The sequence below is a fragment of the Ornithorhynchus anatinus genome, chromosome 4, assembly GCF_004115215.2.
Source record: "Ornithorhynchus anatinus isolate Pmale09 chromosome 4, mOrnAna1.pri.v4, whole genome shotgun sequence".
NCBI lineage: Eukaryota > Metazoa > Chordata > Mammalia > Monotremata > Ornithorhynchidae > Ornithorhynchus > Ornithorhynchus anatinus.
Window position 1 is genome coordinate 41,166,681 of NC_041731.1, and position 144,179 is coordinate 41,310,859.

General features: G+C 44.9%; 1 protein-coding gene and 1 long non-coding RNA gene across 2 annotated transcripts; both read left to right on the forward strand.

The window, feature by feature from the left end:
- Positions 1-6,157: 6,157 nt before the first annotated feature.
- LHX3 (LIM homeobox 3) lies at positions 6,158-18,887 on the forward strand. Its single transcript, XM_029061972.2, has 6 exons — positions 6,158-6,251; positions 10,399-10,570; positions 12,097-12,299; positions 14,858-15,009; positions 15,800-15,971; positions 18,434-18,887. Exons 1-6 carry the CDS (start codon positions 6,158-6,160, stop codon positions 18,850-18,852), a joined length of 1,212 nt encoding a protein of 403 aa, XP_028917805.1. The 3' UTR covers positions 18,853-18,887.
- A 7,330-nt stretch (positions 18,888-26,217) lies between these two features.
- Positions 26,218-82,520, forward strand: LOC103167568. Its single transcript, XR_003759006.2, has 4 exons — positions 26,218-26,308; positions 65,219-65,280; positions 66,342-66,410; positions 81,590-82,520. It is a non-coding gene; the product is annotated as an uncharacterized LOC103167568 (long non-coding RNA).
- Positions 82,521-144,179: the final 61,659 nt, after the last annotated feature.

The following is a 144,179-nucleotide window of genomic DNA, read 5'->3' on the forward strand; positions in this document are numbered from 1 at the left end:
TCTAAGCGCTGGGGAGGATTCAAGGTGATCAGGTTGTCCCACCTGGGGCTCACAGTCTTAATCCCCATTTTATACAGATGAGGTAACTGAGGCCCAGAGAAGTTAAGTGACTTGCCCAAAGTCACACAGCCGACAAGCCGCTGAGCCGGGATTTGAACCCATGACCTCTGACTCCCAAGCCCGAGCTCTTTCCACTGAGCCACGCTGCTTCTCTCGTTTGCATGTGCGAAAGGGAACGTGTACCTAGAAACGGCCCTTAGAGTTTGGCAGGGATTGTCTCTCTTAGTTGCTGGGTTGTACTTCTCCGAGCGCTTAATACAGTGCTCTGCACGCAGTCATCAATAAATACGATTGAATGAGTAAATGTGTGTCGCCTGTGAGTACAGAGAAGAAGCTGCACCTCGGATGGAGCTCCTAACCCTGCCCCGGCCCCTCCTGCCCCCTCGCCCCCAACCCAGGGTCTTCTCGGACCAGGTACATGACCGCATCTTTGCCAACAGAGAGCCGGGGACCAGAGTCCGCGCTGTAGAAGTCCCAGGTCCCCCTGTTCCTCAGCGCGGCCGCCCCCCTGCCCTGCTCTGCTGGACCCTGGCCCGGGACTAACCCTCCCCCCTCCCGCCGCGCCCGTTGGTGCTATAATGAAGGGCATTGTTAGCGCCATCCCGGCCAGATGCCCAGCGCGTGTGCGACCCGCCCCCAGCCCATCACTCAGCGCTGCCCCGTGGGACAGCAGGGCCCTCCCCCCTTCTAACGCCTAACGCCCTGCCTGAAGTATTCACACACACACACACACACACACACACACACTCCCGGGGGACCCCCCCAGGCACTAAAGAGCAGACCATTCGATGTCTCCCCCCCCATCGCCCCCCACCCCATGCAAGCTTCTGTATGAGCGTCATTGCCACTGCGGGTCTGGGAACGTGTACGTCTCACCTTGGGTTGGTGTGGAGGAGAGTTGGCTGCAGGTGGAGGGATGGGTTTGTGCCGATGTGTTTGAGTGTCGTGTGTCCCCAGAGGACTGCTTTCCGCACCCTGATCCGCGTGGGTTGCTTTTGCACGCCTCGGTCACGCACAGCCATGCGTGTGAGTGTCAGGGATGAAGGGGGGGGACGTTTTGCTGAGGTGTGTGAACGCGCGGGGACTTGGAGTTCTTTCCGTCTCCGAGTTCCTGGTTTGCTCTGCTGATTCTAGCCACTGCTTTCCCCGCGCCACCAGCGGCCCTACTCCCACCCCTCCTCGGGATCCACCGCCCACTTTTTTATGGTATGTGTTAGCGCTTGCTAAGTGTCAAACACCGTTCTAAACGCTGGGGTAGATGCAAGGGAATTAGGTCGGACCCGGCCCCTATCCCCGCACGGGCCTCACAGCCTAAGTAGGAAGGAGAACAGATGTTGAATTCCCATTTTGCAGTTGAGGAAACTGAAGCCAGAGAAGTTAAGTGACTTGCCCCAAATCGCACAGCTAGCAATTGGCTGAGCCGGGATTAGAACCCAAGTTCTCTGACTCCCATGCCCATCCTCTTTCTACTAGGCCACGCTTCTTCCCAATCATTCCGAGACAAACCAAGCCAGGGCCCGAGAATGGGAGAGCTGGAGACAGGAGCCAGAGAGATCCCTCTCTGTTCCTCAGGTCCTTCCTCTCGAACTGGTCCCCAGGGTTGGGATGAGGGAGAATGGCTCCCTGAGAAAGAATGAGGGGTCTCCCCCACTCCCCAGGCTCGCATCCCTCCCGGGGACTGGACAGTCGTTGTCCGGCTGGACAGCAGCTTTCTCTGATCGGACCGGTCCCGACCCCAGAGCGGGTCCGACTGAAAAGGAGAAGGTCGGAGAGGAACGGTGGGGGAGAGAAGAGAGGGAGAGCGAGAAAAAAAAGACGAAGCGACGAGGCACTGGAAGATGACCGTGGTGTTCGATTTATTGGGTAACTTGGTTAGATTCATTCATTCAATAATATTTATTGAACGCTTACTATGTGCAGAGCACTATACTAAGCGCTTGGAATGTACAAATCGGTAACAGATAGTCCCTGCCCTTTGACGGGGTTAGATGTGATTAATCCATCCAAAATTGTTTCATTTCGTTGATAGGATCCCTGTCCCTAGAAGAGGGAGCGAGAGGGGAGGGGAGAGAGAGAGAGAGATCCAGAAAAGTCATTCTCGCTCCCCTTCCTTTCTTGTGTTCTTCAACACCCGACCCCGAGTAGGGAAAATTCTGTAACTTGGAAATATCATTTCTCCAGCCCAGACAGACCCCGGTTCTTCCCCGAGCCATTCCTTCTCCCGGCCTCCCCTGCTGACCGGCAAGCGCTGTTCCATTCAGGGCCCGCTTCTCGGAGCTCCTTTGGAATTCCAGGTTAATGCAAGTGGAATATTGTTCCATCTGGTCTTCTTCTCTCTTTCCCTCTTCCTCATCTCCCGACCCCGCCAAGACCACTGCGAGAGAGCTAAGTGGGGGACAATAATAATAATAATAATAATGTTGGTATTTGTTAAGCGCTTACTATGTGCAGAGCACTGTTCTAAGTGCTGGGAGAGATACAGGGTCATCAGGTTGTCCCACGTGAGGCTCCCAGTTAATCCCCATTTTACAGATGGGGCACCAACTGAGGCACCGAGAAGAAAAGTGACTTGCCCACAGTCACACAGCTGACAAGTGGCAGAGCCGGGATTCGAACCCATGACCTCTGACTCCCAAGCCCAGGCTCTTTCCACTGAGCCACGCTGCTTCTCTACAAGACGGGTGTGGGGTTTGGTGGGGGGGTGGGGAGAAGGAGAAAGGCAGTGTGCTTAGTGGAAAGAACAGGGGCTTGGAAGCCAGAAAAACTGGGTTCTAATCCCGGCTCTGCCACGTGTCAGCTGTGTGACTCTGGGCAAGCCACTGAACTTCTCTGTGCCTCAGTTATCTCATCTGCCAAATGGGGATGAAGACTGTGAGCCCCACCTGGGACAGCCTGATTGCCTTGTATCTAACCTTAGCGCTTAGAACAGTTCTTGGCACATAAGCGCTTAACAAATATTATTACTATTATTATTATGATTCTTGAAGTCCCTCGGAGCGACAGAGTTTAGAAATGGAGCCGTCTTCGTTTCGGGACCGGGGAGAGTGGGATGGGGTCAGTCTCGGAGGCCTGTTAGAGTTGGGGGAGGGTACCTCCAGTGTAGTCCGTCCCTCCCTCCCCGCCCCCCAACATACCCCCTTCCTGCCCTGGGACAAAGCGGGAGCACCGCCCCTCCCTCGGCCTCCCCCATCGCTCAGCCGCGCGTCCATTAATGTCGTCCGTCTTCTGGAGCGCAGCCGATCAATAGGGCGTGAAATTATTATTAAAGCCTAAAAGTTGGAAATAACAGCGAGGCCCCGCACACCTTTCATCGAAATGGGTTTCATATACTCGGGAAACGCGGGCAAATGGGACATTGATTTTGGATTCATCAGCCGCCTACCTCCCAGGCACTAGCGTTGATTTCCCCAGACGCCTTTTTGCTCTAAAGATCGGCGTCGATAAAATGTTAGCGGGGTGTTACCCTCCCGAGCGTTTTATTGAGCCGCCGGGAGCTCCCAAAGTAAACAGTTGTCTCGAGGTGGGGCCCACTCTGCTCCAGCCGCGTTAAACCGAGGTGGATTGGAGGCTCCACGGCCCCGCTTTTACTCACCCTCTAACTCCGGGATTTCCCTCCGCTGTCCCGTCCCTGGTGGTGAGGAGGCGGTGGGAAGGGAATCCCCCTTCCCTTAGCCTCCAGGAAGGGGTGGGTTTTCCCCCCTGGAGCCCCTCCGCGCGGGAATGTCTCCCCGGCCTGGGGTCAAGTGTCCACGGGTCACGCGAAGAAGAGAAGCCCCCCCTTAGCCAGGATTATTCAGGTCGAAAAAGTCTGCCTTGGGCTAATGAGCAGGGCCATCCTGAAAAATAAAAAGCAAAACAACCCTCTCCACCCGAATCCTGTTTAGCCGGAATTTCCCGGATAATTTTCTTGTCTCCGCGGTCAACGCGAAGCCCAGTCCAAATGGAAAGGGCCAGACTTTTAGAGCCGGGGCAACGGGAGGCCTCATTCGTTCAATCGTATTTATCGAGCGCTTACTGTGTGCAGAGCACTGTATTACCCTCCCCAAGGTCCATCCCGCCTCTGGGCCCCCAGTGGAGGGTTTGGAAACGGGGGCTCTGGAGACTGAGGAGGGGCAGAAGGGTTAGCGCAGCTCCTCGCACCTGGACTCTCTTTTCAAGTGCTTGTTCCGCGGTCCCAAGGCCCCCGCCGTCTCGGACTTTCATTCATTCAGTGCATTCAATCGTATTTACTGAGCGCTTACTGTGTGAAGAGCACTGTACTAAACGCTTGGGAAAGTACAGTACAGCACTCTTGGAGCGGAGGGGCACAAGAAGGGCAGAGGTAGAATCTTCAGGCCCCCAACTGAGATAACATCCTTGACCACAGTCCTTGCAAGGACCAGTCCTTGAGCCATTCTGTCCTTGCTTGGTTGGAGGACTTGGGGTTCTCCCACCCGAGGACTGGGGTATGGGGGAAGGGCAGAAAATGCTAAAGATGTGTGTGTATGTTGGGGGAGGGGGTGCAGGGAGGGTGCTAGAATTGTCCCTGGGCTGAGGGAAAAATAACTCGACTTAGATTAGCATATTTTGGACACTTCATCAGGAGGGCTAATTCTCTGGAGAAGACACTACAGCTAGGAAAAGTCCAGGGAAAATGTGGAAGAGGCAGACCGGCAGCTAGATGGATAGAGACCATAACAACGAGAATGGAAGAACCGTTAGAACCGTTCTCCGGGACGTTCTGGAGAAAGTATATCCATGGAGTCGCTATGAATCGGAAAAGACTCGACAGCACATAGTAATAATAATAATAATTATGAGGGAAAAAGGGGAACACAGTAACATACTTCTTCTCCCGTACGCTCTCCTGGGCCCGACCCAGTCTCCGACCTTCCTCTCTTCTCCCGTTCTCCTCAAGAAAGCAAGGTCGCTGATGGGGAAGGGTAGGCAGCGGGAGGACAGCTGGGTAGACTGCCGGCGACCGTGAGATAATTATAATAACGATGGTATTTGTTAAATGTTTACTATGTGCCAGGCACTGCACTAAACACTGGGGTGAATACAAGCAAAGTGAATACAAGGAAATCGAGTTGGACCCAATCCCTGTCCCATATGGGGCTCACAATCTCAATCCTATTTTACAGACGAGGCAACTGAAGCTTAAAGAAATGAAATGTCCCGCCCAAGGTCACAGAGCAGACAAGTGGCGGGGTAAGGATTAGAACCCATGACCTTCTGACTCCCAGGCCCGTGCTTTAGCCACTACTAGATGTTGGCCACTCTCCTCCCGGTCCCTTCCCCGCCCCGCACCCATAAACATGGTCCAAACCACTCCAGAGGGGAGCCCCACCTGCCTCCGCTGAGGCCTAAATCATCACCCACCCCTCCGGCCCCGCAAAACACCGCATCGCACCCTTCGTTCACCCCTCACCCTTCTCTACTGCACCGTTCCGCACCCTTCTATATGGACCCACCCCGCTCTGCCCTGCATCTTTCCGCCCCGTCCCCTTGCCACAACGCTCCGCACCGCCCACTTAGGGTATTTGATAAGTGCTTACTATGTGCCGAGCACTGTTCTAAGCGCTGGGGTAGATACAGGATAAGCAGGTTGTCCCACCTGGGGCTCACAGTCTTCATCCCCATTTTACAGATGAGGGAACTGAGGCACAGAGAAGTGAAGCGGCTGGCCCGAGGTCACCCAGCAGGCAAGTGGCGGAGCCGGGATTAGAACCCATGACCTCCTGACTCCCAAGACCGTGCTCTTTCCACTAAGCCACGTTGCTTCCTCCTCCTGCTTTCCGCCTCGGACGGCCACCCCTTCTCCATCCCCCCGGAGGCTTTTAGGGACCCCGTGGGTGTTGGGGAGGGGGAGAGAGGGCGGGGGAGGGGCGTGGGGGAGGAGCTGGGGGGGGGGATGTAACAGGCAGAGGTTTGGAGAACTGACAAGCTCGGATCCGGCTGAGCTGCGAGCAGGCGCTCGGAGGATCTGAGAGAGCCAGGGAGGGAGGGAGAAAGGCCAACAAAAGTTTGTTTTGGGCATATTTGGGGTCACCGAGAGCCCTTCGTGCCCCCTCTGCGCCCAGCCCCGAGGGCCAGGCGTCGGGAGGGCGATGCAGAGATGGATGCGCTCAAGGAGCTGAGCTCGGGCAAGGACTCCCCGGGCACGGACATGCTCTTCGCGCTGCTGGCCCAGAACGAGGAATTGCGCAAAGGTGGGGTCAGGGTGCTGGGGTTCGGGGGGGCCGAAGGGGTTCGAAACCCCACCGGAGCCAAAAGTTTTCCCGGAGAGGATGCCTGCTCGGGTGGTCGGGGGGAGGGAGGGATGTCCCTTCGGAGAAGGGGACAGATGTGTGAGACAGAGGGTTTGGGAGGGGAACGGGGAGAAGCTCCCTTCCCTGACCCAGCTTTAGCTCCCTTTGGCCCGGCCCAGCCCGGCTTCAAAGGCTCGGGGCGCGATCCAGGACCGGTTGGGAGGACAGCGCCCTGATAATAATGATAACAATAATAATAATAATAGTATCTCTTAAGCGCTTACTATGTGCCAAGCACTGTTTTAAGTTCTGGGGTAGATACAAAGTAATCAGGTTGTCCCACGTGGGGCTCACAGTCTTCATCCCCATTCTACAGATAAGGGAACTTGGGCACAGAGAAGTGAAGCGGCTTGCCCAAGGTCACGCAGCAGACAAGTGGCGGAGCCGGGATTAGAACCCATGTCCTCTGACTCCTAAGCCCGTGCTCTTTCCTCCAAGCTACGCTGTGCTCTCGCAGCCAGGGGTGTGTCCTGGCCCCCGGGGCAAAGTAAATCGGACTGAGAGGCAGAGACAACAAGGACGTGTGTGTGTGTGTGTGTGTGTGTGTGTGTGTGTGTGTGTGTGTGTCCGGGGTGGGGGGTGGGGGGTGGTATTTATATGTATTTGTAAATGTGGTAGAGTGCTGGTGTGGCGTTGGTGTCTGTGTTGTGTTTATGGGAGGGAGGATGAGCGTTTTGGGTTTGCGGCTGGAGTTGCATGTGGTCTCTGTGTGGGTCTGCTTATCTTTTGTTTGGGGGTGTTATTTGCCTGTGTGTGTTTGTGTTGTCTGTATCTGGGGACTCTTCCGGCTCCCTCCTTCCTGCCCTGGCTTTCTGGGGAGCTTTCTGTCCCCACGCTGGGACCTCCCTGGGGCAGACAGTGAGATGGAGGCCCTAACTCTTGGCTTCCCGCGCCCCCCGCCAACGCCCCCGTCCCTTTTCCAGAGCCCAGGCTCACCTCGGTTCGGCTCGGCTCGATGGACTGCGGACCCTGGGGTTTCTACCCGTCCCCCCCGCACCCCGCCCCAGGTCGGACCCCAGAAATGACCTCTCAGAGGGGCCCGAGGAGCGGAGTAGGTTCAGACCCTTCTCGCAGCCCCGGATTCCTGGCACCCGGCCGAAGACGCGGTTGGGGGAGAAGGTTCCTTCCCAAGGGTCAGACTTCACGCTCTCATCCCAGTCGATTCCCCCTCTTCCCAATGCCTTTTGCCGGAGTTCCGCCGCCTTTCTCACAGAAACTCGATTTGACATCGACCTCCCGCTCGAACGGGGACTTGAACTGCTGGCTGCGGCTATTGACTTTGGAACCGAATTTGGCCTCTTGGGGCTGAGTAATTTCGAGGGAACCCAGACGGAGAAGACGCTCATCCCTTTTCCCCCTTTTCTCCTTCCCCAGAAACGTTTTACCCGCACTATCCGAGGATTTGGAGAGAGTCCGGCCCCTTCTTCGGGGCTCTGACAGTTCATTAGAGCCCAGGAAGTGCGGCCCAAACCCATCAATTGCCGGGGGGATTGCGAGGAGTGGGAAAATTCTACTTTGGCCCAAATTTCCGAGATATTTAGAATCGTTTTCTTGGTGCCTATAACTATTATTAATAAATATCGCATAGATCTAGGTCTCCCAGATAATGCAAAAAAAACCCACCCACAAAACGTTTTTTTTTTTTTCCTGTCAATTCTCCGGGTAATTGTGGCCGTGTAGTTGTGGCGGGATGAAGCCAGAGGTGGTTCCTGAGGTGGGGGGGGGGGGGGGGAGAGAGAAGGGAGGCGAAGAGGTCAAACGCAGGGTGTGGATTTTGATTCATCATTTATTTATTTCGTTTAAAGGAGGTACCGGAGGGGAGGGATTTGCCCAAGGGACCGAGGGAGACTGAAAGGTGGGAGGGGGAATTAGAGAGAAAACGAAACAGAATGAGGGAGAGAGGAAAGAGAGAGAAGAAATAAATATGTCGCACCTTGGAGACAGGTTATAGGCAGCCCCAATCCTTCCTGGGGTCGCCATGCAACGTAAGGAACTTGCCCGGAGGCCACGGAGAGACATTTGGAGGGTGGAAGAGGAGAGGGGAGGAGATCCTCGGGGCCGTTTGTTCTGTTTGAAATTTTCGATCCTGGGGGTGAGAGGAGTCGCAGGAGGGGGTGCCGGTCCTGAATTTGGGGTGGGAGGAGGCTCCGGGAGACGGTCCGGACGGAGCGGGAGCGGGAGGGCGAGAATGGCGGGGCAGAAGAGCTCTCCGCCGGGCCCAGTGCTGAACTGAACCGGGAGCCCGGCCGGGGCCGAGGCCGGGACCGGGGCCGAGGCCGGGACCGGGGGTTTTTGTTTCGCTCCGAGACCAGGGACGGAGCCGGGGGGCCACCTTCAGCCGGCAAGGCGGCTCCACTCCCTCCTGTCCTCCCCGCCGAAGCTCTGGCCGGGGGGCTGCTTTGCCACGGTGGACAGGTGATGTGAAATTTGAAGGGTAAAGGGAGCAGAGGGCGAGCGTATTTATTCCATTCAATCGTATTTATTGAGCGCTTACTGTACCGAGCGCCTGGAAAGTACAGTACAGTGTTCCAGAGGATTCGGCCTCTGCGGGCTCTTCTCCACTGGTCTTTGCCGTGAGTGACCTCCAGGCAGGGAGAGGACTAGGCTACTACTGGAGCAGCTCGACATCTTCCCTCCTTTCCTTCCCTGCCCGCTCCCGGGTTGGCTTTGGGCTTTGGGCTTGCTATTCGTGGCCCCGGGGTCTGTCCATCCCTCAGGTGAGGATTCGCCCTAGGTCTTGTCTTCGGCTATGGGACGGGGGAGAGGAGTCCCTCCCCTCCCCGGTCCAGACTCTTGGGACCTTGCAGGTTTCTTTACAGCCGGAATGCGTGGAAGAACGATGGATCGAGGCTCGCGGGAGGAATTACATTTGCCCGTTTTTGAGGGGAGTTTCCACTTCTGGGGACTTTTTTTTTAAGTTTTGAAAATGATTCCTACCTATCCACTGCCCCCGGTTATAAAGGAACCCATCATCCTGGATCCCCGAACTGGGCTTCCCAATGTCCATAAATCGAAGCCGAAGTAAAGGGCATTTCTAATAATAATAATGTTGGTATTTGTTAAGCGCTTACTATGTGCCGAGCACTGTTCTAAGCGCTGGGGTAGACATAGGGGAATCAGGTTGTCCCACGTGGGGCTCACAGTCTTAATCCCCATTTTACAGATGAGGGAACTGAGGCCCAGAGAAGTTAAGTGACTTGCCCACAGTCACACAGCCGACAAGTGGCAGAGCTGGGATTCGAACTCATGAGCCCTGACTCCAAAGCCCGTGCTCTTTCCACTGAGCCACGCTGCTTCTATTTCTGTGGTTTTGGATTCTCCTTTCCCCCACCCACTAGCTCGCATAGATTTTCTCCACTCTGGTCCTTCCCGCGGCCCGGCCCTGGATCAGGGACAAGGAGGACTGCGGTGGTAGAAGGAGTGGGGAGTCTGGTTCTCTGCCCAGTTCTCGCTGGGGACGCTCTGTAGGTCTTAGGAGATGGAGAAGAAAACTGGGGTTGCAAAAGGGAAACGAATCGGAGATTTGGAGTCTGTGTGGACGAAATTATGCCCCCTGGATGAACTTCTCATTCCTCTTACGTACAAACTCTCCAGGGCCCCCAGAGGGCTCGAATATGTCTTTTTTTCTATTCGGACGTCTCTCCCCAGAGGATGGAGACGTTCTCAGCGGGTCCTAGGCCGGTTGGAGAGGAACCCAGGGGCGATATACACGATTACACCTATATGGGTACACACACACGGCTGGACATTCACGCACGCACACTCAGTGTGTGCAGTGAATGCCAATTCAGCTCGTGTATTCGGCATGATGGCCGAGGAGAAATCAAGCAGAGTGGGACTGAGGGTCCGGCGACTCTGGGCTGGGGTCCGGCTGGGTTGGGATCCGGCTGGCCTGGGCGTTATGTTTTTATCCACTTCCCCTCCCCAACTTCGCTGCGTGGGTCAGGGGCCCCTGGGTCCTGGACGACGCGTCTCCAACCGGGCCTTTCTGTCTGTCCCCTGTGTCCGTCCATGTCCTCCCCGTCCCCCCGGTTCTCCGCTCTGGCAGAGATCCCCCTGTGCGCCGGCTGCAACCAGCACATCGTGGACCGCTTCATCCTGAAGGTCCTGGACCGCCACTGGCACGGCAAGTGCCTGAAATGTAGCGACTGCCAGACGCCGCTCACCGAGAAATGCTTCAGCCGCGGGGACAGTGTCTACTGCAAGGAGGATTTCTTCAAGTGAGTTTGCTCCGCCGAGCCCCGACCGGCCCCGGCCCCGGCTTCGACCCCCTCCCCGACCTCGACCCCGGCCCCAGGCTCGGCCTCCACCTTGGAGGCAGAAGGGCGACGCATCCCAGCCCCGGACCGGTGGACGAGAGAGGGGGAAAAACTGAATCCACCGGAATCAATTTGTTTTTCAATCGATTAAGGAAACAATTAAAAGCACAGGCCCTCTCCTCCAGGATGGGGAGAGCGGGGAGAAATCCTCGAAACGAATCCCGGCTTCGAAATTCTCCTCCTCCCGGAGAGAGGACTCTCCCCGTTGGGTCGTGATTTGGGGAAGGTGAGGGAGAAGGAGTCAGTATGATGTAGCCCTCACCCACCCCCATGCTTTCTACTTCCCCCCTGGGAGTGGGAAGGATCCCGGCCTCCTTTTTATATGCCAAGAACCTCTTGGAATTATGCTGGGACGGGTGGAGGTGGCCAGGGAAACCAGGTGGGTGGCGGATTTCGGGGGTGGGAAGATGAGGAGAGGGACAGACGACCTGGCTAGGTCCCTGTAGGGTTTTATCTGTATAAAACCAAAGGAAAAAAGATAATCTAATTTCCCTCACGCCCCACCATAAAACCAAAACCAAAACAAAACCCTTTCGTTCAGTCGATTTAGAGTGTGGGGTTAATTTCCGATTCCGCTGAGCTAAAGAAAATCTTTCCTCACCTATCCCTACAAACAGATACCGGGGACAAGGTGAAATAACCCCATATAATACGCTTGGCCAGCTCTCCCCGTTCTGGTCCCGCTACTGAAAGCCTGCCCTGCCCTGCCTTGGCCTGCCCTGCCCCCGTCCTGTCCTCCCCCCGTCCTGCCCTCCCCCATCCTGCCCTGCCCTATCCTGTGCTTCCCTGCCTGTCCTGCCCTTTCCTGCCCTATCCTGCCCTCATCTTTCCTGTTCTGCCCTGTCCTGCCCTGCGCGGCCCTGCCCGGCCTCATCCTGCTCTCCCTTGTCCTGCTTTAATCTGAATTTTCCAGCTCTTCCCTATCTTGCCCTCCCCTGTCCTGCCCTGCCCTCCCCGGCGCTGCCCTCCTGTTCCCTACCCCGCCCTAACCTCTTCTGTCCTACTCTGCTCTGCCCTACCTTGCCCTGTTCTGTTCTGTCCTGTCCCCCCCTGCCCTGCTCTGCCCGACCCAGCTCAATCCTATCCTTCCATATCCTGTCCTGCCCTGCCTTGCCCCTGCCCTTCACTTTCCTCTCCTGTCTTGCACTGCCGTACCCTGTTTTGCTTTGCCCTGCCTACCCAGCCTGGTTCTGTCCTGTACTGCCATGCTCGGCCTGGCTCTGTCCTGCGTTGCTTTGTCCTCCCTGGCTCTATCCCTGTCCGGCCCTGTCCAGCACCTCCACCCCCAGCCCTGCCCTGCCCTGTCTGGCCCGACCCAGACCAGCCCTGCCCTGCCCTGCCCTGCCCTGCCCTGCCCTGCCCTGCCCTCCCCGGTCCGGCCCCGCCCTGTGCTGTCCTGTCCTGTCGGACTGTATTTCTTTTTTTAGGAGGTTTGGAACAAAATGTGCCGCCTGCCAACAAGGTATCCCCCCCACGCAGGTGGTGCGGAGGGCGCAGGACTTCGTGTATCACCTGCCCTGCTTCTCCTGCATCGTCTGCAAGAGGCAGCTGGCCACGGGCGACGAGTTCTATCTCATGGAGGACAGCCGGCTCGTCTGCAAGGCCGACTACGAGACCGCCAAACAGAGAGGTGAGACTCCCTCCCCACCGGCTCCCTTTGCCCCGTCCCAGCCTGGAGGGAAGCAGAAGGGACTGAAGGGAGACAAACGGGACCTCGGGGAGACGAGAGAGGGTCCCATTTGCATTTCGGTGGAAGAGGAGCTCGTATTCTCCTACGGGTCGACTTTTCCTTGGGGAAATACGGTGGTCCGAAAGGCCATCTTCTCTTCCTCTTCGTCCCCCATCCTCACTGTGGAGCCCCAATCCGAATTTCGGCCCATATTGTCCAGTAAACGAAACCCCGCTTCTGCTCACAGTGGCCCCGTTTCCAATTAACTCGATTGTTCAGGCAGGGTAGTTCCTCCTCCCGAATTCGAATTGATTGAGTGAATCTCCGCCGCGCTTGGTCAGTAGAGACCCGGACAAATACCACACGGGAAAAACGAGGAAGGAGAACGGGAAGGAAAGACTATTTGGGAGTTCCTGGAAGGAGAGGAGAGGGGAGAAGGAGGGAGAAGGAGGTCAGAGGGTGGACCTCTCCCCCCAACTGCCTCCTCTCCCTGCCAAACTCCTCGACCCCTACATGATAATAATAATAATAATAACGGTGAATAATTATGGCATTTGTTAAGCGCTTACTATGGGCCGGGCACTGTACTAACCGCTGAGGTAGATACAAGGAAATCGGGTGGGACACAGTCCCTGTCTCACGTGGGACTCACAGTCTCAATCCCCATTTTACAGATGAGGGTACTGAGGCCTGGAGAAGTAAAGTGACTTGCCCAAGTTCACACAGCAGATGAATGGTGGAGTCGAGATTAGAACCCATAACCTTCTGACTCCCAGGCCCGAGCTCATGCCCCCTTTGGTTCTCTCCTCCAAACGTGGTTTAATGGAAAGAGGACGGGTTTGGGAGTCAGAGGTCGTAGGTCTTAATCCCAGCTCTGCTACTTGTCAGCTGTGTGACGTTGGACAAGTCACTTCACTTCACTGTGCCTCATTTCCCTCATCTGTAAAATGGGGATGAAGACTGTGAGCCCCACATGGGACAACCTGACCACCTTGTATCTACCCCAGCGCTTAGAACAGTGCTTGGCACATAATAAGCATTTAACAAATACCATCATTGTTATTATTGTTGTAATATCGCCTCCACCAGTTGCCTATGTGATAGTGGGCAAGTCATTTAAATTATCCATACCAATTCATTGTATTTTCAATCAGTCAATCGATCGATCGTATTTACTGAGGGAAGCACACTTTGTCCAGAACACTGTCGTAAACGCTTGGGAAAGTACAATATAACGGACTTGGTAGATACGTTCCCTGCCTACAGCGGTCAGTTTCCTCATCTTTAAAATGGGGGTTAAATATCTGCTCCCCCTCCTACGGGAGAGGGACCGTGTCCGGCCTGATTATCTTAAAAATGGTATTTTTTTAAGGCTTACTATGTACCAGGCACTGTACTAAGCGCTGGGATGAATACAAGCAAGCTGGGTTGGACTCAGCCCCGTCCCACGTGGGGCTCACAGTCTCAATCCCTATTTGACAGATGAGGTCACTGAGGCTTAGGGAGGCGAAGTGACTTACCAAGGTCACACAGCAGACAGGTAGCGGAGTCGGGATTAGAACCCACGACCTACTGACTGCCGGCCCGTGCTCTAGCCACTACGCCGTGCTGCGGGGAGCCGAGGCTGCCCGCAGCTCGGAGCGGTTATTTGCAAAGAGAGAAAACGGCCTAGGGAATAGAGCCAGAGGACCTGGGTTCGAATCTTTGCATGGCTCAGTGCAAAGAGCACGGGTTTAGGAGTCAGAGGTCATGGCTCTGCCACCTTTCAGCTATGTGATTTTCGGCAAGTCACTTAACTTCCCCGTACCTCAGTTACCTCTTGCCACTGTTCTTGTCTGTCCGTCTCCCCCGATTAGACTGTAAACCCGTCAAACGGCAGGGACTGTCACTATCTGTTGCCGACTTGTTCATTCCAAGCGCTTAGTACAGTGCTCTGCACCTAGTAAGCGCTCAATAAATGCTATTGAATGAATGAATAAAATGGGGATGAAGACCGTGAGCCCCACATGGGACAACCTAGTGACCTTGTATCTACCCCAGAGCTTAGAACAGTGCTCGGCACATAGTAAGCGCTTAACAAATGCCAACGTTATTAATCCTGCCTCGGCCCTTTGCCTGCTGCGTGACTATGGGCAAGTCACTTTTTTTAAAAGAAGCAGAGTGGCCTAGTGGATATTTGTGTCGATGTCTGCCCATCCCCTAGTCCGTGAGTTCCAAGCGCTTAGTACAGTGCTCTGCACATAGTAGGCGCTCAATAAATACTATTGAATGAATGAGCTCGTTCAGGGCAGGGATGGGCACTCTTTACTGCTGCATCCGTACCTTCCCAAGCGCTTAGTACAGTGCTCCGCACACCATGAGCGCTTCATAAATACGATGGAATGAAGGAATGCTGGGTTATTTTGAGTCGACCCCAGTGCTCGGCACCTAGTAAGCGCTTAAGATGTGATGCCCCCTACCCCGATTCGCCTGGGGGTCGGGGCCGAGGGGGTCTCACGGCCGCGCCCGTCCCGTTCCAGAGGCGGAATCGACGGCCAAGCGGCCCCGCACCACCATCACGGCCAAGCAGCTGGAGACGCTGAAGAACGCTTACAACAACTCGCCCAAGCCGGCGCGACACGTCCGCGAGCAGCTGTCCTCCGAGACCGGCCTGGACATGAGAGTGGTGCAGGTCCGTCCTCGCCCCGGACATCCCCGCCCGGATCCCTCTACTCCCCGACGGTCAACGCCACCCGCCCCCCCCCCCCCCAAACACACCCACTCGGACACCCACCTCTTCCCCCTCATCAACCATCTCCCTTCGGAGGGCCGGAAAAGGGACCTCCCAGCCCGCAGTCGGGGCCCAGCTTGGACCCATTCCTTCGCCCTCCCTCCCCCACTCCATCTCTCTCTCCCTCCCCCCTTCCATCTCTCCTTCCCCACTCCATCCCTTCCTTCCTCCCTCCCTCCCTCTCCCACTCCATCCCTCCCTCCCCCACTCTATCCCTCCCTCACTCCAACTCTCCCTCCCTCGCCGACTCCAACCCTCCCTCTCTCATTCCATTCCTCCCTCCCCCAATTCCTTCCTCCCTCCCTAACTTTATCCCTCCTCCCTTCCTCACTCCATCCCTCCCTCTCCCACTCCATCCTTCCCTCTCCCACTCTATCCCTCCCTCTCTCTCCCACTCCATCCCTCCCTTTCCCACTCCATCCCTTCTTCCCCTCCATCCCTCCCCCACTCCATCTCTCCCTCCTTCCTCCATTCCATCCCTCTCTCCTCTCCGACTCCATTCTTCCCTTATCTCCACTCCATCCTTTCCTCCCTCCCCACTCCATCCCTGCCTCCCCTCCATACCACCTCCCTTCCGAAGGGCAGAAAAGGGATCTCCAAACGCGCAGTCGAGGCTGAGCGCGGACCCCGCCCTCCCCGCCCTCTCCGCCCTTTTCCTCTCCCACTCCATCCCTCCTTCTCTTCCCTACAGGTTTGGTTCCAGAACCGGCGAGCCAAGGAGAAGCGGCTCAAGAAAGACGCGGGCCGGCAACGTTGGGGCCAGTACTTTCGCAACATGAAGCGCTCCCGTGGCAACTCCAAGTCGGACAAGGACAGCATCCAGGAGGAGGGGCCTGACAGCGACGCCGAGGTCTCCTTCACAGGTACGGGCCGGCGGCTCCCTCAGCTGCCCAGCCCTGACCACGGTCCAGCTACCCTTGCAGATAACTTCCAGCCCGAGAAACTAGGCCCTGCCCGAAGGATGGATCCCAAGGAAGGAATCTCGCTTTGCCTAGGATGGAAATCTGGGGATTTCTACTTGGGGCTGGAAAAAAAATCATTTTTGAATCGAATTGTATGTCTAAACAGTCGACTGTCCTTTAAACTTCCCACACCACCACAATCTACCTTCTTATTTGGATAAGAAATAAGTCTGATATGTTCTGAAACTCAACGGGGACATTTCTCAGACTTACTGACATATAGAAGCAAATCTAGATTTCTTGGAGGTTCTGTTAAAAGGGCAGTTTATAAGGTCACTAGCCCTAAATTCCTGATAATATCTAGTACCCCTGTCCTGCTCTCGGTTCCCTGCAGGCTTACTATTCAAGATTTTCGATGGTTTCAAGGTTTTTAATAAGTGAAATAAGTGAAATTTTAGAACTTGTTGGAGCCTCTGATGTCACTCAATTCCTTCTCAGCTTCCCGACTGTACCTGGCAGAAGGATGTCTCTGTGGTCCTCCAAAATTTCTAAAGAAGTAGATCCCAGTCTCTCCACCAGGCTCCAGGATGCTTGTCTTTAGGTCTAGCTTAGCTCCTACCTACTGCAATTTAAGCTTACTGTTCTGCTCAACGATGTTACCCCTGCTGTCCCCAGGACCAACCCTTAGTTTCATATGATCTCAGAAAGCATCTGGAAGCAAAAGAGCCTGCTGATATTAATTACTGTTATCTTTACCGTTATCATCATTACCATGATGATAATCATCAGCATCATTGTGATCATCAACATGAGGGTCATTATTATTATCATCACTATTATCATTTCCTTCCTAACTTTCACTGGCTGTAGAAGAGTTTCATATGTTACCTAGCCCCCAAGCATTCTTTGTGCTCTATAGTGTACCCCTCTTGGGCTCCTAAGATTTGTCCCTGAACAGGGAAGAAGATTCTGTATGTCTGCCTTTTGTGCTTTAACTTTTCCTGCAAGATTTCCACCCTAAAAGATTCATCCCTGCCATTGGCCACCATGCCCATTTTGATTCTTTAGTCTCCTTAGGCTGCATTTAATGATAATTACTTACTGTGGAATTTGTCAAGCATTTACTAAGTGCCAAGGAGTGCACTAAGTGTTGCACTAAAATGCAAGAGCAGCATGTCCCTCATGGGGCTCCAAGTCTAAGAAGGAAGGAGAACACAACATTTTGAAGATGAGGGAACTAAGGCACAGAGAAGTTAAGTGACTTGCCCAATGTCACACAGCAGGCAAGCGGTGGAGCTGGGATTAGAACCCAGGTCCTCTGGCTCCCATGCCTGTGCTTTCCCCACTAGACTGCACTACTTCCCGTAGCCCAGGTGTACATGTCTGAACATCTGGGTTCACCAGGAGAAACAAAAAAATAGGCCTCCTGTGATTTGGTATATGTGGGGGAGGAGGTGGGGGTGAGTGGCAGAGGAGGAGGGAAAGGAGTCTATGTTTTCCTACTCCAAATGCTATCAAATTTGAGAAAATAATTTCTCATTAAAAAGATTACATAAAAACCTGGGCGGAGACAGGAATGGAAGAGAGAGACAGGGAGAGCATTTTGGTGTTCTCACTGACATATAATTCTTTCATATTAAAGCATGTACTCTTCTGGAAGTGACTTTTTTATTTCACTGAGGATGTTTAAATACTGATGACACTTCAATCATCCTCATCATCAAATTGCCAGCCTTTGGGACCGTGCTGGGGCTCTGAAGTAGGAGAAAAAGATATGACCCTTTACCCTAAGAGTTTACAGTCTGAAAGCCCAGGATTGTTCTGAACCAGAAATCCTTGGTGCCATCACCACCATCAACAGCAACAGCAGTTATTATTGAAGGCTTACTATGTGCAAATCCTTTGATTAAGCACTGCAGCAACAGAAGGTGGAGGGGGTAGTCTCTTGGATTTTTTTTTCCTCATGGTATTAGTTAAAGCAGTATCTATGTGCCAGGCAAAGTTCTAATTGCCAGGGTAGATGAAAGCTAATCAATTTGGACACAGTCCCTGTCCCACACAGGGCTCACAGGCTTAATCCCCACTTTACAAATGAGTTTACTGAGGCACAGAGAATAATAATAATAATGATGATGGTACTTGTTAAGCGCTACCATGTGCCAAGCGCCGTTCTAAGTGCTGGGCTAGAGACAAGGTAATTAGTTTGTCCCATGTGGGGCTCACAGTCTTTATCCCCATTTTACAGATGAGGGACGTGAGGCCCAGAGAAGTGAAGTGGTTTACCCAAGGTCACACAGCAGACAAGCAGACAGGTCCTTCTGACTCCCACTAGGCCACAGTGCTTCTCGATTATCTCTTTCTTTTAGGTGACTGTTGGGATTACGATAATTTATCACTTTCCTCATTTTCCGCTTCTGTTTCAGACGAGCCCTCCATGTCCGAGATAAGCCACTCGAACGGGATTTACAGCAATTTGAACGAGGCTTCCCCAGGCCTGGGAAGGCAGGCGGGCACCAATGGCAGCTTCCCCTTGGAGCACAGTGGCATCCCAGCTCAGGACCAGTATCACGACCTCCGATCCAACAGTCCCTATGGCATCCCCCAGTCCCCAGCTTCACTGCAGACCCTGCCGGGGCATCAACCTTTAATGTCCAGTTTGGTTTATCCGGACGGCGGACTGGGCATCATGGCACCGGGCGGACCAGGCGGACCCCAACCCATGAGGGTTTTGGGGGGAAACGGACCCAGCTCCGACCTGTCGACGGGAAGCAGCGGGGGGTACCCAGACTTTCCGGTGAGTCCCGCCTCCTGGTTGGACGAAGTGGAACATGCCCAGTTTTGATACAGGTCCCATCTGCCTAAGGACACTGAGGCCGCGAAGATAATACATCCTTTTTTTTCCAAAAAAAAAAAAATCAATAAAGGGATGAAGAGCCGGGGCATGGGGAGACCGAAGGAAAGAGATTGAGTTGTCCGAGGAAAAGTCGTGGGCACTGTAATTGCATCCATGCCCCGGGGTTGGGCTGGCAGCGGGACTCAGGACCTGAATGTCAGATGGACTGTTGGAAGAACATCTCGTGATGGGTTATCACTGGGTCTCTGCAGAACGTGGCTGAGCTAGGAGACTTGTACTTTACAGGTTTGATTAACTGTTTGGGGGAAGGGGTGGCAGGGGCCTTCTGCCTCTAGCACATTCTTGGAAAGGAGGAGGGGATGGTTTAAATCCCCTGGCCATCCACAAGGCATTTGGGTTTCTTTTTAATATAGAATCCTCCTTTCCCTCATTCACAAAAGGCATCACCCAGCCCACATATCTCTAGGTGACATATAGAAGAGATCTCTGGCCGATCACTTTTCTCTCCCAGTCCTTGCTGGCAAAATGCAGCTGGAAAGTCACCCGGTCATCTTTATTGTTTTTCTTTTTTACACAATCGATGACGAGAAATATTTCCTAGGTTGATGCCATCTTAAACCAGATGAGGCTTTTTAAAGAAACTCCCTTTGTTCATTGTAAACAATTTGTTCTTTCTAGGCTGCTCTTATTCACTGTGGATGATTAGCCTTTTGCGTTTCTATTGCCATCCCCTTTCAACTGTGAATAGCTGTATTTATCGTGAGGCATCTCCAACTCCCCGATTCGATTGATGCTTCTTTTAATGTGCTATACTTTTTTTTTTCCCCTCCCTTAAGAAAGTGTTTGGTTCAAGTTTGCAAATTGATGGTTCTCTTTATGGTTTCCTCTAAATCCACCTGAATGCAGAAGCTTCCCAAGCTGCACTTAACTAATGTCTGTTGCCAAATACATTCTTACTGATCTTTCAGAATTAAAACCAGATCCGTTTTCGTTCCAACTCTTTTCCACTGAACAAGTCTCCCCACAGGGATCACACTTTTCTGTTTGCCATATGCCGTTGCCATCCTCTGCATTCGTGTGTTTCTTGAGGTCGTTGCAGATCAAGTGAGAGCTGATTGTGAAAAACAAGAAGGCAAAAATCACATGTATATTGTTACCTGTAAAATTGAATATTGAACTAACTGTAGGTTATGTGACTGTCCAGTGTCTTTTATTTATTCTCTTATGATCAAATACTTCAAGACTTCAATAAATTTGTCAATTAAGTCAATTTTTAAAAATACATCATTTGCTAGGTTTATACAAAAGATACCCAGGCTGAGCAAGTTGGATTTGTCTTAAATCAATCAATCAATCAGTAGTATTTATTGGGTGTTTATTCCATGCAAGGTGCTGAACTAAGTGCCTGGGAGAGTACAATAGGATTAGTAAAAATGATTCCTGATCTCAAGGAGCTTACAATCTTCAAGTATGGAAATGTTTTTTATCATTATCATTATCATTATTATTATCTTAAAGAGATGGTATCCTTCATCACTATTGGGAGCTCTAACTAATATCTGGTATTAACATCTTGTTTGAATATTAGCCCCTGTTCATTATTAATTTTGGCTAGTGTTTTTAGAATCTAAAATAAGAGAGTGCATGAGCTGAGATGTGGGCAGTTTGTAATATCCGACATGCATCAATTAATCAATTAATCACTGGCATATATTGAGCACTAAACAATAAAAGTGGACAAAAGTGACTCATAGATAGTGAAAGCGGGAGAAAAGAGAAGCCTGTTGTAAGCAGGCTTGTGACATTAGAGAAACAGCTGCAGGAACATATTCTGAAGCATTACCAGGTGGCAGAGGATTCAAAGCAAAATTCACAGAGCCCAGAATGCAGTTCTTGACTTTATCAGGTAAACTCAAGATGTGTTGGAGTATAACAATTAAATTTGGAGGGTTCTGGTAATATTGATGCTGTTGAAATTTTTTGGCTGATTCACCGAGGACCAACTTTAAGGGTATGGAAGGTAGCATTTCCAGACCTTGGAAGGGATTTTTTTCTGCCTCTAGATTTTTTTTTTTCAGAATGGACATTACTCTATTGTGATTTGGGCCAGGGGGAAAATGACCTGTAAGAAGTTTCTTGTATAAGTCCGAGGCAGTTTGCCTGACCAAATTGGTTGGTGGGTGGTTTTCTGAATGAAAATATTCATGTCACTGGACTCTTCTGATATTTGTCAGAATTGTGGATCCCTTGAGCTACTTTTTTCTTAATGGCATTTGTTAAGTGCTTATTATGTATCAAACACTATTCTAAGCTCTGGGATAGATACAAGTTAATTAGGTTGGATACAGGGCCTCTCGCGCATGTGGCTCACAGTCTAAGTAGGAGGGAGAACAAGATTTTAGTCCCCATTTTACAGTTGAGGAAACTGAGACCAAGAAAAGTGGAGTGACTTGCCCAAATTGACACAGCAAGCAATTGGCAGAGCTGGGGTTAGAATCCAGCTCCTTCTGACTCCCAGAAACTTGCTCTTTCCAGTGGGCCACGCTGCTTCTGCTGAGGTAGGACCATTAAACTGGCCCCAAGATTAACTCCATTGCTGGGGAAGAGTCTCTAATTTTCTTCCTTATCAAGTTGGACTCTTATCAAGAGGCAGCAACTCTAGCGGGAAGGGAATGGCAGGAAGAGTGGCTAGAGAGAACCAGTCCCAGGAGCTGGAGAGGAGAGTCCAGAGGGTTGGGAGAGAGCTGGCCACTGCCAGGAAGATTTTGCTGGCCTCCTTTTTGCTCCCCAAGGCAGGGTCATTCTCCACTTCCTCTGCTGTTCTTCCAAGAAGCTCCCCAAGACCCTTCTCTCTCCCCAGCTCTTCCGGCACTTCTTGAGGGGAACTGCAGAGTGGAGGTTAATTGGTCAGAAACTCATGCTGCATGGGTAAGAATCTGACTACCAATCAGTGTCCTTGTGACTTTGATCTAGTAGAAGGTGTTAGATAGAACTCCAAGAAAAATGATTGTTCCTGTTCTTTATCCAAAGTAAATAATAAGCAAAATACAGACCCTGCTTACAGTTCAAGCCACTTCTGAGGTTCACATTGTATTTTGGGGAACTGCTGAGCCCAAAGTTAATGTTTTTCTTCTCTCTCCCTTCTTCCTAGTTCTCCTCAGTCATTGCTCTAATACCTCCAGAGATTGACCTAGCATTATTCTCCCATACACTTCCAAAGGCTCATGTATGTCATCCCATTTAACCTCCCAGCTTCCTGCTCTATTTCATCTCTGGGAATCAGAGCCAGAGCTGGGAAGACACTCATCCTCCACCACTGGAGTGCATCAGGGGCCACTGAAAATCCCAGGCTCATTCGCTTAGGTCACCTGACTTTCTGCACATCTCTGCTTCCAGGACAATTTAGGCCCAAGAAGAGTCTGCTGCCCTCTGCTCTCCTGTTCCAACTCTGGGCCGGAGGGGAGGACTACAATTACAGGTGTCAGGCTCACTGCAAGCGGCTTTGCTTGGAAGCATTTCAGAAGCATTTAGAGACTGGTCTCAGGGGTGGTTTCTGAATATCAGCTTGGGAAAAATGCCCAGGGGGATCTCCCTGCTGGACCCTGAGGAGTCACTGTTGGAGAGTTGTGCAGAGACATCCGGAGAGATCTCGGCATCCCTTCCTTTCGGTTCATTGAACCGAGCCAAATTCTGAAGGATCTTGGATTTCCCAAGCATGCTTAGTGAATGTGTTTTTACTGATTGTCCTCGGGTGCCATAGCACTAACCTAGTAGCTTGGACAAATGCTGGAGTAGAGATCTGGTCTCTGACCTTTAAGAAGCAGAATGGCACACTTTAAACCTTTGGATAGTTTAGTGAAAGGAGGAAATGTGCTAGTCCTCAGGGAGGCCTGCATTTGCACTGCTTCTTATTCATTTTTGGTCTTGGCTGGAGATCAGTTGTAGTAGTCTGCATTTACCTGCACCCAGGAGATGCAGCAATTGTCCCTCTCTTGCACTTCAAAGCTAGAGTGCCTACGATGGAAGATATGGTGATGCTTAACGTATTCAGAGCAAACTTTGTGTTTGAAAATGGGGATGGGTCTTATAAGAACAGGTGTCTCATGTGCCTGTAGTTTTGGCAACTCAAGGAAGAAAGCAAATTAAGTATTGAGCGTGACCTTCCTTCTGCTTTTCCCTTGGAGACACTAGGCTATCATGCTTAATGACAGTAACTGAAATGAAGGAAGGAGCTGGCTGGATTAGGAGTTGAGCTGTGGGGAAACATAAGCAGAGGGTTGAGTTTGCTTTTTAAAGGAACATTCTGGGTAGAAAAAATGGTAACATGTCGTAGTGGGAAGAGCACGGGCCTGGAAGTCAGAGGAGCTGGGCTCCAATCCCCATTCTGCCACCTGCCTTCTGTGACCTTGGGTAAGTCACTTAGCTTCTCTCTACCTCAATTTCCTCGTTGGAAAAATGGGGATTAAATACCTGTTCTTCCTCCCCTATGGACTGTGAGCCTGATGGGGGACAGGGACTATATCTGACCTAATTATCTTATATCTGACCCAGGGTTTAGTGCTGGGCTTATCACCATATCAATCAATCAATCGTATTTACTGAGCACTTACTATGTGCAGAGGATTGTACTAAGTGGTTGGGAGAGTATAATACAACAGAATTAGCAGAAGTCAGAAGGACCTGGTTCCAATCCTGGCTCTGCCACTTGTCTCCTGTGTGACCTTGAGCCAGTCACTTCACTTCTCTGGGCCTCAGTTACCTCATCTGTAAAATACAGATTAAGACTGTAGTCCCATGTGGGATAGCGACTGTAAAATGGAGATTTAGACTGTGTCCAACTGGATTAGCTTGTATCTACCCCAAAGTGCTTGGAACAGTGCCTAGCAAATAGTAAGTGCTTAACAAAGTCCATTAAAACAAAAAATAAACAAAAGCAGAGGTCTATGACATTCCCTGGTTACTACTGGCACACAATTTTGCAGCAGTCCATCTGCATCCACCCACATCTGTCTGGCACTCCTGAGCCCAGTCTCACTTTCTCCAGAGCCTTTGCATTCCCTTCCCAGGCCCCTGTGAATGAAGGCTCCATTCCCAAGTCATGAAACTTGTTGGCAGGACACAGCTGAAAATCAGATGGTCCAGTACAAAACCAGATGAATTGCTATTCTACATGGTTCTCTTTTTACTCACAAAATACTGTTAAGCAAAGAGTAAGTCCAGAAACTCCTTGGGAACCTAGAGAACCTTCTCCATTGTCTTCTGTAAAACATGAATTTTTTTTTTGGTGGGGATCTTTCTTTAGGGGATCAAAGCAGAATGCTGATAGGATTTTACTTTTTGGTGAGGTTACAGTTTCTGGTGCTTGCAGTGAATGTCTAGGATTTGAGATGGGAGTTCAGGTAGGATTTAAATACAAAAGTGGTCTCTGACTTTCTAAATGCTGTCTACTCTGCGTTAAATATGTTTTCAGGAAGCAGGAAAAGGGAAACATCTTCTGGGCAACTTTGGAGAGAAAATATATTTTCAAAGAGACTGGTTTATTGACCTGCACATAAATTTGAGAGTCAGGAGGTCTGTGGCTTAGACTCAGCATGACCTGAGGTTCTGCAATCTGGGGCAAATCCCTTAAATTTTGTTTAACTCTGCCCTCATTTATAAAATGGGGATAGTTATATCCTCTCCTCTTTACCTCACAGGGATGTTGTGAGGACAAAATGAGATAAGTGGGTTGAAGGCAGAAGGAGTTTGGAAATGTTAAAGTGCTCTACAAAATACAAGGTAATATCATTGCTATAACTGGATGGATTTCCCCTTCTGTGGCTGTTTCCATGCTGAACAAATCAGACTGAGTCCAGGTCCTAAAGCTCTTTATTCTGGTTGAAAGCATCGGGAATGTTTACCTCCGGTTCTCAGGAGCAGGTGAGTAACCTTAAACCTGGCAAGGCAAGGCAGCGATTAGGAGGGGAGGAGGAGGTAGTTGAGGAAGAGGAAAACTGGAGCCAGTGGGTGGTGGATGGGTGAGAAAAGCTGTTAATCGTTCTGAATTTCCCTCTCCCAGGCCAAGGGTGGGACTGTGGAAGCATGGAAGTGGTGGGGGAAAGAGAGGACAGGCCGAACATAGGTGAGCAGCTGTGTTTCAGTGGGTGGGTTCTTTTTTCATTCATTCATTCAGTCAATCATTTTTACTGAGTGCTTATTGTGTGCAAAGCACTGTTCTAAACTTTCAGTCAAGCTTTCAGTGACCTGGAGATGGAGGCTGGAAGGTTCACTGGGCAGACCTCCATTCAAACCCTGAAGCCCAGACAACCCCAGGGAGAAAAGATTCCAGGCCCATGCTGGGTGGTGAGGGTCTTGACTGCGCATTTCAGCAACAACTCAGATCATCCTGGTGGTACAGCACCTCTGGCAGTAAGCCTTCAAGGCCTGGAAAGGAAATATGGAGGCCACCGGCAGTTCTGCCCCTGACTTGATGTGTGTAATAAGGGCCAAGTAACAACTCTGGGCCTCAGTTTTCCAGCCTGTCAGATAGAAGGAATAATGATTCCTGCTCCTCTAGATCTCAGAGGGTGAATGAGGTAACAGTAAGGAATTAAAGCCTTGTGGACACTGAATATTTTCATTATTATAGTGATGTTGATTTTTTAAAAAAATCCTCTCCGCTGGATTAGGAGGGCTATGGTTACCAATAGCTAGACGAGGGCCATACATCTCACACTCTAAAACGCATAGTAAGCACTTAATAAATATAATAATGACAATAAGAATTATAATGATGTTAATTATTATTATTTAAGCTTGGAAATAATTTCAGGTTGGAAACATAGTGGAAGTGAAAGAAGAGTTCACATGGAAAGGCAGAGGACAAATGGACAGTAAAACTCCACCTGCTCTCCCACCTGTTCCCATATTTCCATGGTCTCACTGTCAGCAGGGAACACCTTTACCAACTCTACTGTATTGTACTCTCCCGAGCACCTAGTAGAGTGCTCTGCGCACAGCTAGCACTGAGTAAATATGATTGATTGATAAATACAATTGATTGATGTACTCTTTGCACCTCTGATGAAGATTCAAATGCAAACTAAGAAAATGTGGGTATTCCTCCCTGTGGGCTGGCCAACCGAGGGGAAATTTGACAGTATCTGATTGGTCAGAGATGGAGAAAAACCAAATGTTTTTGTTGCAGTGCGGTGCTTCCTAGGAAACTAAGAACAGGCACCTGGCCAACACTTAGGATCCAATTAGCTCCAGCTGAAATGACCCAGCTCCACCGGATGGGGGTGAGGAGCTGGGAGGATGGGTCCTGCCCACAGCTTTATATAAAGGAAAGATGGAGAAAGGGGTTTTTCTGGCAGTAGAGTAAATGGCAGTCTGTCCTGTTGAAGGAGAGTGGATTAAACAGCTTGAGCCTCTGACTCATCAGCTCCTAGAAAGTGGGCTTCAGGTACTTGCCATTGAGGTGACCTCATTTGAGGTTTTGCTGGGGAATGTTTTAAGTGCCTGAAGGGGAGAGGTGGCTGAGAATTCAGGTTATTTGGAATAAGAAAACTGTCTTGATTTGCCTAGCCTTATGTTAGTAGTGGGGTAATATCTGTAGTATTTGTAAAGTCCTTACTGTGTGCCAAGTACTGTAGTAGTTAATCAGGTCCCATAAGAGGCTCCCAGTCTAGAAGGGAGAAAGGGTATTTAATCCCCATTTGGCAGATGAGGGAGCAGAGACACAGAGAAATTAAGTGATTCGAGCAAGGTCATACAGCTTGGGGATTAGAACCCAGGTTCTCTGATACCTAGGCTCGTGCTTTTTCCTATAGGACACACAGTTTCCCTAAGAATACATGGTCCTTGTAGGGGACTAGGGTTTGGTGTTTCTCAAGGAAGAATGTCATTTTTGATAAGGAACAAAACAGGTGCTTCTTCTGCCTTTAAGCAGATAATCATCTCCCAAGCCACTTCTAGTATACAGTAAAAAACCCAAACCCAGGGGAAAAAGCACCAAAATACTTCCTTTGGGGGAGAAACTGAGACCACTTACAGGAGGATGGGCCTTAATCACAAATAGGCCTTCTGTTCTTCAGATAGAATGTGGAATATCAGTAGTTTTGCTAACATGGAGGTGAAGCTGCATTCTTGTTTTTTGGGGAACAGATCTGGGGATGCTTTTGAAAACAAACCTGAATTATTTACTTCTATGTGATATTGTAAAAAAACCTGGTTAAAATAAGCTCTTTCACAGGCAACTCCATGTCAAAATGTCATGTAAAGGTCTACTGAAATAAAAAGGTCAGATCATTGGATTCCCCGAAAAGCTCGCTTCACAAACACCCTTCAGGGCAGAGGCCCTGGAAGAGTCCTGAGCAGTCCAGACTTCCTTTCCCAGGGAGCTAGGCTCCCTCTGTTGGAGAAATTGCTTCAGTAGCCTGAGGTGAAAAGTCAGTGTGAACAAGAAAAGGGAAAGCAAATTCAGAGACCCAGCACTCTGAAGATGGATGAGCGAGATGCTGGATTTCTCTTGCCTAGTTATCCTGGAGAGCACACACTATAAACAAACATCCAGGTATCTGGCCCTTGCTGAAAGGGATGTTAGAATCAGAAGGTGTGGCCTTGTGGATATAGCACAGGCTTGGAAGGCAAAGGATCTGAGTTCTAATGCTAATTCTGCCACTTGTCTGCTGTGTGACCTTGGGCAAGTCACTTCATTTCTTTGTGCCTCCGTTCCCTGTTCTGTAAATATGGAGACGAAGGCTGTGAGCTCCATGTGGGTCATGGCTTGTGTCTAACCGAATTACCCTATATCTATCCCAGTGTTTAGTACAGTATCTGGCACACATACATTAAATATAATTTTTTAAAAATAAGAGGAATGAAGGCCCGTGATTTGCCTGAACTGCTTGTCAGGTGAGGGTGGACAGTCAGATGGTGTCATTTTAAGAAACCTGCAGGCAAAGAAATCACTAATTGTAATAATGGTATTTAAGTGCTTACTATGTGCCAAGCACTGTTCTAAACACTGGGGTAGATACTAAGTAATCAAGTTGTCCCATGTGGGACTCTCAGTCTTAATCCCCATTGTACAGATGAGGTAAGTGAGGCACAGGGAAGTTAACTGACTTGCCCAAGGTCACACAGCAGACAAGCAGCGGAGTCAGGATCAGAACCCACGTCCTCTGACTCCCAAGCACATGCTCTTTCCACTAAACCACGTTGCTTCCTGCTTCCACAGCTCCCATTCTGCGATTCCTTCTCCTTGGTAGCAATGATTCATTTGAAACTGTAAAATCCCCCTTGAAATTGCCCTTTGTCTGGTTTGCTTGCCCATTGGTGCATAAGAAGCAGCATGGATTAGTGGAAAAATCACGGGCTTGGGTCAGGGGACATTGGTTCTAATCTTGGCTCTGCCACCTGTCTGCTGTATGACTTTGGGCAAGCCGCTTAGCTTCTCTGTGCCTGTTACCCCCTCTGTAAAATGGACATTAAGACACTGAGCCCCACAGCGGACAATCTGATTACCTAGTATCTACCCCAGGGCTTAGAACAGTGTTTTGCACATAGTAAGTGCTTAATAACTACCATAATTATCATTATTATTTGGCAAGTCACTTAATCTCTCTGGGCCTCCATTTCCTCATATATAAAATGGGGATATGATACTGCTTTCCCTTTCTCTTAGATTGTATGCCCCTCTGAGAGACAAGATATGATGTCCAATCTGATTATCCTCTATCTCCCCGAGGACTAAACACCTTAAGTGCTTAACGACCATAATGATCGTTCTCATTAACTTGCCTTCCCAGATAAAGCTTCTCTTCCTGAGTCTTTAATAATGTTCTCTTAGGAAAGTAGATATTTTCCCCAGGAGGGAACCAAGCTGGTAGAAAAGAAAACTGACGTGGACTGGTCAGAGTCCTGAACTGATTCACAAGGGGAGGACTAGCACATGCTTGTAAAAAGCCAGTTGACAGAGCCTCTGGTCTACTTCGTTGGCCTGGGTGTGAAAGCCATTTGGACATTTTTTTCCCATACTGTGTGACTGTGCCCTCTGATCCCCATTTGGGTCTCTGTTCAAGACTGTCCCTTTTTCTCTGCGACCTCCACTTGTTTTCTCTCTCCCATCCGTCTCTAGGCCTAGGGAAAGAAATCGCCTGCTCGTGGTAGATCAGATAATTCTTCCCAGAGGAAGAGAGGAGATGGGGAACAGGGGAAACTGTTAGCATTTCATTAGGCGGCCCCAAAGGCAGCAGAGAGCAGGGGAAGCCAGCAACTAGCCATTCATTTCTGTCTGCCTCTCAAACTTGCTATTCTTCTCTCTGGAGGGTTAGAGCGTCTGCCCCTTCTAAGGAGATGTTAAGTGAGGTCCACTTGCTGCTATCACAATGCCACCCACGCGGTTACAAATGACCCCACCTGCTGACCGCGCGGGCCAGCCTCTGCCGTGCTGGGAGGATCCTGCAAACTCCCTCAGTCAGCTGGAGGGAAGTAAATCATTCCTGACACTTACATCTCTGCAGAGCAGTTAGAATTAATGTAACCATTTAGAGCTTAATGAAGCAACAGCGTGTCAGGCCACAGGCAGTGCCTGGACCCCAATAAGGGCTGGGAGGCAGAGGAAGATGCCCCAGAAGTCCTGAAGGAGGGAAATGGGACCAGCTGCTGATTTAGGATGAAGTAGGAATCCAAAATCACAATCCAGAGGTGGCTCTCTGGGGGTAATCCTACCTCTTGTCAGTACCGGCAGACATTAACAGACTCTCATAATACTTCCATAAGGAACACATCATTTTTTTATGGTTGGGAGAGACAGGTCTAGAAAAGTTGTGACTCTTTTTCCTCAGGTTCCATAGAATGGCAATGGCTGAGCAGAGAAACAAACTGGGCTCTCCTGATCCCCTCATTTCCAGGAAAGCCTATCACCACGGCCAGTTTCCCCCATCACCACAAAGTCTGAGTGCTGGCTTCAGGGAAGGAGAGAGAGAAAGTAGAAGGGGGATGAAAGGAGAGAGTGTTGCCAGGAATTGTCACCCTTGGAAGCAGGGCTGCTAGCTCCAACCAGGTGACTTTATGGGCCTGACCGAAGAGATGCTCTAGGCCATCCTCAGAGAAACCAACAACTTTAAAATGCTCTCTTGGCATCACTTCCAAAGAGGGCACCCAGTGGAGTGGACTCCAAAATTTTCTGACTGACCTATCAGCCTCTGTGTAAAGGTCAGAGGCCACAATTTTGGGCAGTGGCCTCCCTAGCCACTCTGAACAAGCTAAAGTGCCTCGTGACTCTTCTGTTGCTCTTTCACTTTTATTTATGACCTGATGTTTTCTGATAAGTGCTGCTCTCCATCTTGACTGGAAATACCAACTTTGGCCTGTAAAGCCCTGTTTTGGTGGTCCCTTGTTAATCAAGGGTCCTATGCTGTATAGACAGGTTCCTTCTAGGAACCCAGAAAGAGTGTTGGACTGGGGGTTGAGACATGGGTTCAGCTCTGTCATGGATCTGCGGCACAAATGCACGAAAATCCCCAAGTCTCTTTGGGCCTCAGTTTCCTCATCTGTAAAATAGGGTTAATTATCCCAGATCCTCCTTGTGTCTTACAGATGATGTGATCTCTGATGGGAAGCTACAGTGGGAAACAAGTGCTGTGTAAACTTAAATTATTTTCTGTTAGACTTAACCTGTTCTTTTCTATTATTTATTATCATTATTATTATATTTGCTAAGCAGTTACTATGTATCGAGCACTCTTCTATTCATTGGGGTAGATTCGAGCTAATCAGGTTGGAGACAGTCCCTGTAACACATGGGACTCTCAATCTAAGTAGGAGGGAGAACAGGTATTAACTCCCCATTTCACAGATGAGGACAGTGAGGCATGGGAGTTGTGACTTGTCCAAGGTCACATAGTAGCCAACTAGCAGAGTCTTGATTAGAACCCAGATTCTCTCCGACTTGTGCTCTTTCCACTAAACTATGCTGACCCTGTAACAATTTAGGTTAGAGATCTTTATTTGGGAAAATAGCTATCTGATTTTTCCTTAAGAAACCCTCCTTATGTGACCAGTATCTAATAGTCCTGCCATCTGAATTGGAGCCAGCCTCTGAATGAATTGAATTCCTTCAGCTGTATGAGTATTGTGTTTAAGGAAGAATCTCTACAGAAGAGAAGTTTGATCAGTCAATCATGGTATAGGCTGAGTGAAAAGCACTGTGCTAGGTGCTAGGGAGACATGCAACAGAGACAAAACACACATTCCCAGCACACTGGGTGTTGATAATGTAATGAGGTGACAGGGAGGGTGCAGTTATGCAGTAGCAATAGCTACTAGAGAAGCAGCATGGCTCAGTGGAAAGAGCACGGGCTTTGGAGTCAGAAGTCATAGGTTTGAATCTCCGCTCTGCCACTTGTCAGCTGTGTGACTGTGGACAAGTCACTTAACTTCTTTGTGCCTCATTTACCTCATCTGTAAAATGGGGATTAAGACTGTGAGCCCCACGTTGTACAACCTGATTACCATGTATCTACCCCAGCACTTAGAACAGTGTTATGCATATAGTAAGCACTTAATAAATACCAACATTATCATTACTGCTACCATGCTGATCCAAGCATGTATCCTAACCAGGCTTGACTACTGCAACAGCCTCCTCGCTGACCTCCCGGCCTCCCATCTCTCTCCTTTCCAGGTCATGTTTCACTCTACCGCCCATATCGTTTTTCATAAAACCTGCTCCACCAACATCTCCTCATTCCTCAAAACCTCCAGTGATTGCCCACGCATCTCTGCATCCAATGAATACCTTATCATCAGCTTAAGGCACCCAATCAGTTCTCTCTCTTACCTAATTTCAGTGATCTCCTACTACAACTCCACTCCACTCCGCTAACACCAACCTATTCTCGGTACCTGGATCTCATCTATCCCACCACTGAACGCTTGCCCAAGTTATCCTTTGGGCCTGGAACTCCCTCCCCCTTCATATGACAGTCCATTGCTCTACCCACCTTCAAAGCCCTCCTAAAATAACATCTCTGCCACGAGGCCTTTCCCGACTAAGCCCTTTATTTCTGCTCTCTGCTGTCTCCGGCTAAGCCTTGGGCTATGAACCCCTTGAATACTTTGATTCTCACCCCATCCCCACAGTACCTATGTAAATAATAATAATTGTGGTATTTTTAATTGCTTACTATGTGCCAGGCACTGTACTAAACACTGGGGTGGATACCAGCACATCGGGTTGGACCCAGTCCCTGTTTCATGAGGGGTTCACAGTTTCAATCCCCATTTTACGGATGAGATAACTGAGGCCCAGAGAATTGAAGCAACTTGCCTCAGGTCACACAGCAGATAAATGGTAGAGCTGGGATTAGAACCCATGACCCTCTGACTCCCAGGCCAATGATCTATCCACTACACCATGCTGCTTCTCAGGTAAATATTCTTAAACTCTAGTATTTCCCCTATCCATTTTAATGTCTGTTTCCCACTGTACATTACCGGATCCTTGTAAGCAGGGATCACTTAACCAACTCTGTTGCATTGTACTTTCCTATCAGTTAATACTGCGTTATATAATAATGGTATTTAAGTATTTACTATGTGCAAATCACTGTCCTAAGTGGTGGGGGGGCTACAAGGTGATCAGGTTGTCCCAAGTAGGGCTCAGTCTTAATCCCCATTTTACAGATGAGGTAACTGAGGCATAGAGAAGTGAAGTGACTTGCTCAAAGTCACACAGTTGACAAGCAGTAGAGCGGGGATTAGAACTCATGACTTCTGACTCCCAAGCCTGTCTCTTTCCACTGAGCCAAGCTGCTTCTTACTGCTATACCCAGTAGCTGCTCAAGAAAGCCATTGGTTGACTTGTGGGAGTAGGAGAGAGTATAAAGACAGACTGAACACTGCACCTCAATCTCCACATTGACAAAGGAGATGAAACTGACTAGGGATAGGGACCCGATTTGTGGGCTGAATATTTTCATCTTCAAATTCCCACATAAGGCAGATGTGTCCTAAGGCCAGTCTTCTCTTGTCCAGGTGGGCCCATTTGCAGAGCCAGACCACCTGCAGCAGCTTGGCAGCTTTCAATAAATCTCATCCTCTAATTTAGGCCTGTCCCCAGCCCCCTGATTTTGAAATGAACCGAATCCCACCTAGCAGCATCTCTGTCCTTATGCTCCACCTCCTCCGCTTGGGTGAATGTTATTGCTTATCTTCAGTGCGGGAGGGTGGAGTCACCGGGCCGAGGGTTCCATGGGCTGCCACCTGGACCTGCTCTTTAAGGGCTTGACAGGTTTATAAAGTGCAAACGGTCCCGCTGGGATACTAGAACTGCTTGCAGAGAGGCTCCCGCTTGCTCTCTCCAGCTGGCACAGTGGGAAAGAGGCAATCGAAATTAATTCAGGAATCGCTTCTGCTTCTCTGATGGAAGATGCTCTCCAACTCCCCAATTAGCATGCCCAGAGCACATTTGATGAAACCAGGCCAGAGGACTGAAACCGCAAAAAATCAGAAAGCTGCTCTGGATTTCCAAACCATTCAAATTAATTTCTTCTTAAAGCTAAGCTTAAATGACAGTGGGGTGGACGCTCATGGCACTGTTTTGAGTAACTGAATTTTTATAGCAAATAGCTTCCTGTATATTGGGTAGGGCAAGGGAGGAGAAAATATTCATTCATTCATTGACAACCCCTGCCCACAACGAGTTTACAGTCTAGAGGAGGGGAGACAGGCATGAATAGAAATAAATACAATTACAGTTATATACTTAAGTGCTGTGGGGCTGGGTGCAGGAGAAGAGTAAAGGGAGCAAGTTAGGTCAATGCAGAAGGGTGTGAGAGATGAGGAAAAGTGGGGCTTAGTGCAGGAAGACCCCTTGGAGGAGATGTGCCTTGGATAAAGCTTTGAAAGGGGCAGGGGGAGAGTAATTGTCAGATTTGAGGAGGGGAGGGCGTTCCAGGCCAGAGGCAGGATGTGGGCCAGGGGTCGGTGGTGAGACAGGTGACAACAAGGTACAGTGAGAAGGTTAGCACCAGAGAAGTGAAGTATGTGGGCTGGGTTGTAGAAGAAAAATGAGGTGAGGTAGGAGGGGGCAAGGTGATGGAGTGCTTTAAAAATAATGCTAAGGAGTTTTTGTTTGATACAGAGGTGGAGAGACTACTGGAGATTTTTGTGGAGAGGGGCAACATGTTCTGAAAGTTTTTGTAGCAAATTAATCCAGGCAATGGAGTGAAGTATAGACTGGAGTGGGGAGAGACACGAGATTGATTCAGTAATCTAGGCAGGATAGGATGAGTGTGTTGCAATGGTAGCAGTAGGGCACCACTCATTTTTTGAGCACTTCCTCTGTGCAGAATGCTAAAGCACTGGTGAGTACAATCTGATAAAGTTAATAATAATAATCATGGTATTTAAGTGCTATTTGCTAGGCACTGTACTAAGTGCTGGGGTAGATACAAGCAAAGCGGGTTGGACACAGTCCCTACCCCACATGGGGCTCACAGTCTCAATCCCCATTTTCCAGATGAGGTAACTGAGGCACAGAGAAGTAAAGTGACATGCCCAAGGTTACACAACAGGCAAGTGGTGGAGCAGGGATTTGAACCCATGACTTTCTGATTCCAGGCCTGTGCTCTATCCATTACACCCTGCTTCTCATGCTTATTGCCCTCAAATAGCTTACAGTCTAATTTCAGAGAAACATAATAAAATAAATCACAGGTAAGGGGAGCAACTGAGTGTAAGGATATGTGCCTATGTGTTGTGGAGGTAGGATGAGTACCTAAGTGCTTATGGGGGGGGTGGTTATGAGAGCTTAGTAAAAGAAGGCTTCCTGGAGTATGCCTGATATCAGCATGGCTTTGAAGATGCAACTTCAAACCAATCAATGCTTCCGTTGCCAGAGAAGCAGACTGGCTTAGTGGATAAGCATGGGCCTGGGAATCGAAACGATCTGGGCTGTAATAATCTTGGGTTATTAATGCTGTGCAATCTTGGGTAAATCACTTCACTTCTCTGTGCCTGTTACCTCACCTGTAAAATGGAGATTAGGACCGTAAGCCTCATGTGGGGCACTGACTGTGTCCAACCCGATTTGCTTGTACCCACCCCAGTGCTTAGAGCAGTGTCTAGAACATGTGCTTAATAAATACCATTTAAAAAATAGATGACCTAAAATGTGTAGCTCAGTGGAAAGAGCACGGGCTTTAGAGTCAGAGATCATGGGTTTGAATCCCTGCTCTGCCACTTGTCAGCTGTGTGACTTTGGGCAAGTCACTTCACTTCTCGGTGCCTCAGTGACCTCATCTGTAAAATGGGGATTAAGACTGTGAGCCCCACGTGGGACAACCTGATTCCCTTGTGTCTACCCCAGTGCTTAGAACAGTGCTCTGCACACAGTAAGCGCTTAACAAATACCAACATTATTATTAGTAGTAGTAATGGGTTTCTTATTTGACCCCAACTTTGGGTGTCCAACTTTGAGGGCTGTTTTGGTTGATCAATAAGGTGGGCTAGGTGGAATTCGAAGATTCTTCACGTCTTTCTTTTTTTTTACTACTGCAATTTGTGCACTACAAACTGTATGAGCATATATCAACAAAGGAACCAATCTGCTGGGAATCCTTATTAGACTGCCAGGGTAGGGAAGGAAGCAGCCCAGTTGCGTTCATGAGACAGAGGGCTTTTTTGTGTATGAGATGATGAGTGGTGGAGAAAAAGACTGAATGGAGCAATATAAAATGTGAGCTGAAGAAAAAAGAAGCAATAAAGCTGTGTGGTGACAGAATTATTGTCGGTGCTCTCCTATGACATCATCAATCCTTTTGCCAAAAGGAAGAACGTGTCTACCAACTCTGTTATATTGCACTCTCCCAAGTGCTGAGCACAATGCTCTGTGCATAGTAGGCTCTTAGTGAGCATAATTGATTGACAGCTAGGTTTGGTCTGGGTAAACAAAGTTCACAGTACAAGCATACTCAATTAAAAAATTATAATGAACTAAGGATGTGACAATAAGTTTGTCTTTGGGTGGCAAAATGATAAATCTGCCCTTGCCTATGAGACTATATCTCTGAAATCGGAGACATGTTTTTGAGGTTGAATGGATTTGGGCAGAGCTCTTTGTCAGGCAAAGTCTGCCTGGCTTTTAGAGATCTCCAAAGACTTTGCCCCAGAAGATCCATTTTTCAGATGGGGAAATTGAGGCTTGCAAAGTTCAAGTAATTTCCTGAAGCCACAACACAGGTGAGGGGTCTAGCTTGTAGCAAGACATTACTAATACTACCTCCTTTCTTTGAGTTCTCTTGGCAGTGTTTCCAAGTTGTCAGTGCTCTCTGGAAAGGCTGAGGATCTTTGCTGCAAAGAGTTTTCATGTTTTTGAACTGGACCAGTTGATTTCAGGTGGTTAACCAACTCCAAAGAAACCTTAGAAGGGCCTCTGTCAGCCTTGAAGATAAGCATTAGAAGCAGCTTGGCTTAGTGGAAAGAGCATGGGTTTGGGAGTCAGAGATGATGGATTCTAATCCCGGTTCTGCCATTTGTCTGCTGTGTGACTTTTTTCCTCTATGCCTCAGTTCCCTCATCTGTAAAATGGGGATTAAGACTGTGAGGCCCACGTGGGACAACCTGATTACCTTGTATCTACCCCAGTGCTTAGAACTGTGCATGGCACACAGTAAGCACTTAACAAATACCATCATTATTCTTATTACCAATCAATACTATTTATTGAGTGCTTGCTATCATTATTCTTATTACCAATCAATACTATTTATTGAGTGCTTGCTATGTACAGAGCACTGTAATAAGCACTTGGGAGAGAACAATACAACAATTAGTATAACATTCTGTTATACTCTCCATAAGTGCTTAATACAGTACTCTGTATATAGTAAATGCTCAGTAAATATGATTGGCTTGTTACTCTCTGCAACAATCATTACCTTAGGACAGCCATTAGGTTCTCTGTTGTTCTAGAACTGCATTCAGAGAAGGAACCTTCTTCCCCCACCCCTCCTACCAGGGAATTCTGGGGGCCATCACTTGAAAATAGGAATATTTTATCCTAGAAATAAACCAACAGGCCGCAGCAATGCTGAGGCAGCAGTTTTCCACAGTAGGATTGGATAATCCAGTGCTTTTTGGTATAAAGATAAATAAATAGGATTTATTTGTGAATATGAAACAATTTGGAGAGCTGAATTGAGCCTGCAATATTAAGCCCATCACATCTCTAGTGATGAGTAGAAAACACACTGGTTTTCAACCATTACTTCTCTCACGACAGATGGAAATTCAGTCAGGGTGGGAGCTGGGTGGGTGCTTCAGTGTGATTTTTCCCCTCCCCCCCAACCTCATTAAATTCCGTGGGGAGTGGAGACTCCGCAGTTTCATCCCCTAATTCATGCACTTTACATTTTTCTTTTTTTTTTTTTTTTTATCGATGTGGATTTCCTGTTCAGCTCACACTCTGCTCTGGCTGGGGAGGCAAATGATGAATGAATGAAGCTGTCAAGGTGGCCAGGGTGATCTGAGAACAGACACAAACTGGAGAATGCCCCTGGGGCAATCTCCAATTAATGGGGCATCCAGATTTCTGCCAGTCTTCATTTACCAAGACAGGAAGGGGAAGAGTAGAATCAACTCCTATGTTTTCTGTACCCTGCCCCTTCTCTCTTCCCAACTCTGCCTTCTGGAAAATCAAAGAGAAACCCATCTGCTTTCCCTGATCAGGAACAATAATTCCTTAGTTTGCATGCCAACTGGGCTCTGCTTCTGTGCTGATACAGAATTCTTCCAGGGTATCTGTGATTTTTGTCTCTGGCTAGCAAGGTAACTGTAGAGGGCCAATCCCTTTTGGTACCGAGCTCCATCTGGTAGTCCAGCTCACCAGAAGGAAGCTGTTGATTCACAAGACAGCTGCCCACTCAGCTCTCAGCCCTTCCTCTTCTGCCAATCCCTCTTTGCTCTCTAGGTCCTGGTTCCGGGTGGGACTAGGGCCATGTTGAAAGGACTGGATCTAGTTCTAAAATGATTTCCCCTTTTAATTTGTGCTAATCCTATCAGCATCACTGTCCATTTGCTCCCCTAAGGCAATGCTGGACCAGACCCACAGGCTAATCTGTCCAACACTTCTCTAACAGGAGGATGTTAGTGGCAGCTCCAGGATTCTGATTCCTGCCATCGTGGAGCCAAGAGAACTTTGGGAGTTATAGCTGCTTCTTACCCAGGAAACTTTGGTATTTAAGTATTCACTATATGCCAAGCACTGTACTAAGTGCTGAGGTAGATACATAGAAATCTCCAGGTGCTTGTAGCTCAGCTTCCTTCTTGGGCAGCTCCTTGGTGGCTTGGGGTTGCAATTACTTTAGCCTTTTGCTCTCCTGCAATGAATTACTCCCAGGACAGAGCCATTGATTATTTTGGTCTTCCTAACTTTTGAAAATATTTGTCAGTGTTCTCGATCTCTTCTTTTAATCTCTCCCCCAGTGGAAATGAAAATGAACGTATCCCCACATTTGTAATGTGACTCAAGTCTGGCTCCTCTTCTTCTTCACTTTGTCACTTTCTTAAAACAGCATTCAGGACACATCACTCCCCTTAAAAAGCTCCAGTGGGGCATGAAAAAAACCCTGATCATTGGCTTCAAGTCTCTCTGCCAGGTGACTCTCCTTATGCATCTGCTCTCTTCTCCCACTACATTTCAGCTTGCACTCTTTGATCCCACCCAAATCAATCTTTTAATTGTATCGTATTTATGACTCTCCTATCCCAAACTCATGTTCACTCATTTCTGCCCCACACCTAGGATGGAATGCCCTCCCTCTTCAAAGCTACCAAAGGCCTATTCTCTCTCGCCTAAAAAACAGAAAATACCTTCTCCAGGAGACATTCCCTGACTGAATCTCCTGACTGAATCCCCTACCTTCCTGGTCATGCCACCTCATCAGTCACTTTCTCACACAATGGTATATCAGTTTTACTGCATACTTATTTCATGATGTACTTTAGTTTATATTATCATTTATGCTCATACTCTTGTTATGTATTTGGCATTTTGTCTCTACTTGTCTCTCCTGTTAGATTGTAAATTTCTCAAGCACAGGGACGTTTTGCTGCACCTTGGGGGGTCCCATTTACCAATACAGTGCTTCACACAGGTGCACAGTAAACGTTGATGATAGTGGTGATGGGACTGGAGGTGGAGGGGAGATCAATTGATCAATAGAATTTGAGTGCTTTATGTGCAGAGCACTGTACTAAGCACTTGGGAGAGTACAATGCAACAGAGTTGGTAGACATGTTCCCTGCCCATAGTAAGATCACTTTCTTTCCAAGGCAGAGCTAATGCAAGAGAGGCCTCAGTTGAGGCATCCCTCAGGGAGGGTTTTGACTGCTGTGAGAGGAAGGTGGGAGAGGAAGAAACATAGGATTCTCCAATCCATTAGCTAAAGTGGAATAGTAAGAGGCTATCTGTGACCCTGTTCAAAGCAGATCCTGGCATTTCCCTCTTTTTTTTTCTTCCCCTCCCCTCTACCCCCTGATAGTTGCTAAGCACTAACTGTGTGCCAAGCACAGAGCTAAACATTGGGTGGATGCAGGGTATTCAGATAAGGAACAATCCCTGTTTCAACCAGGGTTCACACTCTAGGAGGGAGAACAAGACTGAATCCCCATTTTACAGATGAGAAAACTGGGCTTCAAAGAAATGAAGTGACTTGTCCAGGGTCACCTAGGAGGCAAGTGGCAGAGGTGGGATTAGAAACCAGCTCCTGATTCCCAGACTTGTGCTCTTTCGACTAGGCAAGACTGCTTTTTCTAAAGGAATAAATGATGATGGATTTGGGCTTGGGGGATAAGAGTGAAAAGCTCCAAGAAGGTGCTATAAACTCAGCTTACTCACGGATATAATTGCCCCTAGATTTTCACTCTCAATTAAAGTGGATAAGTGCTGCTTAGAGGACAGTTAGACTGTAAGCTTGTCATTGGGCAGGATTTGTCTCTATCTGTTGCCAAATTGTACATTCCAAGCACTTCCTACAGTGTTCTGCACATAGTAAGCGCTCAATATATACTATTGAATGAATGAAGAAGTGAGGATCATTTGTCTAACTGACATAGAAAAGAGAAGCAATGTAACTCTTCCTTTTGCCTGCTCTATGACCCTGAACAAATCACAACTTTTCTGGGCCTGAGTTTCTTCATTTTTAAAATGGGGGTTAAATACCTGTTCACATTCACCTTTTCATTCATGCAATCATATTTACTGAGTGCTTACTGTGTTCAGAGCATTGTACTAAGTGCTTGGGCGAGTACAATATAATAATAAATCAACACTTTTTTAATAAACCTTATACCCGAGTCCCACGTGGGACTGTGACCATCCCAGCACTTAGCATGGTATTTGCCCCATATATGTACTCATTGAATACTATTCACTCATCTATTAACTTCACCTACTCTGTTGCTTCCCCCTTCCTGCAATATATTTTAGCGTGTGTATCCCTGACTAGATGTAAGCTATTGTGGATTAGCGATGATGTCTAACAATGCTATTGTATTCTCTCATGTGCTTAATATAGTGCTCTGCACAGAGTAAATGCTCAATAAATATCACTGATCCACTCTCTTGTCCTATTGCCAAAAGCTTTCCTTTGTCCATCCGGGTGTGTCTGTGTGTGTGTCTCATGGGAGATCAGGGTGAGGGAAGGAGGGGAGTCAGTTTGGGATAGATCACAATCTCTCCCCCTTGGGAAGGCTAAGCCTAAACCCTAGTCCAGGCCAAGTGTCATTGGAAATGTGTGCCTGGTTTTGGGGAACAGACCTGGCTTGACTCTCTCTGCCAAGGCAGTCTAGGTGTGGGCTAGAGCAGGACTTTATTCATTCATTTAATCATATTTAATGAGTGTTTACTGTGTGCAGAACACTGTACTAAGCATTTGGGAGAGTACAATATAACAACAAATGCACACATTCCCTGCCCACAATGAGCCCACAATTACAATCTGGGGGTGGGGAGGAGGGAAGACAGATATCAATATAAATAAATAACAGATATGTATATAAGTGCTGTGGGGTTGGGGGGGGGGGGGAGAACAAAGGGAGCAAGTCAGGGTGATGCATAAGGGAGTGAGAGAAGAGGAAAGGACTCCTTGTGGCAAGTACCACCACCTTGAGGGCAAGCAAAATTCCAACATTCTGTGGCATGGATCCTTTGAATTTGAGTGAGGTCTTATTACCGGTGGCCCCTGGACTCAGTGGATGGAGAGATCTATTAGTGTCTGGATTATCTGAGTCTAGAGCAGCTGATGGTGAAGGTTTTTTGTGTGGATGGAGTTGAAAGAGTAAGAAGCTTTTTTTCACCGTGGCCAGAATGGTATCCCAAATGGCAAACATGAGCCTCCCCACTTCCCCCTCTCCTCATCGCCTCTGCTTCTAGGGTCATTTAAGATCCTACTGCCTCTACCTGCAGAATCACTGTTATCTTGCATCCAGGGAGCACACTCCAAAACCCAGGGAGCTTTTTACAAGCAGGGAAACGGGTTTGGGGCTGATAGATTCTTGGGTCACCTCTGAGAAGCTGTTCTAATCAGTCATCTTGCCTTTCATAGGTAGCCTGGGAGACGAATATTAGACTCTGAAGGAATCAAACCTCTAACTCCTCTGAATAATTGAATAAGTTGTGTGTGTGTGTGTGTGTGTGTGTGTGTGTGTGTGTGTTCCCAGAAAGGTGTTTGAATGGTCTGGTTTGTGATTGCAGTTGTTATACTTTAATAAATATACTCAGTATAAAGAGACTGTAGATAGATGTCTTTATCCCAAGTCATTTGTGATTTTTATAAAAAGACATATTAGAGTGTAACTATATAACTATGGCACAGTAGGTGTGTGTGTGCTGAGGGGTTTATAAACACAGCCAGTTTGTGATAAATTCACAATATGCAGACCAAAGTTGTGTGTGTGCAGATGGATGCCTGAACACTAAGCCCAGTTTATGATGTGTTTATAAGTACACTATAATATGTATAGGCAGCATAAAATGTATGATTGTGAATACCGCATGTCCCTATAGCCTCTCCAAGATGGTGCTTATGTACGCACCTATAGGATTCCATTTAATTTGACATTTTCATAATTAATATTTTTATTTCATGGGTCTTTTCCCAACTAACATGTTGACTGATCATAATCTGACAAGCAGCAGTGTTCACGTAGGCTTTAAAATGCAAAGTGGTAGACTCAGATGGTCAAGATGGAATATGTTTATGGTAAAAAATAACAGTCCATTCCATTAGCTCCGGTGGGGGAACCATGTCATCTCCCAGATCACCGTGGTAAACTAATGAAAATTCTGTTTATGAAGTCACCACTCCACCATTAATTAAAGCCCCTCGGGTAGGGGGGAAAAGCCTCCGGATTGAGGAAGTGTTACATTTTCCATATATGTTGCTGAGTATCTATTAGGCCCGGTGAAAGCCTTGTCAACATTTTTCCAAGGAAGAATGAAAATGTAAATAACTTTAGAATTATTCAATGTCACTGTGGTATGGAAAAAGGTCATATTGCTGGATATCATTTATCTCTTTGCAGATTTAAAGAGCTTTTTTCTATTAAATTTTTTAAAATTAATGTTTTATGCTGCCCAGAGTAATTTTAACAATTATGGGTCTAAAGAATTGATCATTATATCTACTGAGATTTAGATCTTCAGACTTCTTATGTGCAAAGCTCCACCGATTTATTGCTCTGTCACTTATCTAAACTGCTCAAGTAGTGTCATTTTAAAAACTGGCCTTGAGGAATAAAAAAAACCAGCAGATGCCTGCTTCGGTGCAAATGTAAAACACCAGGCTAAGGGTTGGTGTGGAATACAATTTAGGGAGAGTCAAGTTGAACTAATTTTCTTTGTCTCTTTCAAAACTTATGCCAATATGGACAGTTCAGAGAAGGTCAACTCAGTGGGGCTTTTGGGGTATGCAAACCTTTCCAGTGAGGCAATCTGATGTTGTCGGGGTATAGCCTGGCAGTCTTCCCTGCCAACTGCAGCCCTGAGAGGGCTGGAGTCCACAGCTAAAATGTCTAGCCTATTGTATTCTCAACAGCTGACCGTGATTTTTAGAGTTACTGACTTTCAAACTTATGGACATAACTTTATTTTTCTTATTATGATATTTAACACTTACCAAGCACTAGTACTGGATTAGGCACTGTTCTAAGCGCTAGAGTACTACAAGCTAATTAGGTTATACACAGTCCATTTCTGATCTAGGGCTCACAGTCAGAATCCACATTTTAGAGATGAGGTAACTGAGGCACTGAGAAGTTAAGTGACTTGCCCAAAGTCACATAGACAAGAGGTGGAGCCAAGATTAGAACCTAGATTCTTTTGACTCTCAGGCCCATGCTCTATTCATTTATTCATCCATTCATTTATTGAGTGCTTACTGTGTGCAGAGCATCGTACTAAGTGCTTGGGAGAGTACATTAAAACAATAAACAATCACATTCCCTGTCCACAATGAGCTTACAGTCTAGAGTTGGGGGGAGGCAGACATCAATGCAAGTAAGTAAAATAAAATTACAGATATGTACATAAATGCTGTGGGTCTGGGCGAGGGGAAGAGCAAAGGGAGCAAGTCAGGGTGATGCAGAAGGGAGTGGGGCTTAGTCTGGACAGGCCCCTTGGAGGAGGTATGCCTTCAATAAAACTTTAAAGCTAGGGAGAGTAAATGTCTGTTGGATTTGAGGGGAGAGGGCATTCCAGGTCAGAGGCAGGATGTGGGCCAGGATTTGGTGGCAAGACAGGCAAGATCAAGGCACAGTGAGAAGGTTAGCACTAGAGGAGCGAAGCATGCAGTCTGGGTTGTAGAAGGGAATCAGAGAGATGAGGTAGGAGGGAGCATAGTGGTGGAATGCTTTAAAGCCAATGGTGAGGAGTTTTTGTTTGATGCAGAGTTGGAAGGGTAACCACTGGAGTTTTTTTGAGGAGCGGGGTGATATGTCCTGAATGTTTTTGTAGAAAAATGATCCAGGCAGCAGAGTGAAGTAAGGGCTGGAGTGGGGAGAGACAGCAGGCTGAGAGGCCAGCAAGGAGGCTGATGCAGTAATCCGGGCAGGATAGGATGAGTGATTGTATTAATGTGGTAGCCGTTTGGATGGAGAGGAAAGGGCGGATTTTAGAGATGTTGTGAAGGTGGGACCGACAGGATTTAGTGATGGATTGAATATGTGGGTTGAATGAGAGGAGTCAAGGATATAAAGCCAAGGTTACGAGCTTGTGAGACAAGAAGGATATGGTACCATCTACAGTGATGGGAAAGTCAGGGGAGGACAGGGTGTGGGTGGGAAGATACGGAGCTCTGTGCTGGACAAGTTAATAATGAAGGTATTCGTTGAGCACTTATGTGCCAAGCACTGTTCTAAAAGCTGGGGTAGATACAAGGTAATCAGTTTATCCCACATGGGCCTTAGAGTCTTAATCCCTCTTTTATAGATGAGGTAACTGAGGCACAGAGAAGTGAAATGACTTGCCCAAAGTCACACTGCTGACTAGTGGCAGAGCTGGGATTAGAACCCATGACCTGATTCCCAAGCCCGGGCTCCTTCCACTAAGACACGCTGCTGCTTAAGTTTGAAGTGATGGGGGGGACATACAAGTAGAGATGTACTGAAGGCAGGTGGAGATGTGAGACCAGAGAGAGGGAGAGAGAGATCAGGGCTGGAGATAGAGATTTGGGTATCATCTGCATAGAGGTGGTAGTTGAAGCTATGGAAGCGAATGAGTTCTCCAAGGAAGGAACTAACCACTAGGCACACTGCTTCTCAATTTACCTTAATAATAAGATGGTTCAAAATTAAAAATCTGAATAATATTGGGAAGCAGAGTGGCCTAGTATAAAACAATAATATTGATAGTTCTCTTTCCAATATAGCCAATTGCAATTTTATTATATGCCTATTTAATTAGCAGCCCTAATGTTGTGTTATTTGTGATCATGCATTGCTACAGTCACGCTATCAACAATTGCTGCAGTAATTTTTCCAGCACCATCTTTGGGCCTTCCAGCACAGTAATGCACCTTTTTATTTCTTATATCCTTCCTTAATAATTTCAGGTCTGAAAAAACACCCTCCGCTTCTGCAGTTCCACGTGAAAGTGCTTCTATTGCATGTGCAAATCTTGAAAGACAGACATCTAGGCTGTTTTTCATGCTTAGTCCTTTCCCCAGATTGATGCCAATATATTTCAAAAGCTCCTTTGATAACATTAATAATAGAGCTTAAGTCGGCAACTTGGTACTCAATAAACTCAATCTCTAAACGGTCCGAATCTACTGGAGATACACAATTTGTGAAAAATTCTTATCCACTTCCAAAAGGGAACCCTCCTACTGCCACCCTGGGTCGGGGGGTGAGGGGGAAGAGGGGTGGGGGGAGGGTGTCAAATGGAGTACTGCTGCTACTGCCTGGGTCCCACTTGAGGTTGGCAAAAAGGAGTTGAGAATGGCTAGTGTGTGCCTGTCCTTTCCATGCCTGTATTGCCATCACCAAAAAGGCTGGAGAAGCAACATACTGAAGCTGACTGTTGTAGTGGCCAAATAATATTAGAACATCTGCAGTGGACTTTAGCTGCAGAGCAAAGAAGAAGTCACAGGAAGCGCAGTTATTACGGTCATTAATAATCACTTCATCCAATTGAAACTTCTTTAAACTTTAAAAGAAAGTATCCTGGTGACAAATTCTAAATATTTGAGTATTATAGTAATTTTACAGGCTTCATGGACACCAGTTTGGATTCACCTTTATGATCATCCCATTAGTTGACATTTCCACTGGTCTGGTGCCCTGTTCTGGTCCCCAGTATTAAGTGCCAGACCAGAAGAAAATCCAAACCCACTTGAAGAGATGGAGGTTGGGGTGGGCAGGGGCAGGAGTGCTACTGTGCATATGCCATTGTCCAGAGGCTGCTGGGAGTTGTAGTACCAGCAGCCCAGGAGATAAGTTCAAATGAGTGGGAATATACTTGTTAACTCTACCATCTTCCGTCCTCCCTGAAAGGGAAAAGACCCGGGAGGGCTAGAGGAGAAGGGACCAAACCAATCCAGTGAGACTTGACTGGCACAGAGCTTTACCCTCAGCAAATGGGGAAAGGGGCTTCTCACCATGGGGTTAACACAGTCCCCTCCACTGGTCCTGGCCACGTCAAGAGGAAAGTAGGGAGGAATGCCACAGCTGGTGCTTTGCATGTCATTTTTCCCCCCCTCCTTCCCCCAGTCCCCTTCCGCCCCCGTTAATGACCTTGCTGGGATTAGCATGGCCTTCTCCATATGCCGGTAGATTATGTCTGTTGGCAGCTGGTCGGGATGGGAGAGTTTTCATCAGGAGTGCTTGACATCCTGGTGCCCTGGATGTCGTCAATCGTGAACTGTCAGCGCCTGCGAAGGCGCCAGTGGGCGGAGGAGATTTATGGAATGTGGGGTGGGAGGGGTAGGGGGATGAATGGAGCTTTCTGCAGCCCCAGAGGGCTTGGGAGGATGGGGAGGAGGGGAGGAAGACAGATCAGATAGTGAGGGTAACAATTTAACACTCGAAGATGGACCAAGGACTCCAGGCCTGGTCCCTGAAAAAAGGCTGTGCCTACATAGCCCTTTGCTCAGACTCTCCTCGTTCTTTCTATTCCATTCTCTCCTCTCCCACGGTTTGCTGCAGTCTGCCCAACTCCAACTGGAATTTCAGGCAGGGCCATTTGGATGCCGGGATAAAGTCTTCAAGTGTGCAAAAAGTCATGGAGGAAGTGGGGGGGGGGGGGGAAGGAGGCAGGGGAAGGGAAGGGAACTTGTAATCTTTTCTCCGAGGGCAGGGCACGAGGGAATGGCCTAGGACTGCAGCAGGTGAAATTTAGATCAACCAGTGGGAAACACAGGCTGCCAGTGCTGGCAGAAAACCCTACACCCCTCTCTACCTCCCAGGACTGGTTCTCCAAGGTTTGTGGAGTTCTTTTCTTGGTAAGAAAGGAAAAATTGCAAAATTTTTAAAGACATTTTCAGTGCTGTCTAACCTAGAGTCAAGAGGCTGGACTAGATGACCTTTTGGAAGCCTTTCCAGCACAAGGATTCTGTGGCCTTTTCACTGGTGGGGAGAGGGAAGGGGAGTTTGCTGTATTCCAGAGAACTTCCCTTTGAAAAAATGACACACAGATGATTTCTGTGAAAATTAAGTGGAATTATGAACTCTGTGTGAATCATTTATTGGTGACTAATTAACCAGAGCCCTTACAAGTTCCCAGAGTCTGAATTTTGAGAGAGAAATATTAAACTGAATTAGACTTCCCTACTAGTCTTCTCTATTAGACTGCATGCTTCCTAGGATCTTACACTTCTTCTGTAGTTGCCTTTGTTTTCCAGTACAGTTCAGTGCTGGTGAAAGGTCTTTAGTGACTACTACAGCTACTTAAAAATGGCTTTACCCTGGCTGAAGCCAAAATTAAGAGACAGAAATAATGAGCAGCTCAGTCAAGGGAAGGTCACTGTTGGGGGTAGAGCAGAAAGGGGAAGGTCAAATTGTCCGTAATGAGTTTACTGTGCAGTAGCGACATGTGGTGGGGCTCAGAGGTGGAAATTTTGTTTAAAGACTCTCCTCCTAAGAGGAACTTTAAATCAAACACTGGAGTCATCTTGAGCTCTTCCTTTGCAAGTGCCCCTCCCATCCACTCTGCCACAAAGCCTTACCCATTTTTTTCCTTTGTAATATTTCAGGAATTGGCCTATTCCCCTCCACCCTCGCAGCCACACCCTGAGTGGAAACCTAAATTGTTGAGGCCTGGTTTTTGGTAACTGCCTCCCCACTGGCTTCCTTGCCTCTCTCCTTCCCAGGTCTTCAGATAGGAGCTCAGACCCTAAGCTCCTTGAGGGCAAAGTTCATATCTAATAATAGTAATAATAAAGTTGGTATTTGTTAAGCACTTACTATGTGCCAAGCACTGTTCTAAGCGCTGAGATAGATACAAAGTTAATAGGTTGTCCCACTTGGGGCTCACAGTCATGATCCTCATTTTACAGATGAGGTAACTGAGGCACAGAGAAGTTGTGACTTACCCAAAGTCACAGAGCAGACAAGTGGCAGAGCTGGGATTAGAACCCATGACCTCTGAGGAAAATTTAAGAAAATTATTTGACTCCTAAACTGTGCTCTTTCCACTAAGCCATGCTGCTACCAATACCACTGAATCGTACTTTCCCAAACACCTAGTACAATGCTTATTACCCGGTAACCACTTAATAATATTGATTGAGATTTTCTAATCACTGGTTGGTTCCCATCGCATCCCTCCTCACATGCTCCAGAGCCTCCCACTTACTCTGGACATCTACTTTAAACTCCAACCTGTCAGCTTCACAGCCCTCCATTAGCTGTTTCATCTGAGCCCAGCTAACTTCTCGTGCCAGATCACAGCTTGTGCTCTACCCTGGCTAACCTTACTATAACTGTCATTCAGCTTCCCCAAATCTCATGCCTGTCCTCCCCGCTTCAAGCCCTATTTCAGGCCCACCTTCTTCCAGAAGTCTTCCTTAACCAACCTACCGCTGTTGATATAGCTCCCAAACACGATGCAAATATCTGAAAACTTCTATGTATCTTGCATGTTTACCTTTCCTATTAGACTGTATTCTTCCTAAGATTTTATCCTTCTCCTGGAGTTGCCTTTGCTTTCCAATACAGTTTAGTGATGGTAAAAGACTCTCAGTCACTATTACAGCTACTAAAAAGTGGCTCTTCCCTGCCTGAAGTAAAAATTCAGGTCAAATTTAAATGTTCTTTTTCCAGAAATAGAAAATACCAGTGTTGTTGGAAACCCTACAATAACAAAATAGGGAGTTCTGATAAGGAAGAATGCAGCATTGGGTGGGCGGTGGGGGTGGGTGGGGAGAACCTTTATTTCAAATATCCTGGACACTAACTTGCAGTCCCTCTCTCAGGATCACCCCTGCAGAATTTCCAGTACTCTACCAGTCTTGACTAAGGGAGGGAGAGTCAAGCAGAGGCATATGCATTGCATTCCTTGCTTGGGCAGTGGATAGCAAGTGAAAAGCCATCTGCTGCAAGTCAAAACTCACCTGTGCTGGGCAGGAATTGCATGAGAGAGAGTCGAGAGCAGAAACTCAAGTTTACTATGTGGAAGAAGGCAATGGTAAACTACTTTTGTATTTTTACCAAGAAAAGTCTATGGTACACTACCAGAACAATTGCAGATGGAGGTGGAGCATTCTGGGAGAGATGTGTCCATGAAGTCGCTATGGGTCACAGATGACTCAACAGCATAAGACAACTTGCAGGCAGCCCAGGGGAGCGGCAGTGAAGTTGAATGACCTCATGTTTATTACTGAAAATAATTGATACTGACGTTATGATACACTCTTCAGCTGCCTGTACTGCTTATGCATTTATTTATGTTCATCCTCAGCACTTGTATATCTATGCATATTTCAGTGAGCATAAAATTTATTCTGTTTCCTCTGTTTATGAATGTTTCCGTCTCCCCTATTAGAGTGTAAACTCCTAGCGGTGAGGAGAACTTGTCTTGTGCACTCTCTAATCCCTGCCTAGGCTCTCCAATTCCTATTACTTTCCATACACCCCATCCTCAAATGGAAAGACAGGTCCCTGCAGAAGTTGGAGCAGATATCAGAAATCTCAAAGCTCATTAGTTTTTTGTTTTGTTTTGATATTTAAGTACTTACTATGTGCCAGGAACCTGTACTAAGAGCTGAGGTAGAAATAAGATCATAGGTGTGTACACAGTCCATGTCCCACGCAGTGCTCACATCCTTAATGTGATAAGATCATCTGGAGCTACAATAATTGGAGGAGCCCACTCAAAGCTCTGCTGTCCTCAGCTCAATAGCCTGCCAACAGTCAGAAACTTGGGGAAACTCCTGTCTTCATCATGACGACTCACTGGCTCTGAAGTCCCAACAAGAGCCATTCACCCACAGACTCTATAGGCCTGTCCCCAGTACAATAGCACACAGACAATCAAGCTGCAGACATTGTATAGGGCACAAGTCCCTCTGGGACCACCTGCCTAGCTTGGCCTTTAGGAAGGTCACGGGGGTCACGGCTTGGGATGTTGTAGTGGCTATTCTAAGAGAAATATGTCATGTTCGCATGTGCCCTCCCATTTACTTATTCCTTATCCTGGACAAAGGAGGAAGACCTTGGATGGGGCAGATGGAGGACGCAGTGAGTCAAGCATCCACTCTTCCGAGGGGCGGATTCAACTTTGGATGATGGATGGAGTCCTCTGTTGAAAAGGATGAGTGAGCCTTGGTCTCGAGACAGTGATTAGGGAGCTAGTGGTTTGCGCAGCTAGTGGTTGTGGCCCGTTGTGTTCCTGGCCAGTTGTCTTCCTGTTAGGGAGCACAGTGAGAGAGTGGGGGCAGGTAACAATGCAGTGTGTTGTAAATGCATGTGAAGGTTTTTTGAAGGGCAGGATCAATTTAGGGCTGAGGTGCCTGCAGCGGAGTCCCCATGCTATTCATTCATTCAATCGTATTTACTGAGCTCTTATTGTGTGCAGAGCACTGTATTAAGCACTGGGGAGAGTACAATACAATTAACAGACACATTCCCTGCCTACAACAAGTTTACAGTCTATGCTGAAGTGCTGTAACCCAGCAAGCCTGGAGAGAGCTGCACTTCCCCAGTCTTCCTCTCCTACACTAGCTATGTTGGGATTCCTGTCCACCTTGCAAAATACTCCAGGTATTCCTCATTCCTGATGGCACAGCCCCGCAGACAGTCCTATACCTATAAAGCTGGGACTAGAACATAAGTCTCCTAATTCTCAGATGCTTGCACTTTCTACTGCACCATCGGATTAGGAAGCAATGGAGGGAAGGCTCATGAAGAAAGGGATAAGAGCACCAGTTGCATGGACAAGAGCAGTAGAGTTTTCCTGGCAAGTGTAGAACTATTTTGTGGCAAACAAGACCATGAGAAGCAGCACTGCCCAATGGGAGTCAGAAGGACCTGGGTTCTAACCCTGCCTCTGCCACTTGTCTGCTGTGTGACCTTGAAAAGTCACTTTTCTGGGCCTCAGTTTCCCCATCTGTAAAATGGGGACTAAAGCTGTGAGCCCTATGTGGTACATGGATTGTGTTCAACATGACCATAATGTATCTACCCCACTACTTAGTAGAGTGCCTGGCACTGAGTAAACACTTACCAAGTGCTTAATACAGTGCTCTGCACAAGTAAGCACTCAAATATGAATGAATGAAATGTCATTTTAAAGGGCTGGATTTCTGTTTTCTGTGCACTGTGAGAGCTGCCAATGGGCATGCTCTAATCCCTGCCTAGGGTCCTAAAGTATTTTATCTTTAAAATTCCTAAACTATTTTAACCTTCCCTCCCTTCTCTAGAACTATCTGTGCCATTGATTTGCCTCTTTAGGAATGCTGGTCAGAGGGTCAGTCCCCCAGGATTTGTTCTATCCAAGCTTGGGGCCCTCCAATAACCACAATTTCCTGAATTTATTTAGCACTTTTAAATGAATCCACAGTGTTGATAGGGAGAGACAAGAAACATGAATAATTAAAAGTGAGGATAGATATAAATCAGTCAGTGACAATTAATAAACTGCTAAATACCAGCCAGCTGAGGTGACTTTGGGGACATCTTGTTTGGGACAGTGGAGGAATCAAGGACTGAATTTTGGAGAAGGGTTTTAAAGGGAAGAGCAGGATCTGGCTGGCTGAAATTGAAGTAATGTGGTCTGGTGGAAAGAGTACAGGCCTGGGAGTCAGAGGACTGGGGTTCTAATCCTGCTTGCCTGCTGTGTGACCTTGGACAAATCACTTAACTTCTCTGTGTTCTCCCACATGCACAGAAAACAGAAATCCAGGTCTTTTTTTAATAGTATTTGTTTAGCGCTCACTCTGTGCCGGGCACCGTACTAAGCAGTGGGGTGCCTCAGTTACCTCATCTGTATAATGGAGATTAAGATTGTGAGCTCCAAGTGGGACATGGACTGTGTCCAACCTGATTAGCTTGTGTCTATCCCAGTGCTTAGTAGTTTCTAACACATAGTAAGCACTTGCATACCATAAATAAATTGAGAAGGGAGACTATTACAAATGAGGCCTTTCTGAATGAGGCCCAGAGAGGGTATTATTTCTGTCATTTGTTAAATGCTTATTTTGGGCAAAACAAACTCACACAGAATCTTTAGTAGAGACCATGTCAGAACTCACCCTTAAAAACTTTGAATCTCGCCCCTGTTAATCCTATTTAGTGAGCGCTTAGTATGTGTGGAGCACTGTGCTAAGTACTAGGGAGAGCACAATATAACAGAATTAGCCAACACTTTTCCTGCCCATGCCAAGCTTACAATCTATAGGGGGAGACAGACACTAATACAAATAAGTAATTTATAATTAGTTATACAGCAATTCTGTATATACCCTTAATACTCTATCATTTCCACTATGTATATTTTTACTTTAATGGTTGTCTCCTCGATTAGAATTGTGGGCTGGAATCATGTCTACCAACTCTATTGCATTATACGCTCTCAAGCACTCAGTACAATGCTCTGCGCAGAATAAGTGTTCAATAAATACTGTTGATTGACGGATCATGACTCCCTGTTTCTTCCATTTCATGATAGGAGAGACTTTGTTCCAGGGCCTGTGGTTCCAAAAGACTCTAGAATTCTGTTCTTGAGTGGGAAGTGCAGGCAGACAGGCAACATCTTCCTCTCCCAGAAAGCAGTACTACAAAGGTAGAGAAATAACCTGTTTCCCAAAGGCTAGACATTAGGGTCTCTCGGGAAGAAGAAAAGTTTCCTGTAAATGATGCTGTAGCCATCTTTGGGGACCTGTTAATATAGCCCCCCAGGCTTCTGGCCAGCGAATGGTCATCCCATCAACCAAGGCTTCGAGACTCCTAGCCCTCCCTCGGTCATTTGTTTCACTGTTTTATTGCCCTGATATTCAGGAAGTTCTTTCTCAGATCCAACCCAAATTTATTTGCTTTAGTTTAAGCCCTCTTCTCTTGTTCAAGCCTTAATAGGCATAGAGAGCAGCTAATCAGTACCCATCCCCAAAAAACCCTTCTCAGATTTGAAGACCTTTAAGTCATCCAACAGCCTTCTCTCCTCTTAGCAGGACAATCCCAATCCTCCTTTCTTTCCCATCCTGAAAATAATTTCGGTTGGTTGTTCTTTGCTGTATCCTTTTCTATTTTCCCAAACACCTTTTAAAATGTTCTGTCTCAACCAAGCACAGTACTCTAATAATAATTATATGTTGGTATTAAGCACTGTTCTAAGCGCTGGGATAGATACAGGGTAATCAGGTTGTCCCACGTGAGGCTCACAGTTAATCCCCATTTGACAGATGAGGGAACTGAGGCCCAGAGAAGTGAAGTGACTTGCCCACAGTCACACAGCTAAGTGGCAGAGCTGGGTTTCGAACCCATGACCTCTGACTCCCAAGCCCGGCCTCTTTCCACTGAGCCACTCTGACACAAAAGATACATAAACACACAGTTAAAGGGACACATGAGGTCACTGCTCCAGTGGTATAGATAGATCACCTGGACCATCCTCCTGCAACCAGGCCAGAAAGTTGTCTCCAGGGAAAAGACAACACAGCTTTTCTGTTAGTCTTTTCTAGAATGGACCCAACATGGTCATTTTCATGCATGGCCAACATCAAGTGAGCAAATCCTTTCAAGAGACAGGATTTAAAATTTAATTAGCTGGTTTCTATTATGCACACTCTCCTCATTAAACTAAGTGTCCTATTAACTAAAATCAGGGGGTTGTATTTTGAATATATGGCTATTTGCAATAAGAAAATTAATAACCTTGATAGGAAGTTTTATTGCTTTTCTTTTTACTGGGTTCTTCCCATCAGAAAGGGCTGTTTCAAAGTTGGCTAATTATTTAGACAACTCATCTAGGCCTCATGGAAAGCATTCATCCAACATCAAAAGTCTAAATCTAAAGGAAAACTGACCTGACCAAAGCTTTGGCATATATTGGGTGTCAAGACCATTAAATATACGATTTGGCTCTGGCATATTTAGTATTCTGAACACCACAATAATGCCCTCTGAGAAATGTGACATCAACCTGGAGAAAAAATGGCTAGTGAGCTGTCAGTTGCTCCTAACTGAGAAAAATTGGAGAGGGAAGTGTTTCTGGAGCTCAGGGTTGCATTTGAACTTTCTTTAAAATGATATTTGGTAAGCTTTTATTATGAGCCAGGCACTGTACACTGGGATAGGTACAAGATGATCAGGATGGACACAGTCCATGTTTCACATGGGCTTACAGTTTTAATCCCCATTTTACAGATGAGGTAACTGAGGCATAGAGAAGTAAGTGGCTTGCCCAAGGTGACACAGCAGGCAAGTGGCGGAGTCGGGATTAGAACCCACGTCCTTGGACTCCCAACCCCATACCCTTTCCACTAAATCACACTGCTTCTCTCAGAGTGACTACTTAGTTCAGTGCTCTGCACACAGTAAGCATTCAAGGGATACCACTGACCAAGGGATGGTACTCTCCCACACTTGGGCTTTTCTCTTTCACCTCCAAACCTTGCCTAAGGCTGAAGTGGACCTCTTGGAATGGAATGCTACCTCCTTCAACTGACTGACCCCCTTTTCCTCAACACTATAACTCCAGGTCCATCTCCTCCAGGGAGCTTTCCCAGTTTTACTTCATCCACTCATAAAATCACCAGCCAACCAGTAACCCAATATTCCCACCCAGCTTGTTAAAATATATACAAAAATACACAGATATTTGACTAGGGATCTTATTTTAGCCAAAGAGCTTTTAAATCAATTGGCTCATTTTGTCCTCAAAAAAAATCTCAAAATGGTACTACATACCGTTCAAGGGCTCAGTAAAAAAACCTATTGATGATGGGGAAAAGGACAGGTTCTATCTGGACATTGGGACTGTTTAGAGGAGAACATGATGGAGTAATTTATTAACAGTTTTCTAGAATATGAAAGATGATCTCCTTGAGGACAGAGATCATACCTTCTGGTAGTATTGTACTCTCCCAAGTTCTTTGTACAGTGACTTGTCTGCAGTAGGAAATTAATAAATATCATTGATTATAACATTAAGATTTTCTCTATCCCATCTTTCTCCATGTACCTCCCATGTCAGAATAATAATAATAATAATGTTGGTTTTAAGTGCTTACTATGTGCAGAGTACTGTTCTAAGCGCTGGGATAGATACAGGGTAATCAGGTTTTCCCACGTGAGGCTTACAGTTAATCCCCATTTTCCAGATGAAGTAACAGGCCCAGAGAAGTGATTTGCCCACAGTCACACAGCTGACAAGTGGCGGAGCTGGAATTCAAACCCCTGATCTCTGACTCCCAAGCCCAGGCTCTTTCCACTGAGCCACAATTAAATTGCAGCAGGAAGGATTTAGGTTAGACAATAAGGAAAAACTTCTGGATCTTAGAATAGATGTTTGAATCCCACAATGGAAGCTCCTTTCCGGAAATTCTGGATAAGCAGAATGGATTTCCACCTGAATGGGAGGGTGGGGACAAGGGGATAGCCTAGGCGATCTCTGAGGATCTCTTCCTGCTCTATAACTCAAGGAAAAACCCCATCTGGACTCAGATCTTCAAGCAGGACATTCAGAAGGGGCAAGTAATTGGGTGAGATGAAGACCTGCCCCTATTTAGGGAGGTGGAGCCTGAGGGTTGTCCCATCCCACCAGTGAGGTACCTCTGCTTTTGCAGTGGTGGTTGTTGCTGAATGTACCCCAATATTTCTTTCTGGCTGCATCTGCCCTTAGTTCTATTCCTTTAGATTGGGAGGCCTCCGGGGCCAGGAGCTGTCTGAATCGCTGCTCTTGTATCTTTCTCCTAGTAAAAATAATAGTAAGGAAGCACTCAACAAATACCATAATTATTATGTGCAAAGCCCTGTTCTAAGCACTGGTGTAGACAGAAGATGATCAGGCCAGACACAGCAATCCTTACGCCATCTGGAACTCACAGTCTAAGGGGAAGGGAGAACAGTTTTTTATCCTCATTTTCTAGTTGGGGAAACAGAGGCACAGAGAAGTTAAGTGATGTGCTCAGGGTTATGAGGCAGTGTGGACTAGTGGAAAAAACATCATCTGGGGGTTAGAGGACCTGGGTTCTAATCCCGGCTCTGCCACTTGAATGCATTTAGTGTCCTACTTTGTAAGCGTTTATCATAAAGAGAAAAACTTTTATTATTTTTCTCATACCTTTGTGCAAAAGAAAGCAAGCCTCCACTGATCAGCAGCAGCGGCACCTCTCTGGGATCAATGAATGGTATTTATAGTCTAGAAGTCTAGACTGGACTGTAAACTACTTGTGGACAGGAAATGTCTACCAACTCTGTCCTACTGTGCTCTCAAGTGCTTAGTACAGTGTTCTGCATACAGTAAGTGCTCAATAAATATGATTGATATTTATTGATATGATGGTAGACACCTATCTTATTTCCAGAAACTGCAGCTCCCTTTCTCTCTTCCAGGGATCACTCTATGACTCTCCCAATTCTGGGTTGACTTTAAGGCACTGCCCACTCCCTTTTTTTTTTTTTTTATGGTATTTGCTAAGGGCTTACTATGTGCCAGGCACTGTATTTAGCACTGTGGTAAGTACAAGCTAATCAGGTAGGACACAGTCCCTGTCCCACTTTAAAAATGAGTTACCAGAGGCCCATAAAAGTTGTGACTTGCCCTAGGTCACACGGCACACAAGTGGTGGAGCTGGGATTAGAACCCAAGTCATTCTGACTCCCAGGCCTGTATTCTTCCCACTAGGCCATGCTGCTGCTTCTGATCTCAAAGCCATAGGGGAAAAATACTTCTTTCAATGGACCTTGGGGTGCAGGGGCTGGGTGATCTCAAGGAGTCAGGCAATCATTCATATTTATTGAGAACTTAGTGTGTAGGGAACACTGTACTAAGTGCTTGGGAGAGTACCCAGATCACCTTATAGGTGATGTCCTTTTCTGTCTAAAAAGAGAAAATCTTCAAACACCTAGGCTGCCAAATCTCTGGAATTTCCCCAGGTTTTTTTCCTGGCATCAACTAGTCCTTGAAATTATAGGATTCAGCATGTTGACAGTTGTAGCAACTTCTGCAACTGACTAGAACCTCTGCTTTCCTCCCAAACCCCAGCCTGCCCAGAGCTGCTTCCACAAGGAGATATACAGCACTTCATCTCCTACCCCTTTTGCTCTGGTTTCTTTTGGTATCTTATTAATAATAATAATAATGGAATTTGTTAAGTATTTACTATGTACCAGGCACTGTACTAGGCGCTGGGATGGATACAAGCGTATCGGGTTGGACACAGTCCCTGTCCCACTTGAGCTCACAATCTCAACCCCCATTTTACAGATGAGGGAACTGAGGCCCAGAGAAGTGAATTGACTTGCCCAAGGTCACACAGCAGACAAGGGGCAAAGCTGGGATTAGAACCCATAATCCTCTGACTCCCAGGCCTGTGCTCTATCCACTACACCATGCTGCTTCTCTAGTCTCCACCTCCGCCACCCCCTCCCCCAGTCAGTCAGAGAAGCCCCCCTAACTCAGTGGGACCATCTTCCCTGCCTGTCTCATCCACCGGCCATGAGGCCGTGCTCTGGCTACACTTTATCTTTTTCTGCTCCCCCTCCCACTCCCCTCAAATCCACCCTATTTCCACCCTCTCCTCCCCTGCCCTCTCCGCAGGTCTTTGGATGAGGCATCTGGCTGTCTGTCTGTCTCCCCATCTGGCCTATTGTCAGGGCTGGGCCTGGGCTTCAGGGGGGTCCGTGTGGGGTCATCCTCCCCCGCCCCCGCTGCTGCCGCCCCCCACTGCCGAGCCCCCTGGGCGTCATTTGCTGGCGTGCTTACATCGGAGCCGGCAGGCGGCCTCCTGCTGCAGCTTGGCTGCGATTTGTCAAAATCCAAACCCCGTTATTCCCAGAAACGCCGGTCCCCAAAGCCTCGTGGCCTTCCTCTGCCCAGGACCATTGTTGAGGTCCAGGCCTTGGGCGATTTTCAGCGAGAGAGTCCATCCTGTTTTCAGGGAGCACTGGAAGAGCTTAAACCTCTTGAATGAACTCCACAGCACTGCAGTCATAAACTTTTTTTCCCCATGAGCTTGTCTTATTTAGAAAATCATGTTTGGCTTTGTGCTTCTCCCTGTTTCTCCCACCCTGCTCCCCAGGACCACTGTTGAGGTCCAGCCCTTGGGAGATTTTTTGGCAAGAATGCTCCCTGTTTTTGGAGAGCACTGGAAGAGCCAAAACCTCTTAAGTAAGCTTCACCGCACTGCATTCATACACTTTTTTTGCCCTTGAATTCTTCGCTATTTTGTAAATCATGTTGGGTTTTGCACTTCTCTCTGTTACTCCCACCCAGCTCCCCAGGACCATTGTTGAGGTCTGGCTAATAATAATTATTACTATGTTATTTGTTAAGCACTCACTATGTGCCAAGCACTGTTCTAAGCACTGGGGTTGATAAAAGGTAATCAGGTTGTCCCGCATGGGACTCACAGTCTTAATCCCCATTTTACAGATGAGGTAACTGAGACACAGAGAAGTGAAGTGGTTTGTTCAAGGTTACAAATCAGACAAGTGGTGGAACCCGGATTAGAAACCACATCTTCTGACCCCCAAGCCCATGCTCTTGCCACTAGCCTCTAGGCCATGCTGCTTCTAGCTCCTTCCGGCTCTTGGGAGATTTTTTAGCAGGAGTGCTCCCTGTTTGGGGAAAGCACTGTTTTAGGGAGCACTGGAACAGCCAAAACCTCTTAAATGAGCTTCACCACACTGCATACGTAAACTTTTTTTGCCCTTGAGTTTATTTCCTATTTCGTAAAATCACATTTGGTTTTGTGCTTCTCCCCGTTTCTCCCACCCTACTCCCTGGCCCCTCCATGACCCACCACCAGCCCCAGCCCTTCGGATATAATAATAATAATAATACTTGTGGCATTTCTTCAGTACTTAATATGTGCCAAGCACTGTATTAAGCACTGGGTGGATACAAGCAAATCAGGTTGGACACAGTCTCTGTCCCATAGCGTTCCATTGTTGATTTTGTAAAGCAAACTCTAGGGGCATTAACTTCCATTTTTATTCCTCACCCCACTCAAACGTTCTTCCTAACAAAATTCCCAAGATCCTAGAGAGGAATCTGTTGTGATTTCCCCACTTTCATAGCCTCACTTCCTTCCTCCCCGTAAAACAGCCTGTTTTCCTCGGGACCCTTTATCTAGTCTCTCCGATACCAATTTGCTGCATAAGAGCCGTCTGCATCTAACTCTTTAAAGATTCCACGTGATTTTAGCCCCCTTCTTAAATGAACTTTCCAAGACACCGTTAGAGCAGGGAAACACTGGGCTAAAGAAATGGCTAGAAAAGGATGGGCTTTTCCTGAGCCCTCCCAAGGATCTTCAGTCAATTTCTATCACCCTGCAGGGTGTTGATGTTTATGTGACTTTGTGTTCTTGTGTTGTCCTTGCCTGCCTTGGGAGCTCATGGCTAAAGAGGCTGTTTACTCTGCTTTCAGCTCTTTCTCTGTCCAGCACTTCCGCACTCTGGCAAAGAGTGGAAGGGACGGTTTCCAAATTCCAGGGAACCGAAGCTTTCCAGCCACAGTCGCTGAGATTGTGTCCCAGGTTTCCCCCCCCTCCCCTCCCTAATGAAGCCCACACCTGCAATTTGAAGAAGCCAAGAGCCTTTGAACTTGACCTGTACAAAACCTCTTGATAGCCATTTAAAAGCTGCATTTTTATAGGCTGGTGAATCTGAAGAGCAATTTCATTAAATGAAGATGTACATTTTGTTTTATGGATTGTTTGTGATCCTTCTTTTATTCATTCCTTATCCTCCAATATTATAAAGTATTTGTGTACCTAATAAATAATGAAGAGCTAAATTGCATCCTCTTTGGCTTAAATTTTAATATTCCAATTGCCCATCTCCCAAAGAAATTGTATTTGAGGTCATTGCGTGTATGTACAGATGTAGCCATAACCCTAATGGAATTTACTATTCAAGAAGGGGCAGGATTAGTCTGGACGTGGGGAAACGGCCTGCCCATCAGGGGAAAAGGTAAAAGTTCAAAGTTCAGTGTGCATCCAAATTATTTATCTCCCTAATAACTTAATAGATTGAATAGATTACTTGTTGGTGACCTTGCTGTACTACAATAAAGACCCCAGAGCCATGTCAGAAAATATATGAGACTATAATAAGTAGTACTTATGTACAGGAATAAAAACGTATTCTTTATGATAATGAAACAGGACAAGGGCATCACAAGGACACAAAGTCACATAAACATCGACAGTCCTCAGGGTGGAAGACATTGACTTGGGTAGGCTCAGAAAAGCCTTTCTCTTTCTATCCATTTCTTTAGCCCAGTGTTTCCCAGCTCTAAAGATGTCTTGAAAAAGTTAATTTAAGAAGGGGGCTAAAATCAAGTGGAATCTTAAAGAGTCGGAGGCCATAAACAATTAAAAACAGACTGGTCATTCACTTCAGCCCATTGATAGTGCTATGATATTTATTTTTCAAGAATTCACGTTATATTAAAGAAAGTCCTTACACAATATTGTTCTTTAATATGGCTTATGATTATGGATTTTTTCCTTCAGTATGCAGTACATCATTAATAAAAGTCACGTGGAATGGATTTCTCCACTTTCATATATCAATGTAATTATATTTCAAGTTTGCATTTCTTGATTTTATTGCTTTGGGTGGGGATCTGGGGAAGAACGGGGGGCAGGAAAGGAGAGCTAGAAAAATCAGGGGCAGGTAACCCTCTGAAGATCTCTCCATAACGAGGAACCCACTGTAAGCTTCAATTCTGCAGTACTTAAGAAGCGAAAAGAAGTAGATTTGAATGGATGAGCCCTCTAAAAATGACATGTGCTCCAATTCCCTATCAGACAGCATTCAGAGGATTTGGTGCTTCCCAGATTCTTGGTCATCCAAGTTTTTGACAAAGAACCATACATCTAAATGGTCTTTTGAATAGGGCTCTTCCTCCTCCTCCTCCTTTCTCCTTCTCTTCCACTTGCTCACTCTCCCTCTGACTACCCTCTAACCCTGACCCCACTGCCCATTCGAAGATCTCAATCTTACGTCAAACCCTGACCTTTCACTCCCCTCTGTGGAGAATCTCAGACCCTTGTTGGCTTGCTGAAGGAGAAAAAAAAGAAAACAATGACGGTGGGTGGCCCAAGGGTTTCAAAATCCCTCCCCTCGCCATCAAGTTCACTGTCTGTCACCCTCCCATCCCCTGAATCACTTATTCTAGCAGCCGCACGGTTTTGATTGTATTTATGGCCACTTAATCTGTGCTAGCGGCCAAGATCAAATATATCTCCAAGTATTGATCAGCCTTGGGCTGATAGAAGTTCAAGCTCACGAGGTCCTGGTCTTTGACCCTCAAATAGGATATGAATCTCAATCCAATAGACTGATATTCACACACAGTCACTGCCCAGGGTTGCCGGCGGCTGGAAAAATCAATGAAGAGTGCTAATGATTCACAATTTATAGAGCAGCTGCCATTTTAATATTAGAATAAATGTTCTATTGCAGAGGGAGGGGGACCCGGGTGGTGGGGTAGAAAATATTTCTTAGAGAACCTTTTCTGCTAGAAAGTGATGCGCATGGAATTTTATTACAGGTAATTTATGGGCCTCACTTAGACTTACAGTTTAAAACTTCTTAGGAAAAAGACGTTAACCAGAATGCATGAGGGTAAAAGAAAGGCTGGGAGCAGCGTTCTGAAACAAAGCAGATTGTCTGGATGACCAAGAAGAGAAAAAAAAATAGCTGGCCTGTGTGGACTGGGACTCCTCGTTCAATATTTCAGGTGTCATTGGCGTTGGAGGCTTAGAGTGGAATATTGACCTTCCATGAATTGAAGGGAAACACACTATTAAATGGTGAGCTTCCCTTCCATACCATTGCCCAATTACTACTTTCTGACTCCCAGCGTGATGGTGATGGTGCCAACTAGTGGGTGAGATGGTTTCTAGAAATGAGACTGCCGATTCACTAATACTTCATTAATCAGCAAATATAATCAAGATCTGATGAGAGTAAAAACACACTCGTTGTGGGCAGGGAATGCGTGGCTCAGTGGAAAGAGCCTGGGCTTCGGAGTCAGAGGTCATGAGTTCGACTCCCAGCTCTGCCACTTGTCAGCTGTGTGACTGTGGGCAAGTCCTTCTCTGTGCCCCAGTTCCCTCATCTGTAAAATGGGGATTAAAAGTGTGTGAGCCCCACGTGGGACAACCTAATTACCCTGTATCTCCCCCAGCGCTTAGAACAGTGCTTGGCACCTAGTAAGCGCTTAACAAATACCAACATTATTATTGTTTATTGTTGTATTCAATCATTCAATTGTATTTATTGAGCACATATTGTGTGCAGAGCACTGTACTAAGTGCTTGGGAAGTACAATTCAGCAACAGATAGAGGCAACCCCTACTCAACAACGGGCTCACCGTCTAGAAGGACTGTATTGTATTGTACTCTCCCAAGTGCTTAGTACAGTGTTTTGTGACTGACTGACTTTGAATTTTTAAAGGTTTGTATTTTTCCACAATGATTTTTTGTCAGTAATCTCATTTTATCCTCACCATACCCTCGGTGGTGGTGGTGTTACTTATTACTACAGCTGCAATACCCCTGTGAGGTAGGAAGAGGCAGGTATCGGCATCCTCATTTTACAAATAAGGAATCTGATGGACAGAGAGATTAGAGGACTTGCCTGGGATCACACACCAGACCAGTTGCAGAACTGGGTTTTCTGCCTCCCAGTCAATCAGTGGCATTTATTGAGCACTTACTGTATTCAGAAAACTATACTAAGTGCTTGAGAGTGTAGTATAAGAGAGACGGAAGACACAATCCCTGTCAAACAGGTGCTTACACTCTGCAGAGAGAGAGAGAGATTAAAATAAGTTATAGATATGGCGACTAGTAGAGTGTAATGTGTGCTTAAGTGTTGAGGGGCTGGAATAGGTATCAAAGTGCTTTAGAGGTACACAGCCAAGTGCAGAGGTGACACAGAGGATAAGTGGGGAAATGAGGGCTTAGGGAGAACCTCTTGGAAGACGTATAGATTAAAGGTGGGGAGAAGGATGGACTGTTGGATGTGAAGCAGTGGGAGGGAGTTCCAGGCCAGAGAGAAGACTTGAGTAATGGGATAGACAAGATCAGGATACAGAATGTAGGTTGGTGTTACAGGAGTGAGTGGGAGAGTGAGTGTGCAGATCGGGTTGTAGGGGACCAACCAGGGAAGATAGAAGGAAGAGAGCTGATTGAATGTCTTAAAGTTGATGGTAAGGAGTTTCTGTTCGTTATAGAGGTGAATAGGCAACCACTGAAGGTTTTTGAGGAGTAAGGAGGTATGGACTGAATGTTTTTTCCCAAAAAATGTTCCAGGCAGCAGAGTGAGGTATAGACTGGAGAGGGAAAAGACAGGAGACAGGGTGGTTCGTAAGGAGAATGATGCAGTTAATGAGGAAAGTAAGTATTTGGATCAGTGCAGTAGCAGTATGAATGAAGAGGAAACAGCAGATTTTAGAAATGTTGTGAAGGTGAAAACCAAGAGGATTTCTTGGCAGATTAAATGTGTGGGTTGAATGAGGCAGATGAGTAGTGAATAATGGCAAGGTTTAGGTCTTGTGAAACTGCGATGGTGGTGGTGTTGTCTACAGTGATAGGAAAGTCAAGGGGAGGGCAGGGTTTTTGGTAGGAAAATGATTTCTGTTTTGGCCATATTAGATTTGAGGTGTTGGGACATCCAGGAGAGATATCCAGAAGGCAGGAGGAAATGAGAGACTGTAGAGAGAGAGGTGAGGGCTGGAGTGGTAGATCTGGGAATCATCTGCATAGAGATGGTAGTTGATACCATGGGAGTGAATGAGTTATCCAATTGGTGTAGATGGTGAATAGAAGGGGAAATAGAATTAAGCCTTGAGGGCTCCCTAAAGTAAGAGGGTAGGAGGCAGAGGTAGAGCCAGCAAAAGAGACTGAATAGCCGTGGTAAAACAGGAGAACCAGGAGAGGACAGTGCCACTGTAGCCAAGGTTGGATGATGTTTCCTGGAGAAAGGAGTGGTCCACAGTGACGAAGGTAGAGGAAAGGTTGAGGAGGATTAGGATGTAGCAGAGGCCATTGGATTTGCTGAGAAGAAGGTCACTGGTGACCTTTGAAAGGGTCATTTCCTTGGAGTGAAGGGGATAGAAGCCAATTTGCAGGGGATTGAGGACAGTTGGAGGAGAGGAAGTGGAAGCAATGGGTGTAGACAACTCATTCAAGGAGCTTGGAGAGGAATGGTAGAAGGGAGACAGGGCAATAACTGGAGGGTACCATGGGGTTTAGGAGGGGTATTAAAGCATAGGGAAGACATGGACATGTATAAAAGCAGTGGGTAAGGAGCCATTGGAAAGTGAGTGGTTGAAGATGGTGATCAAAGAGAGGGCAATTATTTTGATAGAATGGGAAGTGATAGGGTAGAGTTTGAGAGGAGATGGGAGATCTCCTCTTGAGATGCTACTGGGAAGGATACTGCCTACTCTTTCCACTAGATCATGCTGTCTGCTATACTACTGGGTATCTATGAGTACTTTCTGCATCATCCTTGTACTTAGATTTTCATGCTTTATTCACCCCACCTCAGCCCCACAGCACTTATGTACATATCCATAAGTTATTTATATTAATGTCTGTCTCCCCCTTTAAGATCCCACCACTCTCCCCACCTTCAAATAATATCTCCCCCTCTAAATTCCTTGTGGACAGGGAATGTACCTACCAGCTCTGCTATACTGTGCTCTCCCAAGTGCTGAGTACAGTACTCTGAACATAGCAAACTCTCAGTAAAATGATCTATTGATTCCGAAAGTAATGTGACCAGCACTGGGAGTAGATACAAATATTAATAGGTCAGACACCTTTCCTGTCCTCCATGGGCTCATAATGTTAATGGAATTAGACTGATATAGACAAAGGTAATAACTGATTGCAAGAATCACAAGGAACAGAATCAACAAACTAAGACCACTAGGTAGGGGTAACTGAAATCCATGAGTATTTCGTACCTAACACCTTAGCCAAAAATTTCATTCTCCATCCCTTGTAAACTCTTCACAAAAGCAAAATTGATTAGGACTTGACGGCTTCTTTGAGGAGAAGAAAGAGAGGGAGGAAAAAAGGGGGAGAGGAAGAGAAGAAATACTACTAATAATGAAAATATTATAATTATTGTTATTGTCATCATTACCATAAAAGTTGACTACTGTTTTTGTCTCATTGTCAGTAACCTGCTCTGGACCTGGAAAATATCTGCACATCTCCTGGAGATGCCAACCCAGGCAACAGGTTAGAAATTTGCTCTAGGAATGTAGAAACTTAGGTCACCTTGATACCAGTGCAATTCAAACAATGTCCGAAAAAAATACAGCATCCCTCTGTGAGAGTTGGATTGGAGGAAATTATGGGAGAGGCACTTGGGGACCATGTGCAGACAGAAGCAGTAGCTGATGTCTAGAGGAATAGTCCACACAGCTGGAACATCTTCTCACCCAAAATAGTCTAATATGACACCTCTCTAGGGCAAATACATATGTACTTCATAGACACCACATACAGGCATGCCCAAGTGAACACACACACACACACACACACACACACACACACACACACACACACCAAGCAAAGTGGTTAGCTAAAACGGTGTCAATTGGCTGAGCCCCAGAGAAAGGTTGATGGTAGAAGCAATAAGGGGGTTCCTCTCCTCCCATGGAGGAAGCGTGAGACACTGGACCCCTGGGGTCAGACTAGAGGCTCCTTTCCTAGAGGCTCCTTTCCTATTGCCATCCAGTTCAGCCTTCCGCTCTCAAAGTCCCCTTATTTCCCAGGGGCTCTATCTCCATCAGTGACAGCCTGAAGGGGTTTCATGACTGGATGAGATGTCCACTACAAACCTGTTTTACAGCCAAAAGGAGCCATAAACATCAAAAAGAACTTTTACATTCTTCAAAGTAGTTTTATTTAACGACACTAGGTCTCATCCAGATACCTGTGATAAGAGACTTTATGATCTTTCCTGCATCGTATTCCTTTCCTTTTCATAAGGAGAAAGGCAAATGTTAAAACGGAAATATAATTTGTTGTACAGTATTCTTTTAGGCCATCTGCACTTTCTTTCCCAAAGTGAAATAGACTTAAATAATTCATCTGCCTGAGAGCCCATAACTCTCAGCTGTTGGAGAATATCTTTCATATATCTTAGATCCAGGGGCCTATTGACAAACGGTATGAAAAATAGCAGCCCTTTTAGGAATGGAAGTAGGATATGGATTATTGATTGTTCTGATCTCAAAGATAGTGTTTCTATTGACTACCCCTTACTGTTGTCTCATTGTCCGTTAACTCTGCAGAGTTGCTGGAAGTCAACTAGACATGTCTGCAGAGCAGGGGAAGCTGGATGAGGGCTGAAATTTTTAAAGGTTTGGCTGGACTCAAAAGGATTTATTTTGGGTTTTCATCAAATTCTCTGAAAAAGTACCTGTTACTTAATGAAATTAAATGTAAGATTTACAGGAGATAATTCCCAGTCTTCCAACTCTAATCTAATCTAAAGAGGTAACTTTGCAGCTGAAATTTGCATATCAGAAAGTCAACGGAGGGTCTTCGGGCTACCTTCTGGAGTAGATTTCATCAAGGGGGCCAGTTTCAGGAAGCTGAATCTGTGTTCCTGGGCAAAGGGTCAGGGTTGTAACCACTAGTTAAGGAGAATTTGACAAAGCAGCCTCTGCTGCCTTTTGAACGATAAACACTTCATGTACCAAAGATTAGGTTTGATTCAGGCAGCAACACACTTGCTGCTTGAAAGGCATATTGTTCTCAATGGGTGACTTTTAAGGGAGAGAGATCACTTGTGTGGTCAGGACTGGGCTGCCTTTCCATCCTGCTGACTCTTATTCATCCCAGGATCCAAGAAAATTGCTGAGAGTCTGATGGGAGAAGTGATCTTTCTCCTAATAAGAAGATGGATTCCTCCTCTCTTCCCCTGCCCACCCCCAAAGTTGGCATTAACTTCGCTAAGTGTAAAACCCAAATTCCAAAAAGAGACTTTTTTTCTAATGGTATTTGTTATATGTTGACTATGTGCCAGGCACAGAACTAACCTCCGGGGTAAATATGGGGTAACTGAGTTGGGCAAAAAAACTCACATAGGGCTCACAGTCTTAATTCCCAATTTACAGATGAGAGAACTGAGGCACAGAGAAGTTAAGTGACTTGCCCAAGATCTCACAGCAAAAAAAGGGGCAGAGCTGGGATTAGGACCCAGATTCTCTGACTCTCAAGACCATCCTCTTTGTACTAGGGAACACTGCTTCAGTTTTGCTACTGGAGTCTAGAACATGATGAGCAGGTCACTCTATGGTGCCTAAGGGATTTCAAACCTCAGAGGCAGAGGACTTCTTATCCAGGTAATGCATCATCCCCATGCCAGAAGTTTCAAAACAACTCTGCTCTGTTAGACATCTCTGCTCTGAAGAGAGACACTTCAAACCAACACTTGAACCTTCAATCCAGTCGAAGTTTGCCTTCTTGAAAAGTCATTCCTTCCTGATCTTTGGAAATATTCCTTTTTCCAACTTAGTTCCTTGAAGGTAGGAATCATATCTGTCAATTCTATTGTCTTGTGTTCTCTCAAAGTGCTTAATACGGTGCTCTGCACACAGTAAGCACTCAGAAAATGCCATGGATTGATTGAGTAGCAGGAGGATTTCTCACATTGAGGAACTCTGAATGATATTTGAGTTTTGCCCCCCAAATAAAACCTCAACAATTTTGTCAAATGATCTGTGCAGAAATCTTGGGCTGCTGCTGCCTTTACTTATCAATTAACGCTCTGTGAGGCAGCTAAAATATTCTCCTGGGAAACCTGGCAGAGCAGTTTTCACCCACCCCAATAAATAAGGAAATCGAAATTTCTAAGTTAATAGAGGGAACTTCTCAGAAGCACTTCCACTAATAAGCCAGTGTTTCTGGCTATAGCAGGCCTTATGGGGATGATGGGAAAAATAACCCAAACATTTGAAGAGACTCACCTGAGTAGCTGAGCATTTCTCTCTCTGCCTTTCATTTGGCGAGATCCCAAGGCATTTTGGGGGAAAGAGAAATGTATTACAGTTGAAAGGCTGCCAGATCTGGAGCAGGAGGACTGTAGCCAATTTACCTAAAACACATAGTGGGAGAAGGGTTGGGATTCTTGTCTTGAACTCAAAATTACAGAAGCATCTCCTTTTTATCTCCCTCCCCAACTCCCTCTCCATCCTTTATGGACATACAGAGTGGATAGGGTCCATGCTATTAGAGGTAATATCCAGGATCCAGGTTAGGTTAGGAGAGAGTCAGGAACATATCTGCCCTGGTTCAACTGAGGAACTGTTCATACCAGCTGTGTGATTTTGAGCAAGTTGCTTCACTTCTCTGTGCTTCAGTTCCCTCATCTGTAAAATGGAGATTAAAACTGTGAGCTCCACATGGGACAACCTGATTACCTTGTATCAACCCCAGTGCTTAGAACAGTGCTTTGCACATAGTAAGTGCTTAACAAATACCATCCTCATTTTTATCATTATTATTGAGAAGCAGCATAGCTTAGTGGAAAGAGCCCTGGCTTGGGAGTCAGAGGTCATAGGTTCTAATCCCGGCTCCGCTGCTTGTCAGCTGCGTGACTTGGGTAATTCACTTAATTTCTCTGTGCCTCAGTTACCTAATCTGTAAAATGGAGTTGAGGACTGTGAGCCCTATGTGGGACAACCTGATTACCTTGTATCTATTCCAGTTCTTAGAACAGTGCTTGGCACATAGTAAACACTTAACAAATGCCAACATTATTATTATTATTATTCATTCAGTAATTAAATTGTATTTGTTGAGCACTCATTCATTCATTCAATTGTATTTATTGAGCACTTACTGTGTACATAGACTGTACTAAGCGCTTGAGAGAGTACAATACAATAAGCAGATGCATTCCCTGCTCACAACAAGCTTTCAGTCTAGGAGGGGGGAAGATAGACATTAATGTAAATAAATGAATTACAGATATGTACATAAGTGCTGCGGGACTGAGGAGGGGAACGAACAAAGGGAGCAAGTCAGGGTGACACAGAAGGGAGTGGGAAAAGAGGAAGGGGGGCTTAGTTAAGGAGGGCTTGGGGCTTCCTGGAGGAGATGTGCTTTCAGAAAGGCCTTGAAGTGGGAGACAGTAATTGTCTGTCGGATTTGAGGAGGGAGAGCGTTCCAGGACAGAGGCAGGATGTGGGTGAGGGGTTGGCAGTGAGATAGGCAAGATCGAGGTAGAGTGAGAAGGTTAACGTTAGTGGAGTGAAGATTGCAGGCTAAGTGCAGTAGGAGAGTACCAGGGTGAGGTAGGAAGGCGCAAGATGATGAAGTGCTTTAAAGCCAGTGGTGAGGAGTTTTTGTTTGCGGAGGTGGACGGGCAACAACTGGAGTTTCTTGAGTGGGGTGACGTGTCCTGAACTTTTTGGTACAAAAATGATCCAAGTAGCAGAGTGAAGTATGGACTGGAGTCGGGAGAGACATGAGGTTGGGAGGTCAGCAAGGAGACTGATGCAGTAATCTAGGTGGGATAGGATGAGTAATTGTATTAACATGGTAGCAGCTTGGATAGAGAGGAAAAGGAAGATTTTAGAGATGTTGTGAAGGAGGGACTGAAAGGATTTAGTGTTGGATGGAATATGTGGGTTAAATGAGAGAGAGGAGTTAAGGTTAACACCAAAATTATGGGCTTGGGAGACAGGAAGGATGTGGTGCCATCTATAGTGATGGGAAAGTCAGGGGGAGGACAGGGTTTGGGTGGAAAGATAAGGAGTTCTATTATGGACTTGGTTAAGCTTGAAGTGACAGCAGGACATACAAGTAGAGATGTCTTGAAGGCAGGAGGAGATGTGAGATTGCAGAGAGGGAGAGAGATCAGGGTTGGAGATGTAGATTTGGGTATCATCCACATAAAGGTGGTAGTTGAAGCCATGGGAGAGTATTTCTCCAAGGGATTGGGTGTAGATGGAGAATAAAAGGAGACCCAAAACAGAACCTTTAGGAACCCCCGCAGTTAGGGGGTGGGAGGTAGAGGAAGGCCCCACGAAGGAGACTGAGAATGAACAGCCAGAGAGATAGGAGGAGAACCAAGAGATGACTGAGTCAGTGAAGCCAAGGTTGGATAAAGTTTCCAGGAGAAGGGGATGATCCACAGGGTCAAAGGCAGCTGAGAGGTCGAGGAGGAATAGAATGGAGTAGAGTCCATTGGATTTGGTGAGAGGGAGATCATTGGTGACCTGTGAGAAGGTGGTTTCGGTGGAGTGAAGGGGACAGAAGCCAAATTGGAGAGAGTCAAGGAGAGAATTGTCCTAAGTACTTGGGAGAGTACAGTAGTATAACAATAAACAGATAAAATCCCTCCCCACAACAAGCTTACAGTCTAAAGGATGAGCTTAGAGTCTAGAGGTTGTTCTATTCTCCCTGGAGGTTGGGGCATGAGGCAGCGGGCCCTAAGAATTCTCTCCAAACATTACCTTGATGTATCTTCTAACCCTTTCCAGGGTTCTGCACACTTGGCTCTCTTTTCCTCTTTCTTCCTCTGGCTTGGCAAAAGGAGAGTTTCGTCTTGTAAAATCATCGACCCTTACTCCCCCTTTGCTTCTTTCCATTTGGAAATCCACTCTCTCCATTTCCCTGGTTCGATGCCTTTTATCACTTAAATCATAAATGTTTTACCCGGGGCCTAAGAGGTCCCAACTGGGTCTTTCTCCATAATGAAATTACAGGGAGTCGTTACATCCCTTCCCTCCATAAACTTATTGCACACTTTACATAAAATTCAAATTGGGGTGGGTCTTTCTGCATGAATGCATACATATTTTACAATTTCAACTTTATTAGAGAAATGAGGCATGTTCTGGAAAGGGTGTTTTGCCTGGATGGTCAATTCCCCTCCTGAAGGCTATAAATCTGGAGGCCTATGATTTGTTATTCTTTTGCTCACCATAAATTAAATCTTTCTTGATGAAAAGGTTGGCGCTCTCATTCCAGTTTAGGTCACTGGCTGGACACAGTGAATAGTATGTGGGGAGGCGATTCGATCGAGGAAATCCAGCCGTGGAGCTAAGCTGCCCCCAACCAGCCCACCTCTGTATTCATCTGGTTTTGGAAATTCTCCTTCCAGCTTGCTTGCATTCTTGGTAAATGAGGAATCTCCCATCCAGAATGGGTTTAAGAACTCTCTCTATCCTCCCCAAGAGTTTTAATGTGGACTGCTAGCCACCTCTGCCCAGAGGGACAGTGGAAGGGATGGACTTAGAGGTCATTATGACCCATATAACACGTGGGGAGCTAGAAACTGGGGCCTGCAGAGACACTCTTAGCCCCCCTAGCATTTACCAGAAAGTTTTAAGCCAAATCTTCAGTAAGCGATTCACTCAATTGCATTTATTGAATGCTTACTGTGTGCAGAGCACTGTACTAAGCCCTTGGAAGAGTACTCTATAACATTAAACAGACATATTCCCTGCCCACAACGAGCTTACAGTCTGGAAGGAGAGACAGACATTAATATGAATAATTAAATGAATTACATATATGATAAATTCATTCAATCGCATTTATTGAATGCTTACTGTGTGCAGAGCACTGGACTAAGCACTTGGGAGAGTACAGTACGACAATAAACAGACATGCTCCCTGCCCACCAGGAGCTCACATTACAGATATGATAAATAAATTACAGATAAGATAAATAAATTACTGATATGAAATAAATTACAGATATGCAGGAGATACAATTGAAAAGGGGAACCAGACTAAACTATGTTGCAGAAGCTCAAATGTTGAAGTTAGAACAATGACATTGTGCTAGTTCTGTTTTGAAGCTGGAGCATCTCAGAGAGGAAATGCAAGTCCACAGAATGATTACAGATCACAGAAGATAGCACATACCAAGGCTTGCAAATTGCATCACACTACTAATTTTTAACAACTGGAAAAAAGCCATTACATCTCCTTCTTCACCCTCAGCACACCCTGACACCTACTATGCACTCAGCTTTCATGCTGAAAAGAGATGTCCTGATGAGAGAAAGTTTACAGTGAAAAGCTGAAATAACCTTTAGCAATATCCCTTTATTTAAAAATTTAGATTCCTTTTTGTTCTGGAGAGAAATGAGGCTGTGAGAACTAGGGAGAAAATGCTTTCTTTAAAATCATACCTAGCATTTTTGTGTTGAAATAGTAGTTCAAAGAAACTGTAAAATCCAGTTCAGGTGCCTGCACCTAATCTCTAAAAATGAATTTTTCCTAAATTCAAATGTGGCACCGAGTGAGAACAAAATACATGTAACAGAGCATTCGAGTGGGTACAACTCGGGTGAGTCCAGTAAATTAATTTAGACTCTTAGGGGGTAGAAAAAAGGAAAATTTAGTTTTGAATTCCTGTTTTTTTTAAAACTAGACTTAGCATGAAAACAAATTATGTCCATCTACATAAGCAGAACAGATTCCTAAAGATTCCTTTTTAGTTCGAACAACTGAACAATCTCAACCATTGAACATGTGGCCTTGAGACATTAAGATCTTGGACAATTATCCTCACCACCAGTAAAAAAAAAAAAAAACCCAAAAAACAAACAAATGAAAAAGCTACCATGGATCTGGAAAAAAAAGAGAAGCAAATCAGATGGAGATTTTTGTATTCATCATCCATAAAGGTACCACATATTTGGGATTATAATGTATGGGAATAGTTGATCATTACAACAAAAGCATTTTGCAAAATAATTTAGTAGTTTAAATTCCAGATACGTCTTCACCCAGTTTAATATACTGCAAATAGATGTCAGTTAACCGAAAGTAATGAAGTCTGCTATTTGAAACAAAAAGATTTATAGTCTCCAGTAGACTTCCGCCTAGTTTTAGAGTGCTGGAGAAATCACTTTGATACCTTACAAAATGCAGCCGACTTTTACAAAGCTGGAATGATGCGGTTTTGTAACATTCAGTGGCTAAATCTGAGGAAAATCGAACAGCAAGGGAAAGACCTCCTGGGTGAAAAGATTATCCAGTTTCAGTAACACGGAGATACAATTCCCCTTGCTTTGTGAGACACTCCAAGCTTGCATTCCTGCCCTTGGTGAAGGGGGGTCATGATTGGCACAGGAGACAAAAGACCCAACACCTTGTTGCCTTGAATTCATTTTGCAAAGCCATTATGCTGATGAATCAAATTGTTTCCAAAGTGCTTGGCCCCCTTTGGTTGATTACATTCATACAGTCTAACTCCTAGAATCACTCTGCCGAAACCTCATTTTTTTGTGTGTGACTCCTGTACATTCTCTTTATTAAACTTCGGCATATATCACGCTAACTCCCATAACCCTTTTGCTAAGGAATGTTTGGCTGAACAAGGGCAGAGACTGGGCAGGGCTAGTGGATGTTTAATTGTCCTGTAGTATCAGATTATACATCCAAAGATCTAGAGTCATTTAAATGCCGGTCATATTAGTGTTAATTCTAGCATGGCAGAGAACAATCACCTCCATTTTTTTTCTCTATTGTGTCAAATGTCCAGGGAACATCGGGATTGAAAATGGCAGATGCCCAAGCCTGGCTTAAATAATTGACGAGTCAGGAAAGTACATTTGGTTAAAAGCTCGAGGCATAATTCAAATGTCCTTTTTCAGAGTCATTTGAAAACGTTCTGACCCCTTAGAGCTGGACTGCCAGGCTCAGCAAAGCTCCCCTGAGAAACTCTCACTTGAGAGGCATTCATTCATTCATTCATTCAATCATATTTATTGAGCACTTTCTGTAAGCAGAACACTGTACTAAGCTCTTGAGAGAATACAATATAACAACAAACAGATACATTTCCTGCCAACAATGATCTTATATTCTAGATGAGACAGACAATTACCCAGGGATGTGGAGCTAAATTCTGCCATCAGAATTTGGATGACTAAAATACCCTGCAAGGAAAATCAAATTGTTCCAAAATTATTTCTTGCTTAAAGAAAGAGGAAGCTTACTACAGTGTCCCAAATAAGCAGGCAAATAAATAGTCAAATTATGAAATGGGGAAAGATGAGGAGAAGCTCGCTGAGACAATGCTCACAGAGCAGGCTTGATGCTCAGAGATGCCTATTTCTGATTATCCACTCTTGTGAGGTCAAGGGGTAGCCTGGTCTAAATCTTCCTTTGAGCCCCCGGCTTCCACCTCATCTCACCTAACCTTTCACCACAGCTGTTTCCCAAGGAAAAGCATAGACTCATGCTTTCAGTCCCTGCCAATCCCTGGAAGAAGGGTCATTGACCAATGTTGTGGGCCTTGATGGTAGAGGGACCAGAGATGAACACTTGATAATCCATAAATAGGCAAGAAATGAGAGCTGGGAATCTTTTGCCTTTTGCCTTTCAGCTGGGGCCCCCCCAGTGCTTTGGAAGTCTGATAGTTCCCCTGGTACTCTAGAAAGTCTAGAGAGTCTTCTAGCTAAACCCAAGCTGCTTCCTGCAGCCCAGTATTAGGCAAGTGGGGCCTTGGGCAGGGCACTTATGCTGAGGAACTGAGTCCAACCAGGGGTGAATGGGGAGGGCGGTGGAGGAGGGGGTTCAAGGAGCTGATCTGTGGTAATTCTCAGATAGGGCTTTTTACTTCCAAGATTTGTTCCTAGACTGCAAGTAAAAAGTATGGAAGTATTTTAAGGCTCTTCAGGTTCTAGGTTTCCCCTTGTGTTTGATAGCAGGGACCTGGACACCTCTCTGGATTATTCAGGCTCAAATTAAACTCCCCACTTCTCCCCCACACACACACCAAAATTACTAGTCTGTGACTGTCTGATGAAAACTGAACCTCAGGAGAGTCAGTCATTAAAACATAGCCAGGGAAAGCTGCAGGACGATTGGTAAAACTCTAGGATCCATCTCCTGTTAGAGGGTAACTAGTAAATAATTAAAACATGACACCTGTGTTTTCTCTGGCACACTGGAATTGTCTAGAATCTCCTTTCTTGATGAAGTATGTACTTTAGTGTTGTACACTTATTTTAAAATGTCAACATTCATTGAGGAACACTTCTTTCTTCCCCATGACTGAGATCTTATTCCCCAAGACTCTTGAGGTGTCTAGAAAGAGGTATCCTGGTCCCTCTAGGAATCACACTTGGCCAGGAAGCTAGTCTGACTCAAACCTTCCTCTGCCTGTGATCAAAATACCTGCACCAAACTATGTGCTCAACTTAATAATAATAATAATAATGTTGGTATTTGTTAAGCGCTTACTATGTGCAGAGCACTGTTCTAAGCGCTGGGGTAGACATAGGGAAATCATGTTGTCCCACGTGGGGCTCACAGTCTTAATCCCCATTTTACAGATGAGGAAACTGAGGCACAGAGAAGTTAAGTGACTTGCCCACAGTCACACAGCTGACAAGTGGCAGAGCTGGGATTCGAACTCATGAGCCCTGACTCCAAAGCCCGTGCTCTTTCCACTGCGCCACGCTGCTTCTCCAACTTGACGGGGCTCCAGGAGAATTGCTTCTGCGGAACTGCTATTATAACTCCTTCTCTGGATCCTGCTTTTGACAAGTAAATCTCATATTTTAAACACAGGATTAAAATTTTTATTACTAGAGGAGGGATTAAACAGCAAAATCTCAACATATAAGCCTGTAAAACAGAAATGCACCAAGCAGTGGGAAATCTCACTTGGAGAAATAGCTTGGGTTAACCCCTTGGCCCCCACTGGCCAAGACTCATCCTATTCAAGAGGTGCGAAGGAACTGGTGGTCAGTGTTTGCAGGAAGCCAAGGGCATGGTCCTAGCCTGTGCCAGATTTTTTTCCCAGCACTATGCTTTTAGAATTGTGGTCAAAGACCAATAGCCTTGGAGGGAACAGATAGTTAAAAGTAGGAATATTTAAGGTTCAGGCAAGTACTTCTTGTTCTCTTTTGACTGCCTGCCTTGGGCCTGCTTTGCTGGTTTCGGTTTTCTTTTAATCCATCAGTCTCTTTAATAAAACTGTACACTAAGATGGATTCAAACCAACAGCAGTCTTTCCATTTTCCCTCTCCCTCTGCTCATGACCCTTCTTTAACTCTTTCGTTCCCTTTCTGCATGTTAGGGTGTCTCTGGTGACATAGGCAAGACAAGAGCATTTTTTGGCAGGATGGTCTCCTGGAAAGAACACAGATCTGGAAGTCAAGATTCAGGGGTTCTAGTTCCAATCCTGCTATTGCTCTATTTCATGACTTTGAGCAGATGGCTTAACCTCTCTCAACTTCAATCTTCCCCTATCTTTAAAATGGGGATCATAATACCTACCTCTCCCTAGCTCACAGACATATTGTGATGATAGCATGAGGTCATTGATTTGCAAGCACAGTGGAAAAATAAAAATGCAGATTCAGTACTTTATTGTTATTTTTAATGCCAATCTCTTCCCCCACCCCCCTACTTGGAGCTGGGCAGTTCCAGGAACAATTATTGTCAATCCACTTCCAAATCAAATGTCTTTACTCTTTTTTCTAAATTCTTGTTACCCACCACAAATACCAGCATGGCCTAAGGAGTCAGAAAGGTCTGGGTTCTAATCCCGACTCTGTCACTTCTCGGCTGAGTGACCTTATGCAAGTCACTTAACTTCTCTGTGCCTCAGTTCTTTCATCTGTAAAATGGGAATAAAGACTGTGAGCCCCATTTGGGACAGGATTGTGTCCCACCTGAATATCTTGAATCTAACCCAGCATTTAGAACAGTGCCTGTCACAAAGTAAGTGGTTAACAAGAGCCACAATTACTATTATTATTAGTGGAAAGAGCAACAGGTAGGGACTCTAGTCCTGACTCTGCAATTTATCTGCTGTGTGAGCTTGGGTGAGTTACTTACCTTGTCTGCCCTTCAGTTTCCTCATCTATAAATTGGAGATGAAATATCAGTTTTCCCTCCCTCTGGGACTGTGAGTCCTGTGTGGGACCGGGACTATGTTAAATCAGATTATCTTGAATCCATTCCAATGTTTGGCAAATAGTAAGGCTTAATAAATACCATCATTATTAAGTACTATCTAGAAGGACTCTATAGTTCCAAATATCTCCAGATCTGGGAGATATTCTAGTCCCTATTCTTGTTTGCTCCCTCTCTTCTCCTCACACGTTTTTGCATCTGAGACTATAATGGGACTTGTGACTAGTTATCAGAAATTCCTGATGAATGTGACTCTAAAGATTCCACTGCTTTGCTTAAAGAAGGCAAATCTATCTAATCACTTGTTAATTACCAGCTATTTTAGTACTACCATGACATTCTTAAGCAGCAGATCAATGGCTAATAAATGATTTGTGTGCATCCAATAATTAAAATCCTAATGTGAAGTGTTTCACTAACTTTCCAGGACCAGGGTGGGAATATAGGAATACACCTTTATAGCCAGAGGGTGGGCCTTTTCACCCTCTGTTTAACACTAAGAGGATACTTGCCCCATGCCACCTTCCCTTAGGAAGGAGGAATGACAGGGAGATACAGAATGGAGCACTAAAATGACACTTATACATCCCAGACAAACTTACCCATAAACAACCACTTGAGATTCAAGAAATTACAGAAGGAGCATGGCCTAGTGGAAAGGGCTCAGGCCTTGGAGTCAGGGGACCTGGATTCTAATCCTAGCTCTGCCACTTGTCTGCTGTATGACCTTGGGCAAGTCACTTAACTTCTCTATGTCTCAGTAACCTCATCTGTAAAATGAGAATTAAAGCTGTGTGCCCCATGTGGGACATAGATTGGGTTGAACCTTATATTCTTGTATCTACCAGCACTAAGTATAGTACCTGGCACACAGTAAGTGCTTAATAGGAACCATAAAACATAATATTAAAAAATACTAGCTGTGCCCCTTGTCTGCTGTGTGACCTTGGGCAAGTCATTTAATTGCTCAGAGCCTCAATTACCTCATCTTTAAAATGTGGGTAAAATGTTACTCCTGCCTACTTAGATTATGAGCCCCATATGGGACAGAGAATTTGTCACATCTGACTATCTTGTATTCACCCCAGTGCTTAGTACAATTCTTGGCACAGGGTAAGTGCTTAAGAAGTACCATTAAAATATAAAGAGAACCAAGCAGTTCTCCAGCTAAAGCAACCGAGGATCTAGCAAATTACCCTAACCTTCCCTTATCAAAACCAGCAGTATTATGATTTTCTAAGGAACTTGGGCCCAGAAGCACTTGAGGTGCTGTGAAATGCCACAGTTGAAAAGCCCTGATCTGCATTCTTTAACACTTCTGAACTGAGAGGGTATTTGTAGCTCAAATTCTCCTAATTAAAATTCTCCTAATTGGTTTTGTTGTTGATGATGATGATTGCAGTATTTGTTAAGCAGTTACTATGTGCCAGGCCTAGTACTAAATCCTGGGGTAGGTACAAACTAATCAGGTTGAACACAGTGCCTGTCCCACACAGGACTCACTGTCTTAACCCCATTTTATGAATGAGAGAATTGAGGCACAGAGAAGCTAAGTGACTTGCCCTAGGTCACATAGACTGGTGGCAGGGCTGGGATTAGAACCCAGGTTCTCCTGACTTCCAGGCTTAGCACCTTGTCACAACCACTCCAGTGAGTTTAAAAAAAATTGGTTTGAATTTGAAGAACAATAAAAAAGATATTTTCAACTGCCTACTAATTGGGTGACTTCCCTTCATTAGCCAAGCTGAGGGTCCTGAGATAATGACAATACTAATAACTCTGGAATTTGTTAAGCACTTATTGTATGTCAAGAACTGTTCTAGTTACAAGGTAATGGGGGACAATTTGAGGAGTTTTTCCAGTTTATCTTAGAGGGAATGAGTTTGTTTAGAAAACCATGTTCTACTTTTGAGATGCTCTTATTACTTTTGGCCGCATCTATAGCTGAAAAATTCTCTAGAGGTTTCAGTCGTTCTAATAGCACTCTGAAAACCAAACTGGGGGCTTCATGTCATTTCAGAAAGGTGGAGGGAGAAAATTGGCTCTGGTTTCCACAGCTCCTAGGTTCATCCTTTGGGAAATGTGATGCTCAGGGTGATGAGCCCCAGGTGAACTTCCAAGATGCCTTTAAGTCCATCCTCTGCCACCTCCACTGCAGGTTTTTACACAAACCCCAAGCACGTAAGCTATAGAACAGAACTCTGCTTATTTCCAAAGCTCACTAAAATAATCTGTCTTGAAGAAAACCTTCCTAGACAAAGCTGTCATCATCCTACTCTCTTTTCCTTCCCTACTGAGAAATAGCATGGCTTAGTGGAAAGAGCACGGGCTTGGGGGTCAGAGAATGTGGTTTCTAATCCCGGCTCCTTCACTTGTCTGCTGAGTGACCTTGGACAAGCCACTTAACTTCTCTATGCCTCAGTTAACTCATCTGTAAAATGGGGATTAAGACTGTGAGCCTCACTTGGGACAACCTGATTACCTTGTATCTATCACAGCGCTTAGAAAAGTGCTTGGCACATAGTAAGTGCTTAAATACCATTATTATTATTATTATTATTATTATTACTGCCTTGCTTATGCCCTTAGTTCCACCTCTTAAGCATTTAGGTACTCGCCTCCACCCCCTCTCCAGTACCTCATCCTTAAACTCGGTTGCTTCCCTATTAATTCTGCCTGTCTCTCCCTCTGGACTATAAGCTCCTTGAGGTCAGGGATCGAGTCTATCATTTATATTTTACCAAGTCCCAAGCCCTTCATACAGTGGTGTGCACAAAGTAAACACTCAATAAATGCCACTGATCAATTGGACAGGACTCTCAAGGTTTCATAGAAACCTGATCCTAGGGGGAGTTTAGGAAGTCAAATCTTCCTGAGAGTTGGGTGCTGGCTTGCAGATGGGAATTGTCTGGATGGAGGCCACCCAATGAGACTTTCACATCAGAAGGGACCAATTCCCATTTGGGAATTCCTTGAGTGGGGCTTGGAGATCCTGGGTCCCCGTGAAAAAGGGTTTTTGCTTAATAAAACCTGGAGCAATTAAGTTTGGGATCTTACTGCACTCACTGGAATCCTGAGTTTACTCTCAAGCAACCACCTCAGCTGAATGAACAGTTATACCCTTTCAGGAGGTTCTACTGCTCATCATGGAACATACAGAGACAGAGAGTCAGAGAGAACCCTGCCTCTGCTGAGCTCTCCCTGCTGATCTTGGAGCACATCTTCAGCCTCTCTTCCTCTTCTTTTTAGAGGAGATGTATAGAAATAACTCAAGTAGAATGCCTAAAATCTCTCAGGGAAGCGATTTGGCATGAAATGAACAAGGGAACTCCAATTCCAAAGCCAAGGCACCAATGAACATGTTGCCATCCAGTGGCAAATTGCACTGTCAGATCCTGAAGAGAGTCCTTAAATTAACAGTGAATAATCCATGTTGCAGGAGCAGCAGGTGATGAGAACAGAGTACAGGTTGTTGGGGGGTTTTGTTTTCTTTTTTGTAAATTGTTTGCCTCCCGGCCTTTACTTTCACTGCTCGAGAGGATTAATTTAGTCTTTTGTCTGAATTCAGCCCCCAGTCAGAGCTTACAAATTCTATGGGGGAGTTTATATTACATGTTAAGGTAAACACACCACCCACCCTCCCCTAAACCGGTTCTAATGAGTTTGGAGACAGGTGGCAAAGGTGAGGGCTGCTGCTGTTTTTATTTAGTTGAAGTAACAGTATCTCCACCAGCTTGGGAGCCTGAGAAGGCGGTAACTTCCTGAGGTACACCCAGTTCTCTGGAGACCACCCCTCCTCAAATCCATCCAAATCCCCAGATTTACCTCCCACACACCACGGAGAAGCCCCTTTATTTGGTCTTCCTTGGGATTTTCCTCCTGCTGCAACTGAAATACTGGTAGAAACACCCCAGGTATTTTATAATTTATCTTTTCCGTATCTTCTTCCCTCATCTTAGAAAGTAACTTGCCTTAAATTTGGTCCAGAAAAGACCTCTGTTGACAAGCTAGATCAGAGAGTCCCCAACTCTTGGGCCTTGAGTTCTACAAACTTGTCCCCTGCATCTCTGATGCTGAGATGTGTTTTTGGAAGATATAATTTTAACCTGCTCTACCAGGCATCCTCCAAGAGGAAACTACAGTCACCGCAACAGAACAAGAACGATGTGTTTCTCTTTTTCTCTTAGTTACCAAATATCAGAACTCTTCCCCTTTCTTCCATAGTGTGTGGGAGGTAGGTCTGGGGATTTAGATTTGAGGAGTTGTGGTCCCCAGAGAACTGGGTGTACCTCAGGAAGTCACGGGATTCTCAGGGTCCCAGAATTCCCAATTCTCTGTGAGAAGGAGCACCCTGGCCTAATGAAAACTGCACTGGTCTGGGAGTCCAAGGTTGTGGGTTCTAATTCTGGCTCTGACAGTGTCCTACTGTGTGACCTTAGGCAAGTCTTAAGTTCTCTGTGCCTCAGTTTCCTCATATTTAAAGTGTGGATTCAATGCCTGCTCTCCCCCCTACTTAGACTGTGAGCCCTATGTGAGACAGGGACTGGGTCCAATCTGATTAACTTGTATCTACCCCAGCAGTGCTTGACACATAATAAGAACTTAAATACAACAATAATAATAATTTCTTCCTTTTCAGGAGTCCAAGTTTCCAGTCCCTGGAGTTGCTCTGTGGCTCTCCTCCCTGTGGATTCTCCCTGTTTATCTCTCAGTCTCCAAAGGATCCATAAACCTTTTCACTAAGGCTCTGCTGCCCTCTGTCGCCATCCTGGATCCGTAACCAAGGCCTCCCAGCAACGCCTCTACCTCCTACCCTTGCAGACTGAGGTCTGACGATTTCCTGGTCTCCACAGCTAGGCTGGAGGATGTTGGGCCAAGCCTTATTGATCAGACTATATATTACCCATGAATACTTACTCCCCGGGCCAAACCTTGGGATTTTAAAACAGGTTCACCAAATTGTCAATTAAGTGAAAATCAATCCCCAGCCATTTATCACCGTGTTAATCCGTCCATGCAGTCCAAGGGAAAAAATCAATAGCTTTCTGTCACCAGGGAGCAATTGAGCAGAGGTACAGGACCAACATCTGCTGTATCAGGGCAACAGCTGAAATTTATAATCTTGGAGAAAAATTGCAGCCTGCCAAGAGACACATTAGAAACTTCTGAAAAGTTGCACCATTGAGGGGAAAGATGCAAGACATGGGAGGTTTGACGTGGCCGGGCGTGGGGGAGGGTGGCCGGGAGGAGAGAGTATCTTGGTGCATGGGGATGGGGATTAATGACCCAGAGACAAATAAAGATGACATAAAATTGCTGGCCTGCATACCACCAAGTTGCTCTTCCAGGAGCTCTCCCTGCTCGTCCCCCACCCCACCTCTCCCCTTCGGACAGTTCTTGCAGATACAGCCTTGCAGAATGGCCTATTGGACATATTATGCTGTGAATCACCTGGAGCAACAGTTTAATCCTGCTGCTTTTTTGGAAAGGGACTATCATTGTCTCAGGAGAAGTCAGGGGAAATGGAGCATATTGGTAAAATGGTTTTGGAACTTTTTTAGGAAAAAAAATTAGAAAAAGTTATTTTTTTCATGTATTGCTTGGGACTATCAGTATCTTTCTGTCCTATCTCTCCCTCCCTCCCTCTTCACTTTGGAGCAGTTCCAGTTCCCAAAACAGCAAGATAGATTCCCTCACCTTGAGGTCTTAGGCTATAAATTCTCAACTTTTGGTTGCCCTGCCCAAGCTACAGTAGGGCAGGTCAGGGAGAAGAGAGATGCAAAGAGCACACAGTTAAAGAGAGACAAGGCCACTTCAGGTCCAGTAAAATGACCCTCAACCCTCTTCTCAGGCATCCTTTTCAGATCTGGGTCAGAGGACCCTTCCTGCTCTCGGCCCTTTCTAACCCATCAGAAGAAAGACCAGAGTGAGTTCCCTGATGCTTAATAAGAATTAGCGTGGCTTAGTGGAAAGAGCCCTGGCTTGGGAGTCCGAGGTTGTAGGTTCTAATCCCCTCTTCTCCACTTGTCAGCTGTGTGACTTTGGGCAAGTCACTTAACTTCTCTGAGCCTCAGTTACCTCATCTGTAAAATGGGGATTAAGACTGAGCCCACGTGGGACAACCTGATGACTTTGTATCTCCCCCAATGCTTAGAACAGTGCTTGGCACATAGTAAGCGCTTAACAAATACCAACATTATTATTATTTAAGTGTCTACTATGTGCCAGGGATGTACTGAGCACTGGGGTGGGTAGAAGAAATAGGCTTATAGTCTCAATCCCCATTTTACATTTTAGAGAGGAGGTGAAATGATTTGCCCAAGGTCACAAGGCAGACAAGTGGCAGAGCCGGAATTAGAACCCATAACCTTCTGACTTCTAGATCTGTTCCCTATCCACTATGCCAAGTGCTTCTGGGGTGGATGGAGGCCCCTTGGGATAGCTCTAGCCCCGTTTTGGCTGGAACAGCCTCAGTAATCAGTTCTTGGAGTTCTGGTTTGGACCAGGTTAGGCTTCTGAAGGTTGGGATGATCACCACTCCCTCCCAGTAGGGAGTATATTTTTACTACTCGTATGACTAATATTATGATGACAGCCTGCCTGCACATACGATTCCATGACAATCTTGATACTCCTAAAGGCAACAATCCCTCTTTACATGGAGAAAGGCTTTCTTCCTCAGAGTGCCAGTGGTCATGACTGTGACTCTATGGGGGTGAGCTTATCTCTTTTCAAGGGGTTGCTCTGGATATTTAAATTTATATGAAAGTAGGAATGGGGAGAGCAGAAAGAGAGCTCAATCTGTTAATATCAGTATTTTCCAGCCTTATCTTTCCATAGCCTCACAGCTGGTATGTGGGAATGGAACCCTTCTAGAAATTCAGTTTCAGATTGCTTTCATACACGGTGATCATCATTTTGATAATTCCTTTATAATGCACTCAAGTCATAATTTTTATGTCAAGGAAAATAGAACAGCCATAACGCAGTGGCAAAGATCTACAGCATTTCAATAGCTGGAAGAATTTTAAGAATTCCCCTTTGTTGGAGCTCTGCCAATCCCCAGCATAAATATGGCTTCTTTCAGGAGAATTTATGAGACCAGGTCGATATTTCTAGGCTCACTTTCCACCAGATTCCTTTAAAGGGCTAGAGAAAGAAGAACTTCCAGAAAATATGAGGGAGAAAATTTTCATTCTGCCAAACTGGAGGAAACAGTGACAAACATAAGAGAGAGAGAGAGAGAAAAGAAAGAATATGGAAGCAGCTTGGCCTGGTGGAAAGAGCATGGAATCGAGAGTCAGAGGACCTAGGTTCTAATCCCAGCTCTACCACTCACCTCTTGGGTGACCTTGGACTAACCACTTAACTTCTCTCTGACTGAATTCCTTCATCTGCAAAGTGGGGATTCAATACCTGTTCTCTTATCTACTTAGAATGTGAGTTGTCTTGTATCTGCCCCAGTGCTTAGTACAGTGTTTGGCACTTAATAATAATTTTTATTATATGACTTAGACAAATAGAGGATAAACCCTTGCTGGCTTGAACAGGAATCCCAGCATCCTAGATCAAGGCTTTAGCGACACCCATATCCCCTGAGAACCCTGGAGGCCCATCCGTTTGTGAGTCATACATTAATATTTGTGAGGAAGATCATCCAAAGAATGGAGCAACATTCAGAGGAGAAGAGACTGAAACAAATTTAGGCTCTCCAGTCTAGAAAAACAAAAATTGAAAAGAGACATGATGGAAATTTATACAATCATGCAGGATATTGGCAACGTGAACAGAGAATTTCTCTCCGTTAAATCCCACATCACCAAGACAAGGATGGAGCTACTGAAGTTTAAAGGGGTAGGCTCAAAAGAAACAACAGGAAATGTTTTTGCACTCAGGTGGTGGCAAGCACATGGAATTTGTTTTTTTGTTTTTTTAAAAAAAGTGGTATTTGTTAAGCACTTGTTTTGTGCCTGGCACTGTATTAACCTCTGGGGTAGATACAAGACTAACAGATTGGACACAGTCCCTGACCCACATGGGGCTCATAGTCTTAATCCCTAATTTACAGATGAGGTAACTGAAGCACAGAGAAGTGAAGTGACTTGCCCAAGGTCACACAGCAGACAAGTGGCAATTCTGGGATTAGAACCCAGATCTTTCTGACTCCCAGGCCTGTGCTCTATCCACTAGGCCGTACTGATTCTTTCAGGCTGGAAATATCAGTAGGTCCAAGAATGGATTGTATAAGTGTATAAGCCAGAGATCTGTAATAGTTTACTGGAAGGAGAGTTAGGGATGTTTTTCCTTCCTGCTAGACTGTGAATCCCAGTGTGGGAAAGGGACTTTGTCCCATCTGCTTATATTGTACCTACTCCACCGTGTCGTGTGGTGCTTGGCATCTAGTAAGTTCTTAATAAACATCACAATAATAATAATCATTATATCCCTAACCATGAGAATAGACATCATATAGTTATAGGCATAATATAGGCATCATATGTAACATAATTATGGCAACAGAAGCAGAGTAATGAGCTGATAGACTACGGATCTAGAACACAAAAACATCAAATATGCCATTCTTGAATCAGACTTAAGTACCACACTGAAGGATTTAAAATAGTTGCAGGGCAACGTGGTGGAAATTATAATTCTGGGCCTTGTTTTCTCCCATATAGGCTTGACCCAGGAAGTCATTGATTTTTGTATTTTCTTAAAAATGATAAGCTAAACTTGTCCAAGAGTGAGAATAACCATCTCATAGGTGGCTTTCTCTGGCAGGCAGAATTGCTAATTCCAGGCATTAGGAGAGGTTGCCAGTTGAACCTCTGTGGGTAGTGCCCTATGCAGGGAAGCATTCGTTTGTATTCATCATTTCACTCTCCTTTCCCCAGCCCACAAGCACAGATCCTTTCCATGTTGCATATTTAGCTAGGAGCATCTGCAGCATTTTAATTACAGTGCTGCTCTCATCCTAATCTCCTGCTTCCGAATACAGTGAAGTGTAATCTGTCCTAGATTCCAATACAGGCGGATATCTTCTTAATTATTTGAGAGGAGTTTAGTTCATCTTTAATTCCTTAATGTTGGGCTTGTCGGGGGAGGAGGGGAAGGGGCACACACATACACACACACAAATGTGCTCTACGATGACACTTTCCCAATTTGGTATTTGAAAACAGTTTTATTTTCAATTTGAGAATTTGCTGAAAAAGAATTGATCTCCATCCGCCATGATTATTCAAGAGGACTAACTAAGGTGCTCTTGCAAAGTTTATTATAGCAATACTTGCATGATAATTCTCAGGCATGGAGTTTCTTTATGAACTGAGGAGGCGATTCAGACCTTTGCAGTTATTTATCACTCCTCAGGATGCAGATCTCTGTCCTAGTTTGCTGGTGAATTCTAATTGTTGCCACAGTAGCTCATTACTGCCTACCCTAGGCTACCCAGACAAGATGGGAATATTTTTTATTATTTTTATTATTATTATTAATGATAATTAAGTGCTTATTATGTGCTAAACCCTGTGCTGATAATCAGGTCAGACACTGCCCCTATCCCACAGGCAGATCACAGTCTATGTAAGATTTCCTAAATCTTTCTAGGTTTAGCTATCAGATTTAGTTTTGTTTTTCTCATTACTTGTTGCAACTGAACTCTTGAACCCTTGTGTTTCCTGATTGTTGACTTTCTCTGGTGGTCTTTATGCTTTCTAGATAATGCTTTTTCACCTGTTTTGTAATTTCCTCAGTGCTTAGTATAGTGCTTAGTGAAGTCATGTGATGAAGAGGATGATATGATCCCCTTAGATTTTTAGGTCTAATAGATGTCAGTGTGTTTACTGACTATTTGCTTGTGCTAGACATTCACTCAGGAAGAAGAGGATTTTGTAGATTTCAAGGATTGTGCGAAAAGCCAGGTAGGACAGATCATCCATCTTTTTACACTTTGCTTGGAGAAAAGATTCTTAGCCGAGGGAGCTTGGCACTCTCAAGTTTTACCTTTTACTCTCGGTCTTCCTGAGCTGAACCAAGTTACTTTAGTTCAGCCGATTCAGGTCAACTCTCTTCTGAGACCATGTAAATATCACTGTACCCTGACCTTTATGGTCGTCAGATATGAACGATCTTCAGTTTCTGTAATTCTTGGGCAGGAAATCAAATACAAAAACATTAATCTAACAGACCTTAATGTTGCAAATACTGATGACTTTATTCTCCATGCACTTTCTTAAAAGAGAAACCACTGAACAGACATCACTGCCTTATTTTGGGTGACCTCACAAGGTAAGAAATAAAATCTTATCATTTTCAATGCCAGAGAAAGTAGTGATGATTATACTGTAGGGTTCTAAATCCATAAACACCTGCAAAAACCTGATCGAGATGGTGCTATTAATCAATAGTATTTACTGAATGCTTATTCTATACAGAGCACCATAAACATTTGAGAGAGTACAACAGAGAGTTGACAAGGAGTTTTCAATCTAGCAGACGAGGCATAATTGTTTTGTATTAATCTCACTGATCCTAGAGATGCAACAGAGCAATTTTTCATAATTATAAATGAAGTAAAACAAATGAATTTTAAAAATCCATTTACAATATATGTGCAAAATAGCCAATATGCAGCAACATATAGTAAGAACTACATGTAGTTGAGCGAGAAAATTATATTAGATTATAATAGAGAAATTCAATGTCTTTTAATGAAATATAATTATAACAATTGTAATTATAAGATATAATAGAGAGGTTTAATTACTTAAAATAATAATAATAGTATATGATAATAGTGGTATTTGTTAAGCACTTACTATGTACGAAACACTGTACCAAGTGCTGGGGTAGAAAAATATTAGTAGATCAGACACCACCTCTGCCCCACCCATGGTTTCCAGGGCAGTGAAATTTGGTAATGATGTTTAGCTTTACCCAAAGATCATCACAGTGAAGTCAAAAAGGAAGTGAACCGCCCAGAGAGACATTTTCACCAGATTAAAATGGGAGGTGGATGGAGAGGGGATAAGGGAAGACAAGGCACCAAGAAGAAGCTATGAACCCAAGGACAGAGAAGAGTATGCCCAGCTGGTGGTAACATCTGTCTTCTTTAGGACTGATGGAAATAGTTACTTGGAGGCACTAGCAGTTTCAGCTTGATTTTCAAGCTAACAAAAGAAGTAACTACCATTTTCAGGTTTGTTTGGGAGTTTTTTGCTATTCAGCATGGATTCACTTTGTTTCCTTGAGCCTAATGTGGTATTCCCTTATCAGGGTCACACCCGGAGATTTTCAAGTACTCTACCAGACTCAGCTTTGGTATTTTTACCAAGGAAACTCTATGGATAAACTAGTGGAATGATTGCAGATGGAGGTGAGATATTCTGGGAGAGATGTGTCTGTAATGTCGCTATAGGTCGGAGAGGACTCGATGGCATAAGACAAGACAATGTGGTATTCTTAAAGGGAGAGGGATGTATTATTAGTTTTCTAGTATAGGCTTCCTGATTGGCTCTGAAGTTGTATGATTGACAGTGGATGGCCAGGATATGGGGCACTGCTCTTCCCACTGACGGCACTGCTGGCCTGCTTAATGATAATAACTGTGGTATTTATTCAGCAATTATTATTTGCCAAGAACTGTACTGTGCTAGGGTAGATACCATGCATTCAGATCAGAAGAAGCTGAATTGATTTGGAACAAGGGTCTATGGAGGGGATGGGGAAGATCTGGCAATGAATGGAGACTTTCACACAATTCAGGCTACCAAATAAGTCAAATAGACACTTGCTCAGGAGGAATAAGAATTTCTCCCATTAGTGAATTTTCATTTTATTCATTTTCCCACCTTTGTTCTTCCCAAAATGTGAGTGAGCTACTTTAAAAGAAAATCAAATGAAAACTTGATCTGGTAGGTTTGGGGCTTTTATTTCAAGAACATGAAGGCTGTTCAGCAATATTGCATTTTTAATTTTTGAAGAGGTCCCTAAAAATAATAATTATGGTATTTGTTAAGCGCTTACTATGAGCCGAGCACTGTTCTAAGTGCTGGGGTAGGTACAAGGTAACACGTTGTCCCATTTGGGGCTCACAGTCTTAATCCTCATTTTACAGATGAGGTAACTGAGGCACAGAGAAGTTAAGTGGTTTGCTCAAGGTCACACAGCAGAAAGGTGGCAGAGCCAGGATTAGAACCCAAGTCCTCTGGCTCCCAAGCCTGTGCTCTTTCCACTAAGCCGTGCTGCTTCTCCCTATCTCTGAAAAACTAAACCAGAACCCAAAGTTGACTCAAAAGCAAATGAAAAATCAGATCAGGTTTCTCTGGTGGATATCTACTTGCTTATGACCTGGTGATTATTCAGAAATTATAATGTGCAAACTCATGTGAGAACATTCAAACACTAGGGCTTTGCTGAGCTGTCGACAAACAAATCCTGCAGCCTTACCAACAAATGAGACTCTCACTTGAATACCCATAAATCTTCTCATTTCTGACAAATCCCCAAGAAGAAGGAGAAGAAGAAGAAGAAGAAGAGAAAGGGGGGAAGGGGAGGAAACAGAATCATTTGCTAATTCCTCCAAGCTGCTGTTTATTGAAATTAGGCTGGAGGTATAAACTGGAGCTGGATCAATAATTATCTGTCTAATATAATCACTGTAGGGTTGCTCCCCAAGCACAGTTGTGAACCCACTGCATATTCTTCCAGGCAATGAGCTATTCAAGAGATTCAAATGGAGAGAAAGGGCGATGTGAGGCGTGACAGATTGGGCCACTCTGAAAGCTTCCCGGAGAGAGAGGCACCGGCCAAACATGGATCAGGGCATGTCTGCTTTGTGGGGAGGGGCAGTGGGGGAGGAGGGGCGCCATCTCTCATGCTGGTAATGAAGAGAACCTCACGAAAGCCTGAAGGCTTGCTCAGTTTTACGGACTTTTCAGAGAACAAATCCTCTCCCTCCCTGCCTGTGTTTCCGAGGCTGCCTCTTGCCACTGATCCCATAGGGGAAGGCCTTGAAGCTGGAGGGACAGTGCTGGTTGTTCAGTCAGGGTTAACTGGTAATGACTGGGGAGGGTTCTACAATAAGAACGGGAGAAATGGGATCTGCTCCTTAGGGGACCAGATCTACCTAATCACAGCATTTTGTCTCTTGACTGGATGTGATCCTGAAGAGTCTGACCATACTCTATACGGGTCTGGGTCAAAGTCCGCCACGTGCAAACCCATAATTCTGAGGCTACATCTAGATCTTTAAGAAGCTCTTGATTCTCCCTGTGTGTCTGAATCCATCTTCCAAGGTACTATTTGCACCCCACTATCAGTCATTCAGTGATATTTATTGAGCACTTACAGCATGCAGAGCACTGAACTAAATACTTGGGAAAGTACAATACAATAGAATAGGTTGTCACGATCCTTGCTTGCCCACAAGGAATTTACGGACTACAGTGGGAGAAAAATATTAAAATAAATTACAGATGGGTATGAGCATAAGCGCTTTGGGGCTAGGAGAGGGTCAAAAATCAAAATGCTTACAGGTACAGACTCAGATGCATAGGCAAGGCGGATGGGAGGACTTCTCTGTGCCTCAGTTTCCTCAACTCTAAAATGGGGATTCAATACCTGTTCTTTTTCCTACTTAGACTGTGATCCTCATGGGTGGCAGGGATGGTGTCTGACCTGATTAACTCATAACTACCTAAATGCTTAGAACAGTGCATGACACAAAGTGAGTGCTTAATAGATACCATAATTAATCAATTAATTAATTAATTTTAAGGTCAGATATTGAAGAGGAGGGAGTTACTCCAGGTCAGAGGGAGGAAGTGGGCAAGGGGTCAGCAGGAAGAAATCAGGGTTAGTGCCGAATCTCACTAGTCCTGCCACTGGACATATATATGTTTTCAGATCCTTAACATACTGCAGTAGACATCTGATGCAATTTGTTTCACATCTGGATTTGAATCCTTTTGGAATACTTTATTCCTTTCAAATGAAAAATCTGGGAGAATTTGAAGCAGCCTTTCTATGCTGAGATACCTAATGACCTAAATCTTTGCCAAAAGAGCTTCATTATCTAGTCTGGGTACTGAATGCCAGTGAAAAAGTAGTTTGTGGAGTTTTATCGGGTGTCCCTTCGTTGTCTATGCACTTGGATCTATGACCTTTTGACATTTGATATTCACCCCACCCCCAATTCCACATCACTTATGTAACACTTCTACATCCATTCCCTTGGAGAGTTCATTCACTCCAAAGGCTTCAACTACCACCTCTAAGCAGATGATACCCAAATCTACATCTCCAGCCCTGATCTCTCTCCCACTTTCCAGGCTCACACCTCCTCCTGCCTTCGAGACATCTCTATTTGGATGTTCTCCCATCACCTAAAATTACCATGTCCAAACAGAGCTCTTTATCTTCCCACCCAAACCCTGTCCTCCCCCTGACTTTCCCATCAGTGTAGGTGGCATCACCATCCTTTCTGTTCACAAGCCCATAAACCTGGCATTATCCTTGACTCCTTTTTTGTCATTCAACCCACATATCCAATCTGTCACCAAATCCTGTCCATCCCACCTTCATAACATCACTAAAATCAGCCCCGTACTCTCCATCCAAACCGCTACCACTTTAATACAATCCCTCATCCTATGCCGCCTGGATTACTGCATCAGCCTCCTTGCTGACCTCCCAGCCTTCTGTCTCTCCCCACTCTAATCCATACTTCATTTCACTGCCCAGATCATTTTTATACAAAAACGTTCACCCCTCACCTCAAAAAACTCCGGTGGTTGCCCAACCACCTCCACATCAAACAAAAACTCCTCACCATTTGCTTTAAGGCTCTCTACCACCTTGTCCCCTCCCACCTCACCTCACTTCTCTCCTTCTACGACCCAGCCCACACATTTCGCTCCTCTAGTGCTAACCTTCTCACTGTGCCTTGATCACGCCTGTCTTGCCACTGACCCCTAGCCTAAGTCCTGCCTCTGGTCTGGAACGCCCTCCCTCCTCAAATTTGACAGATAATTACTTCCCACTCCCTTCAAAGCCTTCTTGAAGAGTACCTCCTCCAAGAGGCCTTCCCAGACTAAGCCCTGCTTTTCCTCACCTCCTACTCCCTTTTTCATTGCCCTGACTTGCTCCCTTTGCTCTTCCTCCCTTCTCCAAAGCACTTATGTACAGCACTTATATGCTTATCTGTAATTTTTTGTTTATCTGTATTCATGTCTGTTGTATTGAACTCTCCCAAGTGCTTAATACAGTGCTCTGCACACAGTAAAGGCTCAATAAATATATCAGAATGAATGAATTATAAATTATTTATTCATAATCATGCTAGTCTTCCTGCCTAGATGTAAGCTTGTTATGGAACATGCCAACTAATTCTGTTATATTGCATACTCTCCCAAGCGCTTAGTACAGTGTCCTGCACATAGTAAGTGCTTAACAAATACCACTGATTGAATCCCTTCACTTGACAGAGCTTGCCACCCTGAGTACTGACTCCAAAGTTTCCCAATTGCACTATGTTGACTTTTCCTGTAGGACTCACCTCTATGGCCTATAAGTTGACACCTAAAAATAACCTTGATAGACAACTTTATCTGAGTTGTGAATTAGTCTTTCCGGAGACACCTCTTGGCTACCACCCCACCAGCTCGAGAATATTAAAGGCAAGTGGGAGGAACAGAAAGTCATACATTGCAGCAATAAGGTGATCTACTGCCATGAAAGTCAGTGCAGAATTCATCAATTGCTTGAAAAATAGGTCCATGTGTATGAGTATTTAAGTTCACTACAGCACTAGAGACTGGTCCCAGTTCATCCTCCTGAAAGCAATAGAAATAGATCACTCTGGGATATCCAAGTCTCCGCCCCAACCCACTTATGAAAATGTCTCTTTGAAATACGCCTAGGGTGGGCAAACTTCACAATTTCAGACCCTCTCTGCTCATGTCACAAGTCAGGCTTCTGCTGTCCTTGAATCCAGTTGCAGACATCTGTAATTTACAACTTTAGGAGAGATGGTATTTTATTTTTAATCCCTCCCAGGTAGATACCATCTACACAATTTAAGCAGATTCCCTCCCCTCCTCATTCTGGCTCATCCATGACTCTCTGAGCTGCTTCAGCCAGCAATGGGATGTGATGCATGGGAGAAAGGGCTGGAAATTAACTTTGTTCAAGTGGCAACTTCTGCAAACTGCGGCAGGTGGGACAGAAGGAGCTTCAATCAATTGTATTTATTGAGCCCTTACTGTGTGCAGAGCACTGTCCTAAGCACTTGGAAGGGTTAGGAGGCACACTCCCTACCCACAGGGAGCTTATGGTCTAGAGGAGCTTGATGAAATAGGAGCAGGTCATGATTCTTCGGCCACTGCTCATCCCCCCTCCCCCCTTACACCTCCTCTGTTGGCGGGACAGGGACACTTCTGGATCTCCTCTTGGAAAACTTCCCCTTATCATCACTCAGCATGCTGCCTCCCTCTTGCTGTTTCTTCTCTCTCATTCCGCTGGGTTGTGTGGCTGTCAGCTTCCTTAAGGCAACTGACCCATTTGCTTCAGCCCAGTTTCAGTTGTTTGTCTCACAGTGTGGTTGCCTTATTACAGAATTCACTATTACAGACTGTGTAATTGTCCCTAATCCTTTCTGAGGGACATCCTGGGGATGCTATTTGATCCAAGGTGGTCCTGAAAAATCAATAGATCCAAAGTGGAGCTTAGATTTCACTGGCATTGGGGTGAGATATGGGCTTTTTCAGGGTGGGCTCCTGTTAGCTGGATTTTCAAGTAAAATTTTTTCTAAGGGGCAGAAATACCCTTTAAACCTCCTGAGGATTTAAGGACAATTGATCTCTGATGATGGGCTGATCCTTCTAGTTCTGCCAGTTCACAGTTTACACAACTGTGCTATTTGCAGCTCCGCCATTTGCTTGTTGTATGATCTCGGGCAAGTCACCTAACTTCTTTGTGCCTCAATTTCCTCACCTGTAAAATGGAGATTAATTACCTTTCTCCTTCCTCGCTTAGACTGTGAGTCCCAGGTGGGAAAGGGACTAAGTCTAATATTCTTATATTGTATTTATCCAATTAATAGAACAGAGCTTGGCACATAGTTGTCATTTAACAAGTACCCCAATTATTATTCTCCACATTCATATCCACAGCTCGTCCAGATGAAGGGTGAATTCCTAAACATCTAAATGACAGGGGATGAATGCTACCGGGCTAGACCTTATTTTTATAATGCCCATAACCCAGTCTATGTGCCTGCCTACACAAAGAGACATTTCTTGTGAGGGTCCTCAGTGTTGGAAACAGATTTCTTGGTTGAAGCTTGTGGTCGCAAAGACCTCTATCTCAGCTGGAATTACAAGGATTTGCATGAAGAAAGGAAAGCTCTGGTCTAAAGCTATTAAAAAACACATATTTCTAAGAGCAATGTTTATGGTTTTTTCACATCTTCTTACCATCTGTGACAGTACGAAACATCAGTAATTAAGCATAGAATAAAGTTGATTAACCAAGCTAATGGGGATTGAAGTGAGTTTGACAAATAGAATTTTGGATAGCCATACACAGTGGGATATAGCTCTCTTAGACAACTAAAGAAACTTAGGTCAGCACCCATGGAAGAGTGGTTTGTTGTTGTGTGTGTTTGGCTGGGTTTGGGGGATTATCTTCACAAGCCTGGCTTTGAATAATAAATATTTTGGATAACTGAGTCTTTAATAATCTCTCTGCCATATAGGCCCAAGACAAGAAACATAGTCATAGCTGAAAAGAAACTCTTTCAGGTAAGGCCTGCTGAAACAAGTTGGCAATTTTTCCTCCATCAAAACAGCAAGACTCACCCTCATCAAACTAGTAAATAAGGGCAAAAAAAAGATCAGCCCACTGAACTTTCTTTCCAACTCTTCTCTCTCCCAGAGAAGGATCTCAGGTAGTGCAAAATGTGGACTTCCTAGTGGTTTTCCACTCCCTAATCATCCTTTCTCCGGTGCATTTCTGAGAACTGTGACCCTCCCTTCCACACTGCTCATCTCAAACCGGCCCACTAAGATCAAAACTTGAATATTAGTCCAAGGTGTGCAGCCAAACCAGTAGAAAATGGTGGATTTTGCACCATTTTTTTGTTTGTTTATGCTCTTTCTCTCAAGACCAGGCCAAGCTAATCAGAAAATCCTTAAGAAGTCTTCCCACTTTAGCAGTGCTCTGTTAGGGTGGGGGTTGGGTAAGTGAAGCAATTGCTGGGAGTTTGTAAAATGTTTGTTCTGTTGATTGATAAAAGGTCTCCTGCAAAACACCTGACACCCAGGGTGGGGCGAGCTTTATAACCACAAATAAAACTCAATTTAGCGTGTCACTGCCACTCGCCGCTTCCAAGAAAGGTCCCTCTTCCACCAGTAAGCGAGGCGAAGCCACAGATCTGCAGAGCACCAAGTTGGGCGGGGTGGGGTTGCGGGGGGGTGAGCCTGAAACTAAAGGAAATCAAAAGCAAATTATTTTCAGGATTATAGCTCTCCAGAGCCAGCGAGATATTGCCCATTTTTCATAGCAGACAAAAACATTTTCCCGGGGATCAATTTAGCCTGTGGAAGTCGCCTTCTTTCAACCTATAATCCATCATATTTCCCCATTTGCAATTTCTCTGTGTCTGAGTGTTTTAAGTTTCCTATGAATTATTTTATAAAGAGTATAAAGAGTCTTTTCTTCCTGCTGAAATGAGGGAGTTGCTTCTCTGCCCTAGCAGGTCAGATACCATTAGACTGTGGAGTGTGGAGTCTTCTCATCCATGCCCCAGTATCGGCAGGCCCCTTAGTAGGCTCATCTGTCAAAGAGATCTAGTAATCAATCACCGTGGTGATCAATATGCGGGTTATGCATTCATCATTCCTTTAAGGAGACTATTAGGATGAAGTTGTCAGTGAAACTGGAACAAAGGAGGAAAAACCCAGTGAGAGATGGCAGAAGGCTTCTGGGGCCAAGATGGGGGCTGGGCAAGGGTGGGGGAGGGGTGGGGAAGGGGAGAGATTGTAGGAAGGGAGGGTAGTCCCTGAGAAACTAGAAGCATTTAGGAGAGGGGAAGAAAGTTTTTGAAAAGATTTATTCCAGTGCCCTGAAATGTGTTGCAGAAGGTGAATCATTTTTCAAGAGGCAGAGCTGTATAAAAATTTCCAGGCCTCTTGATTGGTCTGTCAGGGTGATTTGTGAGTACTTTACCAAGGTAATGGGGAGCTACTGGGCACTGTGGAGTGAAGTAGCAACATATTGCTGAGAAGAATGTAAGGGAATCTACAGAGGCTGCAGAGTATGGAATATTTATTGTCCCAGATGTGTTTCCTTTAGATCATTTAATCTGGTCTTTAAAATGATTACAGGCAATGCTTCTCATCATGGCTAGCTTTGGCCATGTCCAGTGCTGAGGCATAGCCAACCTCTGGATCTTTGGTCAGCACAACAACTGGACCAGAGCAGGTCAAAATTACTGGAACAAATTCCCGGAGCGAGGAAGTTTCTCTGTGGTGCGAGAACTATAAATGACCTCTGCGCTTTGTCCCCTAAAGGCTGAATGCATCCTCTCTCAGTCTTCTTCATCTGATTCTGCCACTGGTGATCAGTATACAGCCCTAGGTCGAACTCAGACCGCACCTAAAATGATTTCAATTACGTCCGCTCTGATCTTCAAAACACTTCTTTAAAAGTTTAACATTTCCAAAATGCAAATACATTACTATATTGTAAAGGAAACCCTCCTCCAAATAAATCTGTCTTGCTCCTCAGAGATCTTCAAATTGCCTCAATCACAAATGATTCCCTTTTAAAAGAGAATATGGTGGCTCAGGACATAGTTTCCTGGGGAGAATCAAGTACTGGTGTAATAGACCCTTTGATTCTATGTCTTTCTCCATCACTACAGTATTGTCAAAATCATTATGATAAGAGCATTTGGGCCTTTGGAAGCATTTAGGTGTAGACGAATATGATTTTCTTTTATAGCGAGACCAGGAAAATGAGACATGTTGGCTGGTAGATGGAAAGGAAGTACCATTAACTGAAGGTTTTATAGACAGAAAAATCACTACAAATGGCAACATTTTTGCCTGAGAAAAATTGGTGATGATTCCCCCATTTAATTTCATCTGTAGTCCAATATGACTTTCTTCATTCTTTCCTTGGCAAACTCACATGCTTGGGGAATCGATCACCTTTCACCTGGATGCAGTTCAAGGATTGCACCCTCCTTCCTCCTCCCCTTTTTCATTTTCCACCCCCTTGAAATGATCCTTTTTTCCCCCTGAAGATTCCCTAACTGAATTTAGTAATGTAAACAGGCTTTGTGTTGATAGACACAGAAAAGTCGCTCTCCATAGAATCGGAGAATCCAAAAGGACTCATATCTGAGGAAAGAGAGGTGCTCAGAAATGACATCATCACTGTTACTGAAGGCTCACGCAGCTCTCGTCTCAGAAGGCACAGCACCTGCCCTACCCTTGTGAACCACATATTCAACATGCAGAGCATTGACCAAAAGAAAAGAGAGGCACTAAAGGACATTATTGCTCCTTCCCTGCCTTTCTTCAGGGGCAGCATTATTTAGCTCCCATAATAATTTACCTTAATTGGATGTAATGCACAACAAATTTATGAGACTGGGGCTAGGTTGGGTGGAGGTCTGAATCTCATCACCACGACAAGCCGGCTGCGCAAAAAGAGTCTCCTCATGCCAATCAAAAGGGAATTTGGTGCTGTGATTTACCCCTTTCCAACCTTTGAACCCCTGCGGAATAAATTCTCTCCATTCCCCCACCCCACCCCTTGACAGTTTCTACATGAACTATCATGGTGAAAAAAAGTCACAGTCAAACCATACCACAGCCAGGCACATGAGCCCAGGTGCAAGTAAGAATAATTAGAAATGTAGTCTCTAGGTTGTTCTCTTTTGTGCTGCCCTCACGTGTATTCTCAAAACTGGTCCATGGGAGAAGAGCTGTGGGGTTTCTATTTGTTGATCAACACTTGGGCAAATCATTGGATTAGTCTGACTTGACTGCTAGACTCCAATGAAAGTACAGAAGCCCTTTATATTACTCAGTTATGTTATGAATAATAATAATAATCATATTTGTTAAGCACATACTATGTGCCAAGCACTGTTCTAAGCACTGGGATAGGTACAAATTAATCAAGTTGTCCCACGTGGGGCTCACAGTCTTAATCCCCATTTTACAGATAAGGTAAATGAGGCACAGAGAGGTTAAGTGGCTTGCCCAAGGTCACACAGCAGACAAGTGGCAGAGCCAGGATTAGAACCTGAGTCCTCTGACTCCCAAGCCCATGTTCTTTCCAGGAAATCACACTGCTTCTCTATGTTACCCTTTAATCCTCAGCCTTGGGAAACTTCTAGTTTCCTACTTCTTTAAGCAGATGAAAACAAGAGTATATGATATGTGCAACTATTATAAAGCTCAGTAAAAACAAGATATAAAAATAGACAGAGATGGACTATTGTGCTCTATATAAATATTTAATGGTCCATTATAAATTTATGCTCACTATATTTCAAACAGCCTACATCATATTCAGGACTGCCATTCAAAAAACAAGGTAAACAGAAATGGTTTTCAGAATTTTTCAAATAATTCCTTTTGCTCAGGAGCTTCTAGTCATAAAGAAGATAAATAGAAATTCATAATGAATGACCACTTTTAAAAATAAGTGGGTGGGAGGCAGATTTAAATGCAGCCAGAGAAATGCAGAAGATACACAAACTGCTTCTAATGAGGATAATAATAATGTTGGTATTTGTTAAGCACTTGCTATGTGCAGAGCACTGTTCTAAGCGCTGGGGTAGATACAGGGTAATCAGGTTGTCCCACGTGAGGCTCACAGTCTTAATCCCCCTTTTACAGATGAGGTCACTGAGGCCCAGAGAAGTTAAGTGACTTGCCTGCAGTCACACAGCTGCCAAGTGGCGGAGTGGGAATTTGAACCCACGACCTCTGACTCCCAAGCCCATGTTCTTTCCACTGAGTTATGCTGCTTCTCTTCTAGAGCAATGCTTCCAGGGAGAAGGGTTGGGAAAATGGGGAATGTGATGGTGGTGGATTGCAAAGAGAGCTGGGAGGCCAACTGACTTTGGGCAAGTCACTTAACTTCTCGGTGCCTCAGTTACCTCATCTGTAAAATGGGGATGAAGACTGTGAGCCCCACGTGGGACAACCTGATTCCCCTGTGTCTACCCCAGCGCTTAGAACAGTGCTCGGCACATAGTAAGCGCTTAACAAATACCAACATTATTATTATTATTAAAGAAGGGAATGTCTTGGCACCACTGCCATTAACATTTTCAACTCAGGTCTTCAGAAGTACTCTGAATAAAATTGACTTATCTGAATTTTAGCCAAGTTCACTATGGCCAGGGAATGTGCATTTTTATTGTTATATTGTACTCTCTTAAGCTTTTTGTACAGTTCTTTGCACACAGTAAGAGCTCAATAAATGCAATTGAATGAATGAGTGAAGAATAGGAAGATATCAGCTTTGACTATCAAAAGTGGCCTACAAGTGTCCAGAAGGGGAGAGTTGTCAGTGGGAAAAACTAGGCTAGTCAGGTCTGGGTTTTTCCTCCTGCTTTGACCATCTGTCCCAATTGTGCAAAATCAAGTAACTGGACTCTAAAGTGACATGATCTAGTCCTCTCGCTATGTCATCTAGGGAAGTGAGCTTAGTCCATGTCCTGTAGAGTAAAAACAGCCAATCTTCATTCTACGTTCAAGACCCAGCTCATTGGCATAGTTACTTATCCACTGAAAACTGCATCTTTTGCAGGAGCCGTCTTGATGTTTCATGACCAAGTGCCATCATCAGCATCATTTATTAATAAATATTGGTATTTCTTAAGCGCTTACTATGTGCCAAGCACTGTTCTAAGTACTGGGGTAGATACAAGGTTATCAGGTTGTCCCACGTGGGGCTCACAGTCTTCATCCCCATTTAAAGATGAGGTAACTGAGGCTCAGAGAGTGAAGTGACTTGCCCAAAGTCACACAGCTGACATGCGGTGGAGCCGGGATTAGAACCCACGACCTCTGACTCCCAAGCCCGTGCTCTTTCCTCTAAGCCACGCTGCTTCTCTGCATTACGTTGCATCATCATCATCATGAACATGTCTTCCTGTCTTTAAACAGAGCTTCTCGGGACCCCGCTGGACCCCAGCTATTACCCCCCTCTTCTTCCTCCTGTTCCTATCCAAAAACTTCAAGTAGGTTAAATATGTGTTCTGTTTCCACTTCTTTTCCAACTTCCTTCTGGACCCTCTATAATCTGGCTTTGCCCCCTTTACTCCATTGAAACCACTTTCTCCGAAGTAACTAGTGACATCCGTCTTGCCAAGTCCAATGGACTCTACTCTGTCCCTACCCTCTTTGACTTTTTAGTTTGTAAAGGATTTTTAAATGATAAGCGCTTATATGTGCCAGACACTGTATTAAGCACAGGGGAAAATACACGATAATCAGTTTGGACAGAGTCCCTGTCCCACATGGGGATCACAGTCTAAATTGGAGGGAGGAAGATTTAATCCCCATTTATAGTTGAAGTAACTGAAGCGAAGAGAAGTGGTTTTCCCAGTGTCATATAACAGACAAGGAGTGAAGCTGAGAAGCAGCGTGGCGCAGTGGAAAGAGCATGGGCTTTGGAGTCAGGGCTCATGAGTTCGAATCCCAGCTCTGCCACTTGTCAGCTGTGTGACTGTGGGCAAGTCACTTAACTTCTCTGTGCCTCAGTTCCCTCATCTGTAAAATGGGGATTAAGATTGTGAGCCCCACGTGGGACAACCTGATTCCCCTGTGTCTACCCCAGCGCTTAGAACAGTGCTCTGCACATAGTAAGCGCTTAACAAATACCAACATTATTAGAACCTAGGTTCTCTGGCTCCCAGGCCTGTGCTCTTTCCATTAGAATATGCTGCTTCTGAAGAAGCAAAGGCAAAGCCAAAGAAGTAAGGAGGAGAGCTAAGAGAAGATGGTATTCAGAAAAGCAAAGGTTAGACATTTCTAGAAGAAGGAGGTGGCTCACTGGGTCAGTCTTCTTTGCCTGCTCCTGTAAACCAATCCATCACTCAGTCGTATTTATTGAGTGCTTACTGTGTGCAGGGCACTGTACTAAGCTCTTTGGAAAGTCCAACACAACAGTATAACAGTCATGTTTCCTCCCCGCAAAGAGTTTACAATCTAGTGGTGTGGACAGACAGAGAAGCAGCATGGCTCAGTGGAAAGACCCCGTGCTTGGGAGTCAGCGGTCATGCGTTCGAATCCCTGATCAGCCGCTTGTCAGCTGTGTGACTTTGGGCAAGTCACTTAACATCTCTGTGCCTCAGTTACCTCATCTGTAAAATGGGGATGAAGACCTTGAGCCCCACGTGGGACAACATGATCACCTTATATCCTCCCCAGTGCTTAGAACGGTGCTTTGCACATAGTAAGTGCTTTACAAATGCCATCATTACTATTATTATTATTAAATAAATAATATGACTGTACATAAGTGCTGTGGGGATGCGGAGGGTGGGTGGTGATTAAAGGGAGCAAGTCAGAGCATTGCAGAAGAGAGTGGGAAATGAGGGTTTAGTCAGGAAAGGGATCTTGGAGATGTGCCTTCAGTAAGGCTTTGAAGGGGGACAGAGCAATTCATTCAATTGTATTTATTGAGCACTTACTATGTGCAGGCACTGTACTAAGCACTTGGACTGTACAATTAGGCAACAGATAGGGACAATCCCTGCCCATTAACGGGCTCACAGTCGCCTGTCGGATATGAAACGGGAGGGCATTTCAGGCCAGAGGCAGTAGGTCGTCAAGAGGTCAGCAGTGAGATAGATGAGATCAAGGTACATTGAATAGATTGGTATTAGAGGAGAGAAGTGTTTCGGGCTGGTTGTAGTAGGAGAGTAATGAGGTGAGGTAAGAGGGGGTAAGGTGATTAAGTGACTTAAAACTGATGATAAGGAGTTTCTGTTTGATGTGGAGGTGGAAGGGCAACCACTGGAGCGGCTTGAGGAGTGGAGACATATGGAGTGAACATTTTCATACAAAAATGATCCAGGCAGCAGAGTGAAATATTGAGTGGAGTGGGGAGACAGGAGGCAGGGAGGTCAGCAAGGAGGCTGATATAGTAATCAAGGCAGGATAGGATAAGTGATTGGATTAATGTGGTAGCAGTTTGGATGGAGAGAAAAGGGCAGAATTTAGTGATGCTGTGAAGTTAGGAACCTACAGAATTTAGTGATAGATTGAATATATGGGTTGAATGAGAAAGAGGAGTGAAGGATAATGCCAAGGTTATGGGCTTTTGAGGCAGGAAGGATGGTGGAACCGTCTACATTCATTCATTCATTCAATAGTATTTATTGAGCGCTTACTATGTGCAGAGCACTGTACTAAGTGCTTGGAATGTACAAATCGGTAATGGATAGAGACAGTCCCTGCCCTCTGACGGGCTTACAGTCTAATCGGGGGAGATGGACAGACAAGAACAATAGGACAGTGTGTGGATGGGGAGAGAGCGGGTTCTGTTTTGGATATGTTAAGTTTGAGGTGACATTGGAACATCCAAGTAGAGATGTCTTGAAGGCAGGTGGAAATGCAAGACTGCAGTGAGGAAGAGCTATCAGGAGTTGTAGATTTGGGAATCATCCACATAGAGGAGGCAGTTGAAGCCATGGGAGCAAATCAGTTCTCTAACAGAGTGGATGTAGATGGAGAATAGAAGGGGACCCAGAACTGAACCTTGAGGGACACCCACAGTCAGGAAGCAGAGGAGTAGCCCACAAAAGAGACCGATAATGAGCTGCCAGAGAGATAGGAGGAGAACCAGGAGAGGACAGGGTCATTGAAGCTGAGGTTGGATAATGTTTCCAGGAGAAGGGGGTGGTTGACATTGTTGAAAGAAGCTGAGAGGTCGAGTAGGATTAGGATGGAGTAGAGGCTGTTGAATTTGGCAAGAAGGAGATCATTGGTGACCTTCAAGAGGGTGGTTTCTGCGGAGTGAAGGGGCCGGAGGCCAGGTTGGATGGGGTCAAGGAGAGAATTGGAGGAGAGGAATTAGAGACAGCAGGCATAGACAACTAGCTCAAGGAGTTTGGAGAAGAATGGTAGGAGGGTGAGATGGGGAGATACCTGGAGGGAGCTGTGGGGTCAGGTCGGGGGGAGTTTTAGGATAGGGGAGACATGAGCACGTTTGAAAGCAGTGGGGAAGGAGCCAATTGAAAGCGAACACTTGAATTCTGCCTTCCACCATGAACTGTGGATGTCCCTGAAGACTCTCTTCTGGATCCCCTTCTCTTCTCAATTTACACTCACTCCCATCCACCCCCGTGGCTTTAACTACAACCTGTACTTAGAGTGGGATTGTACTTTCCAATCTATCTCATTAGCTCTGAACTCCCTGTAATCTTGCACTTCCTCCTGCCTCCAAGACATTGGTACATGGATTTCCCACTAACAACTCAAGCCCAATATGTTCATAATTGTAATCTTAATCTTGCCTTTCAAATCCTCTTATCCACCTAACTTTCTCATCACATCCTCCCCATCTCTCAAATCCATGATCAGAAATAACATGGCCTAGATGAAAGAGCATGGGCCTGGGAGTCAGAGGACTTGTCTGTTGTATGACCTTGGGCAAATCACTTCACTTCTCTGTGTTTCAGTTCCCTCATCTGCAAAAATGGGGATTTAATATCTGTTCTCTCTCCTATTTAAATTGCGAGTCCCATGTGGGAATTGATTATCTTGATCTATCCCAAAACTTAGTACACTGCTTGGCTCATACTAAGTGCTTAACAAAAACAAAAAAAAAAGCAATTATGATCATTACCTTTGACACCTCCTTCTTTTTCAACCCCCATATTCAGCCTGAAACAAAATTATGTTGATTCTTTCTTCACAGCATCTGAATCCATCCCATCTGCACTCTCCACACTACCACCATGTTGGTCCAGCTACCTGTTAATTTCCAACTAGACTACCACAACAGGCCCTTTGTTGATTTCCTACCTCCACTCCAGTATTCTCCTGACTCCAGTCCATAGTTCACTCTGCTACCTGATTCCCTTTTCTAAAACATCGTTTTGCACGTGTGTCTCTATTCGTCAAAATCCTCCAAACGTTACCCATCCCTCTCTGCATCAAGCAGAAGCTCCTCACCGTTGGCTTAAAGGTTTACAATCAGCTCCCTCTCTCCTACACAACCTCGCTTTTCTCCACCATTCAACTTCTCACGTGTGAAGTTCCTCTCAAACCAACGTACTCACTGTGCTTCCTGGCACCAGCCTCATGCTCACACCCTTCTTTCTCTTTGTCCTTCACATCGGGCAGACCATTGCTCTCCCTATCATCAAAGCTCTACTGAATCATTTCTCTTCCAGGAGGGCTTCCCTGATTAAGCTTTCATTTCCCCAACCTATACTCCCCACAGCTGCCACTTCAGTAGTTTGGAACTTATACCGCCTACTCCCCTATAGGTAGCCATTATGTGCGTATCTTTATACTCTCTTGTTTCATTCTCTCCCCAGCTAGATTGTGAGTTTCTTGAAGTCAGGGATCATATCTACTAATCTGCTGTACTCTCCCAAGCACTCAGAGCAGTACTCTGCACCCAATAGGGGCTCAAAAAATACTATTGCTTAATTGATGGATGATCTTTGATGTCATCACCATCCTTTGGAACATTTCTTCTGTGTGATGCCTTGTTTTTCCTATTTTCCAAATGTTGGTCCAATGTCCCAGAAAGGCCCCCTGGAGTATTTTGTAAGCTCCTTGTGGTCAAGAAACATGTCTACCAACTCTTTATATGTTCTCCCCAAGTGCTCTGACACAGTAAGTGATCAATAAATACTAGTGATTGATTCATTCATTAATCTTCAATTTGGGGAACTGAATGGCCCTATTCTAAATTCCCCTATAAGCATCCTTTATATTACACTATTATTATTATTATTACTATTATTATTTGGGCTTCCTGGGGATCAGACAGCCAAGAAGGTTCCCCATGAAAGGGGCAGAGGAACAAATCCGCGACAAACAAAATTAAAAGACTCAGTTCAAAGGAGTTAAGTGAGCCAGAACCCAATTTGGAGACAGAAGCCAGCAGAAGGAAAGCCTGAGGTAAGAACTGAATTCCAGGTATATGAAGCAATAGTGTCTGAGGGATGGTGAGCTTCAGATTTTGTTTCCACCAAGGACAGGATCAGGGTGAGAAGCCTTAAACTGAAGCCAAGGGATTTAAGTCAGACATTAGGAAATGGGTGTCCAAGGGAAGCTATGCGAACAGAGCATGAAGAGCTATTGTAACTGGGTTGTTACTGTGAAAGAAAACAAAAAATGAGCTGTAATTAGAGTGTAGCCTTTTTTTTCTTTTTGGGTCCCCACATCCAACCTGGGATTCGGGATTTTATTCTCTTTTGTAAGCAGTAAGCATCCATGTCACCTGAGCCCCTTAGAGGAGAACAGCTTTTGTTTCACTTCCCCACACTATTTCTCAAACCGAGACGAGGGCTAGAAAGCCCAGGCTTAGTGACGGAGATTGTAGGGCCAGGGAAACAAAGGGGATGGGAAAAGACAGCAACTTGAGCCCCGTCCCTAATTAATGTGACCTGACAGTTGTTTTCCAACCAACCCTGTGTGACCTTTGTCGTGGTTTTTTTTTCCTAGGATGGTTCAATAAAGTTGCAGAAACAAATTTTTCCTTTTGCCTGTGACCCTGGGAGTTTCTGTCAACTGAGAGGAATGGAGGGAGATGCTGGGCCATTACACTGCCCCTTGTTTCCTTGTTTTAGAAGATGTTGATTCTTCCTGAGCCCTGGTGACTGGTTACAAAAATACTAACTGGCTTTGACCTCTCCCCAGAGGCCAAGGTGATGGCTTCCCTGTCCCAGGGACAGGCTGAGTCAACGTGATGGCAGCTTTGGGGATATTTCAGGAGTCCTACAAGCCCTATCCTTTCCTTTTGGCCTCTGTATTTTAACTTTGTCTGCAAGCTGGTGGGAATGCCTCTAGATCGATAGGTGTCTAGAGTAGAGGGCAGAGGTTAGAGCCATTTATTTTACTTCATACAACATGTAGGTTGGGGAGAAAGCCTTTTTTTATTTATTTATTTATTTATCTATTTCTTTAATAATAATGTTAATAATGTTGGTATTTGTTAAGCACTTACTATGTGCAGAGCACTGTTCTAAGCGCTGGAATAGATATAGGGTAATCAGGTTGTCCCTCGTGAGGCTCACAGTCTTCATCCCCATTTTACAGATGAGGTAACTAAGGCCCAGAGAAGTGAAGTGACATGCCCAAAGTCACACAGCTGACAAGTGGCAGAGCTGGGATTAGAACCCACAACCTCTGACTCCCAAGCCCGGGCTCTTTCCACTAAGCCACGTTGCTTCTCTATATTACTATCATTCTCCCCCTCTAGACGCTGAGCTTGTTGTGGGCAGGAAATGTGTTTGATGCTATATTGTACTCTCCCAAGTGCTTAGTACAGTGCTTTGCACACAGTAAGTGCTCAATTAATATGATTAACAATAATAATTTTTGGTAATGCGAAATCTGACTAGCTACTCTCAACTTATGTTGTCCTCAACATCTGCAGAAACAGATTCGGAGTGACTTTATAGTTGATTTAAATAATTTGGTTCCTAAATGAGATGAATCTTCAAGTTCAAAAGCAGGGCCAGGTTTTGCCTTCAAACCATATGCTTGGCATCCTCCGACTTCAGGAGCAAGCATAGTTTCTGTGAACCTTAAGGTTGCGGGTGAGATTCTCAAATGGATGACCCAGAGTACGGAAACTCGATCTAGTTTGGAAACTGAGCCCTGCCTGAGTCTAAAAGACCAGGGAGAGAGAAAGGCATTTTATATGTAGATGCAGAGAGACTCAAGCAATGATGCTGACATAATCGGGATCTTTCCATCTCCTGCATGGTGGAGGCCCGGAGCTAAAGATTCACCAAAGACCCACCGCTGCTGTTAGAGAAAATTATGCCCCTTTGGAATGGTCCCAGTAGTCCTTGGTAAAGCCGATCCCCCTGGTAACTTGTGAGCACATTTGCCTTTTTCCTCCATAGTCACCTGCTTTCCATTTGATTCTCCTTATTTGGTCGAGAAACAAGGCTTAGTAGTCGTCATCATCATCATCATTATTATCATCCTCTAACTGTAAGCTTGTGGGGGGCGGAAAACGTTTCTGCCGACTCTGTTATATTGCACTCTCCCAAGAGCTTAGAACAGTGTTCTGTGCATGGCAAGTGCTCAGTAAATATCACTGATTGATTGATCATCAAATCTTTGACTGAGTCCCTCCTGAAGGCAAGGTGCTCTATACTGGCTTAAGAGGACCCAGAAGAAATGAAAAATGCAATCATCGTTTCTATCTTTCATTTCTTAACCTCTAATGAGGAGCTTCTAATTCTGTAGTAAACCCCTGCCTGGTATCTAACTTTAGAAAAAAATGGTCTTTGTTAAATGCTTACTATGTGCCAGGTACTGTACTAAGTGCTGGGATAGATATAAGCTAAGCAGGTTGAAAACAGTCCATGTCTCACATGGGGTTCACAGTCTTAATCCCCATTTTACAGATGGGGTAACTGAGAAACAGAGAAGTGAAGTAACTTGCCCTGGGTCTCCCTGCAAATGTGGAAGAATCAGGATTAGAACACAGCTCCTCTAAATCCCAGGCCAATCAATAGACAAACTCATTTCAGGTAACAAAGATGCAGGGGCCTTTATTAGCAAATTGTTCATTTTGCTACCCATTATATCCTAGGATCTACTGTGCTTATGGAGATGGAGGTGATGTGAGAAGCAGCAAATGCTCCCATAACACTCTTCAGATGAGGAAGCTTTGGGTGAGTCTAATTTCCAATACCCATGAAAGCCTACACTGTCTCTGGCTCAGGCATTTGCCCTTCCATTTCTCTAGCTTCTTTGCGCACCAGCCACCTTTGAAAAATACATTTGTTTATGCCCTAAAATCTTAATATATGAATAGTGAGTTATCTGGCAATTTGCTGCAAAGTCCCAATTAGATGGAAGTAGAGGGAGAGTGTCTGTGGATACTTGGAATCTTCCCAGTTCTGGGCTGAAAGGATGTTCCATCTTATCCTCTCTCCCTGTCTGCCAAAGAAAAGTGTCTAGAAACTGCAACTCTGAAAGACAGAGTATCTACAACATGGTAGTTATTAATCATTTAATCAATCAATCAGTTGTATTTATTGAGTCCTACGGTGTGCAGAGCACTGTACTAAGTGCTTGGGAATGCCCAATACAACAGACTAGCCCAGCTTTCATGTTGGGAGACCCACTGATGAATTCGCCATCTACCTATTGGCTTGGCAAGATGTGGAATGATCCATGAACAGAAAGAGTTTGAGTCCAAAATCCATCACTCATTTCCCCATCAAATAGGTGCAGCTGTTGGGGGGGGTGACATCAAGAACAATTCTCTGAAAACTTCATTCTCTGTCCTCTGAAAGTTTCAACGGGTCAAGGCAACCTCTACCTGTGGTATGAATGGCATTGACGAAGCCCTTCCCCCACCATTCCCTCGTAGCCCTACAGTTTACCCCAAGCACAGAGGGTCAGGATCCCTCCCTGTTCAGGTCAGCTCTGAGAGCAGTGCTGATAGAATGCACAAGTAGTCTTGAAAGGTAATCAGTAGCAAGTCTTCCCAGCCCACTTAAGGATTCAGGGGATGGGGCATCGCAGATCAGTGGTTTATTCCTTTTTAATTTTGTTTCCCTGATGGAACGGCACAATCAATTTTGTTTACCATTTAGAAACATTTTCCAATTTGCATGCTTAAAGGGTAAACATTCCTCCTTCCTGTGTGCTCAGGGCTAAGTGGGGGTGGAGGGTAACAGGAGTGCTGGAGTGGGCTTCTAAAGGGGACAGGGAAGGGAGAGTGGTGAGAATGAGTGAAGGAAGAGAGGTTTTTTTTCCCTGTTATTTTGATTTGCTGGAAATCAAATCCCCTGTAGTCAAAATAAGCCTGTTTCATAATCTGCACTCAGATTAGATTACAAGTGGCTTGGTTTTTCCCCTAGACTTTCTAGGCTGGAGAGAAGTCATGAAAAAAAGTTATTTTTAAAGAGGCAATATGTATTTGGTCAATGTCAATTCTTTTCAGGATTTCAATCCAGCATCTGGTTTTAGCTTGAAGAGTTGTTATTGATTTTTAAACACTTTAAAGAAAAAGAAAAAGATCTTTAAATGAATTTAGTTCCCCGGAGAGGCGACAGATTGACACCCTGGGTCACATTTCTGTTTTTCCAATCGTCAAGCTAGAAGGGACACAGGTTCCCACCCACTGGTCTGAACAGGGCTGAATGCAAACCATTCCATATTTCAAAAGCTCCAGGTATTTCCCAATATCCTCAGAAAACTGCTCCAGCATTTGAGGGCTTGGAAGTCCTATGTGTCTTACCTCACTTCCTCCTGCTTCAGTTTAAAGCCTCTAGACTGTAAGCTCATTGTGGGCAGGGAATGTGTCTGTTTATTGTTGCATTGTCCTCTCCCCAGTGCTTAGTACAGTGCTCTGCACACAGCAAAAGTCTAATTAATATACCTGAAGGATATTACCAGGTTTCTCCTACTAGAAGGAATCCACTTCCCACCCCTGACCCTTCGGTAGGCCACCCCTATTCCAAAGGGCCTTTTCATAGAGGTAAGACAACTATTTATCTCTCCAGGGCTGGAACAGAGTAAAAACCATTGAGCCATCTGAGGGAATATATCCCCTCATTCCCAAGGACCAAGCTGTATGCACAGCCCTCCCCTGGCATATGCTTGCTCTTTCTATTACAGTACCGAGAAATTTCCTTCACCTGGTTACCCCAAAAAGACCGGATGGTGCTGATGGCTGGTAAAGTGGATTTGGGTGTAGCTCTCCGGAGAATAACCCTGAAACTCACCTAAGAATCCACTGTGTCGATGCCTGAAGCACCCAGCTAGAACAGGGGTTGGCAGAACTGGGTATTTTTGGACCCAAATGAGGTTCTTCAGCATAGGCACCCATCCCTGGACTCAGCACACTGAGGAGGATGCCATTAGCTCTGCCTCACAGCAAAAAGCAGTGCTGGAGCCTGTGCAGGAAGTATCTGGGCTGCCCAGCCAATTTGTGCCAGAAAGCACTGTTAGGGAGCCAAGATGGTAACTCTCCTCCTCACTAAATGGCAGGGCAAGCTGGCTCTGAATCTATCCCAGAGTAAGCTGCCCCAAGGGCTCTGTAGGAAGATGAAGAGGGGCAGTAGTAGGAGCCAAGCCTAGTCAACAACCCCCTTTTCTTCCCCCACTTTCTTCCCCACTTGACAGCTCTTTGGAGCCAGGAAGGAAGGAAGATAGATGGGAGGCTGCTGGCAAGATCAGAAGCAGGGACAGGGGACAACAATCAGCCTTCCCCACTGCCTTTTTTTCCTCCTGTCTCTGAAGCCCCAAGTCCCAGAAGTATCCAGGGTGGGTAGGGATTCCACTCTTCCTGCTGATGTAAGTGGCTGGAACTTCATAATAATAAAAATAACAATAATGATAATATCTGTCAAGGGATTATTTTGTGCCAAGCACTGTACTAAATACTGGGGTAAACTCAAGATAATCAGGTCCCGCATGGGGCTTAAGCAAGACGGAAGAACAAGTATCGAATTTCCATTTTGCAGATGAAGGAACTGAGGCACAGGAAAGCTAAGGGATTTGCCCAAGATTACACAACAGACAAGTGGTGGAGCCAGGATTAGAACTCAAGTCTTCTGACTCCTGGGCCAGTGTTTCTTTGACTAAGCCTCATTTCCCCATGGTACAGGGGTGTTTGGAGTGGGATGAGTCCAGGGCCCCTGAGGTGAGGTGCTGGTTCTGAGGCCTTCTGAGGTTGGCACCCACACATCTCACCCTGAGGAAGGCCCCAGTTGGACTACCTGCCACTGACTCCGTCCCCCAACCCAGTCAACCTCCTTCTCTCCTTCTCTCTGTCTCCTTCCACTCCTTTCTTCTCTGCTCTGCTTTTTCTCTGTCTCCTCCATTTTTCTCTTCCCTTTTCCTCTCTCCATCCTCCCTCATCTTCCCTTTCCCAATTTCCTTCCCCTCCTCTCTCCCTTTCCCTTCTCCTTTCTCATTCTTCCCCTTTCCCTTTCCCTCCCCTTCCCAATCCTGTTGGCAGCAACAGCTATTGCTATGAAAATGCCACTTGGCATAATGACATCATCACATAACTCCATGATCAGTAGGACAAAATGGCATCATGTGTCACATGGTATATATGGGGGAAGGGGAGTTGCATAAATTATATGACTCTCTAACTACTCAAAGGTAGAAGCAGCATGGCCTAGTGGATAGAGCATGGGTTTGAGAGTCAGAAGGTTCTAATCCTGGCTCTGCCCCTTATTTGCTGTGTGACCTTGGGCAAATCACTTAACTACTCTGTGCCTCAGTTACCTCATCTGTAAAATGGAGAATAAGACTGTGAGCCCCATGTGGGATAGGGACTGTGTTCAATTTGATTAACTTGTATCTACCCCAGAACTTAAAACAGTGTTTGGCACATAGGGCTTGACAAATACCATCATTATCATTCAATTTTGTTTGCCTCTCCTGTACAAAAAGATGGCTAATGCCTCAGTTGGAATAAATGACTTTAAGGAATACTACCATGGGTCAGACCACTGGACCATCCAGATTCTGTTTTGGACCGTGGTAATTGAATGTTTGGGGAAGCAGCCCACGTCTCTAACTTTTCCCCTTAATCATTCATTCAGTAGTATTTATTGAGCACTTACTGTAAGTGCTTGGAATGTACAATTCGGCAAAAGATAGAGACAATCCTTGCCCAACAAAAGGCTCCAAACTAAAAGGGGGAGGCAGACAGAAAAACAAAACAAGTAGTCAGGCATCAATAGCATCAAAAGAGATAAATAGAATCATAGATATATACATATCATTAATAAAATAGAGTAATAAATAATATATACAAATATACAAAAGTGCTGTGGGGAGGGGAAGAGGGTAGAGCAGAAGGAGAAAGTGGGGGAATGGGGAGGAGAGGAGAGGCAGAGAGAAAGGGAGGGCTCAGTCTGGGAAGGCCTCCTGGAGGAGGCGAGCTCTCACCCAACATGGACCTCTCTTCCATGAATGTAACCAAGCTTTTCTAGCACCTATAATTTGGGAAAACCAACATATCTAAGATGAAATATTCCCTTGCCTTCTTAGGATGTGAAGCTTGAATAGAGAAGTTAGTGAAAAATGAGAGTATCTCTGAATCAGGTCTGGCTTTCTATTCCCAATCCTTCACACTTTCTCCTCCTCCAGCTCTAGTGCTTAGTAAGCTTAGTAATTTTGCATGGGGTTATAGCATGGGAAGGAGATAAGGCAGAGGGAAGTGACTCTGTATCCTGGCCAAGAAACTTATTCTAACACAGGTACGAAGAGTCAACTGCCAGTTCTCAGGGATGCCCTTCTTTTTGCCTTGTTCTATATTTGCTGTCCATCTACTAGAGCCATAATTTATTCCTGAATTAAGTGTATTGCACAGAGAACTTGCCAGTGATGTTCTGCCAGTCTGAGTACAATATCTGGCTAATTAAATATGTCACCCCGTGTAGCCTTCATTGTTGCAAATGAATCAACTTAATTACAAGGAGGATCAAGTCTCAAAATTAAAATAATAACTTTCAGACTCAGCCAGGCTGAGACGTGAAACAGCATGAGTCCATTCCTGTTCTCCAGGAAATGGGATCAGTGTGGGTACTCCCAGAAAATTCACTTTTCACCACTTTGCTTTCAGTTAAGTAGATATTGCCAGGGGGTGGGGGTAAAGTTTTCAGATTCTATCCCTCTTTTGCCCCAGACTCACAAGGAGACCTTGGATGTCTCATTTTTTTGTTAAACTCAATGTCCCTTTTTCCTAGAGCAATTCTTTTGAAGACCAGCTCAGCAGTGTATCTGTTTTCTTTCAATCAGTGGTAGGTGAAGAGTGCTTACTGTGTGCAGAGCAGTGTACTAAGTGCTTGCTGCTGGCCTGGAAATGGTTTGATCGTGTGATACTAGCTTGACCCTGACAAAAGGGACACTAAGGTAGGGCATATAGAACATACATAGAGGAGAATCATAATAATAAATATCATAATTACAATTTTGGCAACTGTTAAGTGTTTATGCTAAGTGTTGAAATAGAAGGGTGCAATCAGATATTCCAGGGAGGGAGTCAGAGGGTTCCCAGGATGGTAGGAGCATGACAACGATGAAGATGTCTTGCAATTTCACTCAGATCCTTTGGAAACCGCCAACAATGACCAGGACCCTTTTCTTGGTTATAATGGTGTCTCCTTCACTTTCGGTGGAAAATATCAATACACTTTCTTCAGTTTAAAAGTGATTCATATGACTTTTATTCTCCATTATAAATCAAAAACTGCCAAGTGCCTTGGGAGAAAGCAATAGCCGAAGTCAAAAAAACATATGGAAAGGCAGTTCTGAAAGCATTTTCCAAAAGTCTCTGGAACTGAGTTCACTAGCTGAGATAATGACGTGTTTTAATGGAGACTTTGTCTATATAAAGTTGAGGCAGTAGTCAATCAATCAATCAATGGTATTTACTGAGCAATTCCTGAGTGTAGAACACTGTACTAAGCGGTTGAAAGAGTACAGTACAATAAAGTTGGTATTGACAACAAGGAGCTGACCCCAAGGAGTTTCCAGTGTAGAGTTGGTGACAGACATTAACATACATAAATAAGTTAGTCTTAGGTTTTTGCCTGCATTGTCCAAAGAAAAGATGAGTTCTTTCATCTGCTTGATCCCAATAAGGGAATAGAACGGTCCCAAGTCACCAGGTATTTTGTTTAATTTTTCACTTTGTCCACAGAGATACAATTCAATAGGTTCTATTAGTATGCCACTCTGCAACTTTAAAAAAATGCCTTGTTTTGCTTTGTTTGGAGAAAGAGAGAGAGAGAGAGAAAATGTGTGTACTGCTCTCATAAACATGATAGAAGCTTCTCAAATGTTAACTGCTGGGCTTTTCACTTTTCTGTAGTGTGGCCCCTCTTAAACCACTAGCTCACGTTACATTAGCAACACCATCTGTTCAGTCCAGCCTAGAGTCTGTGCATAATTCACTAGGTTTGCATGTTGAGTTCTTATGAGCAATTGTAGGATATTCATGAGGAAGTTACCTCTAAGGCCCAGATCAGGTGACTAGTTATCTGACTCTCTTGGAGAGTGACTTCTGCACTGGTGGCCTTTTGCCCTTATTGTTACTGACTCTAGCTTTTGAGAGTTAATGGCCAGAGACTCCTGTCAGCAGGGAGAGAAGGCACCCGACTCCACTTGTTTCAGAAGCAATATGGGTGGTCCTTTTCCTCCGATGTTTCACGGGTTGAGGGAGGGGGAAATCAGGAGCCAAAAACATTTGCAAAAGCCAATTGTCTTTGACAGGGTGGAATCTTCCATTCTTAGGGCAGCCCCAGTCAGCGTAGAGAAATTCACAATACACACCTCTTCCCTCATGTTTCCAGGAAAAATTCAGAGATGTGAGAAAAAGGAAAATGTGAATGCTGCTTAAGGTCAAGCCCCCTAAACTAAAGACATCCCAAACTGATAAGTTTGGATTGAAAAATTCATCAAACCTGGGGAAAGACTAGGATTCATAGACAGAAATGTTCACAGAATTTAAAGTAAGCTCTTTTTACACCTCGAAGTTTGAGGAGGTTCACTTTAAATTTGGGGACGCGGGGGTGGAAAGGTGATGATGTAATTTCCTTTGCTGTTTTTCTAATTCATACTGCTGGGAAAAATCTTTTTAAATCTCTTCCAAAGTTGAAATGACCGTCTGATGATGCTGATCTGCTTCCCAAAACAGCTGCCCTTTCCTGCATAAATGTCTGCCAGTTTTTCAGCTTTGGTACGTCTAGTTGTGCAGAGACCAGCAGTATATTTTTTTGTTTTTGTTTTTAAATAATCATAGTATTTGTTAAGCACTTATATGTTGAACGTTGGGGTAGATACAAGTTAATCAGGTTGGACACACTCCTGTCTGTGGGGAAAGAGAGCAGATATTAAACCCCCATTTTACATATGAGGAAACTGGGGCACAGAGAGGTGAAGTGACTTGTCCAAAGTCACACAAAAGACAATTAGCAGAGCTGGCATTAAAACCTAGGCTCTTTTCACTAGACTATGTTGTTTCTTGCCTTTTCTTTTCCACCGGTTTTCGCAAGAACGAGCATGTCTCTCTTCACCTCTACTGAGCCACAGTGTGTGCCTTCATATATTTTGTAATCCAACTCTGAGGATGATATTCCTGACAAAGGGCAGGGACTGTCTCTATCTGTTGCCAATTTGTACATTCCAATAGCTTAGTACAGTGCTCTGCACATAGCGCTCAATAAATACTATTGAATAAATACTATTGAATGAATATTCAGTGGTGTGTGCTGCGTTTGAGGCCTTAGAGTTATTCTGTTTGGTGGCTAAAAGCTGCACCCATTCTTCCAACCAATTGTCCCACAATGTCATTGAACATAGGGTGATCAGGCAAGAAAATGTGGATGGCTCAGAGAAAACCATCACCATTCTTACAGAAACAACTCAAGCACATGTCCTTCTGGCAATAGAATTCAGTTATACTGATTGTGTTGTTAAAAAAATAATAAAAACAATGGTATTTGTTAAGCGCTTACTATGTGCCAGGCACTGTACTAAATGCTGGGGTGGATACAAGCAAATAGAGTTGGACATTGTCCTTGTCCCGTGTGGGGCTCCCAGTCTCAATCCCCATTTTACAGATGAGGTAACTGAGGCCCAGAAAAGTGAAGCGACTTGCCCAAGGTCACAACAGACAAGTGGGACTAGCACAGACAAGCTGGGACTAGAACCCATGACTTTCTGACTTTCAGGGGTGTGCTCGATCCACTACTACATGCTACTTCTCTACTGTACTGTACTCTCCCAAGCACTTAGTACAGGTTCTGTGTATTAAGAGGTGAAAAGGAGATTTTGTTGATTGGTTAAGTTCAAGATCTTGAAAAAGTAAAATTTACTACAGCTGGTTTGTACCCTAAGGGTACCAGGGAAATGAACTGCTCTTTTAAGGGAGTCACTGAGGCCACATAGTTATTAGTGACAGCAATAACAATAATAATAATAATTATGGTACTTGTTAAGCACTTACTATGTGCCAAGCACTGCTCTAAGTGCTGGGGTAAATACAAGTTAATTAGGTTGGTCACAGTCCCTGTCTTACAGGGGGTTCACAATCTTAGTAGGAGGGAGTAGGATTTAGTCCCCATTTTACAGATGGGGTAATTGAGGCATAGAGAAGTTAAGTGACTTGTCCAAGGTCACACAGCAGACATGTGGCAGAGTCAGGAATAAAACCCAGGTCCTCTGACTCCCAGATCCATGTATTTTCCCTGAGACCACTCAGTTTCTCAGTTTTCAGCATAAACCGAGAAAAAGAAGGAAGCCCAACCTGGATGGGTCAGATGTGACACGGGAAGTTCAAACAGATGGTAGAGTAATTTCTTTAATTTCCTATTTTCCTATTTTAACCTGTTCCTTTTGTTCTGTTGAGAAACTCTCTGACTGGGGAATCCTGTCAGCTGAGAATGGAGAATAAAAGTCTAGGCAACTCCTGGAGAAGTTTCAACCCTCCTCTATAACCAAAATTGCCAGAAAATTGAGGCAACATTAGACTGTAAGTTTACACATTAATTTAAGTATTTTAATATCTGTTTCCCCCTCCTAGACTGTGAGCTTGGTGTGGACAGGGAGCATGGCATAGTAGATAGAGCTTGGGTCTTGGGTTCTAATCTCAGTTCCACCATTTGTCTGCTGTGTGATCTTGGGCAAGTCACTTCACTTCTCTGTGCCTCAGTTTCCTCATCTGTAAAATGAGGATTAAGACTGTGAGCCCCATGTGGGACAGGGACTGTGTCCAACCCGATTTGCTTATATCCATCCCAGCGCTTAGTACAGTGCCTGGCACATAGTGAATAACAAATACAAGAATTATTATTATTATTGTTATTTTTGTTGCTGTATTGTACCCTCCCAAGCACTTAGTACATTGTTTTGCACACAGTAAGCTCTCAATAAATGGAATTGAATGAATGAACAAATTAATGTACCTACCAACTCTGTTGAATTGTACTTTCCCAAGGGCTTACTACAGTGCTCAGCACAACACAAAGTGCTCAGTAAATACCGATGATGATGATGATAATGAAAAATTTTTTGTGCCTGAATTAACTGGTTAAGAGCTTCCATGACCAGATCAACACTGGAAAGTGAAGAAAAATCACCCAATCTTTTAAATCTCTTCCCAGGCATCAAAGGATAATTTTTTTTCTCCTCAAGCTAGATCCCATCTAAATATTATTGAACGCCTTAATTTCTTACATGACACCTTCGGCGTGTGTCTGCTTTATCTTGGTATTTATCTAGTCTGTCCTGTCAAAACTCCTTTGAACCTTTCTCTGCTTCTACAACCTGTGCAACCCGAGCCTGTTTTTTGCCTCCTTTCTGGAACTCGTTCCCCATTAATATTTAACTAGAGATATTAAAAATTGAGCTCCGGCTAGCATTTGGCAAGTAGATTTTTCTGATCCAATAGGCAGCGACTAAAATGGTATTGTGTGAGAAAATGAATCCTGGAGAGACACAGAGGATCTCTATAAGTGGGGGGAGAATTGAACCTTAAAACCCTTTTCAGGACAACCCTTGAATTTTCCCTTTTGTTGTCAAACAGCATGGCCTATTGGGTAAAGCATGGGCTTGGGAATCAGAGGCACCTGGTTCCAAAGCCAGCTCTGCTACTTGTCTGCTGTGTAACCTTGGGCAAGTCACTTCACTTCTCTGTGCCTCAGTTCCCTCATCTCTAAAATGGGGATAAGACTCTGAGCTCCCAGTGCTTGGAACAGTGCCTGGCACATAATAAATACCATTAAAAAGTACTTACATAGGCCCTCAGTTGCTTGTCATTTTAGGTGCCCCTTAATTTAACCACTTGAAATGTTTCTGCTTTGCAAGAATCGTTTAAAAATTGCTAAATAAGATGTTTTGCCTCTGGACAGATCCTCGTTCCCATGTTTCAGAGTTAGTAGCTCCATTCTGCTGAATTACAGTATTGTGAATTCTGAATTGCACAGTGAAGAAGCTGTCGGTTTCCCCCACTTCACTCTGTTCTCTCTCACTCAAAGCTTGGTTTCTCTCAGAGGTAGCAATAGGGTGTGTCTCACACTCTCCCTCTTATGTATACATAGTAATCCCACCACCACCCTGTCTTTGTGCTCCTGTTCAACCTTGTGTATTAAGGGTCTCAGTTGCTGAGGATTCCTTCGGGGTCAGAATCCCACGAGGCTTTTTTTTCCGATCGAAAAAGTATAGGCTAGGGTGGTTCATTCATTCATTCAATAGTATTTATTGAGCGCTTCCTATGTGCAGAGCACTGTACTAAGTGCTTGGAATGTACAATTCGGCAACAGATAGAGACAATTCCTGCCCAATAACGGGCTCACAGTCTAAAGAGGGGAGACAGACAGCAAAGCAAAACAGAACAAAACAACATCAAGATAAACAGAATCATAGAGATATGCACCTCATTAACAAAATAAATAGGGTAATAAAGAATATATGCAAATGAGCACAGTGCTGAGGGGAGGGGAAGGGGAAGAGCAGAGGGTGGGGGGGAGAGGAGTAGGAGCAGAGGGAAAGGGGGGCTTAGTCTGGGAAGGCCTCCTGGAGGAGGTGAGCTCTCAGTAAGGTTGGTTGTTGTGGGTGTGGTTTAGTACAGATCCACTTCTACTTTATTTGGCCCACTTTGAATCCTCTGACTCCCAGGCCAGGTTTCTTTCCACTAGGCCATGCTGCTTCTCCATTTTACAGCTTGAAGTCATAGGGTTGATTTTTCAAGAAGTTGCCCGCAGTAGACAGTTTCTCCAGTAGTAGCTCTGATTGTGCCCTGTAGAAAATTCTTCACCTTGAAGAAATTCCCAGGCATATATCCTAGCTGGACAGAAACACACTTCCAGAGTAAGCATGTCATGGTAGAGGCTATTTGCCATCCTTAACAAATATTGAGGGTGAAGATCTGGATTTCTTCTCTGAACAAAACTACAAATTCTTTTTTAAAACAAATTCAAAGTGAAAAAATACTGAGTTTGTTGATTTGGGGTTTTGGTAATTTTTTGTTTTGCTTTTGTTTCTGACAACCTGAGTTCATCCAGAAAATTAATGGAAAGGCTCTTCTCACTATAAGTTTAATAACAATAATAATTATGGTATTTGTTAAGTGCTTAATGCATTCCAGTCACTGTACTAAGCATTGGGTTGGATATAAGATATTGGGGTTATTCATTCATTTATTCAATAGTATTTATTGAGCACTTACTATGTGCAGAGCACTGTACTAAGCGCTTGGAATGAACAAGTCAGCAACAGATAGAGACAGCCCCTGCCGTTTGACGGGCTTAAAGTCTAATCGGGGGAGACGGACAGACGAGAACAATGGCAATAAATAGAGTCGAGGGGAAGAACATCTCGTAAAAACAATGGCAACTAAATAGAATCGAGGCGATGTACAATTCATTAACAAAAGAAATAGGGTAATGGAAATATATACAGTTGAGCAGACAAGTATAGTGCTGAGGGGATGGGAAGGGAGAGGGGGAGGAGCAGAGGGAAATGGGGGGAAAAGAGGGTTTAGCTGCGGAGAGGTGAGGGGGGGTGGTAGAGGGAGTAGAGGGAGAAGGGAGCTCAGTCTGGGAAGGCCTCTTGGAGGGGGTGAGTTTTAAGTAGGGTTTTGAAGAGGGGAAGAGAATCAGTTTGGCAGAGGTGAGGAGGGAGGGCGTTCCAGGACCACGGGAGGACGTGGCCCAGGGGTCGACGGCGGGATAGGCGAGACCGAGGGACGGTGAGGAGGTGGGCGGCAGAGGAGCGGAGCGTGCGGGGTGGGCGGTAGAAAGAGAGAAGGGAGGAGAGGTAGGAAGGGGCAAGGTGATGGAGAGCCTTGAAGCCTAGAGTGAGGAGTTTTTGTTTGGAGCGGAGGTCGATAGGCAACCACTGGAGTTGTTTAAGAAGGGGAGTGACATGCCCAGATCGTTTCTGCGGGAAGATGAGCCGGGCAGCGGAGTGAAGAATAGACCGGAGCGGGGCGAGAGAGGAGGAAGGGAGGTCAGAGAGAAGGCTGACACAGTAGTCTAGCCGGGATATAACGAGAGCCTTGGGATAGACACAGTCCCTGTCCCATGTGTGGCTCAAAGTCCTAATCCCCATTTTACAGATGAGGTAACTGAGGCACAGAGGAGTTGAGTGATTTGCCCAAGGTCACGCAGCAGACAAGTGGCAGAGCTGAGATTAGAACCCATGACCTTCTGACTTCCAGACCCATGATCTCTCCACTACACCATGCTGCTTCTAGCAATATCTTATAAACTTTCTGTTCTGATTTTTACAGCAAAAGAATTCTTACATGGATCCTAACTCTTCAATAGATCAAAATATGGTTAAGCCTCATTTTCAAAGATCTTATTAAAAAGCCCTGAATTTAAAACCCAAGAAATCTGTACTAAATAAGGAGGTGCTCTTTTAATCATTTAATTTAACCTTGAGGGGAATGTATAGCTCTATAGATATGTAAGGAATACAACCTCTCCAGTTCTCCTTCAGCTATCCTTTCCCTTCTTTTTTTTTTTTATGGTACATTTTAAGTGCTTACTATGTTACTATGTTCCAGGCACTATACTGTACAGTTCTTTCCATCAACTGCCTGCCAACCACATACAAAGTGCCTTGTTATGTGAATCTACAGGTTCACAGCTTCCAGCTTCCAGCTTGAGGAAGAAAGGAGACCACTGGGCATTCTCCGGGGCCTTATTACCTCCAAATTCCCAGATTATCCATCTAAACTAGATTACCCTAACACAAACAAAGCCACCCAGTTCATTTGCTGAGAGGCAAATCCTAATTGCTCTCCCATCCCCCCACATAATAGTCCTACTGAAAAGGCATCGAAGAGCTTAGAATCTTCCGATATTGAATTGCTTTCCTTCCTCATTTCCCTCCAGTAGTGTAGCACCAAGAAAAGAATACATATTCAGCAGGGATGGTTAAAAGTGATAATAATGAAAATTGTGGCATTTGTCAAGCACTTAGGTGTCAAACACTCTATGAAGCACTAAATAGGAGGGAGAACAGGTATTGAATCCCCATTTTGCAGATGAGAGAACTGAAGCACAGAGAAGTTAAGTGACTCTCCCAAGGTCACACAGCAGGTAAGTTGTGGAGCAGGGATTTTTTTGTTTTAATGGTATCTGTTTAAAGCTTACTATGTGCCAGGCACTGTACTAACCACTGGGGTAGATTAAAATTACTCAGGTTGAACATAGTCCAAGTCCCAAATTAAATTCACAGTCTTATTCCCCATTTTACAGATGAGTTAACTGAGGCACAGCACAGTTAAGTGACTCACCCAAGATCACACAGCAGACAAGTGATGGAGTCAGAATTAAAACCCAATTCTTCAGACTCCTAGGCTTGTGCTCTTTCCACTAGGCCTCAGTGCTTCTTGACATGAAAGAAACCTTGCCCCACACTTTTGAAATTCATAATGAACACAGGACAACCCCTCCAGGGCTGTAGAGAATGAATAGAATCTGACCTCTGAAAAGTTTCTCCTATTTATGATAATGAACCTTAAATGATCCACTCTTTTAGTGCAGGAAGTATGTTCATGGATGATCACAAATTCCCATACATGACAGAAGTTTCTTGCTCAATCGACACCCATCCTGACACTCCCCTTGAGGAGCACTAGAAGGGTTGGGGAGAAAAGTCGAGTAGGGCAGTTTGGGGCATTGCCAGTGGGGATCTGGAAAGAACTAACTCACCAAAGGCTGACACAGTTGGGTTCCCCTGAGCAAGTCTCCACTGACTCTACTGCTTCTTCTTCCCCAAGCTCCCCAGGACTGCTTTTCCCTCTATCTCCACTGTTCCCCAGTCCTGTTGCCCCTCATTTCTTGATAGAACCCTAAGCAGCACATTTGAGACTAATCTAAATGGTGATATTATGCAGGATATCTGGGAGATCCTCTCCTGGATGCCCAGACATTCCATCAGTGATTTTCCACTTTCTGCTCAGTGTTGCAATTTATTGGTGTTAGCCAGGTTAATGGAATGTTATTTTGCATATTTATGGGTATCTTATTATCTTTGTTCATAAGAGTGATGTCATGTTCTTGCACTGAGGATTAATTCCAGCGCTGGAAGATTTGCATATTTACATTATTAAAAAACACTAGGTCTCAGAAACAGTTACAGGAGAGCTGAGCGTTTACTTGGAAGCTGAGTTTCTCAGTTTGAAAAGCCTCTACTCTTCTTTCATTTACTTTGGGGCAGAGTAATATTGAAGTTTTCAGGAACAAAGACCTTTTATCCTTGTTCCCCTCAGAGAGTTCCCTCGATGTTCCCAAGATTTATCCAATTTCCACAGCCCATTAAGCCTGGTGCTGCTAATAATAATAATTGTGATATTTAATAAGTGCCTACTATGTGCCAGGCACTGTACTAGGCACTGGGGTGGATACAAACAAATTGGGTTGGGCACAGTCCTTCATCCCACCTGGGGCTCACAGTCTTAATCCCCATTTTACAGATGAGGTAACTGAAGCACAGAGAAGTTAGATGACTTGCCCAAGGTTACTCAGCAGAACTGGGATTAGAATCCAGGTCCTTCTGACTCCCAGACTTGTGCATTATGCCCCGTCTTCCTCTCGAGGTTTCCCTCAAGCACAGTCCCTCTTAAAGATTATGGTGTTGATACAAGCTCGCACCTCATAATAATAATAATTATAGCGGTATTTGTTACACCCTTACTATATGCCAAGCATACACTAAGTGCTGGGGTAGATAGAAAATAATAAGGTTGGACAGAATCCCTGCCCCACAGGGGGCTCACAGTCTAAGTAAGAGGGAGAACAGGGATTTAACCCCCAATTTACAGATGAGAGAACTGAGGCACAGAGAAATTAAGTGACTTACCCAAGGACACAGGTCAGTCAAGAGGTGGAATTAGCCTAACTGTAGAGCCCAGTGGGTGGGCAGAATCAGAAGGATCAGCCCATCATCAGAAGTCAGGGCAGGAGGGGCCTTCATGCCCCAGAAGCCCCTTGTGGGTCAAATCTACAAGTTTTCCAGCCCAGAGACCTCCTGTCTTTCTATGCAGCAGATCAGTCAATCACTTATATTTATTGAGCACTTACCATATGCAGAGCACTGTGCTAAGCGCTTGATGGGTTCAGAGGCAGATTTCTGGATCTTCCTTCATTAGCCTCTTCCTTCTCTTCCTGCCTTCTCTTCCCACATTCCCTCCCTTCTTTATCTGTGAGCCTGGATCCGAGTTAGCCAGGAAGTTTCTGGGGAGAGAACTCGATTTAAACAAAACCTCTACATCCCAGAACATAAGCCCTCCTGTCCCAAATTCAACCAGTCAATGATTTCCTCTTTACTGAAACACAAATCATGTTCTTTAATTATGTTTAAGTTACTTCCTCTTGGTGATAGATGGTTCCCTGTATAGGCTCTTTAACCAGGAGGCGTCAAATGACCTTGACTTTTGTGCAAATATAAACTGTCTTCTTCATCCAGACTCAATTTTCCTTCAGTAACATAGGGATGGGACTGCTCTTCAGGCAGAAAGGATTCGAAACCAACCCTAGTAACTCAAGTTTCCTTTTTACTTGGCTTAGATATGATCTCGGGGTTAGCCCGGTCACAGTTCTATGTAATAAATGACCATCACAAACCACTTTCTCAATTATATTAGCCAGGGTAATATATATCTGTGTATAAGTATATGTCTGTGAATGTGGGTAATATTTTAACTTGATGAACACACTCATATTTAAGGTGGAGAATAAAGAGCATGAGGATTAAATCTATTATTTATCCTGAATGTCTGAGATCTTGCTGGACTTATTCCCTGATCCCCTTTCCTCCCAGCCTCCCTCCTGGCCCCAGAATATGGCCTTGAAAATTGTTCCAGGTAAGGGCATGTGATTGATTGATTGATTGATTGATATTACTGTCTCCCCCACTAAACTGTGAACTTGTTGTGGGCAGGAAATGTGTCAGTTTGTTGTAGTACTGTACTCTCCCAAGCACTTAGTACAGTGCTTTGCACCACAGTAAGCACTCAATAAATACGATTGAATGAATGAATCAGTGAACGTGATCAAAAAAGAATGCTGATGTTACTTCCTGCCTTGATAAAAACACACTCTGGGGGTAATAAATCAATCACATTAACTGAGCGCTTACTGTGTGCGAAGCACTGTACTGAGTGATTGGGAGAGTACAATAGAACAGAGTTGGTAGTCCTGCTCTCTGCCCACAAGGAGCTTACAGTCTAGAGGGGTAAATCTGGTGGTGGGCTGGTCAATCCTTTGAACAGCATTCCCTGCACAGCAAGTTCTTGTCCCCACTGAGATGTAGAGCACATTCCCTTCTCCGTCTGGAAATACGGCTCAGTCGAAGGTCAAATAATTCTCGCTTTGTTTGAACCTAGAGGCTGAACCAAGACCTAAAACTCCAGAGGTGAAGGGAGGTGAGAAAGAATGGTAGGAAGAGAAAGGGGAGACAGAAATGGGGCAGGGGAAGAGGAAATCACATCCTTAACTCATTCGGGAAAACTCCTTGAATATGAACAGGAGCTGTAAATGATCCATGGGCTATCCCAGCCTTGGGAAGATTAACAGCAAGGCCCTGTCAATAAATCCATAAAGACCCCCCGGTCCCAATGATGAACACGCAGAGAGGGAAAAGGTAAATGGTTAATATCATCAAGATGGGCGCCGGAGCCAGGGAGCAGGGGGACGGAAGCGCAGCAGGGCTGACCCTTGTTAATCTTCCTATTGGTCCTGCCAGTTATTGGCACCTCTCTGCAACTAGAAATTTGCAGGCCTTTGGGGAGCAATGATTTCATAGTCAGGGGTCTTTAAAAAAAAAAAGAAAGAAAGAAAGAGAGAAACCTCTGCTCCTAAAATGGGGCCATTTCTCCAAATGAAAATTGACATTTTCGTTTGAACTTTCCGACCCCTAGTAATCACACTAATGGCTTGAGCTTGGGTGTGGGAGGGAGAGAGCCAGGAGAGAGAAGGCTACGTCAACCTGTATGGATTCAGGAAGCTGGGAGCGTGGCAGAGGGAGGGAAAGGGAGAGGAAGTGGTGGTATCTTGTTTCCTGACTTCTCCCACCTTGGCGGAAGCAGAGGTGCTGTGGGGGCTGATCCAGGGATGGTTTCCCCCATTGCCTCAGCCAGTTCTTTGGTTTACACCAAGACCTCCCTCCTCTCCAGTGGGATAGGTGACATGCCCAGAGATGAGTTCCGGGATTAGCAGATAGGATTTTACAGATGGTCTAGCTTCTCCTCCCTCTCCCTTCTGTGCTGCGTTATATACTTGGAAGTGTAATCGTTAAGCACTTGATAAAAACTCCACCCTCAGCCCCATAGCACATATGACCGTAGCTGTAATTTATTTATTTTGAATGTCTCTTTCCCCCTCTAGACTGTAGGCTCCTTGTATGTGGGGAACATGTCTACTAACTCTGTTAGATTGTACCATCCACAGTGTTTAGCCCAGTGCTCCAAACACAGTAAGCATTCAGTAAATACCACTGATTGATTGATTGATCTGCTTTTCAGAGAGGGCCTTTGTCTCCAAATCAGCTTATCTCTATCTAGGCAGTCAAAAAGGGGTTTCGAGTTACTTTCTTTCATTTGTGCTGGGACTGTAGGGTCAGGGAAGAGGGAAGTTGTTCACCTCAAGTCTTTGGCTCATGAGAGGGTCAGGAGTTTAGCCTTGAATACAAGATCCTCACCACCTCGGCCTGGAGGCTGGATGTGTGTGTGTATGAACAGGGCAAGACTCGCAACACCTAAAGGAAGGAGCACTGAAGATGTAAAGATGAGACCTAGACCTGTGCTAGGATTCAGCTTTCAGCACTCCTTAGTGGTGTGGGTGGGTGAGAGATGAACTGTCATTATACCTTCTATAGGGAGAAGCAGCAGAGCATAGTGGATAGAGCACGGGCCTGGAGTCAGAAGGTCACGGGTTCCCAGCTCTGCCACCTGTCTGCTGTGTGACCTTGGGCAAGTCTGTTCTCTGTGCCTCAGGTGTAAAATGGGGATTAAGACTGCGAGCTCCATGTAGGACATGGACTGTGTCCAACCTGATTAGCTTGTTTCTAACCCAGTACTTAGTAGTGTGCCTGGTACAAAGTATGAGCTTAACAACTACCATTAAAAAATATGAAAATATCCTAACCAGCCTCAGAAGGGACCAAAATGTCACCGGAGACTCTCTGGACAGCTCTCCTCTGTCATCATGAGAGAGGAATGATTTTCTAAGATGGCTTTGACAAACTATGTTTCAATAGGTAAAAAGAGAATGCATCCTAACCTCCTTTCCCTAACTTCCTATTGCTCCCACACTTATTCATTCGTTCAATCATATTTATTGAGCACTAACTGTGCAGAGTATTGTTCTAAGCACTTGGAAAGTACAATTTGGCAACAAATAGAGACAATTCCTACCCAACAACGGGCTCACAGTCTAATTGTGGTATTATAGAATGCTTACTATAGAATAATAATGATGGTATTTGGTAAGTGCTTACTATGTGTCAAGCACTGTTCTAAGCTAATCAGGTTAAGCACGGTCCCTGTCCCATATGGAACTCACAGCCTTAATCCCCATTTTACAGATGAGGTAACTGAGCACAGAGAAGTCAAGTGACTTGCTCAAGGTCACACAGCATCACACAGCAGCCAAGTAGCGGAGCAGGGTTTAGAACCCAGGTTCTTCTGGCTTACAGTCCCGTGGATCTATCCACTAGGCCATGCTTCTTTCCTGTATGCCACATAGGGCTTTACTGTTCAATGGGGAGAGAGAACAGTTACTTAATCCCCATTTTACAAATGAGGAAACTGAAGCACTGAGATGTGAATTTCCCAAGACACAGAGGAGGCAAGGGGTGGAGCTGGGACTAGAACCCAGGTCTCCTGTTTCCCAGGCCCATGCTCTCTCCACTAGGGCAACCTGCTTCAGCTGATTGGTGTTTGTTGTAAAATAGGAACAGTGGAATGTAAAAGTGAACCATACTCCCACCAACAGCCATTTGGCATAGAGGACCCCAAAACACAGTACTCTCTCCTGGAAAACACACAGATCTAATTCAAACCCCACGCTTACTGTTCCATTCACATTTCAGTCACAATTCCTCTCATTTTGCAGCCCAAATATTCACCCTAGCCAGCCACAATACCATAATTCTGTGTTAATTAAAAGAGAGAAAAGGTAAAGAGAAGAAATTAATTTTTTTCCTCAAAGAGTCCCTCTTCTGTTTCTGAGAGTTTGATGGATTGAAAATTCCAGTGTGAGATCGGAGGCCAGTTTTTGCTTGTAAATACTGTGCTACATAATGTCCGCTTTGGGGCTGTAGATGTAAGGGGCCCCAAGTACAGTGCTTTCCACACACTAAGTGCTTAATAAATATGAATGAATGAATTAATTAATGAATGAATGAATTAATTAATTAATTAATTAATGCAAAAAGTAACCTGACTTCTGGCAGCTTGCCTGAATGGGACCTGCAGTGCCAGATCTGGGAAGGAATGCCAGAGCAGTCTGCTTGGGCTGGCTACACTCTTCTCCCTGCAGGAAGCATGTCCATTTATAGGGGATGACATTTTCCATCATTCCAGACTCTCATCCTGGATTTGGGCAAGTGTAGCTTTTTGGTTCATTTATTGAGCTGCAGTGGCTGCTGATTGGTAGCTGCTGGGAGGTAGGAGAGGAACACAGAGTGATTCAGGAGCTGATTGGAGTTCTTAAACTTCAAAGATCCCCTTCGGGCCATAAGGTGTCAGTCAATCAATCATATTTACTGAGAGCTTACTGCGTACCGAGCCCTGTACTTGATTTATTTCATTCATTTAAATTAATGTCTCTCCCCCTCTAGTCTGTAGGTTTATGTGATGATGATGGCATTTGTTAAGCACTTCCTATGTGTGAAGCACTGTTCTTAGCACTGGAGAGGATACAAGGTGATCAGATTGCCCCACGTGGGGCTCACAATCTTCATCCCCATTTTACAGATGAGGTCAGTGAGACCCAGAGAAGTCAAGTGACTTGCCCAAAATCACACAGCTGACAAGTGGCAGAGCTGGGATTAGAACCCATGACCTCTGACTCCCAAGCCCGGGCTCTTTCCACTGAGCTACACTGCTTCTCTGTGTGAAGGGAATGTGTCTGTGTATTGTTATTCAGTACTTCCCAAGATCATTTGCACATGGTAAGTGCTCAATAAGTATAATTGAATGAATGAATGTCCTAAATGCTTGAGAAGGTACAATATAATGGATGCATTCCCTTCCCACAATGAGCTTACATCTAGAGGGTGAGCACTGGTGAGCATCAGTGTGTACAAGGTTAGCAGACTAAAATATAACAAAATAGCAAACACATTCCCTGTCCATAATGAGCTTTCTGTCTAGAGGGGTGAGCATGGTGAGTAGTGGGGCATACAGGGTTAGCTCTAAAACAGGTGTAGAATACATGTTCAGAGCTGCCTTGTGAGCTTGTTACAGGCTGGGACTGTGCCTGTTTGTTATTGCATTGTAATCTCCCAAGCGCTTAGTACAGTGCTTTGCACACAATAAACACTTAATACAGTTGAATGAGTGGCTATCAGAGACCTAGGAAAGCCATTATCGTGGGGTGCTTTAGACCAGGGTTTTTTCCTCTCTCCTAAGGCCCACCTTCCCACAGTTCTCCCCTAGAGGAGTCTTCATCCCCTCAAACCCAACTTATTCACTCTACCTGAGGGAAGCCCACCTCGACTAGGCCCAGAAGCCATAGCAGCCACCATGGCTTCCTCTTCTAGGAGCCCCCTCCCATCACTTCTATTGAGGTCACCTCTCCCTAGATGCTGCAGCTGTGGGGTCCTTGCCACCATGGCCATCGTTCCCCAGTCAGGAATTGAACCCTGTACCCATGAAGCAGCATGATGTCGTGGATAGAGCATGGCCCTGGGAGTCAGAAGGAACTGGGTTCTAATCCCGGCTCTGCCACTTGTCTGCTGTGTGACCTTGGACAAGTCACTTCACTTCGCTGGGCCTCAATTACCTCATCTGTAAAATGGGGATGGAGACTGTGAGCCCCACATGGCACAAGGACTGTGTTCAACCCGATTTACTTGTACCTACCCCAGTGATTAGTACAGTTCCTGGCACATAGTAAGCACTTAACAAATATCATAATTATTATTATTATTACACCTCTCCACCACGATCTCTCAGGCCTGCCTAAAGGCAGAATTTCTTCTCTTTGGTAATGAAACTTCCTTTTCCACTGGCTGGAGACAGGGAAGAAAAGAACAGTACAAGGTTTAACTTAGGCCTTGGGATCCATTCATGATGCTGGATTTCTTAGTTGCAAAACGGTCTCTGTACAGGATAGGGTAGATGGACCAGGCACCTGGTTTTATATCAGAAAAGCCAATTCTCAGCTGGCATATCCCCAGTCTAGAGAGGATACAGCACCAGATGCCTTCATCTTGTAGTTATTATTATTGTTATCATTATATTTCTTAAGCGTTTACTTTGTGTCAAGCACTGTTCCAAGTGCTGGGGTAGATACAAATTATTCAGGTCCAGCATCTAAGGAGGGGAAGGAAGAACAGGCATTGAATCCCCATTTTACAATGAGGAAAGTGAGGCATAGAGAAGTTAACTGACTTGCTCAAGTTTTCCCAGCAGGCAACTGGCAGAAGCGGGATTAGAATCTAGGTCCTCAGACTCCCAGGTCCAGGCTTTTTCTACTAGGCCATGCAGTTTCTCTGGTCTGGTATGTCTGGTAGTTTTCATTTTCAGCACCCAACCTCCCTTGCTATGACTCTTACTGCCAATTTCCGTGGCTCTGACACAGAATCTGTTTCTACAGGGTCCTGGAAAGGGAACACAATGGCTCTGGAGCCAGTGGGTGTATCAGAGGTCACCCTAGAGAAATGCCCTAGGTTCAGGGAGAAATTAGAGCACTTCTGTAAAATAATAATAATAATAATTGTGATATTTGTTAAGCCCTTACTATGTGCCAGGCACTGTGCTTAGCACTGGGGTTTCCAGCAAATCAGACTGGAAACAGTCCCTGCCCCATATGGGCCTCATAGTCTTAAACCCTATTTTATAGATGAGATAACTGAGGCACAGAGAAGTGAAGTGACTTGTTCAAGGTCACCCAGCAGACAAGTGACGGAGCCAGTTTAAGAACCCAGGTCCTTCTGACTCTCAGGCCTGTGCTCTATCCACTAGCCTATGCTACTTCTTCTGGCACCTTGTCAATTGGGAATGCATCTACCAACTCTGTAACATTATAAGACCAACTGTCCCAAATGTTTAGTACAATTCTCTGCACACAGCAAGCTCTCACTAAAAACAGTCGATTGATTGATTATGCTGCATATTTAGCAAAGGGCAATGTCACTTGAATCTCAATGTCTGGCATTCTCAAGGGCATCAGTGCCCACCCTTCACTGCCAATGCCCCTTCACACTCAGTACCAGACCAGCTGAAAACCAGACGGTCCAATATAAAACCAGACAAATAGCCACTCCACCTCTCAGTATGGCCCCAGAAATCTTCAAATGAAAATTTCCTTGGCCAGCAGAGTAGCTCAGGGCCTGAATTTTGAGGGACAAAACTTTTAGGTCCCAGAAAGAACCTTCTATTTCTTAGTTCTTCACTTTTTTTAAAACAGCCTAACATTTAGGAAACAGAAGGGACTTCCATTTTTAACAATCCACATACCACCTCGGAGGAAGAAAGGGCAAGGGGGTGCAGGACTCAGCATTGAAGTAAAGCTCTCCTGTTTCCCTTCTCCCAGACATTTCCCCCATTACACCACCTCTCAGGGTCTCTCAGCAGAGTTAGGAGGAAGTTAGGACTTCATTTCAGATTGCCTAAGAAGTTCAGTCCTTGGCATCAGCAGCTTGGGAGAGGTTGGGAGAGGAGTCCTTTTTGGGGAACCAAGACAGTACTAGAAGAGGTGCCCTTCAGTGCAACTTACTATATTAGAAGACTAATATACCTTCTCCCTTTTCATTAATTTCGTTTGGTAAAAACTGCATTTTCCCCAGATCCTTTTGAAAAAGAGAAAGTCACCTTCTTCCTCTGCAGAAAGGTCTCAGCACTGTTCAGGGGTAGCAGAGTTATAAATAAAAGGTGTGAATGTATTTGCGAATCCTCAGCTCTACAGTCTCAAGTTGGATTTCCCCTGACGCTGCAGCTGAAGAGAAGATGTGATGTCTTTACTGCTGAACTCATCGGTTAGCCCCTAAAGGTCAGAGAGCCCTGGGGGGCAGACCTATAATGTATTGGAACAGAAGAATAATACGTTTTAAATTTTTCAAAGTTTACAACCTGAAGACAGGCCTATAAAATAGGATATTTTCGGTGGTGTGTGGTTTTGTGTGTGTATGTGATTATAGAAGCAACATGGTCCCAGAGCATCTCTTCTCCACCCCCACCAACCTTCTCCACTCTTCAAACTACTCTTGGAATTGTATTTTTTGCTTAGCTTGTCCATGAGCTATGGCCAATGAGTCACCCTGGGGAGTATCTCGACTAGCACATAGAATAGTGATCCAGCGCTTGCTAGCTTTCTCATTGATCTTGGCGCTTTTTTAAAGGAAATTTTATTTCTATGGGTTTTCTAGTCATTAAGTTAAAACCAGTAAAATAGAGGAAAATCAATATATATAGGACACCGCACACAAAATTCCATATTACAGTGTGAAACAGCAAGAATAAACTGCGTGACTAAGATTAAACTTAGGGGGAAAGCAGTCTTAACAAGCTGTGTGAATAACTTATATGAGAGCATGTATATGGCCTTTCTGATTTAAAGGGAGCTTGCTTTTTTTTAGTGTTTGGCTGGCACTGGGAAATGCCTTCTGTATTAAGGTGGTAACTCTTTGCACATCCAGCGATCTGATGTGGAAAGAAGGTTAACATATCTCTTAACCTCCTTAAATGTAAGCTACCTTACATTTGTCTAGGGGGTAGAGTTTTTCCATCGGGCTACACAGAGTAAAACAGAAATATTTTTTATTTTCTTAGGAACATTTGGGTCAGCATGGCCTAATGGAAAGAGCACAGGTCTGGGAGCTAGAGGTTCTGCATTCTAATCCTGGGTCCACCACTTGTCTGCTGTGTGACCTTGGGTGAATCACTTAACTTCTCTATATCTCAGTTTCCTCATCTGTAAAATGGGGAGGAAATCTGACTCCCTCCGACTTAGACTATGAGCTCTATATGGGTCAGAAACTATGTCCAACTTAATTATCCTGCATCAACCACAGTACTTAGTACAATGCCTGACACATAATAAACACTTAAGAACCATAAAAAAATAAAAAGGAAAATTCAGTGCACATCAGCTTACATAAAAAAGCCCCTAAGGGATGGAAATTTTATTCCGTGGGGAAGATAGATGTTCTTTGGCTTCAAAGATAGGGGGTTGGATTCATTGCTTCTCTGAAGTCACTTATGGCCCCACAAGTCCATTAAATCTACCCGTTTCTACCAGTTAAACTATTCAACAAAAGGGAAAGGCACATGTATACTAGCAGCACTTCATTTGTACTAGGGGAAGTGAAGTGTCTTGGTAGACCTAAAGAACTCCTCTCCTGGTGTCCAGTTGATTGAAATGTCTCCTCAGAAGGCTTGAGAACAGGATGAAGGGGAACAGATTTGAAGAGCAAAAATTCCACTCCTCTTCTGCTCATTATGCCACTGGGTCTTGCCTCCTGACTCCAGCCTGGTCTTGTCTGGGAGGGATAAATCTTATGCCTAGTTTTTCTGCACTTTGCTTCTTAGAGCAGCTCCATGGAATTTCCCAGGGGGAAACCACATGGCCCTGGGGAAGATAAGCTGAATTCATGGCAAGTTTTCAATGTCTTCATCTCTTTTTGTTCTGCCATCACAGAGAGAAAATGGGAGGCCTCATTATTGCCAGTTCTTAGCTCCAGGCTGCAGGAATCTTGTCATTTCAGGCCAGAGTGTTTAGTATCTTTTTCAAGCAATCAAATAAGAGCTCCAAAATGAAATGGCCTTTGAAGGGAGGGCATAGGATCCCCTTTTTGGAGATCACTTAAGGTTTCATTTGTTGAATAAGTAAGGGTCATCTCCTGGAGGCAGGAGGATGGATTAGTTGACCTCTGAAGAGTTCTACCCATCCTCTGGTATTCTATGAAATAAACCTCAACATTATCTAAGAGAGCAGGCCTGGTGAGGGTAGAAAACTCCACAGTTGAAATCAATTATTTTATCTGAGACAGAGAATAATCTAACAAAGGCAACGTTTGGCTCCTCCAGATAGGATCAAGTCTAATTTTGTTTTTTGATAGACTGAGTTAGCCTGGGTTCTTACAGTTGGCTAGTTTAAACATGAGGCATTCAGAAAAGATGTTCCTTAAGCCCAGAGACAATACTGTCCATAAAGACCTTATTCCTCCCTTTCAAATCCACAGCACTTAAGGGAAGCAGCAAAGCCTGGTGGATAGAGCATGGGCCTTTGTGTCAGAAAGACCTCAGTTCTAGTCCCTGCTCCACCACTTGTCTTCTGTGTGACCTTGGGCAAGTTACTTAATTTCTCTGTCCTAATCTGTACCTAATCTTTACCTAATCTGTAAAATGGAGGTTAAGAGTGTGAGCACAATGTGGGACAATGACTCTGTCCAACCTGATTAGCTCGTACCTACTCCAGCACTTAGAACAGTACTTGACACATAGTAAGTGCTTAATGAATACCATTATTATTATTATCATCATTACTGCTACTAATAATAATAATGTACCTCAAGAGGGACAGGGGAAATTAAAGTAGATATAATTCAGTTTTATCTAAATTGTGTTTCCTCTAAGCATGTGTTTTAAGTGACCAAAGGCAATTTATGATTTATAGTTTACAGTTTCAATATTTCAGGTGTCACTGAGAATCATCTGTTGGGTAACTAGGAATATGTGCTAAAGGAAGCCACCATGTTAAGAAAGCTTGCATAGTTAGTTATTCTGAGAGGCTTTATCATATATCTTCCACCCAAACCTCTGCAGATGTTTTCAGATTATTTAATCCAACAGGGGGGATTAGGACTAAGGGAAAATGGGTTATGTAAAGATTCTTCTTGGCATAGTGTACACATATTGTGCAGAAAATGGGGCTAAAAGTTAGACAGACTACTGGGTCATTGGCCAGATTTCTTGGAAATACAAACTTCTTCACTTGCCACTTCTGAACTCTCACTTGTTTTATCCCATTTTACAGAAATGAGGATGGAGGATCAGAACAATTAAATGATTTTCCCAAGATCAAAGGGTGGGTGACAAGATCAAGGAAAGACCCAGGGACACTGCTGGGATTTAGCCCATGTAAGTGAAGTTCCCATTACCACAAAGGTGGAAAATATGAAAATAAGAAGCAGAGTCGATGGTATTTCTGTGCCTTGTAATCATAAATGAATAACTTGCAGCACAATCAGTGAGTTTCCATCTGCATCTTTGAGTCAAAAGGGAAAGCAGCTTTGAGTAGAACTCAAGAATTTTGATTCCTACACTTCTCATTTCACATGGGGTGTGACAAAAAGAGTGTGGAAGAAGATTTCAAAATGAAGAGTGGATGCATAATAAACATGTCCTTGCCCCAGCCAGTCCTTGATTCCAAAGGTTTAAAGACCAATAGAAAGCTATATAAGATTGGGCCAGTGAGAGTCAAATAATAAACAGCCTCTACCCTTTTGAAATATCAATATTTTGTGGGGTGTGGGTGAGGAATGATGATATTTCGATTGTTTCAAATGGTATTTGTCAAGAATTTACAATGTGTCAGGCACTGTACTAAGCAGTGGGGTAGATACAAGTTAATCAGATCGGACACAATCCATGTCCCATATAGGTCTCACAATCCTAATCCCCATTTTGCAGATAAGGAAACTGAGGCACAGAGAAGTTTAGGGATTTGCCCAAGGTCACTCAGCAGACAAATGGTGGACCCGGGATTAGAAACCAGGTCTTTCTGACTACCAGGTCCATGCTCTATACATTAGGCCACACTGTGACAAGCTTCAAATTATTGAAAACTAATATTCCCTATCCATTTCAAAAGAAAATCCCTTTCTGGGAAAGGGATTCTGAGGACCTAGGGAAAGCTTAGTTACAGGGGTCAAAGGTACATTCATGTATTAAATGGTTTGCTGCCCAGTGAATTTAAGACTTTTAATAGCCAAGGATATCCTAAGATTTCCCTCAGTCCATGATCTGGTTTGCAGATGCTCCGGGATATTTTAATCTAGCCCATGCCCTCAGAAGCATCTTAAGCCTGTCTGATGGAGGCAGTGAGTGGGTATTGTTTTAAAGATGAATTCTTCTTCCTGTATGTAAATTATCTGCTAGTGATTACTTATTCTTTGTATGAGAAAAGAAGATTCCAAGAGGTTTGAGGAAACAGGTTGGGCAGCCCAGAAAGTGCTGCAGCCAAAAAAGAGATTTCAGGGTTTATCAAGAGTCAGGTTAATGGTGCACAAACCACAGGAAAAAAACAGATAAATAAAATCCTACTGAAGGGATTCAAGACCCATCTCTTCCAGGAAGCATTCTGAGATAAATACCCACCCATTCTCCACCATAATCTGTGCCCCACTTCTATTTATTGCATCTTTAGATACATATTTACCCAGCTCTCCCATCCCCTTTACAATGAAGCTCTTTGAGGGCTGGTGTTATATCCATTCTTCCAAAAGTCCAATATAGAACTATTCTTCCCCCAGGGGCCTAATAAACCTTAATCAACTAATCAATCATATTTATTGAGTTCTTATTATGTGCAGAGAACTGTACTAAGTGCTTGGGAGAGCATAATATAAAAAAGTTGGCAGACATGTTTCCTGCCCACAAAGAGCTTACAGTCTAGAGGTGGAGACAGAAATTAATATAAATTAATAAATTATGGATATGGATATAAGTTCTGCAGGTCTGAGGATGAGGTGAATAAAGGGTGCAAATGATGATGTTGATGATGGGGATGAGAAGTAGAAAGAGCATGGGCCTAGGAGTCAGAAGACCTGGGTTCTAATCCTTGCTCCACCTCTTTCCTACTGTGTGGTCTTGGGCAAATCACAACTTCTCTATGCCTCCGTTCCATCATCTGCAAAATGGGGATTAATTACCTGTTCTTCCTCCTATTTAGACTGGGAGCCCCTTGTGGGACCTGATTTTCTTGAATCTACCCCAGTCCTTAGTTCACTGCTTGGCACAGAGTAAGTGTTTAACAAATATTATTTATTTTATGATATTTGGCAAACATTTACTATGTGTCTGGCATTGTATTTAGTGCTGGAGTAGAAACAAGCTAATCAGGTGGGACACAGTCCACCCTCCTATGTAGCACTCACTGTCTTAATCTCCATTTTACAGGTAAGGTAACTGAGGGACAGAGAAGTGAAGTCACTTGCCCAAGGTCACATGGTGGACAAGTGGCAGAGCCAGGATTAGTACCCAGGTCCTTTTGACTTTTCCCAGGCTCTCTTCACTAGGCCAGTCTGCTTCTCTGTTGTTATTATCATCATCATCTTCATCATGGCCATTCCCTTGGGAATATTCTATTTTGAAGGGTGGAAGCAGGAGAAGCAGATCCCTCTTCCTCAAACTTGCCCCAGGGGAAATGATAGCTGGCAGTCTGAAGTCCAGAAACCCCTCCAATTCTTCCCTTATAATAATAATAATACTAATGATGATGATGGTTTCTGTTAAGTGCTTACTCTGTGCCAAGCACTGTTCTAAGAGCTGGAATAGATATAAGGTAATCAGGTTGCCCCACATGGAATTTACTGTCTTAATCCTCATTTTACAGATGAGGTAACTGAGGCACAGAGAAGGTAAGTGACTTGCCCAAAGTCACCTAGTTGACAAGTGGCAGAATTGGGATTAGAACCCACACTCTGACTCCCAAGCCCGTGCTCTTTACACTAAGCCACCCTGCTTTCCCTATGACTTATGGTTTCCCTATGGCTCAGAGAGATGAGTGGTGATGGTGTGGGGCATGGAGACTCCCGATGTTTCACCCATCTCAAATTAGGTGAATCCCGATGTGAGAGAGGAAATGTCCATTGATGCAGAAGATTCCAAAATTATAATCTTACGATGGGAGCATCTCAACAATTCCAGTTACAAGGTAAATCTTCATTCATAAAAGAGTTGTTTCTGAGGGGCGGTCTGCTGCTTCCTTTTCATCCCCTGGAATTCAGGAGCACATAAGCTGGAGGTGTTTAGCAATTGCATTCCTCAAGAAAATTAAATCAATTACTGAGACTAATAAAGAGCTCAGGGTTTTTAATTAAACTCAGCTTAATTAAAATGGTGAGAGCTCATGCTCTTTTGATGTTCTGCATTGGACCCAGGAGGATGGTGATGTGGCTTCGTAATTTAGATGAACTGGATCAATCACACAAGGTATCCAAAGTGAGAAGTTTGTTCCTTTTACAGCAAAAGAAAAACTGCATGCTAATTCCACACCCTAAAGATCTGGGCTCCACTCTCAAAACAAGTGGAGTGCTGGGCAAATTATCTGGTGAGTGGGGGCTCATCTAGGCAGCCAATCCAGACCCAAAGAACTGTAAACTCTTTTTTTTACCTAACTCTCCACTTGGCCCTGGTGGCAAAGATCCAGCGTAGGAATTGCATGGTGAAAGAAGAGTCCAGGTGAGCAAAACTACTGCTGCCTGCAAAACCAGGGGTTATCATTAAATAATTACCAAGCAAAATTTCCAGCTCGCTTGAAATCCAAACAGAATCGTCCACTTTCCCAAACACAAATACGGGTCCATATTTGAAACCAAGGGGTCACGTGCTGTACATCAAGCAGGAGGAGTAGAGGTGAAGAGAGAGAACTGCTGCAGGTCAGTGTGGCCTACTGGAAAAAGCAGGGGCCTGAGAGTCAAAGGACCTGCATTGTAACCCTTGCTCTGCCACTTGCTTGCTGTGTGACCTTGGTCAAGTCATTTAACCTCTCTGTGCGTCAGTTTCTTCATCTGTAAAATGGGGTTTAATTCTTCCCCCTTACTTAGCCTGTGAGCCTCATGGGGGACAGGAACCGTGTCCAACCTGATTACCTTGTATCTACCCCAGCACTTAATCAATCAATCCATATTTCTTGAGTGCTTACTGTGTGCAGAGCACTGTACTAAGCACTTGGGAAAGTACTCTGTAACAGAGTTGGTAGACATATTTCCTGCCCACAGTGAGCTCCAGGGCTTGGCATGTAGTAAGCATTTAATAATTATTATCATTAGGTCACGTGAGAGGTTCCATCAGGTTGGGTCCAACTAAAAACTCTCTCCACTCTCAGCTGAGGACAGTTTGGCCTAAGTTAAAGACAGGCCAACTAGAAGTGAGAAGGATGGTGGAGAGGGAACCTTCTGGAGCCAAGACCTGTGGGCAGACAAGTATGGGGGAAACATCAGAAACTCGAATCCAGATCTGAAAGAGATAGCTCCAGATCAGGAATCAGAGAATGTTTAGATGGTTCACACCTCTCTCTGAAGCAGCAGGTGTTTCTTCAGGGTCAAGCAGACAAGACCCTCTGAAATCCAGAGCAGTATTCCCCTAAGGCAATACTAACTGAGCTTATAAGAAGCCACCAATTCTCTTTCTAAATAGGAGTAGCCTGAAAGTTTGTTTGGTTTTTTCTTTTAATAATATTTGTTAAGCATTTCTTATTTGTCAAGCACTGTTCTAAGCGCTGGGCTAGATAGAAGTTAGTCAGGTCTGACACAGTCCCTGTCTCTCATGGGCCTCACAATCTAAGTAAGAGCGAGAACAGATATTGAATCTCCATTTTTCAGTTGAGGAAACTGAGCCACAGAGAAGTTAAGTGACTTGCCTAAGGTCACACAACAGGCAGGTGGCAGATCTGGGAGTAGAAATAAGGTCCTCTGATTCCTGGGCCTGTGCTTTTTCCACTAGGTCACGCTGCTTCCCCAAAGCCCAGCTGTGGCCCAGTTCAAAGGAGACTTGGATTTCCTTTGACAATTGGAGCACTTCTAGAAGCAAAAAGAATTGGTCATCTTTAAATTTAATGAGGTTTAGCTTCAGCCTTCTAGTCCAGAGAGACCTCATGGGGCAGAATCCTTTGCTCAACAAGAGGAATGAGAACTCAATCACCTTCTTCCCTCCTACCCCACCTCACTCCTCTCTTACTACAACCAGCCTGCACACTTCTCTCCTCTAATGCTAACCTACTCGCTGTGCCTTGATCTCATCTATTTTGCTGCTGACCCCTCACTTAGTCCTGCCTCTGGGCTGGAACGCCCTCCCTCCTCAAATCCAACAGACAATTCCTCTCCCCCACTTCAAAGACTTATTGAAGGCATCTCTCCTTCAAAAGGCCTTCCCTGACTACTCCCCCCTTTCCTCTTATCCTACTCCCTTCTGTCACTTTGACTTGCTCCTGTTCATCTCCTCTCCCAGCCCCAGAGCATTTATGTACACATCTGCAATTTATTTTTATTAATGATTGTCTTCCCCCTGTAGACTGTAAGCTTAATGTGGGCAGGGAATGTGAATGTGCCTGTTTATTATTGTATTGTACTCTCCCCAGTGCTTAGTACAGTGCTCTGCACACAGTAAGTGCTCAGTAAATATGATTGAATGAATAAATGAATGAACTGAAAAAACCCTGAAGGCAGAGACCTCAACCCCTTTCCTGAGCTACTTCATCAGTCAGTTCATTGTATTTATTGAGCACTTTCTGTGTGCAGAGTGCTTTACTAAGGGCTTGGGAGAGTACAATATAACAGACAAATTCCCTACCCACAATGATCAGTAGCACCCATGACCAGTTGGAATATAGGCCACCTCAACTTTGGGAGCAAGAAGGACATGGCTTCCATGAATGGTAAAACCCTGATAAGTTTTGCATGAGCAATAACACTGTGTTACTTCAAGTTCTGAGCAGCCAATTAAGGTTCTTTGCCCTGCCAATACACCGTTGCTGTTCAGATGTCTTTCATCATTACTGATAATCAATCTATCAGTGGTATGTATTGAGGTTTTCTGTATGTGATCAGTGGTATGTGAGTGCTTACTGTGTGCAGAGCACTGTACTTAATGCTTGGGGAAGTACAGTAGAATAGTTGGTAGACAAGATCCTTTCCCACAAGGAGCTTATACTCCATAAGGTAATAACAACAATGAATAATAATAACTGTGGTATTTGTTAGGTGCCAGATCTGTTATTTGCCATGTCCCAAGCACTGTACTAAGCACTGGGCTAGATACAGTATAATCAGATCAGAGACATTCCCTGTCCCACGTGGGGCTCTCAGTCTAAATAGGAGAGAAAACTGGTATTTATTCTTCATTTTAAAGATGAGGAAACTGAGGCCCAGAAGTTAAGTAACTTGCCCACCATCTCCCAGCTGGCAAGAGACCGAAATGGAATTAGAACCTCAGTCTTCTATTTCCCAACCCAGGGCTGTCTCTCCTAGGCTACTCTTTGGCTTTCATAAAGTAGAAGGGCATTTTTCATCCATGGGTTATTTTCCTTGGGTTATTTGGAAACCTATAAAAGGATTTGATCGTTGTTACTTTTAATCATTATTGTAAAAATCCTTTCATGAGTTGGGAAAACGGCTGAATGTCTTGAGCTTACGGGTGTTTTGCCATCTCTCTGCCGCAGTTTGCAGCCTACCCCTCCCCAGTGCCACAGTGAACCACCTGATTGATGTCTCAGGGTCTCTCAGTGAGATGCTTTTGTGCTGGGAGCTTCTCTTCCACCATATCAGGAATCAAACTGCACAATAAAAAAAAAAAAAACCTCACCATGATTGTCTGATCTATATTTATTTCATAACATGCAGAATTAATAAGATTCAGGAGTTAAAGCAGCCATGGCAACGGAATGCAGAGAGCCTTGTCCTTGGAAATAAATGAATTCATAAATAACAGTGAAGTGCTGATATAAAAAGTCATGGGCACCTAATGCAATGCTAATGCAATTCAAGTTTTCCCTCTTTTACATGCAGTATTATGATATTAGGGTGCTCTGGTTTGCACTATGCTACAAGTGTCATTCAGGAGATAATAGAACTTGCTAATTGTAGCTAGACGAGGAGGTATGATTGATGAGGGCTTTTGTTGTTTATCATCTTAAAGCTCTTGCTAACAAAATGTTGCATCTCTGGAGTTGATTTGCTGAAAATGAGTAGATGTAGGTAAGCCCTAGAGTTTATTCTGTGGTAACCAGTTTACGCCACCATTTTCTTTCTTAAATCCTCAAGAAAGAACTTCTCCATAACCACATTCACAAAGCCAACCTCTTATTTGGGGATTTGGGAATTTTCCCATGAACTGATTTGGGGTTTTTTTTCACTTGTTTCTAAAATCCCTTTTTGGAAGTATGAACCCGTTGGCCCCATTATTCAACCAAACTGATGAAGTCTTCATTTTCAGCCCTTTCTCACTGCATGCAGAGTCTTATTCATTCATTCAATTCATTCAATCGTATTTATTGAGCACTTACTGTGTACAGAGCACTGTACTAAGCATTTAGAAAGTGCAATTCGGCAACTGATAGAGATGATTCCTACCCAACAACGGGCTTACAGTCTAGAAGGGTGAATATATTCTTATGGTGAATATAGCTAAGGACGATTCCTAGTTAAATACAGTGAGTACAAAACTTCCGTTAGCCTGGAAGGATACTTTACTTGTGATCTATCAACAGTGATTCAGAATTAGAAAGTGAATATTTCCACCTAAGAATCACCCAGGGGATCCAACTTTGGAAAAGCACTTTTTTGTGGTTTACGTTTTCAGTGAAGTCAGCAATTCCAGAACCTTTTATTTTAGGGAAAAGAAGTGTTGTAGAAGTCCAAGCCTGGCTTTTCTATCTTGGAGAGAAAGAGGGCGAGAGAGAGAGAGGGTGTGTGTATGCTGGCATGTTGGGATTAGAAGTATGTAGAGAAAGATTCTTTCAGTCTTGTTGATCTTAGAAACTGAAGGGGGCAGGGAGGTGGGTGGGGTAGCTGCAGAGCTGTTTGGTAGTGGCCAAGATAGGGTGAGTCTTTAAATAATCTCTTTTCTCTCCTCATCTTTGTATCCTGCTGTGCCTCTCGACATTTATCGAGCACCTTCTGTGAGCTTTTTGCATCCTCCATTCAGAATCTTGCGTTGTCTTTCAGAAAAATGTGCCCGGTTCATTGGGGTTTCCTTTAAAAAGACTCCAGAGGGTTCCGAGTTTGGCTTTATGTATTCTTTTATTCCTGAACAATGAATCTCCTTGTTTGGGCCTTTGAGCATTAGGCTATTCTTTGCTAAGAGGTGGCAATTTAAGAATTCTGTTTAGGGGAGCATCTGATGGGAGGGAACGTTTTCATTGGTGATACAAAACAAAATGAGTTGTAGGACTTTTGTGAAATAAACTGCTGAAGAGATATACATTGGCAGACGATGAAAATCTCCACAAGGATGTGGACGTTCTGGAATTTGGGAGTAAATAGAGAGGAAAAAAATGTAAGATGATGAGATGAAAGGGGGATAGATGGTTTCTAAATCATTTGAGGCTTCACTACATGAGATTTTTTTCCAGTGGTATTTATTAAGCACTAACTATGAGCTTACACTATACTAAACATTGGGATAGGTACAAGTCAGTCAAGTTGGACACAGTCCATGTCCTATGTGGGGCACTCAGACTTAATCCCCATTTTACAGATTAGGTAACTGTGGCACAGAGAAGTTAAGAGATTTGCCCAAGGTCTCACAGCAGACAAATGGAAGAGTGGGATTAGAATCCAGGTCCTCTGACTACCAGGCTCTTCAGAGAAAAAAACCTGTATGGCATAATGACCATGACTATGGCTAGAGGTTCCTCTTCTGGTTCTGGGATATTATTGCCTTCTCCTTCGGTCTCTTCATGACTGTGTGTACATATAGTCTATTTTAAAAAATGCTAGGTGAAACTGGATCCCTTAAATAAATTTCAATATAGAAAACAGGAGCATCTTTGGGTTGCAGCAAGGAAGGAGAGGAATCAGCTGTAAGGAGACACAGTCCCATTGTATTCCTGCTCACAGTGTGCTTCCAGTCTAGAGGGGGAGTGAAATATTAATATAAATAAATAAATTTTACACTGGTAAATGGTTTTTACTTTGGCTTTACCTAGAAGGGAATGCCCCTTCTTACCATTATGTCACATACGGTTTGTGGGCTGGCTGCCAGTGAACTCAACGGACTAAGGTTGGCTGGCTAATGGAAAGAGTGTTCATCCCACCTACTGTCCAGGCTGCTCAAGTGCAGGCTTTGCACAACTTTCTGAGCTTGCCTTTCCTGGTGCAACCAGAATCTTTTGGGATGCCCTGTCCCTAGCTTGCCTGTTTTCATTTGGTCCAACTGAGGAAAAAAAAACCGAACTATTCCAAGGCTATTTTAGCTAGGAAATTCATAACTTCTGAACAATCTGTTGGGAATGAAGAGCATGGCTTAGTCAATAGGCCACAGGCCCGGGAGTCAGAAGGACAAGGGTTTGAATCTCCGCTCTGCCACTTGTCTGCTGGGTGATGTTGGGTAAGTCACTTCACTTCTCTGGGCTTTAGTTACCTCATCTGTAAAATGGGGATTAAGATTGTGAGTCCCTTGTGGGACAGGGACTGTGTCCAATCCGATATGTTTGTATCTACCCCAACACTTACACAGAACCTGGCACATAGTAAGCACTTAAATACCACAAGTTTTTTACTATTATTATTATTAGTTATTATTATTATTAATGGATCTGTTCCTACAACAACCGATGAGAATTTCCTGGGAAGCTGCAAATTGAGTACATGGAAAAAAAGCAGAATTTTTAATTTATCCAACCAAGATGCTCTGTATCTGTTCATTAGGATTTGGATCAAAAAGGACTAAATGAAATTCGATGAGCTCTCAGAAATGTGTGGTAGTCATTACCCTTAGTCTCATTTGGATTCCAAAAAACTGGTGGCATGTGTCTCATTTGCTGACCAGATTTGATTCTAAGCAATTAGAGGTCAGAGGCCCTAGGTTTCCAGTTGAATTATGTACTGCACCTTGCA

Excerpts from the sequence above, each read along its gene's own strand:
- LHX3 (XM_029061972.2), top strand. The coding sequence starts at position 6,158 with ATGGATGCGCTCAAGGAGCTGAGCTCGGGCAAGGACTCCCCGGGCACG. Across the intron at positions 15,010-15,799 it reads TGGACATGAGAGTGGTGCAG|GTTTGGTTCCAGAACCGGCG; the intron begins GTCCGTCCTCGC and ends TCTTCCCTACAG. Across the intron at positions 15,972-18,433 it reads CGCCGAGGTCTCCTTCACAG|ACGAGCCCTCCATGTCCGAG; the intron begins GTACGGGCCGGC and ends CTTCTGTTTCAG.